This window comes from Ctenopharyngodon idella, chromosome 3, assembly GCF_019924925.1.
Source record: "Ctenopharyngodon idella isolate HZGC_01 chromosome 3, HZGC01, whole genome shotgun sequence".
In the NCBI taxonomy this organism is placed as follows: Eukaryota; Metazoa; Chordata; class Actinopteri; order Cypriniformes; family Xenocyprididae; genus Ctenopharyngodon; species Ctenopharyngodon idella.
Genome location: NC_067222.1, coordinates 45,941,395 through 46,077,898, shown reverse-complemented (window position 1 = coordinate 46,077,898; position 136,504 = coordinate 45,941,395). Strand labels below are relative to the sequence as shown.

General features: G+C 38.5%; 1 protein-coding gene across 2 annotated transcripts; it reads left to right on the top strand.

Annotated features, from left to right (window-relative positions):
• The first annotated feature begins 23,171 nt into the window (after nt 1-23,171).
• On the top strand, nt 23,172-122,864 carry LOC127509030 (BAH and coiled-coil domain-containing protein 1). 2 transcript variants are annotated; one of them, XM_051887452.1, is made up of 29 exons: nt 23,172-23,416; nt 25,654-25,958; nt 70,123-70,305; nt 80,633-80,758; nt 80,942-83,110; nt 83,421-83,535; nt 83,630-83,835; nt 84,024-84,179; nt 87,019-87,263; nt 89,009-89,354; nt 90,009-90,878; nt 91,561-91,730; nt 91,994-92,130; nt 93,538-93,651; nt 101,868-101,982; nt 102,246-102,462; nt 103,365-103,559; nt 104,842-105,006; nt 105,093-105,346; nt 106,459-106,539; nt 106,715-106,847; nt 106,998-107,115; nt 110,488-110,563; nt 114,200-114,308; nt 114,446-114,556; nt 115,091-115,213; nt 115,395-116,608; nt 117,324-117,560; nt 118,526-122,864. In XM_051887452.1, the coding sequence occupies exons 2-29, from the start codon at nt 25,787-25,789 to the stop codon at nt 118,733-118,735; spliced, it is 8,367 nt and encodes a 2,788-aa protein (XP_051743412.1). In that variant the 5' UTR covers nt 23,172-23,416; nt 25,654-25,786; the 3' UTR covers nt 118,736-122,864. The 2 variants fall into 2 exon arrangements, with proteins under 2 accessions (XP_051743412.1, XP_051743413.1); XM_051887453.1 differs by lacking the exons at nt 23,172-23,416; nt 25,654-25,958 and adding an exon at nt 65,260-65,527.
• Nucleotides 122,865-136,504: the final 13,640 nt, after the last annotated feature.

The window sequence follows — 136,504 nt, the reverse complement described above, 5'->3', positions numbered from 1 at the left end:
GGGTAAAAAGTGCCCCCTGCTGCTGGGGTGAAAGACACAATAATTAACATGATAATAAACAGCTGGCTGACTTTTCAATTTGCTGGGCAAATGATTAATCGTGATTAATCGCATCTAAAATAAAAGTTTGTGTTTACATAATATATGTGTGTGTTCTGTGTATAATTACTATGTACATATAAATACACACACGTATATATTTAAGAAAAATTTGTTATATTTATATATAAAATATTTATATTTATATATAATATAAATTATAAAAATACATGTACAGTATATACATGCAAATATTTCTTAATAACTTTTTCTTAGAAACTTTGCTAAAGTGATTGTTTTAAACCAGTATTAAATACATTATTAAAAACATATTATTTTAGCTAGAGTATTTGTATCAATACTGTGTTCCTTTTGCCCCATGCTGGTTTTACCCGTGTGTCTGTGGGGTAAAAGGCACCCCTTCGCCGCCTAATACATATATCAGATTTTTAAACAAAATAAAACAGTTTTATGATTTATTTTCACACAAAATCTGTTGCTCTACTATTGTTCAATAATATATATATATATATATATATATATATATATATATATATTATTGAACAATTGAACACTATGGGAGTAGTGAAAAGCACATTTTTCTTAAGGTGTGCCTTTAGCCCCATTGTATAGACAGTGGTCTGAGCTAATGCAATATTTACACTTCACTTCACTGTTGTTTTTGAGTCATTTGAGTTATGTAATAAATTGCACAGTCTGGTTAGTGTTTGTTACGGCAATAAACATTTGATCTTTCAGTAAATGCTCTTGCTATCATCTGAAGCAACACATTAAACGTCTGACCTCGAGGACGCTAACTACAGAATTTACAACCGTCGTATATTAGAGAGCCACAAGACCTTATGAAGTCCTTCAAGCAGTGTTAGTTTTCGCTCTCCGTCACGCTCTGTTAGTTTTCTCCCCTGTTGCTTTGGAGTGCAATTGCTCTCTCTTTATTTTCACTGGCATTTAAAGACTGAATGTGCTTGCTTAATACTGGTGTTTTCAGAGCACACACAGCGAGTGCTGACCGCCTCGCTCAATGCCTAGCCTACTAAGATAAGTATGAAACCATCTCTCCCCGCATGTCATGGCGGGGGCTCTAATTGATCGGTTTGGGTCCCTTTCTCCTTTGTGTTTTCAGAATTCCTGAAACTTGTTTTTTGCTTTTTTTAATTGGGTCTGAGCACAGCAGTCTAAAAACACACACACACACACACTTGTTTATTTAATATTTTTACTGTATCACAGTCAGTGTTGGGTGTAACGCGTTACTGTATTTTAAATTACTTATCCACTGAAAAAGTAAAGTAGGGATTACTGTTCATTTATGCGTAATTTACAGTTACCTATAATGTACTTGCGTTACATACTGTAAATTCGTTCAACAGTTCTGTTTAAATCAATATTGAATTTAAAATCTAAATTTTTCGTCTAAAGGTAAAAGTGAACGCTGCCTCTTTAAAATCGTTAGCTGTAGTGACCCTTTTCACATGATGTCACGCAGCTTCCGTTTGGACTCGAAGCAGTGCATCCTCACTTCCGTCAGCATAGTGGAATACTAGCGCCGCTCGAATGAAGTGCACCCAATAGTTGTACATATGCCACAAATGTGGTTAGAGGATGACTGTAGTCGCCTAATTTCATGTAAATTCAAGGTGAGGTGTTTGGCAGATCTCAAACGAACTTACCGATCGGCGAGATTTGCTGCTTGAAGTCGGAGGAGTTGAATATGGAGCACTGAAGCCGTACACTTTCTACTGCCCGTAGTAACGTGCAAATTTTGCTGTCTTTATTGCAGATGAAGCTGTTTATATGTATTTGTCAGTATTTGTGAAATAAAGGCACGTTTCCAACATTTACGTGCAGAAAAAACTTTTCATTCAATGTTTAATGTACTACGTATTTCAGTGCCTGTATGTACAATGAAAATCAACATAAGCTTATTCTTTTTAAATATCAAAAAGTCTATTTTTTCAGTTTTATTTAGATAAATATGACATACATAATAATAAAAATTGTGTTTAATATAATACTATTTCTACATGAAGACTGTTAATGTTGTAAATGTTGACTCCTGTACATGGTATTTTTATTAGTAAAAAAACATTGTCATCATTCATCTCTTTATTGTAGAACAAGACTTTTTGTATGCGACATACAAAAATATACAGAGAATTTACAACAATAGCTACTCATTGTTATAGCAGCATTAAATGAATTAAATAAAATTATTTCTCCAGGGAATAACATTAAATGAACACATACTTCCGTTTTGTATTTTCAATACACTTCTTTATAAATGATAAAATCTTAATATATTGCACCAGTTCAGTTTAAACTGGTATGATGTAAAATTATCTAAAATCTTCCCACCATTAATTCTTCGGAGTATTATATGTGGATGTGCTACTTTCGGGTGTCCATTACTCATGAATATATCTCACAAGAAACAATACTGTTATCATAGCCTACCAATTTCTAAAAATAAAGATTTGTTTTTAAAGACAGTATTCTTGTTATTCCAAATAGGCTAACAGATTTGTGTGGACACACAATCATTGTGATAAAACTCCGACAGCAATTCAAGGACACAACATTGCTAAAGTTTCTGCTCGCGGAAACCCTAAGCAAGGCAGTTACAGAAAGGAAATAATAAATAACGTTACCAAAAGAAGCCAACTGTGTAAATTCTTGACAAAAACAGTTCGCGTTTAAAGTTATTAAAGCATTTTCCCGAGACGTCGCCAGCGCGAAGGTAAGAGGAACAACAGATACACTGCTTTGCGGATAGGCGGAAGTTAACTGACGTCATTGTGAAAAGGGCCTATTGCGCCTGAGTTCGCAACTTCGAACCAGTTGACTGCGTAGTCGCTGTCTGAAGATGTCGGCAGAAGCGAGTGACTGTTTTGCAGAATGGAAATATTCCAATTACTTCACTTTTTTTTGGCACAGGTAGGACATTATGGTAAAATGTAAGCTATGTCCTAGGGAGAAAAAACTACTCGCACGCTCTCTGAGACTTCAGTCAGTGCGCTCTCAACCAAAGCGCACACACATAGCCGCCTCTCGCGAGAGTCAGATTTTCGCGGTTTATTAAACATAAACGTTCAAATACACACACAGTTATGTCAAAATGCCCGTCTTGGCATATATTCGCGTTGGTTATGTGAATGTGAACAACATGTGTAACAGCATATTGTCTCCGTCCATTAGGTCTTAGTGACAGCAGCCTTTAAAACATGCTACTGTCTACTATTGTCTGTCTGTATTATAAATGATAATCAAACAACAAAAGAAAAGCTTTAATAAGGATTAATCTATATTTAATTTATACAGTTATGACTATGCAAAGTCATTTATATTTGATTATCCAATTTCTGTGGTATTTTTACTTACTACTATTAGACCTACCTGAAAAAAAAAAAAAATATATAGCATTGTTTTATTTGTATTTTTATATCTTTACCATGGTATCGAGTATTGTGCACTTTTGGTGGAATCGGTACCGACTACTAGATTTTTGGTATAGTGACATCCCTATTTGTTACAAAAAAAAATGTAAGTATTATAAAGTAAATAAAAGTATTATAGTATATGTTTTGATAAAGTTAAAATGTTTTAAAAAGCTATAAAAGGCTAAACTATTCCATGTTTGACTCATATTTAAATGATTAAAAAAGTTTCCTTTCTACTGTCTCAAGGTCAAGGTTTATAGGGATTTTAAGAAGTAATTAGTAATAAGTTACTTATTGAGTAATTAAATTACTTATCGGAGAGAGTAATTAGAAAAGTATTTTAAATACAACATTGATGATGTAATTAGTAATTAATTACTTTTTTTAAGTAACTTACCCAACACTGATCACAGTATACTATCCCAGCGTAATGGGCATGTTCTGTTTTTGTCTGAATTCATGTTCTTGTTTGTTACTATGGTTTCTAATTAGTGCACCTGTTCCTCGTTTTTCTGATGACCATTCACTGTGTATAAATGCTGCGTTCAGGCCATGTCGTAATTATCGCAGTCTCGAGATGACGACACATGACGTTCCATTCGGAGCTCTTCACGTCCTCAGTGGGAATTATGCGCTTCTATTGCAACACTATCAACACCTAAATGAATCTGACATGAACGCTTTTTTACAAGTTGAAATCTCATAGTTACAGTAATTACAATATCGTGTGAACACACCTATAAGGGGCTGTTCACACAGTACGCGTTTTTCCATTCCAATGCGCTACTTTTCCATTTTTTTTCTATGCAAACACGCACTAGACGGATGTGTTTGACTGTTGCGCTCGCGTCTTTTGCAGTGTCTCGCGCATGACACGGCATTCTAAAAATGCGGCGCTCAAGTTAAAATCAGTTTAACTTAAAAAAGACCTTGCGTTTTTCCTCATTCCACTGCCCATGTCTCACGTTTTTCAAAGCAAAAACGCATTCTGTGTAAACGAGCCCTAAGCCCTTAGTTTTCCCAGTTCTGTGTTCATCATTAATAATGTACATGTGTAGTGTGTTTCATGTCCTTGGTGTTTCATAAAGTTTCTATATTTCCCGTTCATTCTGCGTCACACTCTTCTTTGGATTACACTACATGCAACCGTGACACCCAAAAGAAAATATTATTGCTTAGAGGTTGTATTTTTAATATACAGCACTGGAGACTTAATGGAGGTCTCAATTAATTTAAGTATCAACTACTGGATAGCAGCTCAGAACATTCGGTCAGAATTTGATGTTTGATATTACATTTTATTTTATGAGAATTTGATATTAAAATCTCTTACTTTATATTGCAGACATTGATATCTTGTCAGTTGAATCTCATGAAAATGGAGAACATGTCCCTGTAATATTTTACCCCAATATCAAAAAAATAAATAAATAAATAAATAAATAATTTATTTTGCATAAGAGTTTTGGATAAATGGTCTTCATGTTTTCCTGAGACCAATCTGAACACATACTGAGACATTCTTGATCTCTGCTGAAACTCTAGAGGAGACTGGTGAGGTTACTGGGGACTTTTCTTACTTCAACAAAAGTCTCAGTTTGCTCTCCATCTAATCTCCTTGTTGTCCAGGAGAAACAACTGAAATATTAAAGATTCCTTCCTTTCCATTGGGATTAGTGATTATCCTTTGTGTGTGTGTGTGTATATATATATATATATGTATATATATATATATATATATATTTTTTTTTTTTTAAGAAAGACAGATTCAAAATGACACATCACATCACTCACAGAACAGATGTTTGCAGATGTACATCTGGCACAGCTGGAGCTGAGAGCATCTGAGCCCTCCCAGGTGTGTGAGGTGGCAGACTTTGCCTCTTCAGTATCTACATCTATGGTAAGATATCTTCACATGTTGGACCGTGCCCTCATCCGCAACACATGTACGCTCACTCACGCTCTGAAGCCAGACACAATGCCATGTTGTGTTTGACTGCCAGAAGCCGACGTGACCTTCTCCCTCAGCCTGTGACCCTATGATCTCATTCTGGGTAATAGTGGCAAAAACAGGCTTCACAGTTCAATGGTGTTTATAGAAAGAACACAGAAATTAAAGGGAGGTGCAGAATTATCCAGTGTCCAAAATTCGGACAGTCAACATGTCATAAACATTGACATTAACACTGGAAAAATGTGTAACGGACACAGATGCAAACAGGTGTAAATAATGCATTTGTGTGTGTGTTTGGCTGCAGGTCACATTATTATTTATTTTAAGGTGATGTAGTTACATTGTACTTACTCAAATAGGAACTTAGTGTTATTAATTAACTACATGTACTTACTATAGCGGGTTTAGGGTTAGTTACTTGTAATTATGCATAATGGACTGTTACTATAGTAAGTACACGTAGTAACGTGTAACTGTCACCTTAAAATAAAGTGTTACGAGTTTTACCATAAGTTTTACCATAGTTAAAGGGTTAGTTCACCCAAAAATGAGAATTCTGTCATTAGTTACTCACCTTCATGTCGTTCCACACCCGTAAGACCTTCGTTCATCTTCAGAACACAAATTAAGATATTTTTAATAAATTCCGATGGCTCAGTGAGGCCTGCATTGCCAGAAAGATCATTAATACTTTCAGATGCCCAGAAAGCTACTAAAACATATTTAAAACAGTTCATGTGACTACGGTGGTTCAACCTTAATATTATGAAGCGACGAGAATACTTTTTGTGCATCAAAAAAAAAAAAAAAAAAAAACTACTTTATTCAACAATATATGGTGATGGGCGATTTCAAAACACTGCTTCATGAATCTTCGAAGCTTTACGAATCTTTTGTTTTGAATCAGTGGTTCAGAGCGTTTATCAAACTGCCAAAGTCACGTGATTTCAGTAAAGGAGGCTTTGTCACGTTATAAGTGTTTCGAAATTTCAATGGTTCACCACTGGGGGGCGTGACTTTGGCAGTTTGATACATGCTCTGAATCACTGATTCGAAACAAAAGATTCGTAAAGCTTTGTTGAATAAAGTTGGTTTTTTTTTTTTTAACATTAAGGTTGAACCACTGTAGTCACATGAACTGTTTTAAACTGTGTTAATTATCTTGCTGGCAATGCAGGATTAATGACATAATTTTCATTTTTGGGTGAACTAATCCTTTACATGAATTAGCCAAAAATGTGGTTTATGTATGTCTGACAATTCAGTAAAGCTGGATGTTTGATTTTCAATACAAGGCTTTTCAATGCAGTGATTTGATTGGCTATTGTCATTTGATTGTCAGTCATTTGTTTGTCGTAAGGTCAACTGAGCAGAATTAATTTAAACTGAGTTGACTAAAGTCAAGATGAATTGAATCATAACTAATCAAATTTCAACCTAAATGCATTAGTCACTGGTCAGCGATTGCAGTGCTTCTTGAGTTGAGTCGAATCAAATCAAACCAAACTAAACAGAATCAAATTTACATTAGTCACTGGTCCACTTGCTTATTTTTCTATTATTCCTTGACTTTCTTCTCTTCCTTTATTTTTATCCCATCCCTTCAAACTCTTAACATTTTTCCTTTTCATTATAACTTCCTTGCTTGTTTTGCTCCTCAGCTGAAATATCTTGTGTTTGGCCGAGTGTTCTTGTGCTCTAATGACCCACATCTCCTGATTCAGATGTATTGTGATGTGTGGACATGTAGCACATCTGCTCAGGAAAGCTTAGACATGAGTGAGGATACGAGACATATTCAAATTAAAGGGAATGAGGAAAAGAAAACTATTCACTGCATGTCAGATGTTCATATGTGATAACAAAAGTTCAAAAAGAGAAGGAAAAAGTTCAATAAAAAAAAAAAACAAGGCCAAGAGATGGTACAACATTCAAACATTTTTACATTCATGGTATTTATGAACAGATGTGACTCTGTCCTTGTTCTGGGGTTCTTTTATTGATTTACAAAAAAGAAAAGACACATGTTTTGTTTCCTACTCGATGCATCTGAATCCCCAGTGTGTCTTCACAGGCTCAGGTAATCATTTTACTTGTGTTTTTCTTTCCTCTCAAGAGCAGGAATCTGCTTTGACAAAAGCTCAACTCTTTCCACAACTGACAGGCTATGTGTTTGGTTTTAATTGAGCCCCATTTTCATCTGCTCAAATGGAAAGCACATGGAAAAAGCCGTGCACCTGGTTCTGATCAGCTACTGAGTTACTGAGCTATAACTACACACTCAAATGCCCAGAGCCAGAAGACCGAAAACAAAGATTCCTCATTCTTTTTTGAAAAGGTCCAATTGAATGCTTTTATTACTCATTATTTAGCCATTCGGCACAGATGTGCTGTGTAGGTATTAACCTTCATTACCTTTAATGTAAGGGACCATGTGAATGGTAGTTATCCGTTTCAACCACTAGAGGGAGATCAGCACACTGTACTGTCATTTAAATCGGACACAAATTTTGAGCAGACAAAGTCAATTTAGGTCACTGCAGCAATTAGATATTTACATTTAATCATTTAGCAGACACTTTTGTCTAAAGCGACTTACAAATGAAGAGAACAATAGGAGCAGATGAACAACAAAAGAGCAACAATATGTAAGTGATGTGACAAGTCCCAGTTAGTCACAGTATACATAGTAACTATTTATATAAAAACATTGATAGAATAGAAATAGAATAGAAAGTGTTAGTATTAATGGGTCAAGTGTTGATGAAAAGATGCGTCTTTAGCCGTTTCTTGAAAATATCTGCTCGGGCTGAGTTAGGCGGGTCATTTCACCAGCAGGGAACAGTCAAGGTGAATTTGTGCCTCTTTGGGATGGCACCACAAAGCCATTCACTTGCAGAAAGCAAGCTTCTGGATAGCACACAAGTTTGAAGTAGTGAGTTTAGGTTTAGGGGGTGCAGAGCCAGTGGTTGTTCATAGGCAAACATCAGTGCCTTGAATTTGATGCAAGCAGCTATTGGCAGCCAGTGCAAACTGAAGAGAGAGGTGTGACGTGCACTCTCTGCGGCTGCCGCATTCTGGATCAGTTCCAGAGGTTTGACAGTACATGCTAGAAGGCCTGCCAAGAGAGCATTACAATAGTCCAGGTGGATAGATAAAGAGCTTGGACAAGGAGTTGTCTAGCATGCTCCGATAGGAAGGGTCTGATCTTCCTAAAGTTGTATCAGGCAAATCTGCAGGACCAGGCAATATGGTCTGTGAAGTTTAACTGATCATCGATCACAACTCCAAGGTTCCTGTCTGTCCTGGAAGGAGTTATTGTTGATGAGCCTAGCTGAATGGAGAAGTTGTGATGTGATGGGTTGGCTGAGATCACAAGCAGTTCTGTCTTGGTAAGGTTGAGTTGAAGATGATGGTCCTTCATCCAGCAAGAAATGTCTGTCAGGCAGGCTGAGATGCGAGCAGCTACCATCGGATCATCTGGCTGGAATGAGAGGTAGAGTTTTGTGTCATCAGCATAGCAGTGATATGAAAAGCTGTGTTTCTGAATGATGGATCCTAGTAATGTGACATGTATATGGAGAAGAGAAGTGGCCCAAGCACCGAGCCCTGAGGCACACCAGTAGCTAGACATTGCGACTTAGATACCTCACCCCTCCAAGACACCCTGAAGGACCTACCAAAAAGATAAGACTTGAACCACTGGAGTGCGCTTCCTGAGATGTCCATTGTCATGAGGGTTGACAGTTGGATCTGGTGGTTAACTGTGTCAAAAGCAGCAGACAGATCCAGCAAGATGAGTACTGATGATTTGGAAGCTGCTCTTGCCAGTCTCAGAGCTTCAATAATCGAGAGCAGGGCAGTCTCAGTTGAGTGGCAGCTTTTGAAGCCAGAATAGTTGCTGTCTAGGAGGTTGTTCTGTGTAAGAAAGGCAGAAACTTGTTTGAACATGACTTGCTCAAGTGTCTTTGCAATAAATGGAAGAAGGGATACCGTTTTGTAGTTTTCTAAAAGTGCTGGGTTTAGAGTGGGTTTCTTAAGCGGTGGGGTAATCCAAGCCTTCTTAAAAGCTGTGGGAATGGTACCAGTGTGAAGAGAGGTGTTGATGATATGAGCGTGGATACAAATGAGGAAGACATGGCTTGAAAGAGATAAGTGGGGATAGGATCAAGCAGACAGGTAGTAAGGTGATTGGAAAGAGTTTGGAGACTCATCAATGTTTAACATTTATCCATATTTAACTCTTAAAAGGATAGATCACCCAAAGATGCTAATTCTGCCATCATGTTCTCACAACCTCTATAACTTTCTTTCTTCCGTGGAACACAAAAAAAGATATTTTGAGAAATGTTTCAATGTTTTTTGTCCATATACAATGGAAGTCAGTGGGCACCAAACCTTGCTTGCTTACCAACATTCTTCAATCAATCTTTTGTTTTGGCAGAAGAAACAAATCCATTCAGGTTTGAACAACACTAAGAGTGAGTATATGATGGCAGAATTTTCATTTATGGGTGAACAATCCCTTTATTTTTTTCTATTCTATTCACCTTTTTCCTACACCCCATGATATGTTACATGAATTATGGGAGTAATTTCTGTTAAACTGTAAACAATCAGAGAAATAAGCATTTTCAAAAACTGAGTACAATGAGATGACATTATTCTATTCACCCTTCAACCATCCAACATTAAAAGGAAATTTAAAAGTGTAAAAGCTTCACCAAAACGGAAGTGCCTCCCATAAACTAAAACGCATTAGGCTCGTTAGGAAAAAGGTGTAACTAGATTTGTAGTTCCTGGTAGAAAAATCAGTGCCTGAAGTTTAGGTTAGTTACTTAGCCTATTAGGTTAGGTTAGTTACTGTGGGTATTTAAAAATACAAATAAATATACATATTCTATTTAGCATTTCTTCCATCTATCTTTCTTTGATTGTTTTATAATTAAAAAGTGTGTACAAAGGACAGTGTCCCACAGTGGGGAGCTATACTGTTGCACAAAGCTTTTCTTCACGCCTCAGTTGAATCTGAGCAGGTGTTTGAGGTGACAGCTGTAGCCGGATCCAGATGTTTAGCAAATGGAATCCCATATATCTTGATGAAGGTGGGAAAAAAATCTAGTGATGCATGAATCAGACGCACAAAACTGCCACATGTCGCAAGTCACATTAAAATTCAGCTTTGAGCAATAGTTACCCTAAAAATAAATATCACTTATTCAACTTCATGTCATTTCAAATCTGTACTTTCTTTTGTGGAGAATAAAATTAGATTTTAGGCAGAGCTGCTCTTTTGCATACATTGAAAGTGATTTGGTGATTTGTTTTACGCTTCAAAAAAAAAAAAAAAAAAGAAAAAACACCCTAAAAGAGCAGTCCATATGACTTCTAAGTTTTTTTTATAGTCATATGATAAAGTAAATAATGAGATGAGGGTAAGTAAATAAGAAGAATTTACTTGAATTGAATTGACAGAATTGTTATTTTTCTGTGTGAAGTATTGGACACACACACTCCTCTATGGTGACCAAGAAAGCATCTGATGTAAATATGGAGAGGATCTCATCATAACCTTAAGTGCACTGATGATTCTTTTCCTCTTCTCTTTCCAGCTTCACTGTCTACATCTGGTTTGACCATCCACCCCCCCAAACGCACCTCATCAATCCTTCGTGTCATCATTACCACAGTCTCTCTCATTGCCAAAGTAAGCTGTGACACACAGACGTGAAAATGATGAATGGATTTTTCCGGACAGGAAACGGCGGCTAAGGAGACACCCTGCGTACTCTCATCTCCACAGCAATTTTTCATTCAGCTTCCCCTGCCATGTCTCCCCAGCCCTGTCACGCCTCTATAGACTGCATACAACAAAATCACATAAAGATACCACAAAAAAGTCTGCTTTTCCTGTTTTGTTCTTCTTCTTGGTATGGTCTTAATCTCACGCTTGTGTGAGGCTCATGCCACCCACCATCCATGGGCATTCCTCTGCAGGGTGGACCCCATATTGGTCAACACAAATAATAGTGAGTAAACCAGCCATCCTCTCATTTTGTCCAGTCTATATTTAAATTGTACATTGATTTGGGCGTAATGGTCAGCTATAGATTCCTCCACCGTCTGGAGAACATCCACTTCTATAGATATGACAGTGTCAACTACTCCTGCAATATGAAAGTCCCTTTCAAGGAAAGTCTGTTCACTCGGCAGGCATATTTGCAACGCCTCCAGGCAGCTATTTTGGGCTTCCAAGACCAAGTCCTATCTATTTGAATGGGGGGAATCCTAAAAATCTCAAACTGCTTGTCGAACTCGCATATATAACATACTTGAAATCAGCAACAAAATCTGATATGAACTGTCTCATAAATGTTTCTTATGCTCAAATAGCAAATAAATTTTCCAGGCTGGAGCAGCCAATACTCATGTGTAGCCATAAGAGTGCGTCTCAGAACACTGACTGTTTCTATAGCAACCGAAGCTTCTAACGGCAGTTGCAGTGACGCAATGTCTTTACCAATCAGCGATTGGCTGTTTTATTTAGAAGGTGGGACTTATTCCACCATAATGTGCATTGCACTTTCTCCCATTCGTAAATAATATGGGTGCATCTGTAAAATCCTGATTTTACACACTGTAAAAAAAATAGAAAAATAAAAAGGTCAAATGACTGCCAGCTATGGCTGCCAAACCAAAAACATTAAATTAAAGTAAAATATCTTAATTTAAACAAGGAAAAATCCATAAAATAACATTGTTTTTCACTAAAACTTTTAATGAAAATTTCTGTAAAATTATTGTTTTTGCACTTTATTTGAATTAAGATATTTTACTTTAATTTTACGGTTTTTGTTTGGCAGCCATAGCTGCCAGTCATTTACCATTTTTTTTTTTTTTACAGTGCAGAAAAAAAACTAACAGTCATTTTCTTTTATTTTAAACAAATCAAAACTCTGTAAAATTACAAACAATATATGTCAAATTAACAACTCGGCTGTTATTTTCAGTATTATGCTATTAATGACAAATTCTCCTTTTTTTTACAGAAAAATTACGGTATTATACACTATATACATTTTTTGTTTTCTTGAAGTACATACAAATGTTTGTAAAATTACAAAAATAATGGCACCATTGCTCACAATTGTATAAAAAAGTAAAAAAAAGTCAATTGTAAAATTAAAATAAAATATCCTAATTTTAAAAAACTGCAAAAACATTTACAGAAATGTAGTATTTCCTGAATTATCATGCTTTTTTTTTTTTTTTTTTTTTAAAGTGTCAAATGACTGGCAGCAACAGAAACTTAAACAATAACAGATACCTCTAGATCTCAGCATCTTCACTCACTATAATATATTTCTGTCATTCAAAAGTTCTTATTGAGACTTAAAAGAGGTTTAGATGTTTTATTGAAAATAATAAACGTTGAAGTCACCATTATGGTGATCAGTGTCCACTTTAGTTGGGCTTGTGAACCTTGACTTTTTAACATTAGTTTTTCTCTGGCTGCTGTAACTGTGTTTATAGAGCACATTTGGCAAACATGCAGGAGATTCCAACTTCATCTGATCAGATGAAGTTGGTCACTTATTGGTGATGATATAGTCATCATGCACTACATGACTATATCATGTGTATATCATGCCTGATTCACTTATCTCATCCATAGTCAGATCTGATTATATTAGCTGTTAATTTCACATTATTTACAGCAGGGTTGTGACAAACAGATATTCTCTTTTTTTTTTTTTTTTTTTTAAGTCATTATACAGAAAATATTTTGAGTTATCTTTTTTGACACACAGACATCAGTTATCAACCTTTGAATCTCAACAATGCCATTTAACTGCAGAAGGTTGTAAAATACAATAAGGATAGTAAAGATAAAAGTACACTCTTAAAAATCAAGATTCTTAAATGGATTTTTGCATGGGTTCTTTAGTTGGTCATATAGGCCTAAATGTTAAAGGACACACAGCTCTTTTCCAACAGTTCATAGTGACCAGTGAATAATCTTTCAAAAAAGACTACCTGAGAGAGATAAAGAAAACAAACTATTTTCAATTTAATGACGTAATAGCTTAATTAATTTAACGTGCTTATAGCAGAATGACACATAACATTGTGATAATATGTTTTACAGTATATGTTGAGTAGGGGGCAAGATGTGGGACTAGGTTAGATCAAGCTGGCATGGATTCTTCCTGTCTTCATGTATTCTCATATTTCATCATGAGGCCATACAGTAGCCCATTTTTCTCAGGAGACTATGAAGAAGTCATTATTGCATCCAGCCACACCAGGCCTTCTGCTCTATACAATGCTGTCTATTGATGGAGGATTTTTTGTGGTCTGTCGGTTGTTGATCTGAATGGGACAAAGCCATTTGCTTCAATATACAAAGCTGACTGAACCTGAAATGAATAGAAATGTTTGTTCAGTGTTATTCTTAGCCATACATTTTTGTATTTCAGCATTATAAATTCTTAGATTGATGTTTTTTATTGTTGTTTTTTCAAAGTCAACGTGAATCAACAATTAGTTTTACTTCTGTGCCGTATGTCAGTGTGGAACAGTATTGGGACTAAAATGTACAACTGGAATTGATTATATAGTGATAAGTGGGCATAACACACCAGAACAGAGTCTGAATGTAAGTTTTCATTAGATTGCGGATGATTTTTTCACTTTGTGTCAACTTCCATTAGAATATTAAATGCCGAGTTTTGAATATGAGAAGGTGTGGATTTGTACAGTATACACATGGGAATGTACTGTATAAATGTGTGTGTATGCGTATGTTGTATAATGTATATTTTGAGTTTTAGATCCTTTATACTGTTCTTATGTTGTTTTTAGGCTGTTGTGTTGATTCCTTTGTTTATTTTGTATAGTCAAATGCCAAAGACTTTGTGGACAATAAGAGTAACTAACTTCTTTGGACTAGGACATGGAAGCTGAAGGTCAAGCCATTCATTATTTTCATTAAGGTCATTATTTGCTATCTTGCTGTAACCTTTATAACATTACCACTGAACACAATTGCTGCATTATTACTTATTATTAGTATTGTGAAGGAAGGCTGCATCACCTACAACAGTATCCTAAAAGAACAGCTGGATTATTTGGAAATAAAACATTAATGCAATCAACAATCAGACAAAAAAGGAAAACTATTTTAAAGGCACATTTTTTTTTTTTTTAATGAAATAAATGTACATATTATACTAGGCCTATGAGTTTTTTCCAGACATATGCAAAAAAACAAAAAACAAAACAAAAAAACATCAATATCATTTGAATCTGTAAATTTTCATGAACTGTAAACTGATTCCTGTGAATTAATCAGACTCTAATCAAACACACTGTACAAGTAAAATGTTGAATTGTTAATGATTTATGAAGCCTGCTGCAGGAGTTAGCATCATAGCTGCATTCAGGTCCTCCTGGGAAGTTCGTCTTTTCAAGTTGGGAAGTTGTGTTTATGACATCAGGTGCGTTCAAGTCACTTTCGTCGGAGCAAGATGGTGGTGTACCTTCTCTCAGGGTGTGTTCACACTTGGCATGTTTGGTTTGATTAAAACGATTAAAATGGCTCTGTTAGTGCGGTTTATTTGAATAAGTGTGAACGCTGCCATCTGAACCCTGGTGCAACTGATCTTTTCAGGGGTCTCGGTCCACCAACTAAGGTTCACACGGCAGCATTCACACTTATTCACTTCTAAATGAACTCTGATGCGGTTCGAATGAAATATGAACGCAACACAAAGACATCTAAATGGACCAAAAACAGGACATGATGTCTCAAGATGCAACCCTAAAAAGGGCAGAATGCTCAAGCATACCTGTCATTTCTTGTCATGTTGCCCATCACAGTTCGGTACAGGCATCAGAACCACGTCTACTTGCAGCAGATCTTCATTTGTGTGTGACGGAGGGATTCCTGCTGCTGTTTTGCAGGCATGCAGACTGCTTCTACAGACATTTGTGAAAGAATGGGTCGCTCTCAGGAGCTCAGTCAATTCAAATGTGGTACCATGATAGGTTGCCACCTGCCAGGAGAACCGTACTTGCCTGACTGCAGTGTAAAGTTTGGTGCAGTGGGGATTATGGTGTGGGGTTGTTTTTCAGGGGTTGGGCTTGGCCCCTTAGTTCCAGTGAAAGGAACTCTTAATGCTTCAGCATACCAAGACATTTTGCTCCACTTTTTGGGAACAATTTGGGGATGTTCCAACATGACTGCGCACCAGTGCACAAAGCAAGGTCCATAAAGACATGGATGAGCAAGTTTGGTGTGGAGGAACTGACCTCAACCCAACAGAACACCTTTGGGATGAATTAGAGCAGAGACTGCAAGCCAGGCCTTCTCGTCCAACATCACTGCCTGACCTCACAAATGCGCTTCTAGAAGGATGGTCAAAAATTCCCATAAACACACTCCTAAACCTTGTGGAAAGCCTTCCCAGAAGAGTTGAAGCGGTTATAGCTGCAAAGGGTGGGCCAACTCCATATTAAACCCTAAATAATGGGATGTCATTAAAGTTCATGTGTATGTAAAGGCAGACGTCCCAAACTTTTGGCAAAATATCTATCTATCTATCTATAATAGTGTGCTTTTTCTTAGCGTCTGTTTTCATGGTGAATCATCGATTCGTCACTCTGTTGAGAATGTCTTGTGTGTTAACCGGGAACATACTCTGGGTTGGCTGAACTTACTCCCTGATGCGGTTTTGGAACCAGCATACCTCGAGTAAGCAAGGTTTGGGTTAATCAACAGAGAGGGTATATGTGACAGTAAGTTAACCGTGCTTTCTGGAATATCCCCCCAGACAAACCAAGCGAAACCAAACTACAAGCGTGAACACACCCTTAACTACAGAATAATACAGCAAGATTTTTTTTAAACTCTACTTCTAATGAAGAACAATGAATGTGCATCAGGTGTTTTTCTTTTTTTTATTCTTTTTATTTAATTTAGGAAGCCACTTTAAACTTTGTTGTATTGCTATATAACAATGCTATCATATTTTGTGCATACACTTAGCTTATTTTGTTGTAAATAAAAAGCCTGACCATTTTTACTGCTTAATACATATAAGTATTGTGGTATTCCGTTATGTTTCTCACTGACACGCCCACAACTCATAAACTCGGGGTTTAAAGAAAATCCCGAGCTTCCCACTGGTATATCGTTCAACTTGTAAATACGATCTTTCCAACATGACCATGACTTGAACGCAAAGGACACAATTAAAACCACCTGCTGATCAAACAGTCTGGTGTCCCTTTACAGAGAGACCCTTCACCCTCATACTGCACAACTACAGCAATGTCCCCTCACTAATACACTTCCAAACAACTCCGGCTGCAATGACCTTTCTGGAATGTTGCAATTTTGTGAAAAATACAACACTCCGCACAATGCACAATAAAACACAATAATGATCTATCTTTAGAGAAACTAGACCATATTCATATGTAGAGCTATAGCATGAGCCCTCGGTAAGGTGAAAAACACTTCCTTTTCATTTTTTATTTAGAAACTGTACATTATTTTGGAAGGGAAAATGGCTGTGCTACATATAATTTCACCAACAAAAGCAAACACGATACAAAAAGATTTCAGGCTTGGTCACAGAACTAACTTGAGATGGAAATGTAGACTACGGGTCAGCAGAGGCACAACAGACTCAAACGGAGGTGTAAATGAATATGTGTCACAGCTCACTAGCCAAAGTTTTCCCAGTGGAGCACTTTGGGCCTTCCTCAGGCAGTCAGAAAGGCAGGGAACAACCTCAGAATCACATATGTGGCTTTCTTACCATTTGTCTCTTTTGTTCAGTTTTGGTCAGTGGTGATTTAGGGGGAAATGGGCACGCTGTGATGTTTTAAGAGTGATGATTATGCGGTCAGAGCAGCAGACTTGTATCTTAGATTAGAAAGTTAAAGCTCGCTCCACATCAGCTCAGATTCATCAGATAGAGTCTAGTTTTTGGCCAGCATTTTAAGCTACACAGTGAAAATGTATTATTGATTTGTGTTTATTTGGTAATTAAAAGCATTCTTCACTTTGAATTATATTTTTGTACTTTCATTTATTTTTATACAGTAAAAGTGATGTCCAGTCCTGGAAAATTGACATTTTCACCCTTTATTATTAAAAATGCGTTAAATATTTTGTAAGCGTATTGCGTAGTTGTGCTTGGAGTCAATTGTTTTATTTGTGATAACGCAATGAAACATGCCGAATTATCCATAATTACTATAAACACATGCAAAAACAAGAGAGAACCAACAAAATATTAATAACTGATTAGGATGTAGTCAATGTTTTTTTTTTTTTTTTTGTATAGTAAAATAAAACCTGTAGCCTGTAGTTTGCCTTTTTTGACAAATAATTTTGTCAGATAAATACCTTAACCAAGTTTAGTGCTTTGTTCTTGTTTTTCACTGGCATGTCTTAGTTTTTGATGACGAGATTGCCTTAAATATCTTAAAGTCACACTTAAAGTGTGTTTTACTAATAAATAAATAAAAAAAAAATTAAAAAAAAAAAAATTAAAAAGTCAAGAGCCCAACTAAAGCAAGCACTAACCACCATAATGGTGACTTCAAACTATTCGTTGTCCAACACTCTTTTGTTTGTCTTTGTACATTAACAACATACAACTTTGAGTAAAACATGCTTGGGAAATTTAAGGAAATCAGTTTCCACACACTGTAAAAATAATTGAGGAAACTATTTGCATCAGGATTTTGAGTATTTTGAACTCAACTAATTTGTGTTTGACCAATTAGACATTACATGTTTTCAACATGCACCCTTAAGTAATACCAACACAACTTTACTCGTAAACTCAACTCAAATACTTTGTGTAGCAGACATAACTCAATTGACTGAAAGTAACTCAAGTTAATAAAAAAAGTTTTTTTTTTTTACATTAATGTCCTGCAAGAAGACACATACGGTCCTCTACCTTTTGTTGCTTACAGTGCAGAAAGGACTGCCACTCCCCAAATGGATTATACAGCCACAAAATGGCTGCCGAGGTCTGTCTGTCTAGGGCAGCAGTTCCCCAAACCTGTCTTGGAGACTCCCTTATTGGACACACCCAATTCAAGTCTAAACCAGGAGTGTCCAAACTTGCTCCTGGAGGGCCACTTTCCTGTAGAGTCTAGCTTCAACACACTTGCCTGGAAGTTTCTAGAAACATTGAATAGCTTCTTTTTTTTTTTTTTTTTTTTTTAATTTATCCACTTGGGAGTGTGTTTTCAAAAAGCTCAGTTTTAGCAGGACAAAAATGCATCTCAGTGTGGACGGAAGGCCAAAACGGAGAGAAAAAGATAACGTATTAGTGTGGACAAGGCCAATGACTGGTTTGCGAACTCCTGGTCTAGGACAGGAATTATTTAATTTATATAAGAGTGAATTAAGACTTTTAAGACCTTTTTAAGATCCGCAGAAACCCTGGCTGCATCCAAAAACTTAGACAGCTGACTTGTTGCCTCACTGCCCTATCAGGGAATGACTTTGCTGGCAGTGTTTGCGCACAAAGGCACCTCATGAAACTGATTCTGGACAGGCTTCTGAGGCAGCGTAACAGTTTAATGATTTACAGCAAAATAGAGCAAGCTTTCGTAAGAACTAAAATATTTAATTACTATAAAAGTCATTTTTGTAGTTTATGCAGAGATGATAATGGTATCGTTTTCAAAAACTTCCACTTTGAAACCCGTTTGTTTTCAGGCCACCAAAACGCCGCTCACTCCTAATGAGCTGATGATCTCAATCAGGTGTGTTAAATAAAAAAGACAGAAAATATGCAGTGGTTAGGGTTATGAAAACCACTGCTTTAGGGTAGTGTTTCCCAGTCCTGTTCCTGGAGGTAAACCGATAGTACACTATTAGGATGTCTGACCCACACATTTCAGGTCTTGGAGTCACTACTAACAAGCTAATCATTTTGTTTAGGAGGACTTTGAAATGTGTACCGGTGGTGTGCCTCCAGAACAGTGTTGGGAACAACACTTTAGGGATCAAAGGCTGTTATTGTACATGGAGGGGTTTGCCTCATGGGGCCAGACATATGCAGGACAAATAATACCCACTTTATCTCAGTAACTCTTGTTATTGGGCACTTTTGCTTGTGCATCCTCATCTTTAGGTGTCAGTGTGTCCCCAATTATTGCCCTATTGATTGCTGCGTAACAAACAAAAATTACTGAGCGCAGCTTTAACATTACATTTTTAACATAAATGATAATAACATAACTTATAAGGGATAATTCACCCAAAAATTAAAATTCTGGCATCATTTACTCACCTTCATGTCATTCCAAACCTGTATATATTTTGAAGAATGTTGGTAATGAAACCATTTTTGTGAGCGTTGAACAACTCAACACTTTATAAAATTGTGTTTCTTCTTTGTTCTTCACTTACCCCTACAATATGTTCCAATTCTGGACTGTTTGGGCATAATTTATATCTCAAAATACAAATTCATCCTCAAAAAATTCAAACCAAAAATTATTCAGACATTTTTTATATATTTTTACTAGTGGGTGCAGGACACTAGTTCATTTATGTAAGTGAGGATAGCAAAATAAGGTAAACTAAGACATATTATACCCAAAAATTCTTCATACAGTGGACTACCAATAAAATTGATAAAAAAAAATTAGGAACCAAAAATTATTCAGACACTTTGACCTGACCATGTTTTGCTTAAGTGTTATCTGACACTTAATTTTTTTCTGACACAGTTTAACTCTGAGATCGTGTCATATTTTATTACCATTTTTTTTTTAAAACTATACTGAATAAACTGTATTAATGACATGTTCAAGGTGTCTGAATAAATTTTGGTTTGACTGTATACTGTACATATTAGAATGCATTTTAAAATGCTTTTTATTGTTGTACCATTTCAGATGGATTATGCTTCATGTTTGTATTTCACTAAATTCTCATTAGATATGCAAGGGTTTTGTCCAAATGGCAACATTTAAAATTCATAAATCTTTTGTTATATAAAATGTAGGCCTACATGCTGACATTTAATCTATTCACACCAGTGTGGAATACATATAACAATTAACATAGAAATACTCAAATGGCAGGCAAGGGGTTAACGGAGACAGCTGACGTCAGTATTTGGGGGTTGGTAAATTTAAAGTTACAGAGAGAATATTAGTACCATCCATCCAGGATACATTAATAAATATTCAAGTTCTCAGATGATCAGTAAAACTGATCTGTCATATGCAATCATATAAATCACATAAAGACAGATCAGTTTTACATCACTCACTATTTATCAATGAAAGCAGATATTCACAGAAATTTCTTGTCGACTGGTCTGTCCATGTTGAAATTCATGTCTAGCATTTTTATTGCAGGTTATCCCAATATTGATCAAATTTAAACAAGAAAAAATGAAGACAAAAAAAATTATCAAATTAAGTATTTATTGCATATACAGTTACATATAACTACACACAGATTTCCCACCTCTGCGATATCACACCAAATAAATAATACATTTTTGACACATACCCTTCTTTCATCAACCATATTTTCAATGAAGAGCAGATAAATGCACTTTTTAAATCAGCAACCAATGTCCACTTCAAAATATTAAGCCACCCCTAAATTCAGACCGTACGCAGAGAAACTTTCATTTGGATGTAAAGATTGCTTTGAAGTGGCATTAAATTCAGTTTTTCTCCTATATGCTTTAGAGCAGCCTTTATCAGCTGCAAACACTTGAATGAAGTGTTTGGGCCTATACAGTCCTGTCTATTGGTTTTGTTAATACTTCCAAATTTGAACACAACCGGTCTGAATGGGACATGCACACAAACAATGTTCTCTGAATGTCAACTGATTTAGTAGAGGGTTATATCATCAGCAACAATTAATTACAATAAAACATACAGAAATCTGAATTGTAAAGCAAGCCGTTAAAGCAGGCTAAGCAAAGGCTACTTTATTTGATTTGTTAATTACCTTTAATGTTTTGCATATTATTGCATATACTCAAAATGACAATGTCAAGACTTCATTTGTAGGGTGGGCCTATTGTGTGATGTAGCATGGTTTTTGAAAATTTACCTTATATGAGCTGGTATTTGTTTATAATATATATATATATATATATATATATATATATATATATATATATATAGCGTTTTTCACTGTGGATACAAAAACAGAATTATGAATGTCCAGTTTAATCATTTTGTTTCTCCTCAGAAAATGGTTCTTGCTTCCCTTGGACTGTCAATCAGAGACCCATCATTGATTGAGCACAATATGTTCTTCTTTCTATAAGGAAATCGCTCATTCTGTATCTACATACATTTTTACATTTCTGTACATTCATGCTGGCACGTGGTCACAACGATAAGGAGAAAAAAAAAAAAATCCAACGCACTGCATGTTTCTCAGTAGACATACTCCAGTATACACACACAGAATTGAGAGAAAATAAGAGAATTTTATAGAAGGGCTGTGCAAGGGACTAAGTACATTTTTTGTAACTAGAAATCATAACCATTACAAAACCATGTAGCCTAAATTAGATGTGTGATTTTAGTATACCATTCGAATGTGTTACAGTGGTTCTTATAGGCTACATTTAGTTTAAAAATTATGTATTTTCTGTTTATGTATATATATTTTAATGTTCATTCTGTCGTAAAATATCTTCATGTATCCTTTAATTCTATCGGGTAGTATTCTTAATTTGTCTATCGCGTGTAGAAAATATCTGCTCAATTAGAATAAATGAGTTCGAGTAAAACATGATCCTAACTTTTCATTTCCCAGTTTTTCTTCATTTCTTACCAATGTGTTCAAAAATCCGCCTTGTGACTGTATCTTGTTTATCCGTTTCAGATCTGAAGGTATCCCACAAGACGCATTTTAATCCTTCAAAATAACGAACATTATTTCTCAACTTGCGTGTTCTCCGAGTACAGATCCAGGGCGAGGGTCCGCCTTTTGGAGCGCCTTGAAACTGTCCCTTCTTATCTGTTTTCATCATCTAACCTTGGGACGCCTTGAAACCGCAGATCCAGTTATTTCTTTTTTTCAGATAACCCAATGCGGACTGGCGAGCAGCCAATCAGAGTCTTGTTTACACTCCGTGAGTGACAATACGCTGGCAACGGGCCAACCAATCAAATTCTCCGCTAATGGAGCCTTTTTTAAAAGCATGTTCATAAACCGAGGCTATTAGCGTTAAATGCTACTGAAAACTATACATTTAGTGCAGTCATTTATACACTTAAGGTATTTGTATGCTTCTATCGCACTTATACACCTATTTTTGAAGACATCCCTTTAATAGTGTTTGTTTTAATTCATCACGTGTTGATTGATGACGGTTTTTTTTTTTTTTTTAATAAAATACATTAGATGCATACATACCTGCTCGACGTTGTGCCTACACAATGTAGTAAGGATTTGCTCCAGGTCGGAATACTGCGCTCGTTTGCAAAGCAATGTTTGAGGCTTTCAGCCATTGTGACCAGTCTTTAGTATTTTGCTTGAATTTGCCGCTCGCCTCACCGAGCTCTCTCACCATATCGAATTCCCATTGGTTAGTGATTTAGACCAATCAGAATGCGGAGTGTCCCCGGGCGAGCGACGCCAGCTCATTAACATTCGCGAATCTGACCAATGAGCGCGTGTGTTTACTCTCCCGGAGTTGAGAGGCACGATCGGCGCTGAACAAGAGAATCGCCGTTTGGAGACTCGATTCGCGACTTCAGTGGCCTATAGAAGCCCGAGAGCGGCGAGCGACAACTGCTTCAATCGTATGAGGGGAACTAAGGACTTAACCACTGAAATATGCTTTTTAAAATTAAGGGACATTATTGACCTGAATATTTTTTTCTTGATTTCTAATTAAAATTATTTATTGTTATGCACGGATATAACACACCAGTAAGTAATTCATTTATTTGTATGTCATGGTTATTGTGTCGCCTGACGACGAATAAAATCAAAATGACTTTCAAAAAAATAAAGAAAATAATGTTAACTAGCGAAACTGCGCACACTATTATTGTGCAACATTCAAAGAGGAAATGGAAAACATACAAATATAAAATTAAATAATAATAAATCTATGCATTAATCATCGCGCTCATTTATACGCAACATTTAAACATTATAATTTACATTCCCAACGCATTTGTTTAATACCTACGTAATTTTGCGAAAATTATATGTTTTAATTAAATCTATACGGCCTTGTTCAGTTCATTACTCAATATTGATATTTCCATGAATTCTGTAGCCACGTACAAATTAATATTAGGCAGAACAGCGGCAGTTTTCTGCTTAATATTTCTTAAATCTACAAATGTACTATTTGATATTGTTAAATTAGAAATATTTCTGCATCGCAGCCCCTGATTTGAAACATGACAAAGAAAAATAAAAAATGAAACGTGCATCATTTAAATCCCCAGATGTCCTTTATTATCAGATTCATATATTTTTCTTCGCTGCTCAGTGCTTTTAATTGTAATGACGAAAATCGTGATTTATTTGGGATCGGTGTGAGAGCGGATCGCTTCACTGCTGGTGTCCGAGCAGCGCGTTGATCTCCCGGCCGAATAACATTACCGACAGACAAGCTATAAGAAAATAACCTCACTGTCTTTGTGAGCTTCTGACTTCGACGAACACAAGATACTCGGTTGAATTATGTTTTTTGCTCACTGTGACATACAAAGACAAGCATTTTCAAGCATTTTACTTTGTGCATTGTCATGCACGAGACAAACAACTGCTGTATTTGCGACGGGATTATGCAAATATTTAACAACATGCACGTTTCAGCTGCCGATACAAAGCATTTAGGTATTCAATAGCGTGTAAAGGCTGAAAATAAAACAAAGCATGCAGTATGTGTGTGATTGAATGTCGTGTGCTCGAAATGGACGGCTGGTGTCGGAGCTGCGCGGTAATGGCTGACGGAGAGCAGCAGTGAGTCAGTCACTCCTCACAGGGAGACAAAAGCTGCTCGGTCGCTGGAAGCTTGGTCACCTTTGGGTTGTAAGCTTGGCCTGCAAAACACGGAATTTATTTCATCTGTACATTTTCTGAAAAAGCTGTAATTGGTAGTTTTCTGCGTATATCAATTAAGGAACCCATTTCAATAATTCATTTATCGTGTGACATTCTGCATTTTCTCCAAACGTGCAGTTCTACCAGAGGCAGCACAAAAGACTCGCTGAATGAAACAGATGAATATCAGCTGGTTCTGTTTGATTTAATTGCTTCAAATAAAAGCTGAAACAGGTCAAACAGATAAAAGAAAATTGCAGTTGTTTACATAGCCTATGCACACACACTCACTTGTGTTTTTCAGTGTAGCTACTCTGATTAAAAACCAAAGGGAACTCATATAAAATAGGTTTCTTTTGGCATGGTATTTATAGTTTATATATTGTTTTTTTTATTTTTTTTATTTTGATCATTATCGTTTGGTATGTAACATCAAAAGTGAACTGATGCCATGTTTATTTAGAGTGCATGTATGGTCCAACTATCCTATTATGTAAAATAAAATACTGACATGTTATAAAATATAGTAGTACCACAATTAAATTGTTTAAATAATTTAATTTATCAAATGCATGTATGCAAATCTTTAATCATTTTATTTTTCATTCACATTTATGCACATATATAAAAGCCCTATATAATTTAGATTTCATTAATATGAAGCTAAATGGTCTTCTGACTACAACAAAAAGGACCAACAGACGAAAGACATCTAAATGCTGGAAACAATATTGTCAAGCTTGCATATTGTTTGTTTGCCATCATATGTGTGCTTATAAAATATGAAAACACCATTTAAAAGATCATTTTTCTGTGTCTTGGCCAAGGTGTGGATGTTTATCACGTATCCATACACTCGGTCTCTATTAGGCCTATTCAATCACTGCCATCTATGGCCTTTTCACATCAATTCAGTGGACGTGCATTAAAAAAACCACATGCAGTTCTTCTTTTAAGTGAATGTAGATCAAAACTAGGTCTCGATTTATATTGCAGTTTTCTTTCATGTGAGGAATACTGAGAGCAAGAAGCAGATCCATGTCAGCTGGTGTGCCATACCAAGATAATAACGCCTCTTCTTTCTTTCTTTCTTTCTTTCTTTGTAGAAAAGATGATTGAGGACTTCAACCTGAGCAGGAGAGGCGAGCTTTCCGCTAAAACAAACGCAGACGGATTACAGTACATAGGTTTCATCTGATTTCCGCTTGGTTTTGGATTATATCGGCTGTTTTCTTTGGAATGGAGGGTCGTGATTTCTCCGCTCCAGCACATCTCCTTTCAGAGCGGGCCACTCTAGTGCATCGCGCCGCCTCTCGCATCTCCTCCTCCGGCCACGGCTCTGTGCAACATGCGCCTCATTTTCCACCCGGGAAATATTATCCATCCCATTTACCGATGGCGGCGCATTCAGGTTTGTTGTGTTTTCTCTCATTCGGTGGCATTTCTTTGCAAACAGCGATGATTTGAAACACACGATTTCAGAGAATAGCGAATGTTTATGTTTATATTAGGCCTGTATTTGATTGATTATTTACGTCTAGTAGTCCTTCTTATGGTATACACTGCTTTGAACAACCTCTAATGTAACATTAAAAGACTTTAATCCAGATATCAATTCAAAAACCCTATACACTAAAACTAATTCCTGATATTTTTTTTTTGGTATTTTGCTTATTTCAGGTGCTACAAATAACCAATGTAAACCAAAACAATTGAATCGCCTGTATAGATAAATAGATAGATTGGTAGGCCTGTCACTTTCGTCTTTTTTCGGTTGTTATGCTCATATTCTCGCTAGAGTTCAGAAATAACACTAAAAATCCTTGTGTACATGAATTCCATCTATTGTGAACAGAACATCTCGGTTTAATATGAATTGTGACAGGCGACGGTTATGAGGATATATTGGGCTTATAACAGCTAATATGATCTGTAAGGCATTGTAAAATAAGTTTAAATTATATAAATTGACCTTTAAAGTAAGGTTTAAGAACAGGATGCACGTGGTATCTTTTAATATAAAAAAATGTTTTGGTCTAAATGATTTTGCATTTGTAGTGCATTAATTTTTGTAATTTAGTAATTTTTTACTAAGGATGGTTTTAATGTTAATAGCCTAATTAAAATTATTTTTCCAGAATACTGTTTTGCATTGTTACTGTAGGAATGAGAAATAAGGTTGTTGATAGTCAGATACAGTTTAATTCTTAATAATTCTAAAAACAACATAAAACATAAAATCATTCTAGAACAAAGATCTGCATGCTTCAAAATATTCTTGCCCAACTGATTAATAATGCAGAAGTAAATAACCAACCATAGAAAACTGTACATTTTAATCAATTAAATGAAGAATGTTATTGTTTCGCATGGCTGCAGGCCTTGACCTTCTCAAGCACATGAATCCATTTAGTGTCTTGTGTTTAGATTATTTTGGGAACAAACAGATTTACAAAACCCATTAAATGATTATGAATTTAGAATTATGTTATTATAGTTTAGACTGCTAAAATGTATTAGAATTTAGTGAAAAGAAAAGGTTTGTACACATCCTCTTTTAAAATCAAATGTATGCGAAATATCTACAATAAGGCATTGTTCCAGCAGTTTCCATACACTCATATACACTGATATTTATAGATGTAGATGAGTCCGTTTGGTCTTTGGGAATGAGTATTTAGGCTAATGTTAGCTAAAGGCTGCAGGTGTGCTGTTAACCGGATATGACAATGTCTTTTGGTCGTGCAACCACAGCTTGCGCCACCATGCAGCCGTGCCCTTAACTGTCATCACTGTTCAATGATTGAGACAGGTGAGGGATTGTACCTGGAGATAAAATTCACAGGACTCAGAGTTTTATAGCTTTGTCTGGAATATTACCGTCTCCTCCTTGATTCATGTGGTGACTTTCAACCGTGTTATTATTACTGCAGCACCACCACTACACCTTTATTTTAGACCAGGATGATGGAGAGCAATTTTGCATCGTTTAAGTTTGATGAAAAGCTTTTACACTAGCATGAAATGTGTAAAAGGATTTTAAACCATGTATATGAGTGATTGCCTGATAAATTGGACAGGATGATATTTGATATTTTGAAATGATAGACAGCTGACAAACTGTGCTAATTTACAGAAGTGGTCATTCTGGCTTGTTAATGGATAATGCACATTTTGTTTTCATATTCTATAGTGAATTTGGCAAACAAACAGATACCAATTGAGCTGCTTTAATAGTGCCACAGTGTTAATCAACCTACAGATGGCTTACCTGTAGTCATGGCTCACATAAAGTTATGTTTGCCTATTAATCTTCCAGAAATTATAACTAAATATTAAATGGCTATATACATTTGTTTTTTTTTTTTTTTTTTTTTTATAAAAACCCACCACTAATGTATATGTAACTTAACAAATACTGCTATTTGTTTAATCAAGAGAAAGCACCATGGTTATGCAAACCAAGCTGGATGGTCACCAAACCAGTTTTTTTCTCATTAAGCGAACGGACCGGTCAATAGCGTCCCGCAGGCGTGAAGGGGGTGTAGCTGGATTCGCTCTGTCCCTCCAGGGACTGCCTCCCTCACGGCCTCACATGAATTCTTTACAAAGAACATGAATATTTCAGGGAATTGATGTACAAATGCATTCAGATGCAGGTTGGGATCCAGGCTCAGTGAAAGACCTTCTGTGGTGTCTTTCAGAGGCTTTATTATTCAGCTGCTGTTGGACTCGGAGGCTTGTAGAGACAGAGGCTGCTGTCGCAACGCTCTCTTGGCTTTGAAACAGCGATGTTCCTCAAAGACTTATTAAATGTGGGCACGTTTCTGAGAAAGCTCTCGATTTCACTTCTCCTCACTCAATTATTTTGGTTCTTCCTTTTGGTTTGTTGCTTATTCTGAGACTGAAGTTGCACTTTTGCACTCATCTCGGAGTAATTTTTGTGGTATAGTCATACATTACCTGTTACAGGACAAGACATCAGATTAATCTCAGTTGAGGGTTAAAACTTGAAAAACCTCTGCATTTGGCACTGAGATGTTCCTCATTAGCATTGCTACAGCAAGCTTCACTTATACACATGTGTTGGGGATTTGGATTCTCATAGACCTACACTAAAGGAGAGGCCATATAGACCAGAATATCATAGAGACTTTGAGGTATCATTCTAAAAATAAAGCTTCCAAAAGGGGGTTTTCACAGCGATGCCATAGTAGAAGAACCATTTTTGGTTCCCCAAAGAACCTTTCAATGAACAGTTCCTAAAAGACCCATTGTGAAGAATATTTAAATGATCTAAAGAACCCTTTTCCACTATGAAGAACCTTTTTGTTCAGTGGAAAGTTTCCATGGTTGTTAAAGGTTCTTCATAGAACCATAGAATTTTTAAAAAGTATAGAATATTTTGATCTGAGCCAATAAGCAACCACGCAGAACACATCAGCAAAACACTGTAAAGCCCTGATATACGCAAGGCTATGTTCTTTTTTGTTCTTTGCTTGGACTTAAAAGAAGTTAATAATATCTTCGCAGCGATATACTGTTAGTGAACATCCAGACGCCATCCATATGTGCCTCGCTTTTTCCTCTCAATAACAAAATAAGCATTCAACAAAAATGACAGCAGTGAGAAAACAGCAGTTCAGAAAGCATCTGATCATAGTGATCATCACCAGCTCTGCAGTTCAGCACTCCAGTCACATCGCGTTTATTTATATAGCACTTTAAACAATATATTGATATACAGTATTAAACATGAAAAAACTGTTAACGTCTCATTCAATTAGAATTAGAACTTCATTTTCTACTAAAGCGACTCTTCAATGTGTTCATGTACTCATGGACATCTGACCTTGACAGACTGAACAGAAGAAATGAATCTGTGTGGTGGGAAATCGAGTCCCCCCAGGAAACGGGTCTCCTTTAGGACATCGAATAATCCCATTGGTTCAACGAACTTTTAATGGGTAGTATTTTTAGTGCCTGATTATAATTCTTACAAAATCACATTATGATTTATATTGTTTAAAATGCGTTATAATGACCATTAATGTCTTTTGTCATGGTTCATATTCTAGTATATAACTCAAGCTATAGGTTGTGAAAGCAAGCACTTAATGTAATAAACATCATACAATAGTGAAATAAATTATAATTAATCAAGACATCACGATAATTTTTGATCAGGAAACACTGCCTGGGGCCTAAAGGAGACCCGATTCTTGGGGGAGGGGACTCGATTTGTCATGACACTGGAGAAGATTTCCACCTCTAAGGAGCCTCAGAGCCACACCCACCTATTACATCATCACCATTGACCAATGGTAGTTCAAAGGTGTTGTTTACCAGCCAGAGCAAACATTTCCGGAAAGTTTCGCTTTGGCAAGCTTTTTCGAACTCCCGAAGCGAAATCCAACTGAGCTTCATTTTGGCCTGATTTAGTCAGAAATTACTGAATCAGTTCATTCTTCGAAGTATATCTAAGCATACCCAAGCAACTGCAATCACGTACAATACCCATCAACAACACCACTCACATTTTCTTAAGAAGCTGAAAAAATCTAGCTGTTTCTGTTCTTTATGTGCCTTAGTTGTAACCATTTTAACACTATAGTGACTGTGGTTTGTGGAATTGTATCATGGATCTTCTCTAGAAAAGTTTTAGATTAGGTTAAATCACATTCTTTATCTTTTGGCTTTAATTGGATACAAATAGCAGATGTTCTTAATACATTTTGAATCAAAAATATAATTTAAATACAATGTTATAAATAAAAAAATAAAGCAGTATCATGTGTAAGCATATTGTTATTGAGGCTTGATGTTGCATAAGACATTTGGTCTCCATTTCCTCCAAACCCTTGGTTCTCCTGTTCCTCTTACCATGTCTTGTCTAGGGGGGTTGAGTTGGCTTCCTTCCTGCAACCCCCAACACACTACAAACACACACACAGACCAGGACCATTGTTTCCGATCACAGCTTTGTGTGTGTTTTACAGCATGTTGCTCAAAGATAAAAACACACCCTCCCTCCCTCTTTTATTGTCTTGGAGGGGCAGAACGTCCCTGTCTGTCCCCTCGTTCTTATATCCGGCCTGGATATCCCAGCAACCTGGCTCTGTTTACAGGTTAACCCTGCTGACTGCCGCTTACCCTTGTGTTTTACTTTCCAGAAGGGGAATAAATAACTCTACTGAGAGATTTTATTAAAGAGCTCATCGTGTGAATGTCTCAGAAGAGGGGGTATTGGGTTGGAAAGGCAGGCACAGGTGTTTAGTGGTGGTATGAATGTGTGTCTGGTGTTTATGGCAGACCTGATGAAGGGGTTTGTAGGCAGATATGAGGTTGGCTAGTTGTAAAGTCTCTCTCACTTCCAAACAATCTGAGATAGCAGTTTTAGGGCCCACATCAAGGGCTTCACTGATATTGTTAGAAACCGTTTCTATTCTTATCGTGCTTTAAAAGCAATAAGTCAAAATGCAGCCTTTTTACATAATGCTCTTATTGTGAATGATTCATCAGTGCACAATAATCAAAATAGGTGTGTTGGACTTCATCAAAGTACCGTGAAAGCAGTTAGACTCCACAGAAAGCTGGCTGTGAGACGGTGCGTGCCGCGAGTATTAAACTAAGTTCTCTTTCACGTTTTATTGTGCTTAAACTGTGTGTTTTTGACATAATCTTGACACACAGTCAGTTTTGTCTGTGAACATAAACAGCAGGGAAAGAAATCGCATGTGTATATTAGATCGTGTATTTAAGTAACAGTGTAATTTACAGTACCTACTGCTGTATATGCTGTTAATATGAACCAAACAAAAGAAAAACTGAAAACCAATCACTTCTCTTGACTGAATAACTTTAGTAGCTTTAATAAGAATACATTTCTTACTTGAATGCTGCTGTTAAATGCTCTGGCGAGGAGATAAACATTGGCGGACTGTGTACAGCTCACTCAGGGGAGGAGCTAAGCTAATAGGGCAGAGTCCGTTGCCAGTTGTGGGCGGGGCCTAAGCAATCGTCACATTGGAGCACATTCCTGAACGGCTCGTTTTGAGACACTGTTTCAGATTTAGGGGGAAAATAAAAATAGTGGATGGATTTTTACCATAATAGGATGGTTGTGTACACACACTGCGGACACATAATTATGTTCAAAAACAATATAAAAGTGAATTTTGCATAATAGGTCCTCTTTAAGGCCATTCACACTAAGAATGATAACTATAAATTATAATAAAGTTTACACCACATCACAACGTTAATAATAATGCCACAGAGAAATGATATCGTTTGAATCATTTTAAGAGCAGTTTTTTGTTCCCCAGCTGATGAACAATAAAGACATTGACAACCAATCAGAATCTAGCAGAGCTCGAGCATTTAAAGTGACAGACGGCAAAACTGCGGCACGCGCTTATAATAAACAAAACCATGTTGTGCATAGTTGGTGTGGACATTAATATAGTTATTGTTATCTTTATCATTCTTGGTGTGACCAGGCCTTTACTCACCTTAACCCTTTTACATCAACTGGTTCAAGATCAATTTAATTCAATTCACATTTATTTGTATAGCGCTTTTCACAATACACGTTTCAAAGCAGCTTTACAAAAAATGCATGTCAACATTACAATTTAGAGTGATCTGTCATCAGAGGTGACTGTGTCCAGATTATGTAATTTCAGAAATGTACATTTACAAATCAAACAGTTAGCTAACAATGTATTAATCTAAGCAATATATTCATTTAAAGCAGAAACAATGAGATCATTGAAGTAATGAATACATGTTAACAATGATTAGGATATATAGCAAAAGATCAGTGTTTAACCCATGTCAGTATGTATAATAGAACATAATATAGCATAATATTAGTATATAATATATGCATCATTTGTGTGCTTAATTTTTTGATCCGATTAGCAGCTATTTGCTATGGAAGCTTGTTTCCGCCACTAAATAATAAAAAACAATTCTGGCTTTTTTCTCAGGATTGCGAGATTTAAGCTCGCAATTGCGTTATAAAGTCAGAATTGTGACAAAGTCGCGATTCTGACTTTTTTCTCGCAACTGCGAGTTTTTAATCATGCAATTCTTACTTTATAACTCACAATTCTGACTTTTTTCTCAGAATTGTGAGATATAAACACAATTGCGTCTTATAAAGTCAGAATTGCTTGATATAATCTCGCAATTCTGACTTTATAACATGCAGTTGTGAGTTATAAGGTAAGAATTGTGAGATAAAAAGTCAATTATGAGAAAAAATGTCTGTTTTTTCTCTCACAATTGTAACACGCAATTACAAGTTTATATCTCACAATTCTAAGAAAAAAAGTCAGAATTGTGATGTTTAAACTCGCAGTTGTGAGTTATAAAGTCAGAATTGTGTGTTATATTGCGAATATTTTTCTCTCGCAATTGTGAGTTTATATCTCGCAATTCAGAGAAAAAAAGTCAGAATTGTGAGATGAAAAAGTCGCAATTACGTTTTTTATTTTTTATTTCATGGCGGAAACAAGCTTCCATAATTTGCTTTCTTGGAGTAGATTTATCTGTAGGGTTTTCTGATTGGTCAGTGTGTGTGTATGTGTGTGTTCCTGTATATATGGTTTATGATGACACAAATGTGTATAATGACATGGGTATTACAACATAAACATGGTTTACACTTTAACCAGATGGCTTAAAAACATACAAAATTGTGTATTTTTGAAATTCAAAAAATGCAGACAGTTTTCTGTGATGGGTAGGGTTGGTGTAAGGGGATAGAATATACAGTTTGTACAGTATAAAAACCATTACGTAAACCACAAGTGTGTGTGTGTGTGTGTGTGTGTGGCACTGTGCCACGCAGCCGTGGCGTCCCCTCACACTGCAGGTCAGGCGGGCAGAGCAACCTTACACAAAGAAGACACGCTGGCCGGGCAATCCTCCCTGTATCACATAACCTGTATCACATTTTCAAACCCGCCGTGTATTTTACACTTCATCGGAGGAAGCTCACACTTCCCTTAAACTACAGCAGCTTTCGAAGAATAAACCATTAAACAAGACGAGCAAAGGAGATGTTTAGAGGAGCTGCAGGTGAAGGGAACCATCTCTCTCTCTCTGTCTGTCTGTCTCCCTCTCATCAGGCGGTCTCGGGCCAACCGCCGCGTGTGCTTGTGCTGCATGTGACAGCTGTTAGACGTTAATAACGGCTCAAGCAGAAAATCCAGATTACTTGTTTTTAATTTCAATTTTATTATTGTAATCTTTCAGAGAAAAGAGCAGAGGAAACCATGTTGTGTTTTGGGTGGAGGTGGATTGTGGGTCTGTGTGTTTGTTTTGTACCGACCTCAATCATGTGTCTGCCTCATGATGAACCTCATGAGTTATCATATTTGTAACACTTTACAATAAAGTCCCATTAGTCAATGCATTAACTAACAAGGAACAAGACATTTGTTAAAGTATTTATTAATCTTTGTTAATGTAAGTTAATAAAAATAAAAACTGTTGTCAGCTGAGTTCCATTAAATAATGTAAACAGATACAACTTTTAATTTTAATAATGTATTAGTAAATGTTAGCATTAACTTAAGATTAAAAATGCCTATGTTAACTAAATGGAGCCTTATTGTAAAGTGTTACTATTGTATTATTTAAAAAAAAGAAGAAGAGAGAAATAGTTCAATATTCATTGACAAAGTGGTTGTTAGATTTTATAACTTACACAAAGGAAAACTAACACTTTTGCTAATTGGTTAAACAGTCATGGTTATCTCTTGATGCCGAAATCTCAAAATGGCCCAACACTGTAAAAAAATATTTTCATGATTTGTTATCACAACATTTTTTCTTTTGTCAAATAAACTTAAATAATTAATGTGGTTCAGATAACATAACATTTTAAGTTTCTGTTGATTAAACCAAATGCCTTCATTGTATTAACTCAAATTTTAAGGCAACCAGGTAACTTACTTTTTTAAGTTAAACCAACAATTCATTTTTACAGTGAATATCGGTCAGACCAATATACTGATCTGTCTTTAATAAAATCATAAATATTAAAGAAATGTTCTGGGTCAATGCAAGTTAACCTCTACAGACCATATAGAGGACTGAAATTTCTTGACAGATGTACACAACACAACCCATATTGTCCCACTGAATTTTTTATTTGTAATGTGTAATTGGACTTAACTCATATATTTATATAAATTGAGAGACGCTGAACTATTATGCTTTTGTGACTGGTGTTTGTGTGCACAATCCATCAGTTTGTTTTCATAATCCTTCATTAAAATGAAATTACTTTTCTGTTGACATTACCAATGCCACATGGGCGTGAAGAAAAATAAAACACAAATTATAGCTTGACATCCTTAACATTCAATCAAATCTCGATAGATAAAATCCTGTCCCACATTATTATTACTCATTAAATATTCTTTCTCTTGGAAATATAGCACATTATGGAAGCAAAATGATGCAATAAATGTATTGCTGGTTATGTTGTCTTTAATAAATCTAACACTCTTAATACTTCATAACACTTCATACAGATGTTATTTTAATTATATGGCTGTTTTGAAGCAAGACACCCTTACTGCTTTGTTTTTGTCTGTCTCTCACTGTCAGTTCATACACAAGAATAAGAATGTGACTGTCACTAATTGGATGTATGTCATCAGAGTGACACTTCACTGATACACTGTGCTGAGCGAGAGTTGTGCTGTTAAATATACACACATTCATTTCAAAGATGTGTCGACCCTTTTGTGCAAAATCAAAGATTAGCATCAGAAATTCCAGTTTAATAAGTCTGGAGGGAGGCTGAATGCAGCGGCCTGTGTCTCAAATGCACACTTCTAGCCACTTGTTGCACTCGGAGTGACTGTATAGAGCACACTGTCACAGACCCAGTGTTTTACTATATTAGTGTGTTTATTTTTGACATCTGATTTAAGATTCTGGCTCAAACCTTTTTGAAACAAGGACCCCAGACTGTTTGTGGAATAGTTATTAAACTTAGGCACATCAGATTAATACTGGTGCTCTGAAAGTGGATTTACTTTATAAAAAAAAAAAAAAAAAAAAAATCATTTTGAAATTGCAAGAAAATTTCACAAATAATTACTAAGAAATGACAGCTAATACATTGAATTAAACATACAATTTTTAAAATAGTATTTTCTTTTAAAACATACTCCAATAATCTGTTTTATTTACAGAAAAATTGCTTTAAAATTTCCAGTTTAATTCAATGTGTTACTTGCAGTTCCTTTGTAATTGTTTGTGGAATTTAGTAGCAATTTCCGAGTGCATTTTTTTTTTCAGTGTATATAATATATAATGCATCAATGACCAGAATGTTCATGTCAAACCCATTTCTGTACATTTTAGTAAATTTTGTAGGTCATCCCTATCCATATATATATGCAGAAGAATTGAATTCTGTCTAGTAAGCATATACTACAGAAATAGTAAGAGTAGGATGGTAATATGCATAGCTATTGTCCTCAGAGTACCCTAGTGCTCACTTTGACCACTAGAGTACACTGCCTCCTCTTTCTCTCTCTCTCTCTCTCTCTCTCTGTCTTTCTCTTTCTAGCTTTCTTCTGTGAGATGGGAGGTATAAAATGATGACAGGACAGTCTTGTTCTGTGTTGTCAGAGAAAGAAACATGAGCAAATCCAAAAAAATATATCCTTATTCACATGTTTGTAGCATTATTTCTATTTAGAAAACCTTCATACAGAACCAATTACTGGTGAAAAGGTGAGCACTATTGCTCACAGTAATGATTTGAACAAACCCCAAACAATATGCATTAAATTTGGTGTATTACTCATCGCACACTTGTGTTCCAGACATATATGATGCCTCAAATCATGTGGTCTGTTGAGGAGAAGTGTACTATTACATTTCTAACCAATCAGGTTTATGGTTTTCACCTGGCTGATGATAAAATGTGGCATTAAACCTGGCAATAAATCTAGGGGTGTCCAATCCTGCTCCTGGTGGGCCAGCATCCTGCAGAGTTCAGCTCCAGCATGTGAGCCTGGATGTTTCTAGTGAGTCTGAGACCTTGATTAGCTGGTTTCAGGTGTGTTTAATTGGGGTTGGAGCTAAACTCTGCAGGACAGTAACACTCCAGGAGCAGGATTGGACACCCCTGCTCTAGACTTTCATGGAAGGAAAGATGCGAGAGATAGGTCACTTTGTAGGCCAATTGGCAGTTAGCATCACGCTGGTTCCCTCAACAAAAACCCAATAGGAATTTCTCATAGGTTTTTGGATTTTTGCAAAAAATACATTTTGTGATCAACAAAATTTTATGATACTTTCACGTTTTGTCCATCAAGATAATTTTCAACATTTATGAATTTTGAAGCCTAAATGTTGTCGCCAGAAGCAAAAAGCTAAAGGTAAGCTATAAACGAACTACACCGCGGTCCCATGACTTCAATGTTACCAATAAGCTTCTGACAACTCTTTCAGTCTTTATCTAAAAACATTTTCCCTGAAAGTTTAAGTTAGAGTAGTTTGTAAGAGCACAGTTATAAGCATAACGAGGCTGTAAAAGCGGACTGAGCTTACATGTTCAGTGTGATGACGTTTAATGTCACTAACAGCCTCTGTAGTGCCATTCAAAAAAAACCCATTGACTTTGGAACGATAGAACCGCGATAGCTAAACGATAGCTAAAATGCTAACTCACTTCCAGGTTTTCAACTACAAAAATGCGTCATAGTTCCACCACTCTATAACACAAGCACTTAGGGGTTGTTTTGACACCAGTAAGCAACCACCTAAGCTGCATCCCAATTCAGAGACTGTATCCTTCGAAGGACGCTGACTTCAAAGGCCACACCTTTGAAGGCCATAAAAGTCAAACCGAGCATTTAAATGGGACAGTCTAGCCTATGAAGGATTTCTCTTGTCGCCTAACAAATGTTACGGCTGCTGTTGACGAGCGGCAGTAACGTTTGTACTGGACTGTTTTGAAAGTTATATTCAACTGTCTGAAAACAAAACATGATTCACAATCCATTTAAATATGTTCACCTTGGTCCATTTATGTACATCTTAGTGAGATATTAGTCAACATTTGATCTGCTTTAAAGTTGTTTTTTTGTACATTTTTATCGTTAGATATTCGAGTGAAACCCAATACTTACATTTAAAAGTAATATAGTCTGGCATTTTCTCTCAAAAAAACCCATTCATCACCGGTGTGCAATGAATCTTGGGATAGGCTGGGCCACAAAGGAACCACTCGCTCTATTTTTTTGTGGCCCAGGAAACGAAGGACGCATTCAAGGACACATTTGAAAGAGTCTTCGAATTGGGACGCAGCTCTAGAAACCACCTGGAACAATCTAGCAATGTCTTGGCAACCATCCACCGCACCATAGCAACACCCTAGCAACCACGCACAGCACTTTAATGTTGTAAAATTCATCAATTATGAAACAAGTTTAATTCAGCCATAAGCAGCTCTACGGAAGACAACATTGACATTCAATTAGTTGAGTTGTCTCCAGTGAGCTACATTTTCTTTAGGAAATCTAGAAATCTAGTAAGAATTCTGCAGGAAATTTTAAACTGTGGTTTGCTCTGAGACTCTGAGCTTCTAGGATCTGTGCGAAAAGCACATCGTTTAGAGTAGAGATGGTTAGAGAGGTTAGTGCGAGGGATTAGAATTGTATAACATCTATCTAATATTAAAGAGACAGCTGCGGTCCAGGAGTTAATCCTGTGCTATGGGGCAGGAGTGATGATGATTCCTCTCTGGAGGCCAGGGGGAGATCCAGGCTGGATTTATGGCTCTGAGGGTGTATCATGGCGGGAGCGGCCCGCGCCGGGCCTGTCTGGACTGATCAACACCCCCAACCCCCCCTCAGACTCACTGTGGCAGGTGTTTTCATTAAACGGCTGCGGGTCCAGGCACAGAGCCCACTGTAAGCAACGAGAGCCAGGTGTCAACACCATCTCTCTTGCTGTCCATATCGCTTTCTTTATTGCTATGATTATTTTACACATTTTACAATACTGCCAAAACATCAATGCAGATTAAATAATAATTTCAGAAGCCATAAAAATATAATAATAATAAAATACAGAAAAACAAACAAGTAAAAAATTGTAATAATAAAATTACAGTTTAATTAATAAAAATGTGAAATTTGTGAAAAGATGCGTTACGATTTGTGAAGGATGTATGTCATAAAAGCGTTAGTTAATTCTACATTCAATAATTTTAATTAATTAATTTTAGTTAAACATTTTTTCAACTAAATGTTTACTGAAAACCAAGGCTGTAGCCATGAACATTGGATAGTAATGGTCTTTTTTATTTAAAGGGGCTATATGTAAGAATTTTCATGTATTAATCGATAAATAATTGGAAAAAAAATATTGACAATGTGTGAACAGTTTGTAATGAAGTTGGAGAAGCATTTACTACTGATCACAGATCCGTACAGCTCTGACAAGCTGCGCATAAAATAATCGCAGCCTTCGCCAAATCGCGTGCGATAAAATTGCGATAAATCGTGCAGCCCTACTCAGACGTCACGCCCACGGACCGTTGGCTGAACGTCTGATGCATATGGCACACAAAATGGGAAACACTTCAGGAGTTTCAAAGTCGTCATCTGATTGGTTGAATCAGGATTTTCGGGAGATGTGTGTCGCGTTGAAAACAAAGCTGTCCATGCCCCCTTTTGGAAGAAGAAATCCGTCATTACAACTGTGACAATGAGCGCTTATCAGGATCAACTAAACGCTGGATTTTCAAAAGTATATGAAATTCACAGCACCATTGTTACGGTAAACTTGCACAATGTTCTTACATGAATTTCATGTTGGTCTGTTATTGTTGAGACATCGACTTTACATTTTCACGCCCCCTTAACATGACTGAAACAAACAAACTGTGATTGGTTGCTTTACATGTCAGTCAGACGTTGTCTTGGGTGATCCTTGGCCAATGAAAACTGCTATGGAGTTCAGACCTTCTGCCGTCAGTCTGAATAAGTGTCTGGCTCAACGGCCACCGGTCTTGCTAATAACAAGGGTTTCTGAATTCTACATATAGCCCCATTAAAGGATTTAAAGAGATTCAAGCAAATAAAGAAAAAGAATTTGGCCATATCTGATAAATGTCTATGGGGGTGGTTACGGTCCTGCTAGAAACTATAAATATATATTTCTGACACATAAAAATATGTTGCTGAAAATAAAACGTATAATTTTTTATGGTAGATCCAGTGAAAATGCTGTCAGGGCAAGTACAAGCACTGACTCCGCCAGACCAGCAGAGAAATCCTTACTGTTGAGCCCTGAAAATAAAGCAGTCTCTCTCTGGCTGAAGTGGCAGGTGAATTAATTGGTGCTGACGGTGTGATAAGGCTGTGTTTCTGAGCGAGGTGTGAACTAAGTGTAGTAATGATTACTCTGTTGTGTAGTTCTGGGGGGTGGAGGTGGTTAATGCTTGTGGATGGAGGGGAGGTTGAGTTGGGATTTGGGAATGGGGGGTGGAGGGTATAAGATAGCATCTGATTAATAGCTGGGAATGCTTTGAAGTGACACCCAAGCACAGCGGCACACTGGGTAATGGTGCTAGTGCGTTTCATTTCTTAGTCTTTATTAGCCTGCATTCTTTCAACAGGATCTCTTTCCTCCACAGGCGCCATTTCTGTACAGTAATAATGGCGCTTTTATTCTTTCATCTTTTCACACTTTGCTGCCATTTTCTCTGTCGTGCTCAGTAAAGCGGCCGATTGTCTCCATTTTCTGGCTTTCAGTTAGAGGGACGATGTGAAAAGAGGAAAATGGGTGTCAAGCAAACAGCTGACTCTACATTTGGGTTATGTTTGGAATAGCATTCAACATACTAATATTATTTTTGTGACAACTTACTGCAGTATGTAAACTATGCACAGAATACTTTTTTTTTTTTTCTTCTTTTTGTCTAACTTGTGAAAAAAAAAAAAAGTTAAGAATATATTCCCAAAGAACGTTTTTACGAAGTGTTTTATCTTTTGTCTTACCATTGTTCTTAAAGGGTTAGTTCACCCATTACTCACCCTCATGTCGTTTCGAAACCTGTAACATTTCCATTCATCTTTGGATTACAAATGAAGATATTTTTTAATGAAATCTAAGAGATTTATGTCCCTCCATAGACAGCCTACACAACTATCACTTTCAAGCCCCAGACTCCAGTGGTTTAACCTCAATGTTATGAAGTGACGCAAGTGATTTGTTTGCGCAGCAAAAAAAAAAAAAAAAAAAAAAAAATGACCACAATATTTATAAAGTAGTAATCTTCAACACACATTCACAAGAGCATCACAACGCATGCATGTTGTGTTGATGCGAGAGCAGACATTGTTTCCTGAACGAGCGTTGAAGATTAATATTTTGTAAATAAAGAAAAAATTAAGATGTTCTTAAGAAAATAAAGTTTTTTTTTTTTTTTTTTTTCAAGAATTGCATTTAGGAATTTTCATATGAGTTTCTTAGAATATATCTTAAGAACTTTCTTAAATTTTTCATTAAAGTTTCATGAATCTGGCCCTGATTTTACAATTGACATCAAATTGAATTAAAGGCTAATTTACTTTTTTTTTTTTTAGACACCACTAACTGCTTTTTGAAACATTTATCGTTACATATTTATGGAAGCTTGTTTCCGCCACTGAATAAAAAAAAGCCAAAACTAATTGCGACTTTTTATCTTGCAATTCTGACTTTTTGTCTCAAAATTACGTGATATAAAGTCACAATTGCAAGTTATAAAGTCAGAATTTTATCATATAAACTCGCAATTGCAAGTTATAAAGTCAGAATTGTGAAATATAGACTAAGCAATTCTGAGAAATTCAAAAAGAAAGTCAGTCTTTTTTCCCTCAGAATTGGACTTTATAACTCACCGTTGCCAGTTTATATCTCACAATTCTGAGAAAAATAGTCAGAATTGCGAATTTATATAATTGTGAGTTTATAACGCGCAATTGTGCATTTATAACTCGCAATTCTGATTTTATTTCTCACAATTGTGAGTTTTTATCTCCCAATTTTGAGTAAAGAAGTCAGAATTGTGAGATAAAGTCGCAATTACCTTTAATTTTTTTATTTAGTGGCGGAAACAAGCTTCCATACATGTTGCATACTGGTTCATTTAATTTTTAATTTTTATTTTTTAATAGTAGTCAGAGTGTCTACTGTGCAGTATTCAGTAAGCAGTCTAAGTAGTTAGTATTCCTCTCCAAACATAGCCTGGGTTCAGGAGGGACAGACACTTGCGTTAGGTCTGTGTGTGTTGCTTGGCTGTGAATTGCGAGTTATGTATTAGTCTCAGGACAGCGTGCTGTTTCCTGCGAGATGGCGATAATTGCAGAGAGGTCAGGCTATGATTACAGGCTGCCTGAATGCTCTGATGTGTCTTCCTATTTCTCTGGCGGTGTGTCAGTAGCTGCTCAAGTGGCTGAGAGCCTCTGGCCATTCCTTTGTAAAGATGGGCGTGTGTGTATCTATTTGCGTGTGTCTGCAGGGTTTTGTTCCTTTACAGGCTGTTTCATCTCCTCACTTTTCAGCTTGATGTTACGCTTAGTCTTGTGTAGCCAGACCTTTGACTGAATGGCTAAAGGTCTGGACAATATCGCAGCTATTTTGGCCAAGAACCACCCACTTAGAAAGATTCAACTGACTGACATTTTTTATGTTTTTATGTGTTGAGGGGTGGGTTTATCTGAAGTAGATTTTAACACAATAATAGACTTGGGAAAAAGTTATTTAATTAATGGCATGGCACTTTACGCATATTATTCCTAAAACACTTTTACACAGAAAATAAGTACAAACCATTTCACAGACGTAACTCCAAAATCATTATAAACACAACATTCCCACATTAAAAAAATGTTTCTTAAAATGGACCTCTGCTTCTCGTAAATACTACGATGTATTGTGCACATTATTTATTGACAGACATCAATGTTGTGATATTCAAATGATGTGGATTTGAAAACAGATGGATCATCAGGTAATAATTATTTATTTCAAGTATTCAAGCAAGTATTTAGTGAAGTAATTGACCACCAGGAGTGTTTTATGTCCATGGTTTTTCAACCGTCACGTCGTCTACATTCTTGACGGACGTGATAACGTGCATAAGGCGTGAACCATGTTTGATTATAAAATGTGCTGGAGATGTTCAAAACACTTTTTACGTAGTTCATCATACTTATTTTACGGATTTAACTTTTTCCGTGGCCTAAATAAATGATGTTACACAGAGACTGACATGTTTGGCTTGTCAAAAATGTTACATTCAGCGGTCGCAAATTCATTGACTTTCGAAAATCAAGTTCATTTTTTTACCAGGAAAGGAGTGGTTTTGATGCACAGCGTTGTTTTTAATGTCTCTTATAACAAAAATCTTTTATTTAAACCTATGAAAATGCAGATACTGTTGTTCCATTATTACCCCTTAGCAGATTCTGACTACAGATTCTCCCACAAAATAAGTGCAGAGTCTTCAGATTCTGTCTGGGTCTGTTTATCATTTAAGAGTTGAGACATCAGACGCTGATGTAAATGAAGAAACATTAACACACCTCTCAGAATGAAACGGTTCACCCTGTGAAACTTTATGATATTCCATCAAATTTAGTGATCAGTAGTTACATTGTCCTTGTTCCCTGCAGAAAATGCTTGTCTCTACATTTATAGGAAGGCTGTAACTTTTAATGTGAATTAGGACCTAACCAGTAGAGCGTAGTAAAATCAGTGTTTTACCTGCAATCATTGGCTTTACTGAGAGATCACAGGCAGCTGCACAGGATCACTTCTACAATCTCATTAAGAGTGTTTACGTGCACTTTAACACTTTGATTTTAGTTGGACTAAAACAAAAAGTGTCTTTTAAAATGTAAACACATGAGTGTGACTAAAAGGGACTTTTTGGGAAGCCGGACTAACAGACCAACCTAGATAATATGATTGTAGATCGGCTCTGTCCAGCTACAACAGGCCTGAGCATATAATCCTTCAAATGTTTAGTTGCGTATGATGTTATGTTTACCTGATAGATGACACAATGAAGCTCAAAAATATACAAAACCCTCTATAGCTTGACTATAACTGCATGTAAGGCAGCTACATTTTACAGCAGCGTCCTTAATGATGGAACTAGAGATGCACCGATACTAAATTTCTCTGCCGATACCGATAGCCGATTATTCAGAATGATATTCAGATATAATAATTACACTCAAATAAAAACCTTATGTGATACTAAGTATAAAACTTAGTATCGCATAAGGTATTTTTCATAAGCACTTGTCTTCATGGCAAATTTCACAGTAAATAAGCTCCTCTCTAGTGTTTATATATATATATATATATATATATATATATATAGCTGGAACTGTGAACACTGGAAAACATTCCAGTGACATGATACATTCTGGTAAGTTGTAGCCTACAATGTATTTCAACATACCTTTGATGTTCATTCATGTTTTTCAAGATATAACTTGTAAGAGGAAGAAAAGACTCACGCTCCGCGCTGCCGCCTGAACTGAGTCATTACAGCGATCTGACACATCACATTTAAGAGCGTCAAAACGCCATTTATTGTTTGAATTTCAGGATAAAATGGACAGAATTTGAAAACTGAAACTTTTATTCTTATCAGAAGTAATAAAGCACAAATCTTTTTGCGATTATTGAATGGGAGGCGCTACAAATAATATTTGATGTAGGAAAAAAAAAAACGCAGACCTGGCAACCCTGGCTTGAACTACGGGTGATTCATAGGATCAAAAAGAGCCTGCTTTAACGTCACTATTTTTAAACTGTTAATGCGTTAAAATTCAACACGAGTGATTTTCTTCACACACAGTATGTATGAGTTGTAGTCTGAACATGTCTTTCCGCACCCTTTTGATTGATAGGATATAATTGGCCCTGACCATCGGCAGTTTTTAAACAATCGGCCAATGGCCGATAGTGATAATGATAGCTTTTATCGGCCAATACCGATTGTTAGCCGATACATCGGTGCATCTCTAGATAGAACCCTAATAAGTGACTGATTTGGATCACTTTACATATGCAGCAGCTCCACACACCTCACAAACAGCATGTTAATGTTGTTAACAACTGTTGTAATTTTACAAGCACAAAATTATTGGATACAACAGTTAAATGATATACTTAATAACAAAAATATAGACCGGATTTAGACCGGACCGCATTTAACTTCAACATTGTTCTCTCAGAGCATTCTTACACAATGCATTCTGGGATTGCCTTGCTTTAGTCTATAAATGTGGTGTTGCCTTTTAATTTGGCTGAAACATATTTTCAGTGCACTCTCTACGAGAAGCGAGCCATGAGCGATTACCATTGTGTCCTTGAGGAAGACACTTAACACCTGGTTAAGAGTTCACAGCGCTGTTCAATGGCAACATGGTGATTATTGTTGAAACAAATTCCACTTGCTTTGGTCAAGTGGTGATGCATAAGGAAAAATTGTCTAAAAAAATGACACATGCCAGATTTGAAGTCACATCTTCCTCGGAGCATGGCAGCTTAACATTGGTCAGAGTAAACGAAGCAATCTTGGTTTGACTCCTAACATCTACAATACTGCCAAAGCATACAAAGTTCATATGGTACAGAAGTATTTTATATTTATTCAAATAAAGGCCCAAGACAACATATTAAAATGAATAATGATGATAATAGAATTTTACAGACAAGGCTTAAGCTAGTCCTAGACTAAAATAATATATATTTTTTCTAAGGCATGTTTATAAAAGCTACTTAAATGTCCTAATTGAACTAAGGCCTAATCCTGGCTTAAAGGGTTAGTTCACCCCAAAATGAAAATTAATTACGCACCCTTATGTCGTTCCACACCCTTAAGACTTTCGTTCTTCTTCGGAAGACAATTGAAGATCTTTTTGATGACAGAATGCTGTCAAATTTCCTTCATTGATGGCCTTTGCAACTTCCACTTTGATGCTTCAAAAACTTCATAAAGAGATCGTAAAATGAATCCATATGAATCGAGCAGTTTAGTCCAAATTTTCTGAAGAGAATCGATCATGACAGATTTAATTTAGGCTTTTACTCGCATGTAAACATTGATCAGTGAACATAAGCAGAAGCTCAACCTAACCTGCTATACGCACGAAAACAAACCTCTTCTGGAAGGTCAAACGTGCTGCGTAACCAATAAGGTTCATTTTCGTGTGTTACGCAGCACGTTTGACCTTGGAAGAGGTTTGTTTTCACGCGTGTAGCAGGTTAGGTTGAGCTTCTGCTTATGTTCAACTGAAAAGTTGTAGTTACAAAGGCAGTCTATGGAAGGAAATCTGACAGCATTCTGTCATCAAAAATATCTTAATTTGTCTTCCGAAGAAGAACGAAAGTCTTATGGGTGTGGAATGACATGAGGGTGAGTAATTAATGACAGTAATTTCATTTTAGGGTGAACTATCCCTTTAATCTAAGCCCTGTCTGTGAAACCAGGCCTGAATTTAGATGCAAATTATGGTTTGAAGTAATAAATCACTCATTAAGGTAATAAACAGTAAAGGCTGGGAAAATGGGTTGTATGAATGAAATTTAGACGCACTACATCTGCCATGTTGTTACTGTCACATGACCTACAGCGTCAGTTGTGTCGCTTCACTGCCATTCACAAATCCTCTCCTGTGGCGTCATGGGATAGTAAAGTAGTGAAGTTTTAAAGTAGTAAAGTACTGAAATTTAAAAAATGTGACGATACCAGAATTTCCCCCTAGCATTTTGAGCGGATTCTTAAATGCCTCTGATTGGCCATTGTGTTCACACGCTCAACAGATATGTCTGTGATTGGCTACAATGATCAACGCTTCAAAAACATGTTGTAAATAGACATCAATGACGCTTTTCACCGAGTGCTTGCACAGAAAAACATGGGAGCATTTGAAAGCAGGCCTGTGTCTGATAGACGGATCCGCTGATAGACGGCTGCTTTTAGAGGCTGCTTTTCAAAAAATTTCAGTACCAAAGTTGGGCACTTTTCGCCTACTGTTTTTTGCCTATTCGGACATACTACTCTTTTGGCGTACTGTTTTTCGCACATTATATAGTAGGTAAGTATTTGATTTCAGATGCAGCGAGTGTGTTTTGTATCGCTGTTTCCACACTTTTCTTTGACTATACATCACCACTGTGTATTGCCACCTAGTGGACTCTTCTGTCTCAAAATTCACCTTGCGCATGGGCTACTGTACGCAGTCCACGTGGACACAAAAATTGGGCTGCACTCGGACACTGTGCGCAGAAGTCTGTGGACCCTCCTGATGGAGAAAATTATGTCACGTGGACCATTGCGGAATGCGAACGGCCTAAGTATACTTAGGGCTGAAATGTTCATCACTGCTTGTGTTTTGCTACACTCAGGGGCCATTTACAAGACACTGTTTTCAGCTTTTTATGCGTTTTGGCCATTCATTTACACAACAACGCCATTTTGGGGGCCTGAAAACAGTTTTTAAAGTGCACATTTTTGAAAACCATACCGTTATTGTCTTCATGTAAACTACAAAAATGTGAATTTGTGAAAGCAGTGACGTCATGTGAATGTGTATTACATGTTCAGTCTATAGACGTGTAGCGTTTCTTTACAAAGTGACATCGCCATCTACTGGCCTGGCATGAATAATACAGCATTTTTAGTCGTTTTTGCAGATCTGTGTGAACAGGGATCATTTTGGCAACTTTGTCATCTGTACGTGAAAAACGCAAAGGAAAAATGTTTCCATTTTTAGTTGTTGTCATGTAAACATACCCTAAACTGCTAACTGCCATTTGTCTTATGTCAAAATGTCTGAGGTTAGGCCAAGGTCCTTCGATAGGTTTGGTGCTTTTAAAGAAGCAACTCTTCATGTGTAATTGTGTATATGCATATATTTCAGGAGATATTGACAGTCACATTGACAGGAGGGATGTGTTTGGAAAGCAAGAGCTTGCTGGCATGCAAGTTTGTCCATATATATACACACACATAGACCAGTTTATCTCATCTCAGGCAATGTTCTTCAGTGAGACACGCCACTGAACAGATGGCCATTCCTCCTAATGAACACTCATATGAAGTCCTTCAATTCTTTATCATCAGTTTACCAAATGGCCACGGTTACTTTGATTTTTATTCAGCCTTTTAGTTGAAACGTGTCTCTAGGTGGCTTGTTAAAGTAATTAACTGGACACTGTATTCAATTTCATTAAAAATCTGACCCTGAACTATACTACTTGTGTTTATGTTGAAGATGCAGATGTATAGTTTAGTATACATCACAATACAGTTCTTTTTGCTGGAATAATCTTGTGCTAATGACCATTTAGGATAATCTAGTGAATTAAATGCTATATAAGGCCCTTCATCTACTTTTTCCCTTTTATGAGTAATTTCATGGATGTTAATCAAATGCTAAGGTAAAACTGATTTATAAATCTAGCGTCACTCTAAAAACATACACTTCATGTAACACAAAAACTTAAAACCTTACATTATAAAATGGATAGGTCAAACTGAATGAGCCACATTTAAAACTGTTGTAAATAACCAATAAAATGACACACCTGTTTAAAAGTGAAATACTGTAGAATACAACACTCTGAAAATGAAAGGTTGCATAAAAGGGGATTTTTGCAGTGATTCCATAGAAGAACCATTTCGGGCTCTCCAGAGAATCATTGAACAGTTCCTAAAAGTCACATGTTTTCCTTAATGCAAAAAACATTTAATACACTCTAAAAAACAAAGATTCCAAAAGAAGAACCATTTTGGCTTCCCAAAAAGAAAATGGACAGGTTCCATGAATGTTACAGCCCTTACAAAAATTAACCATGTCATAGGTTTTGTCATAGTAAAACCATTTTTAAATGGTGTCATAGTGAAACCATGGTTAATTTGTGGTTTTATTCAAAGTAAAACCATGGTTATTTTTCGTATTGGAGATTCTTCATGGAAGCATCAACGCCAATCTTTACGAGTGCATAGTAGAATACATCACAGTAAACCAAGGCATAAAAGTGGATGTACAAGATCAACAAATGTAAGATTTTCAGTGGTAAGGAATTGGCTAAATCTCTTACACAGGCTTGGGCCTGTAGCCATCCTTATTGTTGAGCCCTGGGAATTAAATCAACCTCAGTATAAACAATCTAGCAAAATCTCTACCGGTTTACTTATTTGTACCATTGCATGATATATGTTGTGTATATGTGTCACCTCCAAAACTAGTTCCTGTTAGAGCATGATGCTAGCAATGCCAATTTCATGGGCTTGATTCCCAGGGATAAAAAAGGTGTAGCTTGAATACACTGTAAGGTGCTTTGGATAAAAATGTCTGCCAAATGAATAAATGCAAATGTAATGCATGAAGGTGAGTTGTGTGTGTTTGCAATATGTGACATCTGTGTCTCTCACCTGATCATGTAACGGTTGTTTTTATGTGACAGCGTGTGTGTGTGTGTGTGTGTGTTTGAAGACGTGCCGCTCTGAAACACTGCTATAACTGTGAGTGATTTTATGAGCGTGCCAGAACACCCCGCCAACTCACGGTTTCCCGGCGGGACGGGCGGCCGTTCCAGCACGCTCCATCTGGGGAGAGTGTGCGTCATGTGCTGTGTAAATCAGTGTGCCTGTACAGTATGTGTTGTGTGTGTGTGTGTGTGTGTGTGTGTGTGTGTGTGTGTGTGTGTGTGTGTTATGGTCATACAGTATGTTGTTATCTTTCATCCACAGTCCCCAATCAGGCCTGCAATGGTGACAAAATATAAAACTTGGTGACAATAATTAAAAATCCAATCACCATTTGGTGACAGACAAGAAAATTTGAGGTTTTATCAAATTCATCTTGTGGGAAGCGTCTTCGTAGTGTTGTGCACAATTGCATGCAACAACGAACAGTGCGCTGTCCAATTCACGAATGAATGACTCTTATAAGCCCTTTCCTTTAAAGGAGTTCATTTTCAATGCATGAATGTTCACTTTGAATCAGTGTAACAGCTGACTCACTCACTGAACCATGAGTCATTTTCAATCATGTAACACTGAAATGAAACATAAAGTTTAATTACAGACATGTTGTTGAAATGGCTGCGTAAGGATACAAATTCATAAGAGAGCTTTGGTTTTTTAGTGGATAAAATATTATATAAATACAATATTATATATATTTCAGGATATTATTTAGGCCCAGTTTTAAGGTTGAATTGACTGACTGTAAATGGGTCATTGACGAATAAGGTTTTTAAAAGTGTAAAAAAACATAATGGAGATATAATTCATTTTGAAATTTTATGAAGTGTTAACAATGAGATTGTGGTTTTTATAATCAATTAACGCTGCTTTTGTCATTTTTAACAAGATGGACAAAATTTGTCACCAAAAATACATTTGGTTTAACCAAAATTTCGGTTTTACCAAATGACACGTTTGGTTATACCGAATGACGATATTTTCAAACAATGCTAACAGCTGATATCTAGATAGGACAATCAAACAATTTATATTTAGTACAAGTTTTTAAAATATTACAACATTTTTCCATGTTTTATAGCGGTTGTACCGAATGACCTGATATTTCAGGACATGTGCATGAGCAAGTGAAAACGTGAATTTTTCAAATAGTTAAGAGAGAGTTAGTTACTTTGCTTTCATGACCGTGTGGTCTTTCGCAGGTGTCTGAATGATGTCACATCCTGTAAAATGATATTGACTGCATGACTTGATCCAAAATGGTCCCTTTATATTGGTTACTCCGAATGACATCATTCATTTTTCCAGATATTCTTTCTCATAACAAAGCAACGACTTCTACACATAATTTTAATACCATTTTGCACTATGTTGATCATGCCAGAATAAAAAATATATACATTTATTACATTTTAAGATATTTTAATCACAAATGGCTGTATTGGCCTTTGGATGGTTAAACCAAATGACCTTTTGACACTTCCGAATCTTTAAAATACCTTTATATGTAGCAAAATATGATTAAAACTTTTTGGATTCAATAAAAGAGATCTAGTTGTACTACCTTACATACTTTGGATGTCATATCTTTGTTTTTTATTGCTATTAAGGCCTTAAATGACCCGTCATGTCATTGACCCAAATAATAAATTTGTTTGGAAGTAAAAGTTTTACGTTGAGTGATAAAAAACTTAAATCCGTAACTAAAAAACATCAGGGCAATATTTTTGCATATTATGCAAATAATCACAATTCACAAATGATTACACATATCAATATTTGCATTGAAATCCTCCATTTGAAAATTATCCAAATACTTTATTGTGGCAGATAAGTTGGACAGACAAAATGTGGCTTTATAAATAAATATATATATTTGTTTGTTATAATTGATAATGAGTCTATCATTTATCTACAGTCCACAGCAATCTATATAGTCTAATTTTCCTACTGACTTATAAAACATGCTCTTGTATTCTGTCTGTGGGATTTTTTTTTTTAAGTTGTTGTATTAAATTGCTTGTCTTATGTACACATGTGTAGCCACTAACGCTAAATTAATTGATGGCCCTAAAACAATTAGTTACCTTCTAAAAGTTTTAAAACGAAAACGCACTAGTGTAAACGTAGCCTTAGTCTGAAACCCTGCTGACTGATAGGCACAAAAGAATATCGCCTAATCTTTTTATGTCACATTTGATGTCTTTGTCTTTTTTTGGCTCATAATGCAGCACTGTTATCATTCACAGTATTGTGACGATTTTATGAGAGCAGTTTTATGAGGGCTTTATCAAAATCCTCTGTGCATGTGTGTATGATGCTCTCTCATCTGTAAATGATTCACACCAGCTTTGTAAAGATGCTGTGTAGTTTAAATTAAAGGCTGTCTCAAAATAACTTGATTTTGCTCCGTGATACCAAATCTACCGACTGCTTTTGCTGAAATCTTGCCCTCTTCTGTCAGAGATCTGTCACACTCACCGACTAAGAATGAAAAATAGGGGTGACAAACTAAACACCTGCCTCTGACGTTTCTCTCCCATTCATTGTCACAGACTGCTGAAAAAGAACTGCAGTATTAAGTGGAAATTATCAGTTGTGATAAACTGAATCAGGCTTGTCCTAGAAAGTATATGTGCAGCTTCACTCGTCCCTTTTTATTTGTTCACTGCTCTTTACCTTTGGTAAGATTTTAGGTAGATTTTATTTAAGTGCCATCCTTACGCCGGAAGATATAGTCCCTGACGGGGTTCTCAGCTAACAATTTTTGGTTCCTGGAATGTTCTAGATTTATGTTGCAGCTATAAGTAACAATCTCAGAACATAATTATTTTGCTTTTAAAAAAATAAAACCCTAAGAGGAACATTCCAAGTATTGGTTATTAATCAAACAGGAACAATATACTAACTTTAGGGAAATGATGACTGTGAATGGACATATTAACTAAATGAGCAGGAGAACCAATGGCTCCTTGTTAAAGTTTAGGCCTGGGTGATTTAGAGGAGGTTTCCATCTACCATTTGAGTTCTCGTCACATTTGCTGCTTTTTTTTTTTTGTCTTCGAATGACTAGTTCTGCTCAGTAGCCTTATATTACCCTGAACACTCATACAGCCAGTCCACAGACACTTTTGACTCGACATGAAAGGCTGCTGAAACATGTTGTTCTGCTTTGCTGCGTGAGAAAGCTTGTAGAAATGCTACATCCCCCTCACTACTCATCCTGCTCTTCATCTGATATTCCCAGGATCCACACCAGCACTCTTGCTTTCCTTCCAACCCCTCTGTCAACACTCAACCAGGCCAGCTGACATGTTTTATGGGAATAAGGCCTTCATGTAAAAGAGGCTCAGCTAATACATGCTAAGCCACACCTTCGAAGCTCTGCATTTACTGTAATGTCTGTGGAAGGAAACTGAGTTTCATTTTAGATAAATGGTGCCAGCTCTGTGAGAAGCTGTCTGGAAAAGTTATGTTCTTAGGAGCTGTGTTATGCCCTCAGTAAGAGAATTAAAGATTTTTTTTTTTTTTTTTTTTGAGTGAGAGAGAGAGTTTGCACCTCAGCATGTGCATGTGCATGTGCAATCATAAAAGGACATTTATTTCCAACCCCTTTCATCAGACACAAGCATGAGAGATATATATATATATATATATATATATAATATATATATATATATATAGGTGTGTTTAAGCCCTGACACAATGACTTGGTAACTAGGTGAAATGGTTTCCAGAATTAACTGGAATTGGAATTAATTGTCTAAATGAACATATTGCTGCCTGTTTCGGCCTGAAACTTTGATGAATTTAAATAAATCTGACTTCAGAGTGAACAGACATTCAAGAATAGTGCATTTGATTGTTGACTCAATTGGGTTATGAAGCTACCCAACTAGGGGTGTGCAATATATATCATCTACGATAATATTGTAATTGTTGTTTTAACAAAGTGCAATCTGACATTGAGTATGTCTCTTACTTTGCAAAAACCAAACAAAAACACGCCTAGAGAGTGCATACATTGTGATGTAGCCTTTTCGGTTTCGGTTAGAGTACTGCACGTGCACATTCAGAGTGCATGCTCTCACTGCGTGATTTACTCCATTAAAATGTAGTAAAAATTCCCCTGTATGAGTATTTGTCTTTTAGGCTATTCTATATCATAAGATATAATCAAGCAATCACACAAAGAAAGCAGTCTTTCCCCCAAATTTCAGCACAATTGCAAATGCAATATTATACAGTAGTTTAATAAAGCATTAAGTGAATTACATTTTAGAAATAATATTGCCTGTTTTGCTCTATTTAACCGATGAAAATGGTTCCAAACAAAGCCACAGCAGAACTGTTTTGTGTCTCTGAGCAACACGGCAGTGTTTCATTAAAACATTATTTATGCATTTGTAGCTGCAGGTTAAATGCATTCATGTCCCCTCTGAGCTGCATTAAACAGTCTGTGTAAATGCATCTAAATGCCACTTCAGCTTCTGTGTTTCCTCTGCATTGGAAAGATGGATTTTGTTGATACTTATTTCATTTGTTGGTGACAGCCCTATAGTGTCTTATTATTCTAATTGAATTTATTGATTAATTGTAATAATTTGATGCATAAGCTACATTTATAAGAAAAAATTGCCCTTAAATGTAAAAATACAGATAAAAGGTAAAAATCAACTTAAACTTGTCAGAAAATTTAATTTGCGAATTAACCACTGCACAAAATATGAAAAATAACAAAAACTTTAGGAGTCAGCTATCCACAGCATCCCTAAACCTGCCAATAACACACTCACACTCAAAATATTGTCTGATCATCATTATCGATAAAATCCCAGAAAATATTGATGTTATTTTTTTTGTCAATATTACACAATGTGACAAGCTGCATCACCCCACAGAGCAATTGTTGCCTGGCCTAGCTCTAGGCCACACAACTGGTTTCCCCTGGCCCACATACAGCAAAGAATGACGGCCCTTGAATGGCCCAGATCTGGACTACAGACATAAGCCATAAGTGGCCCAAATCTCAGTCAAATAATAACCAGCCCTGAACTGGGCCTGACAACAATTGCTATGTGGGACTGGTCGCTTGGACAAAAGCTGCTTTTCCACCATCGAACCAAACGGTTCTCATTGTGTAACCATTCCATTCCATGGCATGCCGATCTGGGCCTGCTGGTACGGTTACGGTTTCATTTTCCACTGAGGGGCTGATAACGGCTGCTCTTTGGAATGTAATATAAAAGTGTCAGTCATTGCCTTGGTAATGCAAAGGTTTACTGATGATATGAAATGTAAATAATGACTGCGTTATGGAGGATGATCAGGTATTTCTTTTAATTTTATTATTAATTTTTGTTTATATCGCTCAAATATAGCCAGGCAACAGACAAGTGACCGAAGTGTGGCAACGTCACTTCACGTATTCTACCAGCACGATTCAGCAAGGTTAGACAACCATGCTGAGAATTCTGGGCCGAGAACGGTTTGTAATCGTGCCATGCCGTACCAGGCTCCAGTGGAAACACAACTGGAACCATTCCTTACCATTTAAAGAACCATTCGGCCCCACGGTGGAAAAGCAGCTAAAGTGTGTTTGTGTTGTTTTTCAAATGTTGATGCTTTGATTGCAGTAGCATCCTCTGTTCTTAAGCACAGAGTCCAGATGTACAGCATCTGTGTATTGATTTGTCACTGTCTCAAAGGACATCGAAATCTGTCCATTCTCAAAAAGAAACTCTATACAAACATACGATAACAACTGCTGAAAAGATCACACAAGACACACAGTGCGATTCCATGCTAGGACTGTGCGCTTTGACGTCACAGTAGAAATGTGTCAACCTGTAAAAGGAACTTGATAAGTTGCGCAATGTGATTATATCATGTCCAATTCATATCAAATTCAAACTCATGAATTGAAAAGAAGCCAATTATTCAATTCTAAATTTTATCCAAGACAAGCCAAAACAACTCAACAATATATCTGTTTTCTACCAGGTTCTTTTGCTCAACCAAAAGTGCTGGAGCCGATTTTACAAGCAGCACTGCTTTATGTTTCTGAACTGCTCCTCTGTCAGCAGTCATGACCTTCTATCTCTTCTAAAGATTGCAGGAAACACTCCTAATTTTACTCACCCCCCCATTGAAGGCCCAGCTAAGGCAGATGTTAAACAGACTCTGGTGTAGCATTCCATGGATGACCAGCATCTGTCTATAGGCAGCATAACTCAAGTTTAAGGCAGGTTCTGGCAGATGCAGCTTATGTTCAGAGTAGGCTGTGTGAGCTGGTTGACCTTTAGTTGATCTCAAGATAATGTGTAGGGGAGAAAAGATAGAGGCAGGGTGTACTAAGGACATGTTTATGAAGGAACTAGCATCCTACGACCTAGCATCCTACCAACATAAAATTTTAACATCCTTGTTCTGTGCTTAGCCTAGCAACAGTTGAAAACAATTGACTTTCCTTGCTTGCTCTTTGCAAAATAAGAGTCCAGTGACAACAGTGTGAACTACACCGGGACATATGGAAGTCTTAAAGATATAGTAGCAAAACAGCCTGTGTAATTTACGTAATGGATTTGGCAGATGTTTTATTCAAAGCGACTTACTAGGCATGTTATCATGTGTTCCCTGGGAATCAAACCAATGATCCTGGCATTGCAGGCACCATGCTCTACTCTTTGAGCTGCAGGAACGTTGTGAGAATCAGAGAGAGAGGGAAATTGGTCATGTAAAACTAAGTTATGGTTGTTTCTGGTGAAAGAAGTGCTCAAGGTTTGCCTGGTTAGCCATGCCATAACTACACAATTATGCAGCCAAAAAGCCATTTTTTTTATCAATAGACATTCAGAAATAGAAATAATAGAAAACATTCTCATGAAATAATTTCTTACTATAGATGTTTCACCAGTGAGACACACATGTGCAAAGACAGCAGCATGCAGGTGACATACTTTTAATGGGTCATGCACCAGTTGAGCAACAGCCATTGAGATGAATGGGAATGCTATTGGATAGCTCTCCAGGTATTATAGACCTTGCAAGAAACCTTGACTAACATTATAAGTGAAGTGTAGGAGGACAAACTAAAGCAGGACGTTACAGTTCTTTGTCGTACTGGGACTCTGATTTATGTGGATACAAGCAAGCCTCTCTCAAACTGATGAACGAGCCAACAGCACCAAAGACAACGAGAGAGGCATTTATAAAGGAAAAGGACTTTAAAAGTTGAAGGGTGATAAGGAGGAGGAGGAGAAGGGAGGTGAGAGGGGAGGACAGGAATGAGAGACAGAGAGAAAGAGTGACAAAGGAATGATGAAGAGAAAAGAAAAGAAAACTGAGCAATGGAGTTATGGAAGAGAAATTCACATGGAAGAAGTGGGAAGAGGAAGCATAAAGACATTGAAGAGTAAATCAACCCTGAAGACAGAAGAGCTCACTGGAGTAGTGTGGAGTAGATTTATATAGCGCTGCTTCATGTGTCATACATTATCCATACAGCAGCCTCTCTGGAGATACTTACAAAAACTAAATTGACTGGCGCTGTTTGTGTATGTGTTTGTAGGCTTGGGTTAATCTTATGAAAGAGGTCAAGAACATGTCTGAATCATATGTTGCCCCAAAATCAAAAGGAAAAGAAATTTTACTTTAAGTAAAGAAAATGAAGTTCAAAGACAATATTCTAAAGATGGCGGCGCGCTTGTTTCTCTGGTAAATAAGGTCTATATTTTGAAAAGTGACATGTGAAGGCCAAGTATGGTAACCATACTTGTCCTCTGCATTTAATCCATCCAAGTTAGTGCACACACATTAGGAGTAGTGAGTAGTGAACACACATACACACCCGGAGCAGTGGGCAGCCATTTTAGCTGTGGTGCCCCAGTAGCCCCTCACTGCAGAACACGAGATCCAGGGGGCGGAGATGGGTAGGTTTAGGGATATGTAAAGTGGGAGGAGTTGGATCCAGATCTGGGGGGTGGAGATGGGTAGGTTTTGATCCAGGGGGTGGAGACGGGTAGGTTTAGGGATATGTAAAGTGGGAGGAGTTGGATCCAGATCTGGGGGTGGAGATGGGTAGGTTTAGATCCAGGGGGTGGAGACGGGTAGGTTTAGGGATATGTAAAGTGGGAGGAGAGGATCCAGCCCCACCCCCTGGATCTCGTGTTCTGCAGTGAGGACCATCTGTGGTGCCCAGGGAGTGATTGGGGTTTAGGTGTCTTGCTCAAGGGTGCCTCAATCATTTCCTGCTGGGATTGAGAATCGAACCCACAACGTTCGGGTTAGTCTGACTCTCTAACCATTAGGCCACGACTGCCCCTAAAATAATTTTTAATCCATATTTTTGTCTTCTTTCAAGAACGTTTGTGGAATATTAAGGATTGTTTTAAGAGATATCTTGCATCATGTTGACATGTTTGGATGTATCCCAATTCATATCTTGATTGCTGGAGTGTGATTTTGGACCCAGACATGATTTGTGAGATTCACCCACTCAGTCTAGCTTGATCCAACTTAGTTACATATGCACGGCAGCCCAAACCATCTGGTTGTCCATGGTTACCTGTTTTCTTGCGCTTATTGGCTACACAGCTGAAAAAGACCACCCAGTTTTTGACTGCAGAGGGTACCTTTGATGTGGCGAGGGCAAATGTGTGGGCCATGGGTTTGAAGCCCTCTTAAAACACACTTGCACACTTTAACAGCCTCCAGAGTGGCGTCAGTGTATGTAGTCAAAGTCTTGAGTTACACACACATGTACTACACTGCACTTTTCTCACACACATTTTGATTATGTGGTCGATTTATTGGAAGAGAAATAAGTATGCAATCTGGACATTACACTACTAGCGTCTATTTTCCAATTAAACTCAGTTTAGAAGAGTCAACTGAGAAAAACAGTAACAGTTTTTCCGAGGGGCTCCCACACAGTTGCTGTACCTCTACTCCAGAAACTCTGGCCCTCTAAACATGACTTTAATCTGCCCCCCCCCAATGGATTGAGCAACAGCGACCGAAACAAACCAGATCCGTTAAAATTCCCCGTGCTTTTTCCAAACTAGTCATGTGAAATCCCGTTTGGGTGGAATAAGTGGCTGGATATGGGAGCTCTTTCAGTATTGAACACGATGACTCAAGCTCAGCTCAGTTCAAACAGATGGCAGCTCTTAACAATGGATCAGAGACACATAGATCTCTGTGTTCTTGGATCCCCAACTGAGATCCCACACCACCTACACTGCACTACAGCCATGCAGCATCCAGCTTAAAGGCATGTCTGTGAGAAACATGCCTGACTGTAGTTAGTTAGTTTACACTGTTCATCTCTGTCCACCAGAGCTATGATTTTTTTTTTTAGGATGAGCATGAGGGTCTTACAATTTCTTTTACCCAAGTATAACACACTTATCCTCACACCACCAAAATCTTGCTCTGGGATAGTTTTCACCTCCAAGAAGTCTCGAATATCTCTGCTAACTGTGCCTTTTCTTGTGATTTGGTTGTATGTATTATATCTAGGGTGTTCAGTTGAATTTCCAAAACGTCCTATATGCACGTTTCATACGGACTACATAACCTGAGAATATTTGTTTTCCATTTGAATTGGTTCATTTAAAAGTAGACATTTCACTTTCTATAGATATATTTTTCATATGGGCAAGTTTAGGCTACATGGAGTTTCGGTTCTTTCTCTTTGGCGCGCTCAAGTTCACAGGGAGAGACGGCAGAAAGCTCACTGATTGCTTTCATTATTTTACAAAAGCACAACGTTTTGCTGTTATTGTGAGTACACTCAAATAAAAGTAGACTCTTTACAGATTCAAAAGATATATTACTCTTATCTGCATGACCAAAAATGATGGAGTATTTTAAGTGCAAGTGATCGCACCGGCGCCCCCATGTTAGCTTTCATGCAGTAGGTGTGCTATTATTCAGCTTTCACATGCCGCACAAACACTTGAATAGCCCACATTTTTCTAGGTTAACGTTAAAGCGATCAGCTATGTAAAGTTGCTACTACTTACATGTTTCAGATGACAAGCCATATTTAAGGTCGATGAATGACAGGCGAGCATTTGAATGTTCTGCCCGATGTACTGTAATTACCACATAGACCAGCTATTAATGATCTGTCTGTCACAGACTGTGTGACTTAACCACTTCATGTGGATTTTTTCCCCTGCGACTAATAACATTTTGGTCAACTAAGCTTCTTCTCGTCGACTAACGGTTAGTCAACTATTAGGGGGCAGCCCTAGTTTTATTGGAAGTCCTCTCCGCCAACTGACCTCACTAATATGGGAAGTGTGCTAGCCAGACAGGATTTAAACTGTCGGCTGAAGACCCAAGTTTGGTTTAAAGATGAAAAACATACCAAGCACAATGTTCTCTCACCATTCCTGATTTCCAACAAACACTCTGTGTTCGTTGTAGTCTTGTGGCTTTCAGAGCAGAAACGAAAGCTGCTGCTCTCTGTGTTTTTCCACCATCTCCGGTCGCGTTCATATGTAAATTACGCAAGCTTATTTTGTCCATTAGATTGAAAGATCTGAAAAAACCCATACGTTTACCCGCCCATAAACCCTCTCCTCAAAGAAATCAGGACAGAAGTGGTTATAAGTGGTCAAAATGTGTCTCCCTCGTCCACTTGTGATCCGATCGACCAAAACGTAGGGGTAAACAGGGCCTCCGTTGACCACTTGTGATTGGATCACATGAGGATGAATGTTAATATTAGGGGTCAACAGGACCATAGAGACTATATATAAATATGTGTAATTGCTATAAATTTCCCCTACTTTGATCATGTAAAGATATTGTACATATGCAATAGTATGCAGTCTAATATCCAGTAATACTACCAAAATGTGAAATTTTAATATTATTTTGATAATGTAGCAAAACTATGCAGGTATCAGATTTATTTCTTTGTTAATAACAGAATTAAATTAAGAGCACTATTTGTTTTTCCCTTGTCATAATGTTGTTTTATTAATGTATAGACAATGGCAGGTCTATACATGTCCATTAGATTGAAAGATCTGAAAAAACCCATACGTTTACCCGCCCATAAACCCTCTCCTCAAAGAAATCAGGACAGAAGTGGTTATAAGTAGACAATGGCAGGTCTATCAAACTGTATTTACAATGCAAGACCAAATGCACAGATTTAAGATTTTGAGACATGCCAGATATTTTGTACCACCTGCTCGGTATACTGTAGAAGGACTGTTAGTGTTATTTTTATATCAGTGTTGAATTCAGACTGAAATACCTGTACTTTTAATGTAGTGAGAAAAAGTGTGTCTCATTAGTCAAAGAGCCTGAAATAAGCTTTATGGGTCTGAGTAGCTCTCTGAAATCATTTTCCATATCAGCACCGCTGCACAGGCCCTGTGGGGGATGAAATCGGATTTTCTCTCCGTTGTGCCAATGGGAAGCATCATGGGAAAGGAGCGCAGATTGGATTGTAGGGAGATGGGCTGACGCAGCTGTGGGCGGCTCTTTATATGTGTGTGTGAGAGTTTGAGAACGTGGTGGATGAGGCGGAACACGATCTGAATTTTGTGTCAGTGAAACAGACTCTGAATTTTGAAATGGTCTAGATAAATAATGTTGAGAGGTGAGAGGCACCATATTTTTATATCTCTATATTAGAATCTTTTCTGGTGTATTTAGTATAACAGTGTGAATAAGAGAGAAAAGACAAAGTCCCATCAATACTAACTAAGCACAGCATAGTCAAACATTGTTAATGGTTTTCTAAACACTGTTTGAATTACAGTTATTAACATCCGGACATCCATGATGACAGAAATAACATGGCTCTGAAACACACATGTTCCTAACCTCCCCAGGGAAAAAGTTCCATCTAAATATGTCTTTAGAGATAAATTTTGCTACTGGTGTAGACAGCTCCATTGATAATAATAGGATCTTTCCAGTTTTGTGGCACTCTGTTTCTCGCTCTCAGTGTAGATGGGATGCTAGCTGGTTGAGAAGAGTGGAATTTAATGAAGTGAGAGTGGGATGAAAGAGCAACATGAGGTGTTTGGAGAGAAAACAGTGTGTAGCGGGAGTCCACTCCTCTCTGCGCCAAATGGCAGGAATCTGGCGTGAATCGCGGCTCCTGTGAGGTGATGTATGTAGTAAAGCTTTCGGGAGGCTGAGAGTGAACTGACATGGGTTTAGTTGGCTGAATCTGTAAAAATTCTGGCCAATGGCTGCTGCGTTTTAGCATTTAAGACTGCACTTTTTGGATGGTTCATCCAAAAATGGTTCATCCAAAAATAAAAATGCTGTTATCATCTAATCATCTTCTTATCAAAGCATGTATGTTTTGTTCTTCCTTGGAACTATTAAACAGAACATCCATCCAGTGAATGTGTCTGTCAGCCTCAAAAAGGACGGAAAATAAAAAGTAAAAGTAGTCCATACAACTCATACAGTATTTTCAAAGCCATATAATGCAGTATTTCCAGTGACTGCTTTTTAGCAATGTGATGAGAATAAACAGACAACACTTCTTTCTTATTAAGTTGTCTTTGCAAGCTGCATAGTCTGATCAAAGAATGATTGTCAAAAAGGCTTGCAAACTCACAAGTGATCATGTTGAATCATTCTAATCAAATTACTCTAAATCTATCAAAGCGGTTACATAATTAAAGGGTTAGTTCACCCAAAAATGAAAATTCTGTCATAAATTACTCGCCCTCATGTCGTTCCACACCCATAAGACCTTCGTTCATCTTCAGAACACAAATTAAGATATTTTTGATAAAATCTGATGGCTCTGTGAGGCCTGCATTGACAGTAAGAAAATTAACACTTTTAATGTCCAGAAAGCTACTAAAGGCATATTTAAAACAGTTCATGTGACTACAGTGGTTCAACCTTAATATTATGAAGCAACGAGAATACTTTTTGTGCGCCAAAAATTACAAAATAGAGATTTTATTCAACAATATCTAGTGATGGGCGATTTCAAAACACTGCTTCATGAAGTTTCGAAGCTTTACGAAACTTTTGTTTCGAATCAGTGGTTCGGAGCGTGTATCAAACTGCCAAAGTCACGTGATTTCAGTAAACGAGGCTTTGTTATGTCATAAGTGTTTTGAAATTTCAATGGTTCACCACTGGGGGGGCGTGACTTTGGCAGTTTGATACACGCTCCGACGGTGTTCTTAAATGTATTTGACAAGTGGGCATGTTTGTGCGATAACTAAAGTAACCGAAAGGTGTGGAGATTTATTGGAGAGGTGTGGGGGTTAAGAATACACTGCTAACACACTGCATGTAAACATGTAAGCAAATCTAGCAATAAATTTAATACAGTAGTAACATTATGCTTATTATGCATATATGCCAAAATGAAGTTATTCACATAAAATGTTGACTTCTGATCTTGCTTTCAAGTCTCATTCACACTCTCATTTAGACCTTCCGTACTCACAATTTCATTTTTGGATGAACTGTCCCTGTGTTATCTTAATGTGTGTGTGTGTGTGTGTGTGTATGTGTGAGTGAGAGGGAGAGAGAGAGAGAAATCGACTAGGATTAGCTTCCTCTTCTATTCTGTTGATGAATTTCCAAATTTGGAACCAGCCCCCCCCCCAATACATAGCATTTCCATTTAGCTCTCCTCATAATTCTTCGCTTTCCCCCCTCTCTATTACCCTCTTTCAGTACACACACAAAAACACATACAACAGATGATGTTTTCCAAAAATAGTGTATTTGACATATTCTTCTGTTAAATTAATTAAAAAAAAAAAAAGTAATATACAAATAAACTGGTTAAATTTTGTCTGAAAAGTAAGTTACTTAATATTAAGTTCTTGTTTATAGAACTTTTGTAAAAAATCAGCACAGCCTCTTGCTAAGGCCGTGCTGATATACTACGCTTCATTTTCAGATGGAAATGCCATTGCAGTTGTGGAATGATCCAAATAGACTCAACGTACACAAGCAATACCAGTACACAAAACCTATGCACTTCTTGAAAGCTATCTTTGTTTGAGAGAGGTTAGACTTCCTGCCATGGCACTGCTCACTCCAAGCCCTGTTATTTACCCTTCCCATAAAACATATCCTCTGCAGAGCTTGAAATCCAGACAGCCATCCATTAGCCTGTTTGTCTGAGGTTCGAGCCCCTATCAATGAGCGATCCATGTGCAAATAGACCTTTTGAAATAATGGATTCTTTTGAGGGTGAAGCCCAATGCACCCCTAGGGTGAGGCTGACCCAGCAGGTATGAACAAATGCTCCTACAATTCCTTTATCAGACTGACAGGTGTTTTTTTTTAATACTATTTAATTTCTGTCACACTTGGTTCATATGAGTTTAGCTGGTGGCTGTTTGGTCTCCCACCTTCTCCTGCTTTTCTAGCTCAAACCATGCCTGATTATTTAAAGCAGGGGTGTGAAACTCAGTTCCTGGAGGGCAACTGCCATGCAAAGTTTAGCTCCAACCGTAATTAAACACACCTGAATCAGTTAATCAAGGTCTTTAGGATTACTAGAAAATTTCAGGCAGGTGTTTTTGAACTGGTTGGAGCTAAAATCCTGGAACACACCATGCCAACGGTCGGCCGACTAAGTTTTCTCAGTGTGTTCCACACCGTCGGCTGAAGTTGGTCCTAGTCAGCTTTTTTTCGGCCGATTCGACATGTTGAATCGTCATCGGAGCTCGTCGGTCAGTTGGGCTATCTGATCATTCTGATTGGCTGTTCAGCTACTGCCACCTGCTGGTATGGAAAGACATTTCTTTTTACGTAGGCCCAGAACGGATGTGCTACTTGGCCGTTGGGTGTCGAGCGTCAGTTTGGTGTGTCAGGGCACAGACGCTGCCGACGTGAGCCAACCTCGCAGTCTGCTTTCGTCACCACTAGTTTGTCGGCATCGGCTTGCTGTGTTCCGGGGCTAAAATCTGCAGGACACTGGAACTGAGTTTGACACATGTGATTTAAAGTTTAGTTACCTCAAAAAAGAAAATTCTGTCATCATTTACTCATACTATTCTTACTGTTCTTACAAACCCCTATGACTTTCTTTTTTCCATTAAACAAAAGAAAATAATGTTTACATGCTATTTTCCATACAATAAAAGCAAAAGCATGATATAAGAAGTAATGTGAAAGACTTGTGCACTATATTTCCAAATCTTCTTAAGTCATACATTTGTTTGATGAGCAAAATCATTATTGTTCTTCTGCATATTAAAACTCTAGACATGAGAACCAGTTGTGTTGGGCATCCTTGAAGTCAAATTATGTGCCAATATGTGTCCAGATGCACCATGTTTCAAAATGTTTGTTTATTGATATTAAGCAGATGCATTTGCTATTTGAATAGATTTCAACACAGAGAGACTTGTGTTGACTCACTGAGGTTTAGTTGGATTTATCTCCATCTTGTTAGCTCAATGAAAGCAAACAATTAAGGTTAAAAAAAGTCTCATTAGTTTTGGTTAAAGCTATGTGTCAGTTCTGTTTACATTAGACAAGAAATCTTTGACAAGAAAAAATTGTAACCCTCTTTGATTTTGAGTTTTGTGGCTAACCACCAAGCCACTGTACAAACACTGGCTGCCACTTCACACACACAGACACACCACTTCCTCTGCCCTTATCGTTTTTGTCACATTTTTCACTTTATACTATTCTTCTCTAAGTTTACCCTTCTCTCTCTCTCTCTCTCTCTCTCTCTCTCTCTCTCTCTCTCTATTTTCTTCTCTCCTTCACCAACTCCCACGGACGGACCACATCCATACTTAGTTGACAAGAACGCGCTTGTGTGCGGAGTATTAGAAGCATGTGCAACCGATTCCTCCCTCTCTCTTTTCCCGTGCTTTCGTCCTCTTTCCACACGAGTCCTGGAATCACTTTCAGTTTGACTCACTTTGGTCCTGGTCAAAGTGGGACCGCTGTCTGACCAACCCCCTCCAATTTACATGCTCACCCACTCACCAAGTCACACACCTACACACTCATCCAGCCTGGTCCCTGTGGGTCCCTCCACTTCCCGCTCTACACGTCCCTCCAGCGTTGTGAAACAGGAGCGCCATCCCAGTTGTCTACAAACCAATAGGAATGTTTGGCTACCAATTCTTCTAATGTTTTCAAGATGGCTTTTACTCTTATAAGGAAATCCCCCCAGTTTAGTAGCCATTTGAAATTCCTGCTCCTTTTTTACAGCGAGGAAGTGCTTTCTGAGTCACGGGGCAAGAGCCAGTTGTGCGCCCCAGTCTGTCTGAGGCTAGGGAGATTGGAGGAGCACTCGCGGTGTTAGCCGTCAGTACACGAGGATTGTATAAGGTGTTGAGAGTCTGAGGTTCTGCTTTCTTAAGCTCCACATCTAACATCTGTTTTCTATAAAAGATAAAGAACAGAGGACTCAAGTGACCCTTACAGGATGTTTTTACTTGGTAAGTCAAAGTAAGACTATTTCCTCACTGCTGAAATACTTTTTTACTTCTCTTCTGATCACTGTGACTGTAGTGTGTGGTTTGCATGGAATGCAACGGTTACTGAACTTTTCTTTAGCACCCGTACTTCTCACTAGGCACTTCCATATATTACCAGAGGGATGATTTATATATGATTTCCACTCCAATTGTTAGTTATTCCATTATTTGGAGTTGTTTGGATCATTGTAGGTGACACAGTTTGACTGTTCCAGCAGTATCTATAATCTGCATGGTCTTGCTAACCACTTCTAGACCATTTTAGACTCTACAGAGGGATAAGCAGTAATTCAAGTTTGAAAAATGTGTGTCTCTCTGCTTTCAACAGTGATGTGGTACGATTGCATGGTTAATATGAGCAATCCAAGCAGCGAGTCCAAACTGACGATGTCATGTCTAAGTGTTACTTACTGCCTTTGACACAGGCCTGTGATCAGTTATTGCCCTCTAAGGCTTCACTCCACCAATAGAAGACAAACTGCTCAACTTTCATCAGATCAGTTGTAAAAGAGCAAGTTACCAACACCCCAGACCGGCTCAGCCCACAGAGCGTCTGGTTTGGATGAGGCCATGCTGTTCTCACTCATCTCTCCAGTTCTTGCCATTCCCATGACAACAGCACCATCAAACGCCTCCCTCTGAGCTGACTGGGAGCTGAATGAATCTTCCTGCCTCCGTTAACGGGTGGCACGGCCATGGCATCCGCTGTGGCGGCACATGAGATCCAGTGTGTACACACAGGTTGTGCCAGGACCCCGCTGGCTATGACATGCCTGTGGGTGTATGTGTGGATCCCAAGGATTCGTAGATGTGTGTATTTATGTGTGCATTAATATAGGCAGTCCAACTGTGCTTTTTTTAAATGATATAACAGGATTAATCTCCATTGCTGTAAGGGATTGGAACAGATTAGGATGCACATGATCTTATTTTTCTTAATCCTTCATGGAAGCACCAGACTTGCATTACCTAAGATGTAAACATTATTGGGTCAGAGAAAATGGCACATTACGAGGCTGGCTTAGCTTAGGGAGAGCCGCCTCTTCCTTTTAATGACCTGCTAAATAAACACTGTTCAAGCCTTGGTCTGTGTTCTCACGCCCTAGATCCACTCTAGCGCCCACTTTGGTTGGCAGTCACTCCTGGTCGCGTGTTTACACCTCTACCCATCAGCTCTGTCCTGTCTTTCATCTGCCTCATGTCTTGGTACAGCCCACAGTTGTCTAGTTGGATAACGTGGAGGGCAGAAAAAAGAGTGGGTGGCTGTCCAAAGTTTGTAATTACAATACTCCTCCTTCTAGTTCCTTAGAAGGCCACTTCCATTTCCCTCCTCCTACAGCTTCCTGAGCGCTTATCTGTCACAGGATAAACTGCATATTTGAAAATGTGCATTAGTGTTTTTGTCTTTTCTCCTGTGATCACACTTGATTGCCTCTGACATCAGAGTGGCCGTGTTTTGCTCTGTTGCATGGATGGCATGCACTCAGAGGGAGGCGTCCGGTAACATCAGACTTGCACTGTCCATGTGTTTTGTTTGGATCATTGCCTGTACAATTTTGTGTGTTTGGCTGTATGAGTAAAATATTAGCTCATAAGCTTGGTGTATTTGTGAGATCAGGCACGCATGAACATTTTAGTAAGCATGCAAATATTTGTAGTTGACACGGGTGGCCAGTATTTCCGTCATGTATTGTACATTATTTCATCACCGAATGAAGGTTATAATGAAACGATTATCTTGCAGAGTGATACTTTTCACTAGGGATGTGACAGTGAGGAAATTTTCCCATCGGTTAATCGACAGATGACAACACCTGTAATACCAGTATCACCCTAGGGAACATAGAGTTTTTCCCTCATTTGCACCCTGCTTTTGCACGGCCGCAGGAGCATTCATAATGGTGCGTGTCCACTGGCGTGGAGAAGAGCGAGCGTTTTCAGTTCATTCCTATGGAAGTTGAGCTTCACACGCTCCATGATTTGGAGTTATGAATGTCCATACGACCGTGCGCATACTTTCGCTTTCGAATAAATTTGAAATTCGGGGCAATTCAGGGCAACAATTGCTTGAATGATGGATTCATTATTATTCTTAATGAAAAACACAACAAGAAAAACACAATTAACCCTTAGCAGGTTCCCTATTAGCATTGAGTTTAAATCCAAAATATTGCCAAATAGTTGCTTTTACATTTTGCTTTGAAACCAAATCTGCCATTGTCTCGTCAGTCAGCTAGTTACTCTCGTCACATGATAAAGGAAATCTGTCTCCTGCTGCTGATCTGTGCTGCAACTCTTGTTCACCTCACGCTGAATTGAGTGGACGTGTTCAGTTTTTAATTGTAGTGTCTGTTCTGCGATGTGATGTAATCGGTGTTGTGGCTGAACACGGTAACACAGCAAGCAAGCCTACTTTTCGCTATTTGCAAAAAGCCTGGTCCAATTTGTAGGTTATTCTAGTCAAAGACATGAATTGACTGGATGGACTGGCCATCCATCCAGGGTGTTTTTCCACCTTTGACCTGAGATGCTGATAGGCTCCTGCAACCCCACGACCCTATATAGATTTGGAGAATGCCCAGCATTTCGTTCTTCTAAATGCACTCAATGTAGCAGCCTGGTACCTCGAACCAGGCAGGAATCTGATTGTAGCTTGTGATTTTAGAATTTTTGTGTTCAATACTTACTGTCAGTGAATGGTTTGTGGGTGTCCTGTGTGAGCCTTTGACTAAAACACTCAGTCCTCTCAGCCTTGCCCTTCTTGTCAAACAAATTTACTGAGAAATGTAATTTTACACAGTGGCCAGAATTTGAGCGTGTTAATGTAGGACATGTGTGTCTGTCATTCACACTCAAGCATATGTGTCCGATACTGTGGATGAATTTATAGGAGTAAAGACCTTTCATCAGACCATCAAACTGGAAGTACAATTATTATGCTTAATCAGTGTGTCTTTCTCTCTCTATCTTTGTCTGTAATGAATAATAACGCATCAAGCAGTTACAAGGGCGTTGTTCTGACTAGTCAGTTACTCATATTCGTCTAGCTAAGTACAGGCAAATGCAAGGATTGATATAATTCTTGCAGCTATTACGAACGGAGACAAACAGGTTCACAGTGAGAGCTTAGAAAGTACTCACTACATTTGTAGTCCTTGTGTAATTATGATGCAGTCTAAGGCCAAGACTACAAAATTTACGATGTCAGACTGAAGATGTAGAGTCAAAGGTTAAAGTGCTGATTTACTAAGGCAGTAAATTTTGTATAAAGTGTTAGCTTGTTTAGGTCAGGCTTGCGAGGGTCTCATCATGCTAATATTGTCTCCAAATCAGTGGTTGAGAATGTCTTTGCACATTCTTTGGACCCAGAAGAAAAAAAAGCATGGAGACTTTCTGGAGGGTGTCAAACTGATGCTGTAATCCTGAAGTTGAAATCCAGGATGCAGGATGGTGGAAAATAACAACAGGACAGAAGAAGGTACCACAGCGGAGAACGCTGATGATTGAAATGAAGAGAAAAAGAGAGCAGGGTTCAGGGCAAGACTAAGGGCGTGAGAGTGAACAACTAAAAAAAAAGAGGGTTATGGAGAAAGGGGGTGGAAAATTGGGATGGGAATTCACAGGAGAGAGAGAAAGATAGGCTGTGCATTCATCTGTGAGATGAGATATCTGTCGAGTGATGGCTTGACGTATTCCAGCTCGGACTCTGATGTCTCAGGGCTAAACTATATTATGTATGTGTGTATGCTGGATGGGTGGTGTCTTGGTTGTGGAGAATGAATGAATCTGGCAGGCATTACCAGCTAACCCTTGAGCTGACCAGACATGTTTCCAGGGCACAGGAAAGTCTGTTTGATATTTGTTGCTTAGAAAGTTACTCAATAACTAGTCTCAGACACACACACACCATTTGAGGCATATTACAGACCTTTTACTAAATAGAAAGCTGCAAAAAAGAGAGATCTTTGTTTGAGGCTCTTTGTAACAAGTACAGAGTGCAACTGTATATTCTACTTTCCTGTCTATTTCAGATTTATGTGCCACTAAACAGAAAGTAAAAAAGTAAATGGTTGTTGGTTAATAAATATGTTAGTCTGATGGCCCTTTCCTGTCTAAGTTGGTGGTTCTTGGCTATAATACACAACAGTCTTTCCATACCCTAGTCCTGGAGGCACACCAACATTACATTTTTTTTTTTTTTTTTTTTGATGTTTCCCTTATCTGACGCATCCATTTAAGGTCTTGAAGTCTCTGCTAATGAGCTCATGAGTTGAATCAGGTGTGTTTGATTAGGAAGAGTTTGAAAATTTGCAGTGATGGTGTGCCTCCAGGAACAGGGTTGGGACTTCATGCTGATAATCAAATTCTGAGCAAGCTCCAAAGCTAAACCAAGAGTGCATAGACAATACGAGTTAATGAGCTAGTTAAGTCAACCAACTAAACATGAAGTCTTTGAACCCACATGCTCAGATATGCCCACTATCATGCCAAAACCCAGTGTTCACATGGCAGTTAACACACCTAACTGCTCCACCCTTCTTCCCCTCTCAACACAGGCAGTGGACTGATGGGCAATTCCTCAGCCTCCTTCATGGGGACGTTCCTGGCCAGCAGTCTAGGCTCCCCTCCCTCACACCCACCACACCCCTCTAGACCTCCGTCTTCTCCCTCCTCTCCTCCTTATCGTGGGGGTCCTCACTCCAGTGCTTCTCAGATCTGGTTCCCCCACTCACATGAAGGTAAGATGGCTCAGTTCCGATCACCTGCTCGTCTGTCTGTCTGAATATGTGTCAGTCTATTTATTTGTGCCTCTGGACTTTCTCATCAAAAGGGAGCAGTTCTCTCTTTTTTTCTGCTCTGCGAAATGTGCCGCCCCAGTGGTTTTTCGACAGTGCAGAAAGGGGACAAAAGTTCAGCCAAAGAATCTTGTGGTCTGTGATGTGCATCAACAAGAATTTATGCGCACAACATACACACACAAAACATTCGAGAAAGAACAAGCTTAACGGTCAACAGCATCGCAGCTGTCATGTAAAAGCCAATGTGGCTTTTCCCACCGCGCCTTATACTAGCTTGGCCTGAGCTTGAGCCACACCCAGCCCCCAGCCTGCCAAATCAAGAGCTGGCTTCCTCCAGCGGTGGCTCCAGATCCCTACAGATGACAGACTAGCACAACTCCGCAGAGAAGGGAATATAGAGAAAGACAGCAAGAGTATGAAATGCCCAGGCATGCCCAATGCCACTCGGTACTTATTCACACATAAATACCCTCCGGGCCACATCCAAATGTGCCAAACAGTCATAAACCATTAGGAGTTCATCTGTGTGTTGTTTGTGTAATCCGCAAACTCAGCCTCTCTGAGTGCTGCACTATCCCCATGCCAGTTATCACTATACTCCAGTCTATTTTCACTTTTTTTTTTTTTCTTTTTTTCATCTGGTACCCTCCTTCTGGTACAGTTGAATACATCCCTGTTCCATTTGAAGTTCTCACTAGGAGGAGGCTTGTGGAGACGACTCTTCTTATTGAGCCTCTCTATCGGCGTATATTCAGGTTGAAGCTTTTTCTAGCCAAGAACCACCAGCTAAAAAAGGTAGAGGCTGTCTGACTTTAGTAAAGAGACTAGCCACAGTTCAGTTTTGAGATTTAGGGACAGATAATTTATGCCATGAACGTCACAAACCAAGGCAAATCCAGAAACTTGTTCTTCCTTGTTTGTCTTAAAGGGATAGTTCACCCCAATATGAAAATTATCTCATGATTTACTCACCCTCAAGCCATCCTAAGTGTATATGACTGTCTTCTTTCAGACAATCACAATCACAACTTGACATTTGACTTGACATTTGATATTGAACAGTGCTTTGATCTGCCTGCATTGACACTATTCTTTTAAGAGCTGCTGTGCAGCCAAATAATGTACCAGTTATCAATGTAAAGCTGCTTTGACACAATCTACATTGTAAAAAGCGCTATATAAATAAAGGTGAAAGGTGAATCAGAGTTATATTAAAAAATATACTGGCTCTTCCATGCTTTATAATGGGAGTGAATGGGGCTTGAGATTTTGAAGCCCAAAAAAAGTGCATCCATCCAAAAGTAACCCACATGGCTCCAGGGGGTTAATAAAGGCCTTCTGAAGTGAAACGATGGGTTTTTGTTAGAAAAATACCCATATTTAATTTTGAACTATATACAGTATATTTTTATAAACTGTAATAACTGGCTTCTGGTAACGATGTATGACGTAGGATGTAGGAGTAGTGTAAGCTTAGGTGAGAGTAGATGCCTCTCGTGGTTCAAACAAATAGGGCTGGGCAACAAATTCAATCACCTCTTATCAAAGTCTTCAAAATATTGACATTTCTCTTTAAAAATTCTTGTTTTAGACTCCTAATTCGTGACCAGTGTTTTGTTTTTCTCTATCCTCTGCGCTTCTGCGTTCAACAATATGTCATGTGTCAGGTCAGAGGTCACTCGTCCGCCGGAACTTGACTCGAGTATTTCCATTGCCAGAAGCCAGTTATAGTTAATAAAATGGATTAAATATGGATATTTTTCTTACAAAAACCCATCGCTTCACTTCGGAAGGCCTTTATTAACTCCCTGGAGCCATTACTTTTATGATGGATGGATGCGCTTTTTTGGGCTTCAAATTCTTGAGCCCCATTCAGAGCCAGGATATTTTTTTAATATAACTCTGATTATGTTTGTCTGAAAGAAGATCAAGAAGAGTCATATACACCTAGGATGGCTTGAGGGTGAGTAAATCATGGGATCATTTTAATTTTTGGGTGAACTGTACCTTTAATATTGAAGTCTGGTAAACTATCGGCTGACCAATAAAACCTGTGCTCCCTAACTCCGGGAAATTATGCAAAGCCAGCCAGTCTTTTTTTTTTTTTTTTTTGAAAACTCTGATGCATACTGCACATAAAAAATTGGTGTTCCATCTGGGGATAGGACTGGTAGAGGACTAGCTCACTGGGTAGTCAAGGGATGACCACCCAGAAATTGCCTATTCGTGATGCAGTATGCAATAATACAAAATGTGCACTACCTGCCAGGCCATAAAGAGATAAAAACCCAGAGATGTCAGTTTGTGGTCTGTTCCTTTGGCCAATGGGACATTGATCATTTTCTCAAAGAATCTGGACAGTTTTAATAAGAATGATGATAATGGTTACGTTACTAAGTAATAAGGCTGATTATTACTGGGATTATGATAGCAAGCCATTATCTGTATTGCAGTTTAATTGTGCAGAACGCAGTGTGAAAATGATTGAATCCTGGCTTGCCATCAGCATCATTCAGCTCTCTCCTCTTTAAGATAATTGCAAATTGTCTTTTCTCCAGTTTGCATAAAAAAGCAAGTGATCAAAATGAGAAGCACAATTACCCAGCCTATCCTCTGCACCCTGTGGGACAGAGTCTCCCACCAGCAGCAGCATAAGCATATCTGCAAGAGCACTTTGAGACATCTTAAAATTCCTGGTGCTTTGTGTGAACAGTTTATAAATGATAATTAATAATAATAATAATAATAATTAAAATAATTTATTTCTGAATACATAGTGTTTTATATTTATATATATATATATATATATATATATATATATATATATATATATATTATTTATATATAAAATATGGCCCTCACCTGATTTATTGTGACAACTGATATTATAATTTAAAAAAATATCAAGAATACAGTATCTGTTTCGTGATTGCCACTACATAACTGACCAATATTTGATAGGCACGAGGCTATCGGCGCCGACCTAAAAATAAATTTTTAATCAGTATATTTTCTTTGTTGTAAATATATCAAAACATACTTAAAGGGTTAGTTCACCCAAAAATGAAAATTCTGTCATTAATTACTCACCCTCATGTCGTTCCAAACCCGTAAGACCTTCGTCCATCTTCGGAACACAAATTAAGATATTTTTTATGAAATCCGATGGCTCAGTGAGGCCTGCATTGAAAGCAAATTAATTTACACTTTCCGATGCCCAGAAAGGTACTAAAGTTATATTTAAAACAGTTAATTTGGCTACAGTGGTTCAACCTTAATGCTATGAAGCGACGAGAATACTTTTTGTGCGCCAAAAAAACAAAATAACAGCTTTATTCAACAATATCTAGTGATGGCCGATTTCAAAACACTGCTTCATGAAGCTTTGAAGCTTTACGAATCCTTTGTTTTGAATCAGTGGTTCAGAGCACATATCACGCCAATGCCAAAGTCACGTGAGCCATTGAAATTTCGAAAAGTCTTATTACGTAACAAAGCCTCATTTACTGAAATCACGTGACTTTGGTGCCCCGAACCACTGATTCGAAACAAAAGATTCGTAAAGCTTCGAAGCTTCATGAATCAGTGTTTTGAAATCGCCCATCACTAGATATTGTAGAATAAAGTCATTATTTCGTTTTCGTCGCTTCATAACATTAAGGTTGAACCACTGTAGTCACATGAACTGTTTTAAATATAACTTCAGTACCTTTCTGGGCGTTTGAAAGTGTAAATTAACTTGCTTTCAATGCAGGCCTCACTGAGCCATCGGATTTCATCAAAAATATCCTAATTTGTGTTCTGAAGATGAACGAAGGGTTTTACGGGTGTGGAACGACATGAGGGTGAGTAAATAATGACAGAATTTTCCTTTTTGAGTTAACTATCCCTTTAAAACAAGATTCATTTACTTGACAAGCAATTTTTGTATGATTTATTTTCATAGGATGTATCTTGAATTAAGTGTATTCAAGCATATATCTTGAATAAAGGATTTTTTTTTTACCCCACAGGCAAACAAACATAAGCATAAATCTAACAAAATGTAAATGTGATCAAGCTTAAAACTAGAATAAAAATTAGCCAGTTTGCAGCAACTCTTTATTAAGTTTTATTAATCTCCCGATTATTGTAATGCTCAAGGACACATCAGAAATTATTTTGTTCCTTAGAAAAACAAAAGTAAGAGTACACAAATTCATTTTCAAATTCCTCAAATAGGAATTCCACAAAATAATATTTTAGTACTGAAGAAAAATTACTCGAGTTTTTTGGACCCCTGGGGAAGACTCTAGTGCAAAAGCATGTTACACCTCTCTGATACAAACAGATCCAGAACTTTAATTCTTACTTTAACTTTTGCAAAGCTCCTGACTAAAACACCATCTTTGCTCTGGGATCCTTTAGGACTTGACTTTCAAATGAGTCAACTGCTGCAACTATATTAATCTCTTGATGCATGACCACATAATGCCATAACTGTGCTGAAGTCAACAGCATACATTCTGATAACTTCAGCCCATGAATAACAACTATATTACATTTCTTCTGAAGGAGGGGGAACTGAAATACAGAAAACACAGGGAAAGCCTAACAGGCCCATTGCCAGCTGGTCTGTGTCCAAATTACAGCTTCAACTGTGCCAAACAGAGGCTGCCATCCTCTGCTTTCCTGCTTTCTCTTCCTACCCCCTTTTTTTCACTGAAATGATGCTGGTTCTTGTGCCAGAGCTGGTGCTTGGTCGGGGAATCTGCAAACATTTCTCAAATATCTCTCAAACAGCTTATTTCCACTGGATTGAGAGCCAAACAGTGACACAACAATCCCATCTTTGTTTGAGAGTCTTTCAAATTGTGACATTTTTAACATCCAATTTAATTTGTTTCATTGTTGTTATGCCATCACAAAAAGCTTTTGATGCCATGGTCAGAATTTAAACGTAGAGCAATCAATTCCCACATATAATCATCTAAAAGATTTTAGATGGAAAAAAAAAGTTGGGAGAGCCATCATTCGAACATGCGTCGCATTGCCACATCACAAGTTTCCAGTGTTGCTATGTTGATTTAGAAAATTGTTATGGTTGCTGATGTTGACTAATGTTTGTGGAATTGTGGAACCGTTGCAGATTGGACACCACCTGATGGTGGAAAAGGGGTTTCTGTCTCTTTATAGCCCTCATGCTTCACTTGTTTCATCTCTCTCAATCCAATCATGTCTTTTTTCTGTCTGTAGAATGCGTGCTGCCCTCTCCTCCCCCTCCTCCATTGCCAGGCTCTATCACTTCCTTTCAATTAGCAGTCCTGATGAGTACCATTCACCTCCTCCCATCCTCCTGTCTTTCCTCTTCACCCTCTGCCATTTCTGTACTACTCTGTCACTTCTTCTCAATTTGCAGTCTCGACAGGCAGCTTTATCTGCCCCTCTGTCTCTCCTTAAACAATTTACTCTGGGCTATTTACAGATGCACGCTTGTATGCGCTGTCATGAGCAGACACTGGGAGAACGATTGTCTGTCCATGTGAGCAGGAAGATTGAGAGATAGGATTAACAGGAATGTGCAAATTGTGTACCATTAGCATTTGTAGAAGTTCCAGCTCTCTTCAAAGAAACTGCTTTATTGTCTGGGAATTAGCTCATATGATCAAATGACCTTTTAACTGGTTTGAGTTGAATTCAAAATTGAAAAATTGCCAATTCAATTCATGAGTTGAAATTGGCCACAACCCACAGGCTGTTAAAGTGAAATTTGAATTGGAATGAAAGGATTTACTGAATTGTAACTTAAATAAATTCAGCACAATCAAAGTTCAACACTGTCAAAATAATAAATGGTTAGTTCACCCAAAAACGAAAAATGTAATCAATCATGTTGTTCCAAACCTGTAAGACTTTTGTTCATCTTCAAAACACAAATGAAGATATTTGTAATAAAATTTAATAAAATTTCTGTCCCTGCATTGACAGTCCACGCAGCTACCACTTTAACACTGTAAAAAGTTCATAAAGGGATTGTAAAACTAATCCATATGAATCGAGTGGTTCAGTCCACATTTAATTTAGGCTATTCACATATAAACATTCATCAACGCACACAGTTGTGGTAAACGGAAGCTCAAGCATGTTTGTTTGATGTGCGAACCAATGAGGTTCGTTCTCGTGTGTTACGCAGCATATTTGAGCTTCAGCAAGAACCAATGAGGTTCATTCTTGTTACGCATCACGCTTGAGCTTCATCAAGAACCAATGAGGTTCATTCTTGTGTGTTACGCAGCACGTTTTCACTCTCGTGTGTTACGCAGCACATTTGAGCTTCCGCAAAACCAGTGAGGTTCATTCTCATGTGTTACGCATTACGTTTGACAGGGCTCGACAATAAGGACTGCCTGATGGCCCGGGGCCAGTGTGAACGACGCTCGGGACAGTAGACAGAACTATCACTTGCCCGATCGGGCCAGTGCTGTAGGGTGTGCGATATATATCGTCTATGATATCGTAATTGTTGATTTAACGATCTGAAATTATCTATTAAAATGCATTTAGAATGCATCAGAATTCAAGATAAGGGGCAAAAATGACCCTGTATATCTTTCATATTTATATAATTTAATATAGTTAACCAATATTAAACAAAGAGCGCCGTTTTTCTCCAAATTTCAGCACTATTACAAATGTGATATTGATTGTATACAGCATACAGTTTAATGAACAAGAACTTAATATCAAGTGACTTACATTTTATGCACCAAATCGCCTGTTTCGCTCTATTTCGCCTATGAAAATAGTTCCAAAGTCCACAGCATTGTTTTGCGTCTCTGAGCAACACTTCCTGAATGAATCAGCCGTTTGAATGAATCGGTTGAATCATCTTGACTCACTCATTAACAGGGACTTGCTGCCACCTACTGGTGGGTTTAATTTCACGTTTAAAGTGTCTTTTTTGATTTTTAAAATAATTTCAAATAACAGTATTTAACGTTTTATATTTTCAACATTTCAAAAAATTTATGCATCTGTAACTGCTCTTGACTGATTAACTTTAATAAATCTTTATTTGATATTTAATCTATAGTTATATAGTTAGCTATACATTAGATTACAATTTCTGTACCTGAAAATCTCCTTTGATTATTTGTTACTATTTTATTACTTACTGTTTATTTGTCTAACAATATTTAAAATTTAAGTGAGTTAATCTAGTAGCTTTTGGTGTCATTACCCTATTTATTAAGGTTACATGTATCAAAAACAACAAAAACAATAACTAGGCTTTTTTATAGGCCCATTTTCTTTTCTTTTACTTTATTAGTTTTTTGTTGTGGGGCAAGTGAAAATTTTGGCGGGGCAAGTAAAAATTTGAACCACTGGCCCAACCGGGCCAGTAGAAAAAATCCTTAGTGTTGAGCCCTGTTTGAGCTTCCACAAGAACCAATGAGGTTCATTCTCATGTTACGCATCACGTTCGAGTTTCCGCAAGAACCAATGAGGTTTGTTCTCGTACGTCAAGCAAGTACGGTTGAGCTTCTGTTAATGTTTGCTGATGTTTATATCTGAATAAAAGCCTAAATTCAATCTTATCTACTTTCTTAATTTTACATTCTTAATTTAAGATAACAGCCATAAGCTATCACCACTGGATCTGTGAACAAGGCATTTAATCTCAGGTTGCTCCAGGGTGACTAAACCTGTCGTAAATTCATGGCACTGTTCTATGGCAAAACCAAGTGAAAGTTATATGGTTTATCAAATTCCAAATATTTTTCCAAATGTATTATGGTCCTGGTATGTTATTTATGTGTTGTTTAGGTGCAGTAAGCCTCTTCTTTTTTTGCTGATTTGGAGAATCCTGCAGTAGCATCTTGCTCAGATAATAACAGTTCTGCATGTGCTGAGTGAGCTGGTGTCAATCACTTGCAGACAGCTGCCGTCTCTGTGAGTGCAATGGTGTTAGCAGCATTAATGTCAGCACTAAGCAGTAAAACCTTCCTCATCTAGCCCGCTGGCACAGCACCTTCCCTTGTCCTGCCCAGATTAACGGCTGAATGTGCAGTGCAATGCCCAGCGGTGCCGCTCACGTGCCCTGAGAGGCCTCTGCTCAGCACCGAGCAACCAGCCACTATCGGGTGCAGCCAGACGTCACTGTGAAACGGGATTACGCTGCCAAGTGTCACACATAGAAACACAAAGACAACAGAGAAACAGCCGAAGACTGATTTGCATAACGCAAGCTTGTATCACACTTTTGCATAGCCCACAGAAGAAATATATTGTTTGAAGGGAGCCTTATTTTTTTTTCCATTCTTAAATGAATTGACATAAATGAGTGTGCTTATTAATGCTGACAGGCAGTGAGAATAAAAAAAGGGAGCTTGCAATTATCACCTTCCTCTTTGTGTCTAAAGAAAAACGAGCCTCCATATGATTGGAGGGGTTTTTATATTCTTCAGTCTGAACTGCATAATAGGGATAGTTCATTGAAAAATGTAAATTCTGTAATCATTTACTTATATCGTTCCAAATCTCTATTATAGAGGTGCACGATTAATCTTAAAAGATCACAATCTCTGCACTGTTTTAACAGGTGTGTAGACTTTTTATATGCACTGTATATTTAATTCATACAGTGAAGATGATGCAGTGTTTAATTTTTTTTACATTTGATTATTTGCTGGATATACTGTTAGATAGACTTACATGAAAAATCTTAAAGCATTGTTTATTTCATATGTACCTTTTTTGTATTTGTCTTATTGTTTGTAATTTTCTTCTTTGGTTTTATTGTATCACAGAATGTTTACTTTTCTTCAAAAATTCTTTTAGTTACATTAGTTAGCCTAGTATTAGTTTCTGCTGTGGAACTGAAATTGGTATAAAGAATTCAGAAATTTCACTGGTGTCTAAAATTATGTCATAGCAACCTTATTTCCACAAAAATATACTTGATATATATCGCTGTTCTGTAAACGAAAGACTCAAAGAAGATTCTCATATCGCCCACTCCTAATCATGTTAAATAATTGTAATTACGATATTGAACAAAATAAGCATGATTATGTTATTTGAGCATAACATAATTGAGCAGCCCTATTTTCTGATGTCTTCTCATTGACTAATGTTCACTTCAGACAGAACTTGAGAAACAATGACTTACAATTAGAACAATGAGAAACAAGGACTTACAGACTCGGCATGGGCCACTCAGGACAGATTTACAGGCTTTTCCTAGCATGTCAGTTTGCTTATAACCACTGTTACCTGTGGTTATCTTTTCAGGGTATTTTTAGAGGGTAAAAACACTGTAATGTGAAGAATAAGAATGCATAGTCTGTAAACGTATAAACAAACAAACAACCAAATATACCGACTGGATAGAAAAATACGTAATTATCACATTACCCCACCTTCCCATACAAGCATAATGCAATCCAGGTTGCAGCGGGTTAACTGACTAACTGTTTATGGTGGATCAGGAATTATTTTCTGTTTCTCAGTAATGTAATGTGCTCTGAAAAAATGGCATACATCACTCTATTATAAGTATTATAAATGTCACAATCAATCAGAGCACTGTAATTGTCCCAGAAAGTAAGAAGGCTAACATTTATCATATATTTAAAGGTTATGGGCTTGTCTTCTTGCCTTTACAAAGCTTCAAAAGCTTGTGCTTGAAAGGTGTTTGGTTTTTCTGCAAATTCTGTCCTCATGGCATTTGTTGTATTAGTGGCAGATTTCAGAGAGTTGAGACAGCTGACATAAAGTTGATCTTTGGCCTCTTTCTTAAATCACCACATGTTCTGCTGTGAGGACTCTTTGCTTATTGTTTTACTGTGTTATCTCTTACCTCAGCACTGGGAACTTGGTGAGATTTGCACGGTGAGAACCATATGTTCAGGAGACAAAATTCATCCATTACTTAAATCCCCTAGACTGAACTTGTCTTCTTGTTTGCATTGCAAACACAAATAGGAATGGCAAATATGACATCCAAAGCCTGTGGTTATTGGTGAATATGGAACACCAGCTGCATTGGAACAGGGGGATCAGATCTGGACCAAAACGCTTACGGCCAAAAAAAGAAATGTGGCTCAGTGATTATTGTCTTGTTATCAGAGATTTCCTTCCCTTATTGCTCTCTCCTTCTCACTCTCACTCTCTTGCCTTCACTTCTTCTTTTGCTGTCTACAATTCTCTCAGCCTTTATTTCTCTAATTTTATCTCTCGGGACCTTTCCACTGATGTGCACACCCTCTTTTTTCTTTTTCCACAGCAGTCCCAGGGTATCCTCGCTTCTCAGGGAGTCTAGCCCACACCTTTCTTCCCATAAGCCATTTGGATCACCATGCCAACAGCGGGGTTCTCTATGGACAGCACCGTTTTTATGATACACAAAAAGGTGGGCAAAATTACAATTTTGTGACAATTTCGTAAACCTTTCTACTTTATATGCATCTCTACTTCTCTTTTTTTTTACTTGTCTTTTATTTTTTTAGTAACATAGTTCCATAAATTGACCCTAAAGGAAAGCTTAAGTGCACTAATTTAAATAATTAACAGCCATATCTGACCTGTTTCACAGAGAACTTCTATTTAAGAAGCCTTCCGTCCCAGCCCCCACTCATCTCAGCCAATCACAACATCCAGCCTATGTCAAGGGCAGGATCAGGACAACCCCAGGGCTCATGCAGCAGGGACAGAGATGCAGGAAGTGGGGTGAGCCTACACAAGGGCCTTAAAGAGCCTAGCTTAGACAGAGGTGTGGTTTCAGCTGCAAAAGATAAAGACAGGTCTAGTAGTAAACATGATTCTAAAGACCGTCATCACCACCAACTACCCCATCATCACTCCCATCAACCTCAGCTCCACCCACAACACCCAGTCACTATGGAAGAGATGAACGGCAGGGGACACAAAGTCACTCTGCCTATGGAGTACAAGGAGCATCCACAAAGCATGGGAAAGCCTCTTAGTGCCTGTCTGCTCAATGGGAAGATGTTAAATGGGGACCATGGGACTGGGGCAAAGGGCTCCATGACTACTTGCAGTGGGGATGGTGTGGGTAGAGGTAATGTAGGGTCCAATAATGTCCAAAACAGACATTTGGGTGGTGGAACTAACGGGCGCTGTGGTAAAGAGGCAATAAGTGGGGAGATGCGGATCAGTGAACAGCCTCCTACGGACTGTCTAGAGCGTGGTCAGGCACTGCACCATTCTCTGTCCTACTCAGTGCCTCCTCCACTGCCCATGGCCTCAGCTGCTGGAGGGGGGCATCCAGGTGGCTTCCACTGTCTACAGCTCCATCCTGGCCACCCCCATCATGCACACCACAACCGCCACTCACACCATCACCCTGACTTTTTCTGCCCTCCACCGCCAGCCCCCATGGGAAATGCTTCCTTACATGATAAAGCGATCAATAGTGGTGGATGCAGAGACCCCAAAGTGACTGGAGCCACATTTGTTCCATCTGTTAGCCACCTTGGGGAGAAAACCGGAGGCCCCTTCCAGATGGGCAGCTCTGAGTGCCAGGGGGTTGGGGGCGGAGGGAACAGTGTCAAGGACAAGGCAATGGAAAAGACTGGCAATGGGGGGCATCATGGTAACTGGCCCAGGAAACAACAGCAACAGCCTCCAACCCAGCAGCAGCATCCTTACAGAAAAGCTGAAAAAGCCCCTGACTGGATGCATAACCACAACCACCACCATCACCTGCAACAGCAGCAGCAACAACAACAACAACAACAGCAGCAGCAGCAGCAGAGTCATTCCCAGCAACACCAGACTGTGCGTTCCCGCAGTGCTGACTGCATCAACAGTATGGAAACGGACATCTTCAGATCTACACTAACTCAAGAGACAAAGGCTGTCCATCCTTTACCCAATCAACCCAACACAAGTTCCCAGCCCTACAGGGACTGCTCACACTCTGGGCCTCCAACCATTTCCTCACCTCTTGCTGGAAAGAACATGGCCCAGCACATGGGTGGAGGAGGACATGGAAGCTGCTCTATGCAGCGAGATGGACAGAAGGTTGCCCGCATTCGTCACCAACAGCACAATAGGGCTGGCCCGGAGACCCCTGGCACAGACATGTCCCAGGCTAATGGAAACCAAGAGATGAAGCAGAAGATGGAAATTCCTTACGGCTACAACAATAGTGCACATCATCACCCACATCAGCAGCCATCAGTGCTGCATTGGGACATGCAACCCCATCACATCCACTCTGAAGAGAACCAGCACAAAGCTTACATGGAACCTAACAGTGGAGCTGCCAACAACAGACCGCCTACACAACAGCAGCACCAGACAGCAGGAATGGGCCCCCCTCCTCCTCCCCTTCATCCAGCTCCTCCTCAAAACCAGCAGGAGGTCACAAGCTCACAGGGGGAGAGCAGTGCTATGAAGAACCTTCTGAAATACAGCAACCAGCAGCCTCTCCTCCTGTCCCAAAAGAGCCCATTTGGAGGGCTCGGGAACCTCAAAACAGGGCCAAATGGCACCAGTTGCTCTCTTCAGGGAGGCAAGCAGACCCTACCCTCCAGGAAAGGCCAAAGCCATGAAAACGAGAGAGCTGATTGTGGGGGACGGGGCCGAGAGATAGGTGAGGCCCCACATGTAGAGGGGGAGGTTCGACAGCCTCCAGTAGGGATTGCAGTTGCTGTGGCAAGACAGAGAGACCCTCCATGCCAAGCATCAGGCAGCCATCCCAGCAGTCGACAGGGGCGGGTGCACTCCACCATGAAAGGTAAGCTTGACCTTTGATCTGTCAGGGCTCTCCTAAACAAACAACATGCAGAGAAACAGAGCAGTTTGTTTATTCATGACCTCTGGAAGACTTCACTGATTAAAAATAAATAGCAGAACTCGCCAAGACCCAAAGTGGAAACAGCTTTTCCCTCTTACTCCTGAAAATGCCGATGCAGGGGGAGAGAGAGAGCACACATGCCACTGTAGAGAAAGGCTGCTCGACAGCTGTTTGCATGTAGAGTGCCAATGACAGTGAGAGCTGCAGATGAGAGAAAATCGTTGATGTAAATTTATTAACCATTTTGTAGGCACTGCACGCTCCATGTATCCTTCAGATTCACCAGGAGAGGAGGAGAGGAAAAGGACAAGTGTAGAGCACATGGGCCACCGGTGCCTAGAGAGAGAACGAGACGTGTTTATCAGGTGAATGATATACCCCTCACACACTTCTTTTTCACTTGTCAGTCACACTTGCTCAACCCCTGACCTTTCACCTGTCTCCAATCTGGCTTTGCAGGGATAACAAGGAAAGAGTGGAATTTGCACACATCCATCCCTCTAACAGTTGCCATGGTGACCTCACCTCTCATATCATGGTGCCAGGTGGCACTTCAATGCAGTCAAGCCAATTAGGAGACCCAGCTGCACATACACACTCTGCTCACCACCACTGGATGCCACGCACAGGAAGTCCCTCCCTCTGGATGACAGGTCACTCTTATGGTCAGTAATGTTGAGAATAGAATGAGAGTTGAAATGGAAAAAATACATTTTAGTCTTCTTTTTCCCTTATTTTGCTCTTTCTAATGCTCATATGTTAAATTCTGCCTTACTGATATATTAGACATACTTTCATGCTTTAAAAATGATCAACTTGATTGTATTCTAAAAGTTGTCTTATGTTTTTGTAGGTATTGGCCACACAGCTCTCCATCAGAATCTCCCCCCTGGGTTCTCTGCAGCTATGCCTGCCCCTCTTCAGCCAGTTCTGCCCCTGCCCCAGGACCCCTCCACCCAACTGGTGGTGCTGCCCAGTGAGCCTGCCACCCACCCAGCTACCCATCTTGGTATACCATAATGTTTTCTGCCTAGTATTCTCCTTTCCTTCCATATCCTCAATTTATTTGACCTGCTGCGAATGACCCATTTGTCAGATTTAGCATTCATTCTTTTTGAGGCACATAGCAGCTCTCATGGGTTTCCCCCTGAAGATTTTACTGTCAGGTTGCCAAGCCTGAAAAATTATGCTCTATAACAGTGTTTCCACTCAGGTTTCAAGGTTATATATACAGTGTTTACTTAAACCAAGTGCACACTACACGACTCAAGCTTATCACCGACGCTCTTGTAGTGTGCACACTTCTAAAACATCATCTGACAGGCAGACAGACTTGTTTAAAGTCTAGTCGACCAGTCTTCGGGTGTGCCTATGAATAACAGCCTATGAAATTGCTAAGAAGAGCAAAAGCATGCTAGTGAAGAACACACAGTATCCACTGAATTGCACAAACTGTTTCCTGTCGACCACCTGCTCCACCCCCACATGGTCTGGGTCAGGATGCTCTCACCATCCCCCCTCAAAGATATTGCCATATGTGCTCTAAACAAGCATAAATAAGAATACCTCCTAGCCTTTTAAGTCTACACAGGCCTCTGCTCTGCAAACAGGTTGTGAAATCTAATTATTTTCATGTCTTAAAAGGCACACTTCCTTCTGTGCTCCACAGAAATTTCAGCTGAAAGGGGAAGTGCATCCACAAAAGCCTTCCCCCGGGAAACATTAGTAAAGCTGGGTTAATGTTCCAGAGCAAAGGTCTGTGATGTGTCAAGGCAAGGATAGGGGTAGGGGATGAGGGATCAAGCTTAACATGCACATTAATGAAGCTATGTGAAATGGGAAAAGTGGAAAAACACATTTGACTTGTGGAGGCAGGGTCTGAAGATGTGTCACTGTGGATGTGTACGGCTGGCTTTCTGTTCCTGCCAGGGGAATGGCAGGAGTTTATCCCTGACATGGGAACTAAGAAGTCGCCTAGACTACATGCTGTAGTATTGGCCCACTGTGGTTTTCAGAGAAGGGGATTTTTTTTTTCAAGGGAGTGAATATAGAATGTCTAATATTTATTCTAATGGGAACTGCCTCCATTATGTTGACTTTCATTTTAACCAAATAATTATTATTAAAAGCATATATGATTCTGTGCTCACAAGGCTGCACATTTGGGTTGGAGACATCTAGTGTGAGAAAAATTGAGGGAGGAATGCAGTAAGTGTGAGAAAACGAAAGTGGTGAACAGGGAGTAAGACACCGAGAAGAGCGTGGGAGTGCTGGTTGATGGGTCTCTCTTTCTCAGGAACTCGGTGTAGGCCAAAGTTATTATAGTTAATAAAATTTCACTAGGGTTTTTTTGTTGCTTTTTTTTTTTTTTTTTTTTTTTTCCATTTCAGTTTAGTTTTAGTTAGTTTTAATACATTGAATGACATTTAATTTTTGAAATGTATTCTATAAAAACATAGTTCACCCAGAAAAAAAATCAAATTCTGTTATCATATACTCACTCTCATGGTCTTGTAAACCTATGGAATTCGTTTGGCTTTTTCTGTTTTGTGGAACATAAAAGATGTTTTGTAAAATGTTTTTTGTCTATATGGTGGAAGTCAGTGGTCACCAAAATGGCTTAGTCTCGCATAGGCTGACTGCAGAAGGTCTGGACTCCAATGCAGCTTTCATTGGCCAAGGCCTTCCTAAGAGGCTGTCTGATGGACATGTAAAGCAACCAATTACAGTTAGATTTGTTCCACGTCATGTTTAGGGGTGTGAAAATGTAAAGTCAATGTCCCTATGATAACAGACCGGCATGCATCTAATAAATTATTCAATCAAGGATGTTGAGTAAGTTTACTGCAACAATGGCACCACAAACTTCACATACTTTGAGAAGCTAGCGTTTAGTTGATCCTGATAAGTGCTCATTGTCACAGTTGTCACAATGGTTTTCTTCTTCCATGAGGGGGTTTGGCATCACAACGGCTTTGTTTCCAGGTGGACCTTTAAAGAACGCGACACACGTCTCCCGGAAATCCTGTAGAATTCAACCAATCAAATAATGACTTAGAAACTCCTGAAGTGTTCCCATTTTGTGTGCCATATGCATCAGATGTTCAGCCAACAGTCCATGGGCGTGACGTCTGAGGCTGAGACTAAAAATGGTTTTGTAACCAACATTATTTAAAATTATTCAACATTCTTTAAAAAATCTTTTGTGTTCAGCAGAAAAAAGAAAGTAATACAGGTTTAGAACATTATGAGTTAGTAAATGATGACAGAATTTACATGTTTGTTGAACTATGCTGGTACTGACAAATCAGACAGGCCTCTTGTTGCCTAATTGGGAGGTTCTTTTTGACAGAACACATTGATACTCAGAGGTCTGGATTGATTGGTTGGTTGGTTGGTTGATTGATTGATTTGATTGATTGATACCATTCAATATTAAAAAATCCAAAGCTAAAGTATGTTTTTTTTTTTTTTTTTTTTTTTCTGTAAATTCATATTTGTAAATTTTATAGTTATTGTTTTAGTTCTTGTTGTAGTGCACATTGTAAGCTTCAGTTTAGTTTTCATTCTCTTGATAGTTTTTATTTTTGTTTAATGTTAAAATATTTGTTCACTTCTTGTTTTTTGTCTTTATAGTTTTCATTAATGATAGTGTAGGCTAGTGTAGGCTGTGTTTGCATAAGATGCGGTGTCTCATCTGTATATATACTATATGTCTGTGTGTAAGTAGGGGTGATGCATATGTCTTCGGGTAGAGGTGATGATCTCTAAGTGAGACCCATATATTAACACTCTGTTCTCTAACATGGCCTACAACATAAGACTAACACTTCTATTTCACTCATTAGATGTGATGGAGCAGTCTGGTCTGTGGCCCCCAGTCTACAGGGCCCGAGGGGCCCACTCCCACATGCAGCATCCTGCTGTGTATCCTCGCTCACAGTTTCTACGGCAACAAGAGCTTTATGCTCTCCAGCAACACCAGCAGCTGCAGCATCAGCAACACCCCAGCCATCACACGCCACCACCTCCATCACAAAGAGCAGCAAACAACATAGAGCTACAGCAGAGAACCAGAGTCGACCACAGCCAGGTACACACAAATACACAATCCCTCATATAGCCGTTGTATATCAGGCTGTACAAAATGCAGTGGTTTAGAAACAGCGGGGCTTTCAAATGAGCTAATGCTTGACACCTGATACTGAGAGAGGATGTGCTTTTTTTCGTGGAACTAGACAGTTGTTTTTGTGTGCAGAGCAGTAAACAACATTTGGAGCCAATAAATCATGAGTTTTATTTAAAAAAAATCCCTTTATAAAACCACAACTGCTCCCTAGGATCCATAACTTCCTCCAAGGTCCAGTTACATTCTAGACATACACAGCTAAATGCAGTCTACAATTAACTGTGGCATGATCGGACCAAGCACTACCCTTTTTGATTGCAGGGTCAAAATCAATAGATCTGAGCTATTAGGGTCTAAATTGAAACCTGATTCAGCAAAACAGGGGTGTCAAATTGCAATTACATCGATGTGCAGATTGCATGACCTGGCAGTCTTCAGAATTTTTGTCAGTTTTCTTTAATTAACCAAATTGTCTAGATTTCATTATGAGGCTTGAATTCTTTTATGGATTTTCCCTTCTAAAGCGACTTAAAGGGGAGGACTTTCTCTTTAAATATTGGGTCATACACTTCACCCTCTGCGCCTATCCATTGTGGTGTTCCACAGGGATCCATTCGTGGCCCTCTTCTGTTTTCCCTCTACATGCTTCCTTTAGGTTCAATATTCCAGAAACATAACATAAATTATCATTGCTATGCTAATGACCTCCAACTATATCTTTCAATCTTTCAATCATCTCTTTTCATGCCTCAATGAAATCAAGACCTGGATGACAAATAACTCTCTGCAACTGAGTAACAGTCTCTGTTCCTTGAGTAACAACCTTCACAATCATGCAAAAAATCTTTCTTAACCCTCTTCTCCAATTTGACAAGTATGTTAATGCAATTGTAAAGAGTAGCTTTTTCAGCTCAGATTTGTAGCAAAAGTGTAACACTTTCTTTCTAGTAAATACACTGAAATTGTGATTCATGCACTAATTGCTTCTCGATTGGATTACTGTAACTCTCTGTACGTTGGCCTACCTCAATCTGCACTGTCTCGGTTACAGATGGTTCAAAATGCAGCAGTCAGATTATTAACAGGAACTAAGAAAAGGGATCGTATCTTTGCTGTCCTTGCCTCATTGCATTGGTTCCCTATAAAATTTAGAGTTGACTTTAAGATCCTTCTTTTCACATACAAGGCATTGCACAATTCGGCCTTGGATTAAATTTGTGATCTTATTAGGCCATACACAGCCTCTAGGTCATTAAGATCTTGTGATCAGTTACTTTTATCTGTCCCTCGTCCTTGTTGTAAATCAAAAGGTGATCAAACCTTCTCTGTAGTTGCCCCAAAGCTCTGGAACAATCTACCTCTCCATCGGGAGAGGTAGATTGTTCGGGGCCATCGGGGCCTCTCCATCACTGGATGCTTTTAAATCCAGTTTAAAGACTTATTTTTATTCTCTAGCATTCAAGTGATTCTGTGTCTGTATTTTGAATAGTTGGTGTTCTGTGTTATTGTATCTATGTACATTTTGATTAATTTTGATACTTGATACCTTTTTCTTTTCTCTCCTTTTTTCTTTTAAATTCTGATTTAGTTTTCTGATTTAGTTTAGTTTTTATTGTAAAGCACTTTGGATCAACTACGGTTGTGTTAAACTTGTGCTCTATAAATAAAATTTGACTTGACTTCTGATTCTGTAATTCTTCAATGTATAGGTGCAAAAGAAACCAGAAGAGCAGAGCATGGAGTTAGAAGACATCCTATCTGATCCAAGGACTCCCAAACCTGCTAAGTGCTATGCCTATGGCCCATCCAACCGGGCCTCCTCACCTCCCAGGGGCTCTACTGCCCACTTGTCACCCTGCTGCCAGTCCCCTTGTATGCGGCCTCACCCTAAAAGCACACCCTCTACTCCTTGCCCTGCCCCAAGTCCAGTAGCTGCAACACCCCGCTCACCAGCCATTAGCCCTTCCCCATCACAACTGCCCAAAGCTGTGGAGTCCCAGGAAAAGAGGGTGGAAGGGCAGCCGCCACAAGACTACCCTCAGTCCATGGAGCCTGGTAAGGAGCTATCTTTGCAGTGCTTTTACTCCTGTTGACTTGTAATAGTCTTGTCTGTCGCTGTCTTGAAGCTAAGGTGCCTGCTTCAAGTCATCATGTCTCAAAAACACATGAACCACATGTTGGTTGTTATTCATGCTGATCCCTTCATGCAGAAACAATCAGGGCTTTTTTTAGACTCTGTGGCTCTGTGTGGGTGGCTATATAGGCAAGAGCACGGTTGACTAAGCTGCTGATAGATGCAGAAAATGGCTGCCCGCTCAGCTATCCAGGACCATCACATCAGTAATGATAGAGAAACACCTTGTCCAGACTTACCCCCACCCCCCCAGTCTACACCCTCTTTATCATCATTAACACCTCACTAACAGTTACAGCATGCCAAGGATATATCAGTGTCAGAAAGAGAGCCCTGTTTTACCTCAGAATTACCCCTTTAACAGCTGCACTTCTTAATGTGGAACTAAGATCAAGGCATAGTGTCACTGTCATGTGGAATATAATGTGTTCTTGTTCAGACCTCTGGCGCAAAGCTTGTTAAACATGTCAGCCTTATAAGGTTGTCAAAAGTGTAAAACAAGCCAGTTTTTATGCTGATATTTTAAATGCTTTGTTCTTGACACAACTGAGCTTTGTTTATGTTCCCTGTCACAGATTTGCCACCTGGATATACCTATCCAGAAATCAACATGGGATATAGGAATGGCCCCACCACTCAAGACATACAGCTTGCAGAACCTGCTGATCTAGAGGATGTTCGGACTGAACCTGTTGAACACTCTCCTCCAGCTCTTTCCAGCTTGGGAGAGGGCCTAGAATGTCATGCAATGGTAAGGCCACTCCAAGAGCCACAAGAGCCAACAATGGAAGTTAATGCCACTAGCCCAGTCGAGGAACATCCTGAGGGTGTGTTTGTGCAAGGGGAGGAAATGGAGACAGTCATGGCCATGAGATGCTGTGAACCCGTAGAGGCTAATCAGGAAAAGGAGCACGCTGAGATCATTTGCACAACTGCTGAAGTTTCAGACTGTGAAGAAGGACAGATACCTACCTTGTCGTCTGAGGAAGTAATCCATCAAGAAGAACCAATTGTTACATTTGAGGAAGAAGTGAGTGAAGATATACTTCCTCCAGAGAGCGAAGGCAATGAGACACTAAAGGAACAGGGACCTCCACTACCACAACCATGCATCTCTGATTGTTCACCCAAACAGCAGCCAAACACCACCGCCCAAGCAGAGGTAGCAGTGGTTGATGAGGAGGATCAAAAGGAAAACCGTGCAGAGGTTCCATCTCTAACCGGGAATACCTGCTCCCAGAGTCTCACTTCAAGTTACTGGAGTCTGGAGCTCCTCATTGCTGCAGCCTTCTGTGGAGACTGTCCTCCTCCCTCTCCACCTTCCTCCTACCAATCCCAGAGATATTGCAGCCCACTCAACTCCACCTATCACGGCATGGAACTGCTGAGTGAATTGGCTGATCTGGAACTGCAACGGTATCACCAAAGTTGCAATAAAACTCCAGGTATGTTACTGAACAGTTTGCAGTAAGAAAAAGGCACTGGTTTTGCTTCGTCCTAAAGACTACATATACATGTTCTGCATCTGTTTTTATACTGCTGTTAAGCTGTGTTTTTGGTCACTAAACAGGGCACATTTGTGAAAAGCCATTTTCACAAAAGCAGTTGGTGTTTTGATTTCTAAGCATTGGCTAGGCTAATTAACCATTTAACCTCTTGTTCTTTAAAATTTCCCATATATTATCATGTAAAAGGATGTATAGTGGTTGTTAGACCAATTCATTTAACCAGTCCCAGAAGATCTACTTCCATGAGCTACAATTAAAATTGTGAATACAATATTTACTTTTTATTGATTTATTTTTTGTTCTCTGTTGAACATGTATATTTCCACCACAAAATTGTCTTGGTAATATATAGTGCTATCTGACCGAGGAAACCCTTCATCCTGTGATATTTTATAGAGCAATCTGCATCGGTTTCATTAACAACAATTTAATATTTGTCAATCAATATATAAATTAGCCCTTCATTTCAGCCTTTCCTACATCGTTTCCTTGTAGCAAGGATATCAAATAAATAGCTAATTTATCAACATGCTATTTTACATGGTATATTCCACAGTATGACAGCCATAATATGTTTTTATTGTGTTTTTTTTTTTTTTTTTTTTCCATCTATCAAAAGGAGAAGATCAATGGATTTTTGATCTGCAGAGTCTTGCTACTTTGGCAGCAGCTCGAGCCCTTGAATTGGGCTCACAGGATAGCGCCACCACAGATGCTGAGATGCAGTATCCTGCTAGAAGAACTCTTAACTTGCGCAGAAAATGCAGCTGGACACCCCGCCATGAGCCAGTAACACACCCTTGTTTTGTTGCAGTTCATAATATATGTTGTTATATATGTTATATGTATACTGTATCTAACAAATCTGCATCCTACTTTACTGTATTCTATATCTCTAGTTCTTTTTGTGTCACAAGGACTATAGCAAACTAAAATTTCGATAACAGAAAAGTAACTCAGGGCTAGAACCAAAGGTCTGTCCAGAAGTCATCCAAGACTGGAGCTACATACCCAGCAACTAAGGGAAGGGTTGTTTGATTTTGTTCCTCTAGGTGTGTCCAGTGAAAGGTGCCATGGATAGTATGGATGGACAGGAGTTGGAGATGCGGGTGAGGCTGGCAGAGCTGCAACAGCGTTACAAAGAGAAGCAGAAAGAACTGGCCAAACTCCAGAGAAAGCATGATCACCAGTAAGCATAACATAATCAGTCTGAACACATAAACCCTCATAATCAAAATGTTGTCCTGCTTGCTTAAAGGTGATCTTGGTCATTTTTTCGATTATAACTTAAATTTCTCCTATCCCAGTTTACATGCAGATTACTGCTCAGTTGCTAGTAGGCGTTCCTAGTTTTGGTTGCCCTAGTAACAGTTATGAAGGTCAATAACCCTAAGATGTTCTTCCATGTCATTCCATGCTGAAAATATTGACTTGTCTAAAAAATGGAAGAGAGCCAACTTACTGAAATGCTAAAGTTATTATTCTTCTGAGACTAAAATGTCTGACTAAAACCTCCCAGAGCTTTGACTCTACAACCACCAAACTTGGGTCAGACCTTCAGACTGTTCTGACTATCGTTGCTATATCTTTTCTAACTGATCAGACTTACAGTTTCCCTAAAAATTATGATAAAAACTTGGGAAAATCCACAGACTTTCACTGACGGAATGTTCAGATGAGCCAAGACCAATCAGAGAGGAGAATCTATTGCCAACCCAATAAATACTTTATTATTAAACACTTGTTAGGCACTTTATTTCAACTTTTCAAATATTTTCTTCATTTTTATTAAATATAAATGCCTTTCTGATCTGATTTGTGAAAGGAAAAGGGAGAAGAGCGAGTTTGGAAAAAGGCAGATTCAAACCCACGTCAAAAGCTACCCTACAGCCTACACCACTGCAGACATTAAATAGAATTCGTCTTTTTAGTATTTAACTGAAAACATTCAATGGCTAAATTACAGCCTACGCACATTAAATTGGACACCTGTTGGTATTTTAAGCATTAAATGAGGTAAATTCCCTGTTTTGGGTTGACACATGACAACTTACCAGCGTAAAAAGATAGAAGTTCATGCTCCTTTTCTTCGCTCCACTGCCACTGAGAGGCCGCCATCTTGTTTGAATTTTTTTCTGAAATCTCCAAGCCGGTCACATAATCGGCTGCTAGCATTCTGCTAGCAAAAATTGCCCATGACCGATCTAAAGTATCCAGATAGAAATTTGTTGCTCATTCTCAATGGGAAAGTGCCCAAGCACCATTGCCCGGCAACATTGCTCAAAAAGTTGTCCCGTGTATCATCACCTTTATATCTATCTATCTGTTTTTCTAGAATCGTTTTTTCTGATAAACTGCTTTCAAAACTTTCCAACTTTAAGCTTTAAAACTACTTTAAACTTCAAACTACTTCAAACTGAAAACCTTCAAACGTCAAGCTTCAAACTTTCTGGTCAGGCTTTCTCATGCCAACTTCAAAGTTTGTCTTGATCAACTCTTTTATCTAGTTATTTTTGCAATTATGTTTTGTGACACAGAAATTACACACTTCACGATTAAATCAAGTTCAGCAAAAGGTAACTATGTTTTCCTTCAGGAAAGAGGAGACTCCTCGTAGTCCAGCACGTCGAGGTCCTGGTAGACCACGCAAACGAAAATCAGTCCCTGGTCTTGGCTCCGGGGCGCTTAATGAACCCCAGAAAAAAGTAAAGTAAGTAACTCCTGTTCTTCTGTCCTCTTAGCCTGCTTCTCTCTCTCGCACACACACACACACACACACTCACACACACAGCAGATAAGCCCCCCATATCAACACAACCCAGCAGACGACTCCTCAAACCATAAACAGGAAACGGGAGAACTCATCTGACCTCAGTGAGGAAGTCCAGTTACGCTTTATCTTTCCTAATCAGTACTGGCCCTGAATTGCATTACATGCATTTGGCAGCATAGCGCGTTTGGCTGTGTCGTCTTCCAAAGGTTCCACTGCATGTTTGCATGGTTCAGGCTTATAGACGGTATCTTCAATCTCTGTACATACACTGTGTGTGTGCCTGTCAATAAACTTGTTCTGTGTCTGCCAATCGCTGATGTGAATGGCATGACTGTCCTGCAGCAGCCGGGGGGGATTCAACAGGCCATGGATGTAATTAGAGCACTGTGAATTCTCCTCTAATCTATTTCATTGCCAGGAATGTGACAGATTCCTGTCGTTTAGCACTTGGGTCAGCGCAGGCTAGGAGAAGAGGAGGTCATGATGACATGCATATTTACACTGTAGTTAATTAATGTGTGTGTGTGTCTGGGTGTACTGTTGTTTATTTATGAATATAAGCTGGCATGCTTTCTGTCTTAGGCATTTTACAGTAAGGTATGTATGTGCAATTACATATGGAATTACTATTGATGATATGTGTATTATTTAGTAAATAATTTTGTGGAACTGTTTATAATTAGTTACTTCTATTGTAAGTAATTTAATGAACAAGTAATAAGTAACATTCCCCAAAGTTTTACCATGGTAGCCATAGTTTCTGTCATAATTACCATGTTATTTTAATACAGGGTTACGGTTCAGGGCATTGTGGTTCTGAATGATTACCATATTCAATCAGAATTGTGTTTGCTTGACACTTAGCCGGGTTTCCATTACATATTTGCGATATTTTCTAAATGTCGATAAAAAACTATTGCGAAATGACGGCGTTTCCATTAACTGATGTTATGTGACTAAAATTTAATTTTTTCCTCTCGTGATAAGTCATTCCAAGCATTAATGGCAAGGAAAGCCCCTTATACTTGGGAGCGCCCACATATAAGGTGTTTCCGGGTGTTTTTCCCTCCTATCTGCTTCGAGGTCTTGATAAATTGTGGCATTTCTTTGTTGTTTAGAATTCAGTATTCCCATAATTCTTTTGTCTTTTATGAGTTTAAAGAACTCCGTCTCGTCTTCTGTCCAAACATACTGCGCCATCTTTAAAGAATGATCAACTTTTACCTACCGCAGGTGACCTGTAAATACGAAAAAAGTTTCCATTGCAGTTTTGCGAAATATTCCTTTTTCGAATTGCCTGAAAAATCACCTCATGTTAGCGTAAAAACTTTTTTGCGATGTATGGGAGTTTTTGCGTGTTTCCATTGGCCGTATTTTCTTTTCCATTGGGTGATTTGATGATTCTATTGGGTTCCTTCAAAACCTTCCGTCTTTAAGCTTTAAAACTACTTTCAACTTCAAACTACTAAAAACTTTTTTGCGATGTATGGAAGTTTTTGCAAAATTGACGTTTTTCCATTGGGCATATTTTCAATTCGCAATTTCAATTTGCGCAGTTTGAAGTGTAATGGAAACGCAGTTACTGTTACAAGCTCAGTGGGGGAAAAAAATCATCAGATGAATTGCTTTAATACCAAACTGTATCAATAATAATAGCATAATCTAATTATAAAATGACTGCATATTTATTATATGTGCTCTATGCATCTTCATTACACTTCATATAATTTTCACATTTTTTACTTAGCAGCATGCTAATGTCAACTCTGTTGGATTTGATTGTGAGTTGATTTTCCCATGTGTTTCTTGTGAAGAGCGCTATTTGTGTTGGTGTGCAGAGTTGTTTCCAGTGCTAAGCTTTCCAAATCAATCACTTATGAGCTTCTATGTGGGTTGGTGTGCTGCCTTGGAGGACAGCTGCCTATGTAGACAGTGGGAACAGAACTGTAGAGTTTTTATTGACTATAGTTAGGATGAGTGATTGTACTGTGTTCCTCGATGCCTGCAGGTCTAGAGAGGATCTGTCAATGTTTAGATCTCTCTCCAGAGGTTTGAAGAGGGTTATTGACGCTCCAAACACCCCCTAAAACCGTCTTTCTATCACTCTTTCTCATTGTGTTCCCCACTGTCATGTCACCTCCTCTCTGTTTCCGCCCGCCTGCCTCGAAACTTGCCCTCGTGCCAACCAGCCGCCACGATGTGATTCCATATGACAGTGACACCCAGACGCACGGGCAGGCAGCCAGGGCCCCTCACCGAGGGCAGTGTGTTTGTGTGGGTTTGTCTACTGTATATAAAAGAGGGCAGTGTGTCTAGTAGCATTTAACAGGCTCGCAGCCTGATCTTCACTGTGTTAAACATCACATTAGATTTTCTGCTATTGAGCTTGGGGCAGTGCTGTTTACTTACTCTTCGGCAGAAATCACTTTTTAATCCAAAATGTAGTTTATGTACAGTGATATTATAATGTTATTAGATATTATTTATGCTGTTGGTTGTGATGGCTGGATGGCTGACATGGTTGTCACTATTGTGGAGAATTTTAGTTTGCAGGTATGTTAGGATTGGAAATTGAGAACAAGTTCTTTTTCAACAAGTTCGATTCACTTTTACAACATAGGCCCTGTTTATACCTGGAATTTTAATCCGTCTCTTTTGTCCACTTTCAACCACTTATGTCCTGATTTCTTCAAGGGGAGGGTTTATGGGCGGGTAAATGTATGGGTCTTTCAGATCTTTTGATCTAACGGTCAAAATAAGCTCGTGCAATTTACATATGAACGCACCAAAGAAGACGAAAAAACATACAGAGAGTAGCAGCTTTAGTTTCTGCTTTGACAGCCACAAGACGCCAAACGCTGTGAGTGCTTGTTACAAATCAGATATGGTGAGAGAACATGGTGCTTGGTACATTTCCATCTTCAAACCAATCTTTGGTCTTCAGTCGACAAAGTTTAAATCCTGTCTGGCTAGCAAGCTTCCCATAATGTTTACACATTAGGTCAGTAGGCAAGAGTAGGCGTGTTTTGTGGCTGTTCGAACACATTTGACCACATGAGTGTCTACACAGCAAAATCACCAGAGTTAAATCAACTCTGCTCGGAGTACATATGGTCCCTCTCTAAATAGCATTAAAGTAACACTGAAGCAGAGTTAAAGAGTTAATTAAGTGATGATTGAGCGTTAGTGATGAACACCTGCTGTTAACAAGCAGAATCACTGAAGAAAAGAGAAACACAAGAACTACAACTGACTTCAGCTACAGTCTTAGATGAAATCAACTGAAGATAAAATACATTGTCTCTCAAGATCTCAGCAGAGGAAGATTGTCTTTTCTTCAGTGATTCTGCTTTTTAACAGCAGGTGTTCATCACTAATTCTCATTCATCACTTACATAATTGCATAATCATCTCATTAACTTTAACTCTGTTTCAGTGTTACTTTAACACTATTTAGAGAGGGACCATATGTACTCCGAGCAGAGTTGATTTAACTCTGGTGATTTTGCTGTGTACACTACGAAAGCAATCCGGTAAAAGGCGTTTTCGACTCCCTCTGGAAGTCGGCAAAAGTGGACAAGCTCAAAACTTTTTAGACCCTGTTATGTATTTAGCATCATCCAATTGTGATCCGATCTGCCAAAACGCATCTTAATACCAGGTGTAAACAGGGCTATAGTAGACTGATTGGAAAAATGTGCATCTACCTACATATTTGAAAAACTCCAAAACAGTACCTATGCATACAATTCACTGCAGATACACTGCAATACATAATTTCTTAATGAGATGTTTATAAACCTTATAATGCACATATATCCTGCTACAAATGTCATCCACACCAATTGGCACCATGTGTACACAAGTCATATCTTTCTGTTTTATAGATTTATAAACAACGCTAAATCAGTATCTTGCCAAGTACCCCATGTGGTACACAAACCTCTGTTGGGAATTACTGGTTAAGTGGAATCAGATTCAGAACCTGAATCCTTAAATTCCTTTCAATCCCCATAACTAACTGTGCTGTTTTGAATTGTTGTATGATAAAATATGTTGTCACTGCTAGTGTTGGACTCATGGGTATCACAGTGTGTGACACTACATTGCATAATGAGATGCTATTAACAGGCGTTCAGTGTTTTCTCTGGTGCAGGTGACGCCATGCAAAGACATTGTCACTTGCTGCTTTCCATTTAGCCTCTTGTGATTGAGGGCAGTGGGTCAGTATAACTCTAGCTCACATCCTGTGTGTATGTTTGTGCGTTTGTGTCTGTGCTTAAAATTCCTTACAGTGATGTTTAGTGTGTGTGTGTTTGAGAGAGCTCTGTTTAATTAGCCGCCTTGAGCGTGCACCAAGGGGGAGGAGGGGCCGTGTCAAGTTGTGTTTGTCAGTTCGTTGCGCAGTGGGGTCTACCTCACGGGGAAAGAACACACACTCCATTGCTGCCTCTGTCCCCTTGCCTGTCAATCACACAAACACCAACACACATGCACACTCTATTCTTGTGTTCACATATACACACTGGTATATTAGCGTCAATAGACACAGATGCATTCCCAGCACAAAACAGCTAATCTGATTTTATCCCACAGGAAAGAAAAATCACAAGAGATCTCTTTAATTTCCCAAGATACCAGTGAGTTTAAATGAAGATCAAATGGAGACATTGGGCCTCATTCATGAAACTTTCGTAAATATATGAGTAAATTCGGAGAAAATTGAAACATATATTCCAAACTCTCCTCCGGATTCACGAACGCTTCGTAACATTAGATTTGATAGTTAAACGTCTGTATGTTAATCAATTCCAATCATATGTAAGTAGGGAGCTTGTTCACGCTCATTCACAATTAGCATAATCCCCGCCTATGAATTACAACTACGGAAATTACATGTCCAGGAACGCTGTGGAATATTCTGACTGCCCTTCTCAGGTTTGGCTCCAGTATATTGCATAATTGATAAAGAGACTAAATGGCCATATGCTAAGAATAAATATTCAATTAACGTGTGTCCACCAAAGCATTTTTAACCAGCTAGACACTCTTGTGAAAACAGCCAGCTGCTAGCGCTTGAGAGCGCTTTGGAGGCACAGTGTTTTTCCAGCTGAGACGCTTTGGTTGCTATGATTTGGAATGTCCACGACATTAACGTGTTACTAGTATCTCATTTTGAAGAATATTACTGAATATAAAAATGCAGTAACCAGCTATATTAACTTCTCCATTGTTGTTCAGTCATTGTACAAGTAGGATAGTTGGTCGGTGTAGTATTTGTCCCACCCCATCTCCACTGTGATTGGACAGCTGGGTAAAAATTGACAGTGACGAGTGCTGCGTTAAACCAAAGTTGAACAGTTTTCAACTCTCAGCTACAAAAAAAAATAAATAAAAAAAATCAAACTATTATGATGGTACATAGTGCATCAAAATATGTTTGCCTAAAAGCATCAAAATATGTTTGCCTAAAAGAACACAAAATGTTCGAAAGTTTTATGCACCATTTACACAGGTGTAAATTTATCGTGTACCAACTAACATTTTGAAAATACGAACATTTTCATGAATCCGAAAATTCACGTCAGAACGGCATTACGAATGATTTACACACATTCGTTCTGCTCACGTTTCATGAATGGGGCCCATTGACTTTTCCTGGGAAAAAGACCCCAGTAATTTACCAAAGATCTAAACGATGTCCCAAATGAGTTAAAATCTAGCATCGGATATCTGACTTAAACAAATTCTCTAGAGACAGAATTATCTCTGTTATGCTTACCACATTAATTTTAGTGATCTATACCCTTACACCATGTCCTAAAAGTTTCCATCGACAAGATTCCATCGTTTTTCCACTCTCACAAGATTTTGCACCAATGAAATACCTGTTCACACAAAGGACAGTAGCTATAATGATAACTACAAAGTTTAAATGATTGTTATAATTCTGTAAGAAAATAGTCCACACCACAACATGGTGATAACGAAGAAAGGTATTCTTGGATTCACTTTCAGAATGATTTGAAAGAGCTCAAGCTTTTAAAGTCCTCATGAAATCAAAATGAACGTTTTTTGACTTTTAGTTTGAATATGTTAGCCTTAAGGGTATCTATAAGCTAGTGTGCTCCAAAACAATGGCAAAATTCGCATTTAGAAGATATAAACATTCAAAACTTAAATTCGCTCACTTCTACAAATATGGATCAACGATTTTGATGACATCACTCTGAACTTCAGCTTCTCAACAGATTTTCAGTCCAATCAAATGCTCAAATGGTTTTGCGTTAGTGTCACGTGAACTGCTGCGGATCGCACACAGTCTGCTCTAGTCCAGAGACACGAGAGCACAGAGCGGATAATATGCGGTGACCACAAAACGCATTGGACCCGTTTGAATTCTGCACAGAATGCTATATTTTAAAGTGATATGGAGGAGATTAGGAGGAGAAACGGTTAGAGATTAGAAGGAAACTGAGGCTTTATCAAGCTCAACAGCTCTGGCTGAGCTGTGATATAAATGAAACACTATTGGCTGTTTTAAAAAAGGGGAGGAGCTGTTTGATATGTCCCGCCCTGTCTTCTTGTTTCAGTGGAAATTACGTCAACACATTGAATAATGCTGCGCGTTCCACGTCACTTCAGTGGGCTTTTAAAACGGCAGATGACAAAACTGCAGCATGCTTAAAATAAATAGAACATTATCATCCATTGGTGTGGATGCTAAAGTAGTTATCTTTATCGTTACTGTTCTTGGTCCGATGCAGAGTTGATACTAAAAATGAAACACAACTGAGATCTCCATTATTTCTCCTGAGCTTTGAAAGAGCAACCTCAGAGCAAAACAGTTCCCCTGGGACTACTGTACATAAGCAGAAGCACATTACAGCAAACAAAATCTCAATTAGGTTTCCACAAAGACAGCCTCTCTAGAGATGTCTAACAGCGATTAAACAGCTCATGTGACTGACAGCACACTAGCGCTCGGCTCTTTGCTGGAGGATGGAAGGTAATCTTTTGTCTGTGTGCCGTCCGTCTTGCGTTCGGTCTGTTGGGCAGGTTTCCAGGGAAATTCAAGGGCATTCTCTCCCAGTCTGCATTCAGAGCCGAGGGGGATGCGCTGCCTCGCTGATATGGAAATACAACTGCGAGGACTCTGATATTCACCAAGAACAATAGCATCAAACATGCAGTGTCCTCAAATGGCTCGCTCTGTGTCTTTAAAGCGACCAGCCCCTTTTTTGTAGCAGGAATCTCCCCTGATAATTCACACAGGGCTTTTTATCCGGCAACTGCCCTCGAACAGTGGCGGGATTGCATCCGATCGCAGTTCCTCAAGCGTGAGGTGTGGAGACCATGCTTTTTTCTTCTTCACTTTTTCGATACTCATCAGAGGAAGAGCAGGCAGTGATTTGAGCCCACTGAGAGGCAACTCAGCCTCATTCTGATCTATTTCTTGTTTCCTCATTTCATACCGACACTGCCTGAGCTATAGGGGTGTTTTGGTCGTGAGTGACTCTGGGATTTTGAATGAGTATTTTAAGTGAACATTATGTTCTGTCTTGTATTTTTTGTTTGCTGAAGTCTCTTGTGAAGCACCTGACTTCAAGGCTGATTATAGCACATGCAAACAGCATTATAGTGTGTTTTCTGAAGAAGAATTTCATTTATTGGACCTGCTGAACAAATACACCCATCACTAAATGAGACCGTGTTTTAAATCTGAAAGATGGAGCAACGCTGAACGAACTGGGACATTTTTGTGGCCGAGAATGTTTTGACTGAACGATAGGGGGCATGAGTCATTCAACACAGAAAGAAAATGGCCGAAGAATTAACCTAATTTATGTATGCTATTGTTGTTGTTCTTTCTATAGTTTGATAAAATTCAAGCTCAAAAGTTGTCAAAATAAAAAATAAAAATGGTTATTTGTGGAGAAATCAGTTATCAGTTTTACTAAAGGATAATAAGACTTGATTTTGTCACATAACACTTTTGAACAAATCTGCTGAGTAAATGATTCAATGACTTAAAAAGACACCGCGGTAATGACGTAACAAATATAAATAAATGGATTATGGGATGAATCAAAATATCCACCACTACTGAGCGACACTGTCTGTAACAGGCTCTGCTGTTGTTTGATTGACAGATTGGTGGGGGCGGGCCTAAGTCCACTAGCAGAGGAGCACCGGGGAGGTGGAGACTCTCAGAAGAAGAAGAAAAAATTGTCCAATCGAGGGTTTAGCCGTCTCAGCTCTACACAGGTTAGTCCTCTAAACATGAGTCTTTGTCCTTTCTTCACTCGCTCCCTTAAGCCAATTATCGGCAATTGATGCTCATGCTTTTTTTAATGACCCTTTGCTGAGCTGTACCGCCTTTGGTTACTCTTGCTCCCATAGGATTAATTTGGAGATGCGAACAGCGTGATTTTAGGGGCTTGGCAAAGGATCAAAAAGTAGCCCAGAAAAAGTCTTGATGTTGGTCATATTACATTAATATGTCTACTCCTCCTGTTGCTCTCTCTTAGATGAAGTCACAGTGTTACAGGAAGAATAGCACCCTTGATCAACAAATAAGTCATCTCAAGCAGAAGGTCTCAGGTGGACGACATACATCTGGAGCTGCGTCAAGAGACCGAGAGTTTTCCTCAACATCTAAGAACCTGTACTCTGGCCACAGTAACTCCAAAAGAGATTCCACACAGCTCAGCGCAGCCAATGAGTCTGAGAGCCTGAGCGATACAGGTAAAACCCATCTTCCATGATGGCATTGTGTCACCATCATCATATGTGTCACTTGGTTTTAACAAGACAAAGCTAAGGTTATGTAACAGTAAAGAACAAAATATCACCATCTCAGGATATTAAGATAACATTTGAAAAATAGAAGTCAGTACAATCTACATTTGTTAAAATAATGCTCCATTTTTTTTATTGATTTATGATTTACTGCTTAGACTTAAAAAAGAAAAAAAAAAAAAAAAAAAAGAAAATTGTCATCATTTACTCACCCTCATGTCGTTCCAAACCCGTAAGACTTTCGTTCATCTTTGGAACACAAATGAAGATCTTTTTGATGAAATCTGAGAGCTTTCTGTCCCTCCATAGACAGCTATGCGACTACCACTTTGACGCTTCAAAAAGTTCATAAAGAGATTGTAAAACAAATTCATATGAATTGAGTGGTTTAGTCAAAATTTTCTGAAGAGACTCGATCGCTTCATATGATGAAAAGATTTAATTTAGGCTTTTATTCACATATAAACATTCATCAGCGCACACATCAGTTATGGAAACGGAAGCTCAAGCATGTTCACTTGACATGCGAGAACCAATAAGGTTTGTCCTTGTGTGGTTGAGCTTCTGTTTATGTTCGCTGATCAATGTTTATCAAAAGTTGAAGCAATTCTTAACTTGAAATCATAAGAGATGCCAAAAGAGATGTAGTTTATCTGTCAGGTACTCAAGTAGTCAGAATAACCACAATGCACACTCTTAGTATTGAAATTCTAAACTTTCTGACTAAATTATGGACTTTTGCAAAGTCCATTATGTCCTTTCAATGCAATCAAAGGACATGCCGTGTTTTCAGATATAGTATAAAGTCGTGTATGCATGGAAATGATTGTGTTTTGCTCTCTTTTCAGCCACGAGTGGGGACAGCGGGACACAAGAGTGCTGGAAGAGGCACGAGCCAGTGGCAGTTAAAAGGGAAAGGAAGAAAAGTCCTGGATCAGCAGTTTGTTTGCAGCAGTCAGGGGCCAGGATCCCGCAGGGCAGGGGACAGGAAGTGGATGAGGACGGGGAGACATCCCCCCTAGAGAGCGAGTCCTCTGAGCAAGGTGAGTGTCAGCCAGTTTGTCTTATCTTGGAAAAGTAAGAAAAGCTTTCAAATGTTTCGCAATTATTCAACACTCTCTTCCTCTCTCACACAAATGCAGTTGATGTCTTGGATATTTCTTAATTGAGTGCATGTGCCCCCAGTGGCAGTGAGAAAACTGAGATAGTGTGTGTGTGTACATTGGGAAACGTTCACATGTGTTAGTCTTGTACTCTTGGTCTGTTCTACTTTGTTTGGTCCGCTTAGACAGGAAGAGATCACCTGACCAACATGTAAAGCAACCAAACAAATCTTAATATGTCATTTTGGGTTGTGTTTATATGAAATAGTTAAAGGGTTAGTTCACCAAAAATGAAAAATCTGTCATTAATTACTCGCCCTCATGTCATTCCAAACCCGTAAGACTTTCGTTCATCTTTGGAACACAAATGAAGATCTTTTTAATGAAATCTGAGAGATTTCTGTCCCTCCATTGACAGCTTGCACAACTACCGCTTTCAAGCCCTAGAAAGGTAGTAAAGACATCGTTAAAGTAATCCAAGTGACTTCAGGGTTTAACCTCAATTTTATGAATCGATGCGAGTACTTTGTTTGCTCAAAAAAACATAATTTACCACTTTATTTAGAAAATATGAATCTCCAACACATGTTGGATTACTTTAATGATGTCTTTACTACCTTTCTGGGGCTTGAAAGTGGTAGCTGCGTAGGTTGTCAATGGAGGGACAGAAATGTCTTCATCCAGATTTCATCCAAAAGATCTTCATTTGTGGTTCGAAGATGAACAAAAGTCTTATGGGTGTGGAACGACATGATGGTGAGTAATTAATGACAGATTTTTAATTTTTGGGTGAACTATCCCTTTAATACCACAATAATAGACTGGAATGGAAAAAAACTGTGCAAATCTAGATTCGCAAACTTACAAAAATTGAATGAAATTACAGGAAAATGTTTGCAGACTTTGTGATCAGAATTTCTGTCAGTAAACATTTTAAATACCAATTTCACAGATGGAAATCAAGCAGAATATGAAGTTGTTCCCATGAATGTCTAGTTTACTTGCTACTTAAGCACCTCAGAAACCTCCTGACAGCAACACTATAACTCTTTATTTCATATGGTGTACAAATGTTTGCACAGGAAGATTTCCAAATTAGATCAAGATGTAGTTGTACTGCAACCATTTCTTTATAGTGTTTCCAATATATTTTGTTTGGATATTTATATATATTAAAGTCAGATGTGAACAGCCACACTGAAATGCCATTTTCATGATACAGAAGAAGATGAAGAGGAAGGCAGTTACGGCAGCGAGGAGGGCCAGGACATCAAAGCTCCGGCGTTGAGGGATCTGTCGGCTGTTACAGGCCCCTCCCCTTTCTCTGTTGTCAAACTGGAAGCCAATCAGAAGGCAAAGATTAAGCGGGAACGACAAGAACTTTATGGTAAAGGTCATCAAAAAGCCCAGTGTTAGACACACCTCACCTGCTTTTTTTATTCTAACCCTTTCTATTTTGTGAAAATCATTCAGGATCTCAGTATCGTGCTGTAACAGAAGGGGACGTGAAGGTGAAACGGCGGGCCCCCTGTAGATCCGTCACCGTCCCCAAACCACTAGGTGTCAGAAGGCGACCAGGGAGGCCCAGACTGCAGGACAAACGCTGGCCTGGGATCGCGGGCAGGCCGGGTCATTACAGAAAGAGCAGCAGCCTTCTCTCATTTCCCAGCAGCAGCAGCGAGAGGCTGAAGAGAGCCACAAGGAAGAGCTCCATGCTGAGAGCCACGGTAAGCAATGAGAACAGAGAACATGGGGTACAGGGATCCACAATATTTTTCAAAGAAAGCATGCTTATGCTTATATATAGTAATAGGATGCAATAGAGTAGTATAGATAATTGTATACAGAGATATACACATGTTTGCATGTAACAGTTTGACTTTCAGTAACATCGGTAACTTAATAATTTGTGGTTTGCATTTCAACAAAAGGCAAGACAGGACAATTTTGAATTTTCAGTATCATTACTCCAGTCTTCAGTGTCACATGATCCTTCAGAAATCATTCTAATATGATGATTTATTATCAATGTTGGAAACAGTTGTGCTGCTTAATATTTTTTTGGAACCTGTGATACTTTTTTAGGATTCTTTGATGAATACAAAGTTAAAAAGAACAGCATTTATTCAAAATTGTAAAGATTTATATTGTTAGAAAAGAGTTATATCACTTCTTATCAATTTAACACATCCTTGCTGAATAAAAGTATTAATTTATTTAAAAAAAGAAAAGAAAAAAGAAAGAAAAATATTACTGACCCCAAACTTTTGAACAGTAGTGTATATTGTTACACAAAAAAAGGAAAAAAAAAAAAAGCTGTTCTTTTTTTAAACATTTTATTCATCAAAGAATCCTGAAAAAGTATCACAGGTTCCAAAAAAAATATTAAGCAGCGCAACTGTTTCAAACATTGATAATAAATCATCATATTAGAATGATTTCTGAAGGATCATGTGACACTGAAGACTGGAGTAATGTTGCTGAAAATTCAGCTTTGCATCACAGAAATAAATTATATTTTAAAGTATATTAAAATAGAAAACCATTCTTTTAAATTGTAATAATATTTAACAATAGCCTTGATGAGCAGAAGAGACTTCTTTCAAAAACATTAAAAAAGTAATGTCTCCAAACTTTTGACCGGTACTGTACATGTACTTTAATAACTTTAAGGCAATTGAAATACGCACCTATCACTAGGAAATGTATCCTAGTTTTAAAGACTTCACTATTGTTCTGTGGAAAATACTAATTATGAACAAGTAGGTGTTTTCAAACTTATATCTGGTTTCATACAATTGAATTCTGCAACTAATCTTTGAAGTTTTCCTTACTGCAGAGGAGAAGTTACTTATCGACCGAGGCCCAGTCGCCAGACAGTGATGATAACGGCAGTACTCGGAGAACCAGGCTACGAGAGGTACACATACAAACACATCTTTTGGTACATTTAACACTTGTCTTCTCTTGCTGAAGTACCTTCATGTAAATGTGATGTTCACACGCTCTGACATGTGAGAACATTTTTTGCTGAATGTAGAAAAGAGTTTTCCTCCATTTCCTTCAAGCGATTCAGTTCCGTTTCTGTGGTTCAGTCTAAAGGTCGAGCGGTCAGCCGTCTGATGGAGAGTTTTGCAGCAGATGAGGGCTTCCACCTGGGTGAGGACAGTAGCTTCTCAGACGAGGATGAAGAGAGGAAGGTGTCCTCAAATGGCAGATTTGCTCCAGGTGAACAGCTGTTTAACAAAACTTCCATTAAGAAATGGATACTTGTGGTCTATGTAAGACTTAATGGGTGACTGGTGTTGTTTTCCATGACGTGAAGTCGTCGTTTGTTATGTAAAACTGTATTTTGAGTTGATGCTTTTCATCTTGCAGCTCCTCCGAACTGTGTTCTGACCAAAGAGCTTCTGACCGATGGACTCAAGGTTCTGATCTCCAAAGAAGATGAACTACTGTATGCTGCCCGTGTGCAAACTCTGGAGTCACCTGATGTGTAAGTGTATAACTCAGAAAAAACCCTTACAGCATATTTACTGCTTTTGAGCTGTTTTAACTGTTTTCAGAGTTTTCATATTTGGATTTTGGGGGAAAATCTGTGGAATTATTTTAACTATGGTAAAATGGCACAAATTCATAAAAATTCATAAGTAATAAAAAGCAGAGGGGTCTTGTGTAATCCTATAAGAATTTATTTTGCATTAATGACTGGCATGGTTGACTGTACATTATCCTGCTTATTACAGAGCTACTTATCAAATAAATAAATGGCATGAAATATTAAATTGATTTTAACTTATATTATTATATGAGAAGAGAGTAAGGAGTAATATGAGAGACATTGAACAAGTGTAGAAAACTGCTTGCCAGGGACAACGGTCAGATATACTATTTAACATTCTATTAGGGCTGTGCGATTAATCACAATTGATTTTTCATTTCAATTTTGGCTTCCAACAATTATCAAAACAAGATAATCGAGGTAAAGTGATTATTGTGCCGTTGCCGCATTGCGTTCCGCGCGCCTTCCTTTCCTTCACAGCGGTGCGCTTTCATTCCTTCCTAAGCCAAAATTAACATCCAAATCAGCCGAATAAGTGAGTGTTGTAAAAAAAAACAGACTTCTGTTGCTAAACTGCGGGACGTGCTTGATATTAAACAGGGTTATTAAAAGTGCATTAAGCCACGAAAGAGACACTGTTCCCCAGACGGCTTTCTCTGTGCGCGCTCCAAATTGGAGCCAAAAGCGGATAAGCAAATGGGCTTTGGATTTGCACCTAAACACGTACACACAAAAATGTCAAAATGAAAAACTTAAAACAGTGCTTATTTAATTTATATTTTTGTTCTGTTGTATTTATTTCTTCTTTTTTGTTTGTAATTAGTTTCTTTGTTCTTATTGTATAGCTGAGTGTTTACTTGTCTTCTGTAACTGTTTTGTGAGGACTGTTTTGTTACATTAGTTAATCTAGTATTAGTTTTTGCTAAAGTATCGATAGTTGTGAAATTTCACTGATATTTAAAAAGACTTCATATCACATAACCAGGGGTGCACATAAGAGGTACGCAGATACGCATGCGTGATAAAAAATAAACGATGCGCATCAGAAAACATGGAGGGAAGCGCTGTTTTGAGTACAAACATTTTTGAGGACCGGTTCACAGGGACACGTATACTTACTGAAGTAGGATTTTTCTCCATCTCTGGTAAGATAGAAATCATGATGATAAGTGTGCTCTTTAATTATTAGATGTGCAACGGATCGCAGTTAATCCGTGATCCATACGGATAAGGTCCAACGGTTCGGCACGCATGTGATACGCGGATTAACTGCTAAATTTAACCATCATAGAGTGAAAGTTTATCATTTGGACGTGTTTTTTCTCGCCAGTTAACACATTCAAATGATTTTAAAAGCGGAAGAAGAGGCAAAAATCGCGACTCGCAAGCTGTTATCTGTACGCACAGCCTCACACCCCCGAAACGCGCGTCATAAGTGAACAGTTGAGAAAGAAACCAGATGTGTGTCAGTTATTCGGTCCGTGCTTTCCTTCTTAAAGTGACAGCAGCCTAATATTCTTGCTGTATGTGTTATTAAAGGTGCTTTATGTAAGAATGACAGCTAGTGGTTGAAATGGGTACTGCAGTCCAAATTGAACACTCACGCGGGTTGCCAGTTTGAAGACATTGGAAGGCGAGGAGACTTGCACACTGTAAGATAATTAGTTGATTTATTGATTTATGATGACTTGATATTGCGTTTTAATATGCTCCCGTTCATAGATATTTTTAGATGGATGCTGAGGCTTTTTAGGTCGGGTAGAATCTGCGATCTCTGACCCAGTTTGTTCACTGGCTTCAATGGCTGCAATTCGCTGCATGTGTTTTCCGCCAACTGGCAACCCGGGGTGGCGAAATACTATTGGGTAAATTGGCAACGTGCGGTCTTGCACAGACCAAAACAAAAACAGAAATTCCGACACGGAACAAAAATTTCAAAGTAAAATAACTGGCTGTAGCAATGAGTTTTGAGAGAAACGAGTATGTGAACTTAGCATGTTTAATAAATATCTGCAAACATATTATGGTATTTTTATGCTTTAGTACAGTCAAAAACTTACATAGAGCACCTTTAATGTGAGTAAAATAAAAAATCATTATCATCATCTACCATGATGGAGAGAAAAGAAGATAGTGAGGAGAGCAGTCAGGAGGAAAGTGATGAGGACAGCTTTTAAGATAAGTGTGCCACGTAAAGTGTGAGTACCAAGCAACATCTCCAGGTGCTCCCTTGAGAAGTTATGTGCACCCCTGCATATAGCCCACCAATTATATTGTGATTTCAATATTGACCAGAAATAACCATGATTATGATTTTTGCCATGATCCAGCAGCCCTACATGATACATAAAAAATACCACTATTAAAGGGATATTCCACTCCAAAATCAAAATTCATTCATAATTTACTCATTTTAAATGATGAACCATCACATCCAGCCAACTGTCATACATAGGTTCATAAAAGCACCGTGAAGCGCAACGTCAGCACATTGCGTGATGAAAGAATGTGAAACTCAAAAAAAAAGGTGATGCTGAAGCACAGAGGATGTCACTTTTTTCTGTATGCTTCACAATGTTTACGTCAAGCGAGAACTCATGAACCTGCATTTGACAGTTGATCGGAAGCGATATGGTTTATAGTTGAAAAATACAAACAGCTATCGTTTCGTAAGACACTGATTCATCAACTGGTGTCGTATGGATTACCGTCGTGTTCACTTTGTGTGGTTTCTGAACTGTCATCAACTTGCATTATGTGGTATCACAGAGGTAGATACCATATTTTTCTAAAAATCTCTGTGTTCCACAGAAGAAAGTCATGTACATTTCTAGTAAATGATAAGAGAATTTTAATTTTTCAGGGTGAAGAATCCCTTTAACCATTAGAATCAAGTGTTCAACACAGCCGTGTAATAAACTAAAATATTTAATTGCGAGGGGTGGAGGATGTGTAGTAGGTTACTTTGTGAATAACAGGTGCACATTCTGTGCGTGCCTGTTTACAGAATGTATTGCACCTATCGTAAACTCCTGTTGCTGTTTTGATTAACGTTACTTCAATAGGATTATGCTCACTACCACAGTTAAATGAGCAGTGATCATCACCCACTAGTTTCCCACAGGTTGCACTAGTCAGCCTGCAACATCACTTCCTCTAAGCCCTCTGTTCAGCAGTAGAAGTGTTGCTGAAGAGAATCAGTCACAGCCAATGAAAGTGAGCTTTCCGTAGGAGTTTGACACGGACGGCCAAGCATTACACACAGCGCTGAAAATAACTCCTTTGTACTTTCTGCTCTCTCTCCAGCTACAGTATTGTTATCGACAGGGAGAGAGGAAACCGACCCAGAATCTACTCCCTGGAGCAGCTCTTGCAGGAAGCCGTGAGTTTCCCACTTACAGCAAACAAACCTGCCTACGCTCTGAGCTTTGGCCTCTCAGGACCCACACACATCACCACATCCTCCAAAATCCCCTCTTCCATTAAAGAGCAGCGCAGAACAATATCCTCTTTCCTGAGATCCCTATACACAACACAATTTCCTAAAGTCCTATTTCCTGCACACCTTTTGCTTTAGTTTTCTTCACACCACATCAAGCTCTACCCGTTCACACCCTTTCACCTACATGTACACACATTAACACTAGGGGCGTAATGCTTCAAATTACTCTCTGATTGGTTTTTATCACGGTTTTTGGGTCACGGTTTCGGTATGGTATGTATGTGCCGTGATCAGAGAAAAAAGAACTATAAAAATAGTCAAATAAAATCATTTTTCAGTCAAGAGCAGTGAGCGATTTCCATGTCTTTCATTGTTTGATTAACATTAAAAACACAGACAGCAGGAATATATAAACTGCTGTCACTTTAAGACATAATGCACGGATCCAGTACACTGATACTGTACACATGATTGGTCTTTCTCGACTGTTTACTTTCAATTAAGACATAACCTTGCTAGGATACTCGCCAAAACGGTCATGTTGACATAATTTTTGTGTGAATTTCTCAGTTTAAGTGCAAGACTTATCAAAGAACTCAATATTTGCCTGCTGTCTGAGTGCGTGCTTCGAATGAGTGCTCTTTCATGTTTTTTGGTGCTTGAATGTTTAAATTGACCAGGCTTAAACAATATGTGCTGGTCAGGTCTCACCTGCGCTTGCGCGCTATCAACATCTGGGTGATGACGGTGTAAACGACTGGTCATATTATATCATACGGCACTCGCATTGAACAAAGTTTAGGGGAAGCCAGAATGCTTATCCATCAACAGAAACATATATTAGCCTAACTCTGTCTGTCTGTTTTACGCATTATTTTCAACAAACCATATTATAATGGATATGCATTGTCAGATTGCAAGTGCATGCCGAACCGTTGGTGGAGAACTGTAAATTTTTCTTTTTTTTTTTTTTTTTTTTTTACAGAGAACGTTACACCCCTAATTAACACACAGACTCTTCTTGACACTTTCCACAAATACGGTACACTTTGGTGACCTGTTACTTTTTCTTTCTAAAAGCTTAATAGGGACAAATGCCATGTTTTTGGTGCTGTATGAATTTAGATTTAATAAAAAAGGAAATTAACCTAGTAGCTTGAAAAGTAGCTAGTTTTAAATACATCAAATAATGCCCCAAATAACATCCAACTTATATTAAATTCATTGCAATAAGTCTAAATAAACTCATTTCATTTTTCTTAACTTTTACAAATATTGTTCTTGAAGTTTAAGAATCTCCTTTTACTAATCATTTGTTGATTTTTACCCTGTTAAAGGAAAGTACATCCTGTTTAAAATGGGTGAGGAGCATCTGTCACTATTTAGCAGCCAAAACCCAATCACATCCACCTCCTCTAGACGCCTGCACACAGCACATCACATTATTCAGTGAGCACTGGGCCTTTCAGGCACCTTCATATCTTTTTATCACAACATATGAAATCCCACAGCAAACCTCTATAATATGCCAGCAGGGCAAATTGACATTTCCCTCAACAGCCACCAGGATAAGTGGCTATACTCTCAGGACGTGTTCACGCATTTCAGATGCCCATATTATTGTTGGTGAATGTGCACATGCAGAGAACTGGTTTTCACACTATCTTCACCACTGTTATATTTCCTCAAAAAAATGAAAATTCTGTCATCACTTACGGCGCTTTTCCACTGCATGGTCCGGTTCAGTACGGCTTGTTACGGCACAATTTTGGGGGCTTTTCCACTGCATGGGACAGCTCGGCACGGAACGGTACGGCTCGCTTAAATAGTACCACTTCGGTCGAGGTTCCAAGCGTACCGATAAATGTGATGTGTAAACATTGCAGACCACTGATTGGTCAGAGAGAATCGTCGCTACCAGCGTAATTGGATTTGAAACACAAGACACCAAACCCACTAGATTTAAATAGTCAGTAACAGCCACCGCAGTATCAATTGTTTGCTTTAAACGACCGTCACACGCAACTTGAAAAAAGAAATGGCTGTACCGTGGACATTAGATGAGGTGCAGACTCGTTGGTAGACAAGGAGCGGATCCACGGCAGTAGAGGTGGCGCGACTATAACGATCAGTCTATAATCCCACCCACTTTGAAGCGCTACTAAACTGCAGAGGAAAAGCAAACCGAAAGTAAAGCGAGCCGAGCCATGCCAAGTAGTACCACGCAGTGGAAAAGCGCTATTACTCACCTTTGTTCCAACCCCATATGACTTTGCCTGACCAGATGTGGGAAACCTGTTTGAAAACAGTCATACAATATTTTATGGATGACTGGCGATAAGACTGAGTGTTAAAAATATCAAAAAACTGTGTTTCTGAACACAAAGTTGTGTGCACACGCCCACAAGGAGGGCCGTTCTCCCTCAACGTTAGTTTCACAGGTTACAACAACATTGTAGCTAATCTAAGCCAATAGACTCTAATTATATAGTGTAAACTGCAGTACATTCTTGGCGTCTGTTCAGTTTTGCTTGTAACCTGTTTCCTTCTTGTTCGTGTGTTTGTGTTGGGAGAGATCAGTGGTGTTGACTCACTTGTTTTCCACATTTCTAATAACATCCTGCACAAGGATCAGTAGCACTGACACAAAACATTGACTTAGTACACGTATTCATTTACTAGATAGATTAGTGGTTGACCCATAGTTTTTTTAGTGGCCAATGGCGATGTCTAGAGAGCAGGGTTGCCCATAAATATACAATGATAAAATGGATAGATACTGTCCTGAAACCTGATTAGTCAATGTACCTGCCATGCTAAAACAATTGTTAGAAAATTAGACATACAAAAAAAATTGAAGCTGAAATGTAGCATTTACATAGTATTTACACTGAAATCACAAGGCAGACGGTAGATTTTGAAACTGAAAACATTTAATTAATCAGCCAAGTTACTCTACATTGGACACATCATCAGTAGTGTACTGTATCAACTCTACTCAAACATTTCCTATTGTTACTGCTTTATTCTAAATAGTTCATATTTCTATTTTCTATTCAACACACAGACACACACACACACACACTTGTGTTATTCAGCTGTTTCATTGTGTAAACGGTCTACAGCAGCTGTCTCTAATTACACTGAACTTCCACTTTCCAGAGCGTTCCAGTCCTCCATGTACCTTTGACACCAATCTACACGCACAACCTTCCAGCTTCACATCCCATCAGTCAGAGAGTGCCTGTTGCCATAGCAACAGTAAATTAAAGAAACCTGAAAGGGGTTTGAGCTGAATGGAGGGATCTGGGCGCTCTGTTAGACAGAGAAATGCTGCAAACCTGCAATCACAGTCGCACCATTCACACACTCCTCATTATTACTCAGCAAGTTAGTGTTTACCGCACCTCCGCTTCCGTGGCTTTCAGCCCTAACATGCTGGCATGAGATAAGTGCTGCTTTCATAAGGGCCTCACTGATTGACTTCTGTGTGTGTGTCATTTATCATCTTGGGAGTCCAAAACCACTTTCAATAGCGTTGCCTGACAGAAGTTTGTTCCTGTGTGTGTGTGTTAGGTACTGGACGTACGCCCTGACACTGAGACTGTGCTAACAGAAGGGACTAGAGTGTGTGCTTACTGGAGTGAGCGCTCGCGTTGTCTTTACCCGGGATATGTGCGAAGGGGTGAGACACACACAGACACGTATTTTCCCTGTCCTTAGAATCATTTGAAATATTTTTTTTTTTTTAACCCATTTAAAGGTTAACGAACTACTGAAAAGTGATTCAATTACATTAACCTAGTTTTGGTGGTCTTCTAGGTGGTGATGAAGGTAAACCTGGTGGGGTTATGGTGGAGTTTGATGATGGAGATAGAGGGTGGATCTCTCTCTCTAATATTCGCTTCCTTCCTCCTGGATATCAAATCCAATGTAGGTCCCACTTTGCATTTTATAGTTTTACCTCACTAGATATTCTTATTAGAATTGGTCATTAGCTCTGTTTTAAAACCTAGTGAGCTAGCTCTGTCTACTGTGATGGTCCCCAGCAGGCTTCTTGGATGGCTTCATCAGCAAAGTCAACCAGCTCCTTCAAAAAGACCATGCTTTGCTTTTTCTAAATATTTTGACTATGCTGTTCCACCAGTTGAACAGCACCAAACCACCTCTAAATAGCAAAAATTGAACAAGTAATTAATTTAAAACCATTTAGGCAGCAACCTTGTGGCCAAAACCTCTAGCCCCTTTAGCCTTAGAAACTTCTTCCTATTCATTGTCCCACTCTCTACAATGAGCCAACTCCAAAACTAAAGAATAAAAATAACAATACTAGTTGTACAATACAAGTATTACAGGCAGAGCCTAGGATTTGGAACAGAGCTTCTGTCATTGACTTGACACACTGTATATTTGACATACATTGTAACAATCTTTAAAGGTCAATAAAAAAATTATTTGCTCTTTCAGGTGCTGAGTTGAGTCCTGTGCTTGTCCCTGAGGGGCAGCTTGGCAAAAATAGCTATATGCAAGAAAGCAGGACTGCAAGAACAGACAGATACAAAACTCAGGACAAGCCAGTCAGAAGACCAGGTTTGACTCTCTGCCTTTTCTTTCTCCAATAAACCACCAGAAATCGCTTTGCCTCAAAATCTAGTGAGCTGCCTATCTAGACAGCTTTCCAAATGTGCCTATGATGCCCATAAATGCTGTCTAAGACTCTGTGAATGTTGATCAACCTAGGGTTTACTGTAAACATTTCTTTTCCTTACAGGGAGGCCTAAAGGTTCAGGGCTAAAGAAGTCTCTCTTAGACAGTGTAGCCAAGAGCTCAGTATCTGCTTTGACATGGCCATCAGTGGCTGCACCCAGGAAGAGAATGCCTGTTAACTTTTTCCAGCTCAATGGCTCAGCTTCGAAGAAGGCCTTGAAAGGCAGGGTGGCGGAAACATCCTCTCGACCTTCAGTATCCATGACGACACCAACCAAAGGCCTCTTTAGCAGTAGCTCTTTTGAGGTAGACTCCTTCAGCAGCATAGCTAATGGTTATTCATCCTTTGGGAGCCAAACATCTGGGATTTCACTAGAGGGCAAGAACACCTCTTATGGTCAAAAGAAGAGGACTGAGGAGCCAGCACCACCTCGGGGCAAGAAAGCAGAATTTCTAGTCAAATTGGACCATGAAGGAGTAACATCTCCAAAGACCAAGAACAGTAAGGCTCTCCTGTTGCTGGGAGCCTCAGGATTTGGCTCCAATGGTGTAGGTGGTCTTCCCAGGGCAGAGGCTTATTCACACCCAGTTCTACTGGTCAAGGACAACAGGAGAGGTGATGGCTCACGAGCAGAGCTCCTGCTGAAAGGGACATCAGTCCAGAGGAAGCCCCCACCATCAATGCCCATGAGTGAGTATGGAGACTTGAACATTGGCTGCCACAGAGACTGCCACAGCTCTTACTCAGACATGGATGAGGAAGAGGAAGAGGTGAAGAGAAGGACAGGTAGTGCTGCACTTGCTTCTGCCTCTGGAGGTTTGAGAACAGCTGGCCAATTTCTCTCACGCATCTCAGTTTCCTCATCTTCCTCAGGTTCTTCCAGCTCCTCCAGCTCAGGCTCTCTTTCGAGTTCCAGTCTGTGCTCTTCTGAAAATGACTCATCTTACAGCTCAGAGGATGAGGAAAGCTCCACGCTGCTACTCCAGAGCTGCCTGACCCCTCACCATTCATTGCTCCAGACCCCTGAACCCCCTGTGGGACCCCCACGGCACACCTTTGTGGCCAAAGCTGTGGCCGTGTCCACTGCCAAAGAAGGGCATAGCAACCACAGTGCTAGCAGCAAGCCACTGAAGAGGAAAGAGTGTCCTAGTTCACTCTCCAAAACCTCTAAAGATCTAGTTAAGAGGCAACGGCTTCTAGCAGACCAGACCAAGCCCAGAGTGTCACCCATCCTGCCATCAAGACAGCTGTGGAGGTGGTCAGGAAGCCCCACACAAGTGAGTCATTGTTGAAAAGATAACCGCTTCTGTTCCAGCTTTGTTAATCTATCCCAGTTTAATGTGCAGAGTCCAACTTCAAGTCAGGCATTCACAGATTTACATCCTAAAGGGTGTAAACACTAACTTTGTAGGGCTTTCAAAACATTGCTCTAAGTCAGGGGTTCCCAACCATGTTCCTGGAGCCCCCCAACACTGCATGTTTTGAATGTCTCCTTAATCAAACACACGTGATTCAGGTCATCAGGTCATTAGTAGTGAATCCAAGACCTGAAATGGGTGTGTCAGACAAAGGAGACATGCTAAATGTGCAGTGTTGAGGGTGCTCCAGGAACCTGGCTGGGAGCCCCTACTTTAAGTTGTTTTGTCATGTCAATGTCTGGCTCAACTAAGCATTTACTGGTATCATTTTTTTTTTTTTTTTTTTGGAGTCTGAGTATAGAGGCTTATGGTTTGGTACTTACCATTATAGTTACCAATGCCAATATGGTGCATCCCTATGCTCAACCAGTGGTGTGAGTTTCTAACCAGTGACTACATTTAATAAGCTGTTTAGTGGGTGGTTAACTATAGTGCAAACAATAGCAGATGGGCCTGGCTGGAAACAGCCTTTATTTTTGTTATCTCATTCCCGTAAACTTCACCTTTTAAGCAAACAAAATAATTGTCGTGTACAAACATATGCAAAACTCTGAAGCTCTCTTTATTACATTAGCGCCGTGGACGTAAGGGAAAGGCACGGAAGCTTTTCTTCAAGGCCATAGTACGTGGCAAGGACGTGGTGCGGGTAGGAGACTGTGCTATGTTCCTTTCTACTGGGCAGCCTCATTTGCCATTGATCGGCCGCATTGAGAGTTTCTGGGAATCGTGGCAGAACAGTATGGTCGTGAAGGTCAAGTGGTTCTATCACCCTGAAGAGACCAAGCTAGGCAAGAGACATCGTGATGGCAAAGTAAGTATCCAGATATATATTCATTTAAGCCATTCAACTAATCGCACATTTATATTAATTTAATTACTTAAATACTTGGGGTATACTAAACCATAATGAGCCTTTAATATATATAGATCTAATACAGCCTAGTCAGTGCTCAAGCGCATGCATGAAGCTTGCCGCAAAGCACCGTCAAAGGTACTGATTATGAATGTTCCAGGAAAAATAGGTAATAATTGGTTCATTTAAGGGTAGACATTTCAAGCTTTCTATAGATATATTTCTCATGTCTGTGAGGCAAATAGTCTACATGCTGAGTTTTGGTTCATTTTTGTGACACGCTTCAGTTTAGGGAGACAGAGACAGCAGAAAGCGCATCCTCTTTGTTTTCATTGTTTTACAAAGGCACAAAATTTTCTTGTTATTGTGAGATCACACAAATAAAAGTAGACCCTACAGTTTTGAATGATGTATTACTCTTATCTGTATGACCAAAAATGACTGAGTATTTTAAGTTGTTTCCGCTGTTACACAGAATAAAGTGGTCACACTGGCGCCTTCATGTCTTGCAGTAAGCGGGCTATATTATAGCTTCCACACTCCACACAAACACTTGAATATATGCACCGAATAACAGCACACATTTATCTAGGGTAATGTTAGAGCGAGCGTCCAGGTAAAGTTGCTGCTACTAACATGTTTCAAATGATAAGCCATATTTGAGGTCGATGGATGATAGACAAATTTGTATTTCTTTCCCGACATACTGTAATTACCACAAGGACCCGCCATTAATGATCTGTCCCTCACACACTGCGTGTCTTTGCCACTTCCTGTAGAGTTTGTCTTTTCTGCAACTAACCAACTAATAAAATTTTGGTCGACTGACGTTTGGTCGACTATTAGGGGGCAGCCCTAGTATTTAGACAATGCTAGCAGATAGTGAGAGTTGTTGAAGGAAATTAATTTTTCATTTTCCCTAGCATGCCTTGTACCAGTCATGCCATGAGGATGAAAACGACGTCCAGACAATCTCTCATAAGTGCCAGGTGGTCACACGTGAGGAGTATGAGCGATTGACCCGCAACAGAAAGTCCGATGGGAGCTATCATGACCTGTACTACCTGGCCGGCACCTACGACCCCACCAGTGGGCAGCTGCTCACTGCAGACGGGATGTCCATACTCTGTTAGCACTGGACTTGCATGTCTGCGTATACTACTGAGTTGTCTTTGGTCCAAAGTCAGAGTTGCTGCATTGCAAGTAAGAAGCTGGGGGGGCACTGGACGCTCTGACAGGAGGACCAGGAGGTAGACTACCACCCTCATACCCACAAACCGTCTACTCTGGGAAGATATCTGCATGATCCTCTAGCGATACCTTAGAGTAGATGCAGTTTTTCCATGGTCCTAATTCTCTTCTGAGGTTATCTAATGGACATATTGTGGATATAATTTTCTATGAACCGTTTATCTGATCTTAGATCACCAAAGCAAAACTCTTGGTTTGGAGAACATGGCGGATGACTGTGAAGACTTGAGCCATGTTGTAGGCGGTGGCGGTGTTGGGCGCTCTCCGCACGTCACTTTCATGATTCCAGGGATATTTAAGTACATATAAGTAAATATATATATATATATATATATATATATATATATATATATATAATATATATTAATTTCATGTATGTATATATAGGGAATTATTTCCTATCAAGCCATACACTTCAGTACCTCTTAACATGTCTTTTTATTCAGGTGTATATTGTACAGGACAGGTTGCTTGTTTTTTTTTTTTTGTTTTTTTTTTTGTGTGTGTGTTATTTTTGTTGATGTCTATATGTAAATATTCAAAGCTATTTTATATAAGTGTAATGTACAGAGGCTTATCTTGCCATGTTTTGATTGATTTATTTTTGTATAAGTGGGTGATCTAGTAGTTGTTGATTTCTGTGAGAGGGTGAACTGATGATGTATGCATTGCACTGCACACGGCCTGCTGATACAGTGAGAGAGGAGGCGTCCCTGCCCTGTTCTCTATTTCAGGGAGAGGGGTTACATGGGATGCCATCCTTTTATCGGCTGCACTTTGGGCATTTGTTCCTCTAATGTCTTACTCCAATTTGTTGTTGCTTATGTTTGCAGACTCAACACTTTAATGTTAAAACAAAGGGAAACAAGTATTGACACTTTAAAATCATTCTACAGATTTTATTATGAGTAGTAATTTGACATGAGTGATTGAATTTAATCATGTGAGTCTACAAATAAGGAGAGTAAAAGGGTGAATCTCATAAAGAAATGTCCAGGCCATAATTCACTTCAAAATCATAAAGAAATTCTTCGCTTTGCATAAACTGATGCAGTTTAAACCCCCAAACTGTCATTGCTGTAATGTGGGAAAATTGTCATTCCCATAAATATAATACATTCATAAAAATCAGAAAGTCTACCTGGACACAATGATTTGTTTGTTCCTGACCGAATTTGTGAGATTCACCTAAAACGCTGGTATGTAATACCAGAAGAACCTGAAAAAGAATTCCGACATGTGTTATTACTGTATCTGATGCATTTCTTTTGTTTTCAAATGCATCCTGCACTGTATTTACATATTTCTTTGCTCATTTTTAAATTTAGCACCCATCAAAAGGGGTATTTCTGCTAACGGTGAAATACACCTGATTCTTTATCTTAGTATCCCAGGGTCAGGGCACTAAAAGCAAGGGATTGTTCGAGCACTAGGCACAGCTGGAGTTCGTAGAGAAGTTGGCGTACAGTCAGACTGTACTCCATGCACTCATTTTTCACTGTGAGGGACAATCGCATTCATGCATGAAGGAGCATCCACTGTTTGAAAGGCTCACACAATCACAGCATTCTTCTTTTGTGCCAAAAATGGTCGTTTCTGATTATGCAATCTTCACTGTATTGTTCAAGTATTATATATATGTATTTTTTTTTTTTTTAAGTTGTTTTATCATTAGTGTTTATTTATTGTCAGTGTTACTGTTTTATTACAAAACCAATGGATCATGATGAAAATGTCTTATTTGCCGCAATCTATTTGACCCAAAAATGTGGCACTAATGTTCATGTGGCTTGAGCTACAGTCAGACCTTCACCTCTTGCCACCCCATTGACAACTGCTCCAGCCCTGCAGGGGAAGTGACGCCATTCACTGACCCCTCTGTTTCCTGACCGTTTACCCCATCCTTTTAGATTTACAAATGGACTACCAGAATGTCCCCATGGTCACGTTTGGCCTTGCAACTTGCTTATTGCAGAGAGCCCAAAAGGAAAGCATATACAAGGCTATATTTAGAATAGCATACTTCTCTTTCTGCTGGAGTATATAGTATGTATGCTGTACACAGAATGCATATTTTCTGTATACCTGGAGGACCTACAGTACCACATTTGCCAAAATGTGCAGTATACAACAGAGCACGGAATACTGTATCCCACAATACAGTGCGCTCAACTTGACCTTTCATTTCCAGTGTGATGTCTGAACCAGAAGCACAGCTCTCTCTTTCTTAGCTCATCATTTGATCAGAAAGCCAAATGTAAATTACACACAAAATTGGGTTTTTATTTTCAATAACTTGCTGCATTAAACAAGCACTTGCTATTTTCAAAAAAATAGCAAGCAGTAAACAGTATACACTTCACTGTGGAAGCTTGTTTCCGCCACTGAATAAAAAATAAAAAAATTGCGACTTTTTATCTCACAATTATGATTTTTTTTTTCTTCTCACAATTGCAAGTATATATCTCGCAATTCTGACTTTTTTCTCAGAATTGCGAGATATAAACTTGCAATTGTGAGAAAAAAAAAGTCAATTACAAAGTTCAATTCTGAGGGGAAAAAAGGCTGACTTTTTTCTCAGAATTGTGACTCTATATCTTGCAATTGCAAGTTTATATCTTGCAATTCTGACTTTTTTTCTTGCAAGTGCAAGTTTGTATTTTGCAATTCGGACTTTATATCTTGCAATTACGACTTTATAGCTCACAATTCTGACTTTATAACACGCAATTGCAACTTAATATCTTGCATTTCTGACTTTTTTTCTTGCAATTCTGACTTTTTTCTCAGAATTGCACATATGTATCTCGCAATTCACACTTTATATCTCGCGATTCAGACTTTACAACTCGCAATTGTGAGTTAATATCTCACAGTTCTGACTATAACACGCAATTACAACTATTGCTCACAATTCTAACTTTATATCTCGCAATTGCGTGTTTATATCTTGCAATTCTTACTTTAAAAAAAAGTCAGAATTGTGAGATAAAAAGTCATAATTACCTTTTTTATTTTTTATTCAGTGGCGGAAAAAAGCTTCCATACTTCACCATATTTACTAAGTACAAAGCTGATATTCCATTCTGAATATAGCCTGGGCTTATGACTTGTTCCCCATTAATAGTTTGACATTATAAAACCAGTATAATTGATATGTATTAGGATTTGATTAGTTTTGTTTATTTAAAAAACTAAAAAAAACTTGTAATCAGAGCAAGGTTTATATAAAATTGTCGTGTGTGTGTGTGTGTGTGTGTGCGCGCAAGTATGTGTGCCTTTTTTGTACTCTGCCTTTATGTTTGACTGTTTTGACACAAGAGGGCACTGGATAGAGTTGTGAATGTACTTAGCATACGTTAAGCATGCATATTATCTAAGGACCTGTCTGTAAGTCACACAGCTCTAATCGTTACACACAGATTCAGAGTTGCTGTTAGACACAATCTCCTTTTAAATCAGGGGAGAAACTTAATTAGTGTTCCCAAATGAAGGTCAAAAGTGTTTTGTTGCAGAGGGAGCAAGGATATTCAGGTCAGCACGTCTGATATGTTACAAGAGCAGGTCACTTGTTCATGGCAAAGGTGCAATACTACTTTGGCTAAATATTTGAACGGCACTCAGCATTTCTAAGCTTTTTGCAAAGGCTGGTGGGTAACAGGAAGTGATAAGGAGGACGCAGGAACGTCTGTCCTACTAAGCAGCTTTCTTTATGCCAAAAGGCATGTACTTAATATTCCGCTTGTCCAAGAGTCTCTGATACATGAGATGTTCTAACTTTGTTAATGAAAAATTATGTATATCTTTATATCTGTTTATTTTGTTCCATTGTATTTTTTTCTGTTCTTTGCTTTGAAACATTGTAAAGATTGTACATGTGTAAAGTAAGGTTTGATTTTGGGGTAAACATTTTACAAAAAAAATACTTTATGAGTATCAACTGTAAACGTGGTTTAGTATTACAATTTTTTATAGAGGGCTTATGAATAAATATCACATTAAAAAAAAAAATCTTTGGACTTTCATTTAGTTTTACATTTCTTGTTAAAAAAAATGGTGAGTAACTTCAATCAATGGTGAAGTACTACTCCTTCAGTACACTTTGGATATGAACAGGAACATTTATTATTATTATTATTATTATTATTAAACAGTTTTTAAAAGTAAATTGTTCAGTTTTTATTTCAAGTTGTTTAAAAGCCAAATTTTATGTGTCATTTTACATTTCACTAGTTAAAAATGCTCATAAATTGGCTAAATCATGTTTATATTATTTTTTTATATTTATGATGTGCACAGGTTTCTGTGAAGGTTAGGTTTAGGGGTAGGTGTTGGGTAAGGGCATAAAAAATATCAATAACTTCATATAAAAAAACAATGGAAGACTATGAGATGTCCTTTCTAATAGGGCCGGGCAGTATGATATTGGCAATGGTATATTGTCTATTTTGCTATATCGTGGTATGCAAATAAATATGCGTAGCACAACACAATTGACACCAGAGACAAATGAGACAAAGCACTGGACATGCTTGATGTTAAAAATAGTTATTAAAGGCATTAAGTCAGGCCTAATGGATTGAGAGTCGGACTTGTAACCCGGAGGTTGCAGGTTTGAGTCTCAGTACCGGAAGGATATGTAGGTGGGGGGAGTGAATGAACACTTTCATTACCCACAATTGAGGTGCCCTTGAGCAAGGCACCTAACCCCCAATCGCTCTCTGGGCGTCGCAACAAAAAAAAAGGCTGCCCACTGCTCCGGGTGTGTGTGTGTGTGTTAAATACTCACTGCTGTGTGTATGTGCACCATAGCAAAGTTCCTTTAAGACGAGTAATTTCACTCGGCGACCATCTTTGAAATGCCTCTCGGGCATTCAAGTGCAGCTCCTATCTCTTTGAATGGGGAAACATCAAATTCTCCAAAGATGTTTGCCAAGCTTTCAATTAAATTTCATATTTGAAATTACCGATGAAATCTAACAACAACTGTCTCATAAATTTTGTTTCTAAACGCTCGAATCATGACAAAAAACTGTATTTTTCAAGCTGGATTAAGCTAATGCGCAAGAGCGATCCTAAATGCGCGTCTCTTGTGTCTCATTTCGGAGGCGCGCGTCTGACTGTTTCTATAGGAAACGGAGCTTCTAACGGCCGCTGCAGTGACGCGATGACTTTACCAATCGGCGATTGGCTCGTATTTAGAAGGCGGTACTTTTTCCGCCATATTAATTGCGCCTTGCACTTTCTCCCATTCAAAACAATACGAGTAATGCGTCTTGAGTTATTCTATAGTCTTTGACCATAGACTGTAACAAAAGATGAACGACACACCTTCACTCTCTTCCATTGTAGTAAGTGAAGCCGCCAGTGTGCCAATATGGCGCTGACATCTTGAATCTCGAGTCTTCACATAGTGAACTTGGAGCCCGAGTCTGCGAATTAGCGAACGCGAAGTGGAGACACAAGGTCCCGCCCACACTCAGAACATTATGTCGGTGTGAAATAAACAGTTATGGAAATGTAGAAATTAAAGTTAAAGATACAATCTCATCTTGAAGATCCAGAAAAAAAAGTCTGTTGGCGCCTCAGTGACTATTTCACTCAGAGAAGCTGTAAATCTCAGCTGTCAATCATGAGGTCTCACTCCCGTTTTTATAGCATCAAATAACTAACTAAAACCAAACTTTTTTAAAGAACGAACACTTGAACTAACACCAGCGTGATAAAAACTGCCTAAAATGACAGAAAACTGTCTGGTGTAAATTGATTGTTTAGTTTGTCTCACGTCCCATTACATTTCGTGGCGAGGGCGGGTTTTATTGGTTACAGGAATAGTTCACTCTCATCATTTACTCACTTTCTTTTTCCTACCATTTCAGTACGAGTCACATAGGCATGGTTCATAGAAGTGCCTGTACTACTGTAAGTTAACTATTAAAGGCTTTTACAAAACATGGCTTTAATGTATTTTTCCAGACATTCTTAAGCACCTTTTTAATTCGTTAAAAAGCATCCAACAATGTTCCGCACCCCTCTTTATTTCAGGTGCGTTGCCTGTTGTCAAGCGGAGAAATGCTATCCAGGGCAAACATCGGCACCTCATAAATGTCTCACCCTCTGCGTGACCCTGTTGGCTCTGGGTGTGCGGAGCAGCTCAATGAGGTGCTACAAGACATGAACAGGACCAGTGCTCGACTTACACACTAACTCGGCTTTAATGGGAATTTAATGATCTTGCTTGCTGGAGGAGTTATACTTATTACAGAGTTTGTGGAAAAACTGGAGCTGTAAGTTCTGATGGCGCAAACACTGTAGACGAGACAAGTGTGTGTGTGTGTGTGTGTGTGTGTGTGTATGTATGGCAGGACTCTGATCCAGTTTGGTTAGACTAATCCACATCTCTGCTGCTGATTGCTTTAGACTTGCACTGTAGACATAGATTTGGTTTCAACAATACTCGCAGCTTTACACAAGATTACAGACTCTCTCTGCCGCATATGTTTCTTCTCTGTGTAAAGCAGTCACTTCTACAGTGTCAACCCCACAAGTCTCTTGTTATTCCACCTGTTATTGCCACTTAAATTTGTTATGTCTGGATGGAGACAGTTTAAAGACAGTCCAATAAATTTTGTCTCTGCATTTAAAGCTTTGGATCTTGGTAGTGTTGCACTTAAAAGAATCTGTTTTTGAAAGTCGCAGAGAAATGAAATGTTCAGAACACAAACAACAGTCCATTGTATAAAGTCTTGTGGCAATAACCTGTGGTGTGACATACTCCAAAAACTGTTTATTCTTTTATCATTTTCATGCATACAATGCTTTTTTGAGCTGGTATTAATTAAAGAAATTGTTTTGATGTCCGTAGACACATTACACACTACCTCAATCTAAGAGCAGTCTTGAATGAAAGCCTTTGTTTGGTGCCGCACACAGCTGGTTGTTGATTAGGAAGTTCCTGTTTTCCGAGCATTATCTCCGACCCAATGACAGTGCATGGAGTGGCCCCACGGGGAGCAAAAAGGATGACTGCACATCAGCTCTGAGGGTTATCTTGGGAAATTAAAAAGACAAGGTTGTCTGTGGGCTAATTCCAAATGCCATTTTGGTCCCTTTTAGGGGATGCTATTGTAGGGATGTTCCAAACGTAAGTGAGCAATAGCATCCCTTCATGAAACACAAAGCTATGAGCTAAGTGTACTTAAAATACAAATGATTTATTTGTCACATCGTATTTGCTTTGGTATCAAATTAATTTCAGATTCAAATTACATTGATGTATGGCTTTGTATAGGGTGTACCAAATGCACACAAATACAAGCTGCATCTGAATATGCATACTTCTCTAGCAGGAGAAAACTATATGAAAGACTAGCAATGTCCAAATAAAAAGAAAAAAATGTTCTTTTAAGAACTGTTCACTGAAATTATTCTGTGGCATCACTGAGAAAAAACCCGTTGAAACCTTTTTTTTTTTTTATTGTTGTAGTAATAGTAAAAGATGGATGTCTGTCCATCCATCCATCCATGCATCCATCCGTCCATCCATCCATCCATGCGTCCATCCGTCCGTCCGTCCATCCATCCATCCATCCATCCATTCATCCATATGTCCATCCATCTATCCATGCATCCATCCATCCATCTATCCATGCATCAATCAATCATCCATCCATATATCTGTCTATCTATCCATCTGTCTATCCATCTATCTATCCATGCATCAATCCATCATCCATCCATGCATCCATCCATCATCCATCCACCATCTGTCCATCCATCCATTTATCCATGCATCCATCCATCCATCCATCCATCCATCCATCCGTCATCTGTCCATCTATCCATCTATCTATCCATGCATCAATCCATCATCCATCCATCATCCATCCATCCGTCATCTGTCCATCTATCCATCTATCTATTCATGCATCAATCCATCATCCATCCTTCCATCCATCCATCGATCATCCATCATCCATCTGTCCATCCATCCATCCATCCATATTTAAATTTTTTTAAATTGTATTTATTTTATTATTTATTATTAATAAAAGTATTTTTATTTTTTTCATTTTATGTATTTTATTATTTATTATTTATAAAAGTATCCATCCGTCCATCCATCTGTCCGTCCATCCATCCATCCGTCCATCTATCCATCTATCTATCCATGCATCAATCCATCATCCATCCATCCATCCATCATCCGTCTGTCCATCCATCCATCCATCATCTGTCCATCCATCCATCCATCCATGCATCAGTCCATCCATCCATCATCCATCCATCCATCCATCCATCCATCCATTATCCATCCATCATCTGTCTGTCCATCAATCCATCCATCTGTCCATCCATCCATCATCCATCTGTCCATCCATCCATCCACCATCTGTCCATCCATCCATCCATCCATGCATCAATCCATCCATTCATCATCCATCCATCCATCCATCCATCCATTATCCAATCCCATCATCCGTCTGTCCATCCATCCATCCATCCATCTGTCCATCCATCCATCCATCCATCCATCCATCTGTCCATCCATCTATCCATCCATCTGTCCATCCATCCATATTTTAATTTTTTAAAATTATGTTTATTTTATTATTTATTATAAGTATTTTTAATTTAAAAAATATTTTATTTTATTATTCCATAAAAAAATCTAACTAAGCTGCAAAAACAACTCACTGGGTACTTCTGATGTCAGGCAGATCAGTACATCACACATGACCATCCACAATCATCAGTGATGCCTATTGGTTGAGAAGAAGCTTGACCCGTCCCACCCGCTCATGCTGAGGTTGATTGGAGATGGTGTGTGTCATGTTTATGCCTCCTAAAGCCCGGCTGTATTTGCACAGCACTCTGCCAGTATTTACTCAGGACTGCAGGGCTGTAAACAGCTCAGCGACAGAAAGAATGAGAGCCACATACTCTCTCCTATAGCTCCTCTTCTCAGGTGTTTTTATTAACTGCTGTGATATCATTCACATTTATACCTCTCTTTATCTGTTCTCACATGGAACACATTTGCTCTTGCTATTAGCAGCAGTTGAAACAAAATAATTAGCACAATATATGCAGTTTTCATACTTTCTGTTTGTGTGAGTAGCCTATTTGCTCATTGTGTGTGAGAGAGTGTGTTTGCACGTGTATGAGCAACTCTTGCTGAGTCAGTAGCAAAGTAACCTGAGAGAAGGTCAGAGACAGAGCACCAGACATTAATCTCCACACAACATCCTCCAATACACTGTGTCCGTGTGCGCCTTCACTGGAAGACAGAGAATTTGTACATGCCGCAAGAGTTTGGTTTTGTGGTGACAAGAGAGATGGTGCTGTTAGCAATGCAATAAAAATAAACCGAGTTTAACTTTATGCAAATGAACAGCAAAGGAGTGACTACCTTCTGGATGTGTAGACAGTGGAGCTCATGCGATCTGCCTCTTGTTATAGCAGCCACATGTCAGTGTAATTTTATGATAATTTTAGAAAAATCATGTTTATTTGCCAAATTCCTGTGAAGAACTACCCATAATGCTGAAGACAGATCTACCAATCAGAGCTCTGCTAAAACATCTACTGTACTATAGTGAAATATTGGATATGTATATTTCAATCATGACAAATCTCTGAATAGTTTTAGCATGTAATTGAATATGACAATGTGAATGTATTTGGTCTTGGCGGACTAGATCTGCTACGCTGCTGCTGCTGTTGATTATTGCTGCAGCTGCTGCAGAGTAAGTATGGACTTGCTACTGCTAATAGATACACAGAAACGCTGTGGTGAGCCTGTAAGATATGCTGCTGCTGCATAAATAGACATACTGTATGTAAATCCAGTAGCAGATCTAGGCAGGTGGAGCTGGGGGAGGTGGAGGGTTTCAGAGGAACTCTAATAGCGTGCTGCAGGACTAGTTTTACAGCAAACACTGAACCAGACCATTTAAATGCTGAGCGAGCTCATTGGCTGCAGAATCAGCAGAGACCAATCATGTGCCATGAAATCCACCCGCATTTGGCAGGTGTTAATGTCAAGCCCTGTATATATATATATATATATATATATATATATATATATATACAGGGCTTGACATTAACACCTGCCAAATGCGGGTGGATTTCAGCAGTGGTTTGTAACACAGTCACTCCTACTAGTCACTTTGGCAGGTTGAATTTTATATGTGATATATGGATTTTTCAGTTGTAGTCTTTTATAAAGGCATCTGCAATAATAAACTAAGTGCAATGTAGTGTTCATACACATCGACACTGAAATATTCTCATTTTCCACAGAATAGATACGTGATACCAGCCTCTCTTTCTCTCTCTCATCTCTCTGACAGTGAGTTGACACACAAACCCCCCTCCCCTCACTCACTCATTTCATTTGCTCCGGATGAATATGTTGGTATTACAGGGCTTGAATTTCGGCGTGGGATTGCATGTATTGCGCATAATTTTACTTATTCCCCGCAGATTTTGTGTTCACACCCAAAGTCACACACATAAAGCCCCCTATCAGTACAAAATTGAGTTGTTTTTCGCTGCTTATTGTGCTTAAACAGTCAAACACACACAAAAATAATGTCAAAATGCCGGTCTTGGTGAGTATGTAAACACAGTAAGTGAACGTAAACAGTTGAGAAAGAAAACGCACGTGTAACAGAATAATGGATCCGTGCGTCAGGTCTTAAAGTGACAGCAATCTAATATATATGGCAGTTTTCCCCATGGTATCAATGTCAAAATTTTGGCGAGTGAAAATGCTGAGTGGCTAGTGACTTTGGAAAACCACTCTCTATATATATATGTAACCCCTCTACCCAGGTCCTACTCGCCCCGCTCTGCGTGGGTCTCGTATGCTCTAGGCTGCAACCTCTAGCGTCTGTTGCTAGAGCATCTCTTGAGATCAGAGGAGTGAGGTTTACTTGCACAGCAACTACTAGCTGGCCTCCGTTACACTCACCCCCCTAAACCTCACTCCCATCCGGGTCACGGCACCAATGTAACCCCTCTACACAAGTCCTACTCGCCCTGCTCCGCGCGGGCCTTGAACCCTGGTCTCCGGCGTGGGAGTCGGACACTCTAACGAGGAGGCTAAAGGCCTCAGTTACATACATTATATATATAATGCTAAATAATTTTTTTCTGAAATTAATGGAAAAAATCTAGAACCTTCTACAAGCTTAAAAAAAAATCTCTGGAAAAGTCACTTTATAACAGTATAACTATGATCGAATTACTTCAGAAGACTTGGAATATAGTGCATGTGTCAAATGGACTGTGGATTTTGTTTGTTTGTTTGTTTTTGTTATAGATTTTTCCAAAAAATAGAAAAATGTATATTTGGGTGAACTATTTCTTTAACAGTAAAACCTCCAACAGCCTCTTAATTACACCCACGTTTAATGCAATATATCTGGATCGTACATGTAGTTTAAAAAAAGCCCAGAATTGTTTGATCATTTAACACATTCCCTCTTATTTGTGGTGACTGATGATGTCATGGTTGTCATGGTAACAGCAGCTAAATGTCACCACACAAGGGCCTTTTAACATGCACGCAGAGGCCTAATCACATTGGAGGAGTTCTGGAATTCATCCAAGCTATTATTCCTTCTATCCCTATGAATTCCATATCTTCAGTCAGCGCTCACAGAATCACTGCGAGCGATTGTGCCACGCAGCTCAGATACACCCACCACATCTGCTCAAAGAGAGCACTTAGATCTGCTCAATAGCTCATTGTGAGATGCTTCGCCATTCCTTCCGCTTGTTTCTCCTCCCCCTTTGCCTAGATCTCTCTCATGAGTTTTCATGTTGGTTTTAGTCTTGTTCTCCCTCTTGCCTGTATTTGTTCTGTCTAGGGTCAGAAATGTAGAGGCAATGCAGGTCAAAAATGCTCCTGAAAGTGACACAAATGCCCAAGATATTAAAAAAAGGCCCTTTTGTGAATTCCCCAGAATTCCTCATTTAGGCCTATCTAACCGATACAGTAACAGCTTTGACTTGCACCTTTATGGGTTTATTCAGTGCTAACAGTCAAATAACTGAAAACACTGAGGTAAACACTGCCAACTACTTCAAATCTTGAAACAACAATTACATCAAGATGTGCTAGTAGAGCCGTATAATCTACACAAACAAAAGAGACTGTAATTATTTTAATTTTAACATGTATTATGTATCAACAACTGTATTTGACAAAGTATTTGACATAAAGCAATGACATTCTGTGTGGTGTTTGGCTGTAGTTATTGGGCCAAATGCAAGACCATGTGATTCTTGATTGGCTATAGTAGATGTTGTCCTGCTCCATTATTAAAGCAGTTTCTACTCAAGAGGTGAAAGAATAAACTGTATATTGCAGAAATGCGAAAGGTTTCTTGCTAAAAACACTAAAGAAAAACACTCCAGGCTGCAAATATTGGCTCTTAAAGGTATAGTTTACCCAAAAATGAAAATGATACAATAATTTACTCACCCTCAAGTATATGACTATCTTCTTTTAGACAAACACATCAGAGTTATATTAAAAATATCCTGGCTCTTCCAAGCTTTATAATAGGAGTGAGTAATCGATATTTTGAAGCCCAAAACAGCACATCCATCCATCATAAAAATAATCCATACGGCTCCAGGGGGTTAATAAATGCCTTCTGAAGTGAAGCAATGTTTTTTTTGTAAGAAAAATATCCATATTTATAACTTAATAAACTATAATCACTGGCTTCCTGTAACAGCCATACGCGAGTCTATTTTCGCGAGGAAGAGTGACCTCTGACCCGACGTATGACGTATTGACGAACGCGAAAGCACAGAGGATAGAAAATTAGAAGTCTAAAAGAAGAATTTTTAAAGAGAAATGTCAGAGGATGTCGATGAAAGAAAAGTTTGTCATGCGTCGGGTCAGAGGTCACTCTTCTGCTAGAACTCGACTCGTGTACGGCTGCTACCTGGAAGCCAGTGATTATAGTTTATGAAGTTATAAATATGGATATTTTTCTTACAAAAACGTATCACTTCACTTCAGAAGGCATTTATTAACCCCCTGGAGTCGTATGGATTATTTTTATGATGGATGGATGTGCTTTTTTGGGCTTCAAAATCTCGGTTACCATTCACTACCACTATAAAGCTTGGATGCGTCAGGATATTTTTAAATATATCTCTGATTGTGTTCGTCTGAAAGAAGAAAGTCATATACACCTAGGATGGCTTGAGGGTGAGTAAATTATGGGATCATTTTTTATTTTTGAGTGAACTAACCCTTTAATGAAAAAGTTTTGGGACACATATCACTCTCTGGCTGTGATGAATGATCTGTCACTATCATATTCTCTCTCTTATTCGTCGTAGATTAGTGTGGTGGCAGATGGGGTTACTGCCCAACTGAGACACACAGGTGGCTCATTCTGAGCTCTAATGAGTGAGAGAGTTGGTGAGGACACACACACACACACACACACAGGAAGCTCCGTGCAACAGCAGCCTCACACACGAGCCACAGAATGAGCGATGTCCCTGCGGTGTGTGTTGGGTTTGGAGGGGTGAAGAGGAGAGCGCTGTGTTTCCATAAAACTGCTGCTCAGTGTGAAGTGTAAAATAGGGTCAGCTATTGCCAAACCCGGAGCGCTGCCTGCCAAAATCACTAAACGCGTCCAAACCGTTTGTCTTCTACAGATCCTGAGTAACACTCACAACCTCCATCTCAGACAGAGCTGTTGCTGATACATTCATATTGTGGGCTATCTTGGATCAATAAAGATTCACAGAGGATTTTTTGTTGTTGTTGTTGTTAATTATTTTTTAGTAACAATATGTAGAGAAGGGTTACAATTTCAAATGATGCCTTGTAGTTTTGATACAAACTTGTAACTCCTGACTAGTCAGAAAAATCTAATTGTTTTAATGGATCAGTTTATTGAACCTTTAGACAAAGAAGTTTGCATACTGTATGTTGTTTGTTGTTGAGTATCATATTTGATGCATCAGGCTTTTATGGCTCATATAGAATGATATATGGGAATATAGAGCTCATGCATTTGAGAAAGGGGAAAAAACACCAAATTTTTATTCAGAGGCCCAAACTGAACAAAAACATACAATTTGGTGCAGATGCTGATATTTATATGGCCAAAAAGTAAGATGAAATTCTGATTGATAGCTTGTAATGTAAATCAATAAGATCTTTATAACAGTATAGCAGATACTTACATAAAATGCCTTTATAAATATCAGTTGTCACTCTATATTCCCCAATAATATAAACATATGTTGATCATTTAGTATATTAAATTGCAAAATTTTCATATCAAATATAAAGTAGGCTATATAGGGTTAAACTATCACAACTGATTAGGCTGCTCAGAGATGAAAAAGCAATCAGATCCATTTCCAAGATAATTTGGGAATCCTACATGACTGAAAAAAACAGGAACTTAACATGCTTATTGTAGAACACAGTTATTTTCTTAAAATTAAGAATGATTCAACTGTTAAAAATTAAAGTATGTTACTAGCACTTCCTAATATAATGGTTACTATTTATTTGATATTTGAGATATGCTTTTAATTCTCGCATAAGTAAAGATGTTAAAGTGTTGAAAATTAATGTACATATATTTTTATCTGATTTTATCTGAAGTCTCTTGTTGTTTTCTCGTGCTATGAAAGGCAGTTTTGTACTATGAAGTTTTGTTTATTATTATAAGTATAATTGTAAAGTTTTAAGTATAATTGTTTCTTACAGTAAAAATATTCTGGAAGACCTGAAAACAGACGAACACTGTTTTAATAAATTGTATAAATAATGAAAAAAATCCTATTCATTCAATCCTATCAGTTTTAACACACACACACACACACACACACACACACACACACACACACACACACACACACATTAGTGCGGGCTGAGTGGGTGATTGGAGCAGCTGAGGTCTCCGCTCTGATTTACTGTGTTCTTCTGAAGGACTTAATGACTACAGTGGCTGACAGCTCTTAACCCTTTGAGACTCTGAGGATAATGTAATGTGATCCGCCGTCTCCTTTTGGGCAGCTCACACACACATGCACATTTGTTAAATTGAGCCCTGACTCACACCACCTGTACACTGTCTTAAGGCCGTTGAGGGAGACCATTGTGCCCTCTCACATTTCTCACGTCCACACTGCCACCGTCTGACCACTGCTCTAACTGCACATGATGACATTTACAGGAATATTTCAGCCAAAAATAAAAATTCTGTCATCATTTACTCACCCTCATGTCGTTCCAAACCTGTATGTATTTCTTTCTTCTGCAGAACTCAAAGATGTCTATTAGGGTTCAAACAATTTTGAATTCATTGTATGAAAACACTGAGATTTATTTATTTATTTTTTTTCAAAATATCTCTTTGATATTTTTGTTTTTGAAAGAAGTCTCTTATGCTCATCAAGGCGGCATTTATTTAATAAAAAAATAAAACAGTAATATTGTGAACTATTATTACAATCTAAAATAACTGTTTTCTATTATAATATATTTTAAAATGTAATTTATTCCTGTGATGCAAAGCTGAATTTTCAGCAACATTACTCCAATCTTCAGTGTCACATGATCCTTCAGAAATCATTCTAATATGATGATTTGATGATCAAGTAGCATAAATGTCTTTAATATAAATGTATTTTTACTGTCAATTTACTGCATTGTTGAAGAATCATACTGACACCAAACTTTTGAATGGTACTGTATACATTAATATTATGCACACAAGTATAATTTTATATGGTTATGGATTTTTATGTTCCAACTGTCCTGGCCTACTTCACCCAAGTGCACAGGCACATTATGGGGAAACAAGTATATTTATGCATGTGCTAAAATAATGGCCTACTTGACTCACACAATATTTACTCTTCTTTTTGTGCTAATAATTTGCAAGTAATTGAAACTCAATTGATTCTGGTGTTTAAAATATATTCTTTTGTTTTTACTGTGTATACAAGGTATAGCAGTGGGCCAGTGGTAAGGTTCTGGTAAGGTTCTCTCAAAGTTATGAACAAACATTCTCTCATTAACATTAATAGAATATTTGTTCAACGTTATCTGGTCTTTAATAATGTTCTTGAAAGGTTAGCACAAAAACATTATTTATACATTGTTTGTAGAAGGTTTTTTAAAATGTCCTCAGAATGTTGGGAGAAACATTCTTAGAACAACATTCTTGGAACATCCTTTAGACATTTAGAATGACATCTAACTTCAAATGAAGGTTATGTCTGCTGTTTTAAAAAAAACATGCTTGGAAAGTCTGAAAGGTTTGTAGCTTATTCTCTTTTCTCTTAATAATTAAATCTCTTTATTAAACACTTTTAAATGTTTAATCAATGTTAAACAATGTTTCATCACTACACATTGACATTAGTATTTAATGAATGTTTCGGCAGAAAACATTATCTGAACATCATTCTCCGAACATGTTAATGAGTAAAATCACTGAAGGAAAGAGGACCAAACATTTGAAGTCACCATTATGATGATCAGTGTTTCCTGTAGTTTGGCTCTTGACCCTTGATAGCTTTAACATGTGTGTTCAGAAAATACTTTTACTACAGCAGAAGATTTTGAGACAGAATAACATCAGATTATGCTGATTGTTAATTAATGGTGACATCATCGTGAAGTGGTCTGATTCACTGATCACATCTGAAGTCTAATCACTGATCAGAAGTGTGTTTTGTTATTAACTGATTTAAATATTGTACTACTAACCACGTGATACTATTGTGTAAATCAGATTTCCTGAAAACATGTTTTGAGCAGGAAGTAAATATCAACAGTGATATTTAGAGACTCGCAGACATCAACAGTCAGCATATGAAACTCAACAATGGTGACATGCTTCATGCCAGCGCACAAAACTCATTCATGGCTCCTAGCATGCATTGCGGCATGAATAAATTATGCAGCTGGATTCATTTACTATTTATATTTGAATATTTTTTTAAATTGTCACCATTGTTGAGGTTTGAATGATGAGAGTGGCTGAATTTATTACTTTTTTCATGAATGTTTCCATAATTATTTAAGTCAGTCATGAAAGTACAGAAAAAGCAGTTTAAACCACTTTAATGCAGTCATTATGCATTTTCATCAATCTCTTTATCAAGGCAGAAACACTTTCTGAAAACATCTGCAATTGCTGAAAGAGAAATAAACTAACAAAAGTCAAGGGTCAAGAGCCCAACTAAAACAAACAGTGATCACCATAATGGTGACCTCAAAACATCAACATCTAAACCTCTGTTTATTCGCAATAAGAACTTATGTAGATGTATCACAGAAATAAAGTCAATCTGGTTAGTGATAAGTGAAGCTGGCAATGCTGTTTAATCCTCCTCTGCTGAGATCTTGAGAGATTTAATGTCTTTTATCATCAGTTGATTTCATCTAAGGCTGTGACTGGAAGTCAGTTGTAGTTTCTGTTCTTGTTGTTTCTCTTTCCTTCAGTGGCTACCTTTACATGCAACCAAATAATCTGTTAGTAATCGGATTGACGGCTCAATCGGACTGAAAAGCTTTCATGTAAACACCTTAATCGGTCTAACTGAGCTCGATCCGAATGAAATTTCGATCGTATTGGAAGGGG

Bases quoted from the DNA above. Each gene is read 5' to 3' on its own strand.
- LOC127509030 (XM_051887452.1), top strand. From the start codon at position 25,787: ATGGAGGGTCGTGATTTCTCCGCTCCAGCACATCTCCTTTCAGAGCGG. The intron at 83,536-83,629 runs GTGAATGATATA...CTGGCTTTGCAG, and splicing joins GAACGAGACGTGTTTATCAG to GGATAACAAGGAAAGAGTGG. The intron at 91,731-91,993 runs GTAACACACCCT...TTGTTCCTCTAG, and splicing joins GGACACCCCGCCATGAGCCA to GTGTGTCCAGTGAAAGGTGC.